Raw genomic sequence first — 101697 nt, forward strand, 5'->3', positions numbered from 1 at the left:
GAAACCGAGTCTGGGGCTCAGGGGTGGCATGTGCAGGGCTGTGTGATGGCTGGAGGACATCAGTGGGCCCCGCCCCCGCACGTCTGGGACTCCAAACTCCCGCTGTGCCCAGAGGGAGCACGGGCAGCCTTCCAGGCAGGCACCGGAGACCGTCTGCATGGCGACGTGCCCGGCTGGCCAGGTGTCCCCCACTGCCCTCAGGCTGGAGTCAGATCCCAGCACCCCCATCCCCAGGAACCAGAAGCCCCATGGTCTCCTCTGCCCCCAGGTGCAGGGACGTGGTGTCACAGCTGGCGGGAACCTCGGACCGAATCCTCACATGAGCAGTGGGGCACGGCACCCCCAAAGCTTGAAATCCCCAGCTTGTCTCAAGACCCCCTGTCAGCCCCCTTCCAAGCACCAGGCCCCCAGAATAAGACTCACATCTCCTACCAAAACGTTTAATGGTGGAAGCCGCGTGGGCAGCTGAGGCCACAGGCACCGGGGGGGATCGGGGAGCCACACCTGAAACCCTCCCCTACCTTCCAGACCTGGGCACCAAGCCACGAGGACGGAGCCCTGCCAGCAGAGGGGAACAGGCAGGCCCCCGTGCTCTGGGGCGGGGAATGGAGCGCCAAGCCCCCAGCCGTCTGGGCCGGCACGGCCAGGACCCGGCCGGCTCCTTGCTGTGACCCCATCCCCAGCCTGGCCTTGGGAGGATGCTCCGTGTGTGGTGGGGCTTTTGGCATCATGGCCCTGTGAGCCAGCAAGACCCCTCCCCTGGCTCGGGGAGGGCAGGCCCCTCAGGCCCCACCTCGGCTGCTGTGCGGCCGGACCACGGGCTGGGGTGCAGGACCCGAGAGCACAAACCCAGCGTGGACCGGCTCTGGCTGCAGCTGCGGCCACACGGATTTTCTGGATCATTAAGCCAAGCTGCTAGTCAGGGACAGCGTTCTGGAAGGTTCCAAGGATTGCTGGGGCCCATGTGTCTGGGCTGGGCTCCAGGGACTGGCTGGCTGCGGGTCACGTCCCTAGCGCAGTACGGACACCTGGCCTCCCTCCGAACTTTTGTGCCAACAAGAAACACTGTCGCTGAGCGGGGTGGGCACGCGTCCCTCTGGAGGACCCTGGCCCAGGACCGTCCACCTGCGAGCCAGCTGCCCCGACTCAGGGTGGGGGGACTCGGGGGAGGCTACTGGAGGAACGGGAGGACCACACTGTGCTCTCTGAACCGTGCGCACCCCCAGAAAGCGCCCCCCCCAGCATTCCTCCCACCGAGCGTGGCCTGGCCCTCCCAGGGGAGCCATGGCCCTGGGGCAGTCGACAAGGGTCTGGAAGTCTGAGAACCGTGGCTTCAGGGACCTGCCACAGGTCCTGGTGAGCGCGGGGGCCGCCCCCTGGCACAGAGAGGAGCCCAGAGAAAAGGCGCTTTTAGTCCTTTTGTTAAAAACAGAACAGCACCAAAAGGCCCCGCGGAGCACGGCGGCCGAGCCCCGGGAGCACGGCCCCTCGCGGGGCAAGCGCTCCCAGCGCAGCTCACTTGGCCGGGCGCGTGATGACGCGCGTGGAGAAGTCGAACAGGTCGCGGTTGACTTTGCGCAGGTTCCGCACCTCGTCCTCCAGCTCGGCCACACGGACCCGCAGCTGGTCCTGGCCGCCCAGGACGCTCTGTGGAGGGACCGGGGCTCAGAGGCCAGGAAGCCGGGGGGAGCCGTCCCCACGGCCAGCGCAGGACTCAGGCGCGCCAGCCCCCCGCCGGCCTGCCGGCCGCACCCACCTTCTCCATCGTGCTGCTCATCACGGCGTGTAGCTGCTCCGCCCGCTCCAAGTGGCTGGGCTCCGAGCCCTGCGGCACAGGACGCTCCCTGTCAGTGCCCCAGGGGCCCAGGGCAGCGCACCCCTGGGAGGGAGACGCCTGCCCGACACCCACCCACCGCAGGGGAGACAGGTGAGGAGCCCCCACCGCGCGGGGTGCGGAACCCGGGCTCTGTCGAGGCTGCGGGCTCCAATCCCCCATGCTTCCGTCTACTCCCGCCGAGGACTCTGCCCCACAAGGCCCGGGGACGGGGCGCTCGGAGACCAAGGTCAGGCAGGCTCCCAACAGCAGGCCAGTCGGTCGGCCCATGCCTCCAGCCCCGGGCACAGCCTGCCGCCCGGCCCAGCGACACGACTGATTGCTGCCGAGGCCGGGAGGTGGTCTGTGTCCCGCTGGACAGCGTCTGGGCACACGGCCCTTGGCCGGCCACCGGATGCTCTGCAGAGCCAGACGCCGGGCTCTCTCAGGACAGCTGCGGTCCCTTGCCGAGAGGCTTGTGGGGCTCCAGGCACGGAGACCATGGAGCACCGGCACAGCCCAGAGACAGGCAGGGGCCCTGGGCCTGGGGGGCAGACGGGCGTTCCGTGGGCACCCACTGGGGTGGGTGCCAGGGGTACCAGCGCCTTCCCATCAGGCTCTGCTCCCTGCTCTGCTCCCTGGGGTGCACGTCCGCTCTGCACTCCCTGGCTCCTCCCGGAGAAGGACTCAGTCGCCACCCTGACCCCCGCACAACGCCCCGAGTGGCACAAGCAGGCGTCCCTGGGGGGCGGGGCCCACCTGCTGGTGGAGGCCAAGGCGCAGCGTGAAGCCCCCGCGGTGGGGCTCGTCCCCGTGCTCGGCGCCCAGCAGGTGCCTGTTGAAGTGCGGCAGGGGCAGGCCCGGCCGGAAGTCCGAGCTCAGCATGCTGACCGGTGCCAGCATGATGGCGGCGTTGGTCACGGGGCCTGCAGGGGGTGGGGGGTGTCACGGTCACAGCACGCCAGCCAACCTCCTCCCCTGCACCCCCGGACGTGGGCCGCGGACACTGCCGCCCCCCCGCCCCCGGCAACGCCCCGTGCTTCCCAGACAGGAGGAGCTCCAGCTGTCCCCACCCGTTCCCGGGTGCCTCACCTTTGAGGGTCACGGTCCTGATGCACTGCTTGCTCTGGGTGTCCCATAGGCGCACGGTCTCGTCATGGGAGCCCGAGAGCAGCACGCTGCCGTCGGTGGACACAGACAGACAGGTCACCTGGTTCCTGGGGACAGACATGGGGACCTTGAGCCAAGAGCGAGAAAATGGGGTCCCTTCTGCCCCCACCCGGTGTCCACAGCCCCCGCACCTGTGCCCTCTGAACACCTTCCCGCTGTCCTGCTCCGGCTGGAAGCTCTTCTCTTTCTGCCCAGGCTGTGGAGGCCAAGAGGGCCCCTGAGCCACGCCAGCCCCGGGCCCCCCCGAGCCCCCCGGGACCCCCGAGCCCCCCGGGCCCCCGGCTCCCCACCCCCGGCTCCCGCGGTACTCACCCAGGTGCAGAGATCCACCTGGAAGATGGAGCCATCACTGCCGCCGCAGAACACGTGGTACTCGGCTAGGTCCATGGTCACAGCCATGATGCCCACGTCGAAAAGCACGGACAGCAATAGATCGCCCGACGAGATCTCCCACAGCTGGGGGTGCGGGTGGGCGTGGGACTCCAGACCCCCGGGGAACCGGAACCACAGCCACCGCCCACGGGGCCCTGGGGGCTGAGACCCAGCCTGCCCTGGGACGCGACTTGGCTCTCGTGCCCGTGACCCCTGCGTTAGAGCCCCCTCGTGTGCCAGGCAAAGCCCTGAGGGCTGCACTGGCCTCAAATCCCCCGAGGTCTAGCCGGCGAGCTGCCAGGAGCAGGCAGCCAAGTGGGAATTTCCAAGCCGACACAGGCCCAGGCCATCCACCCTCTGGATGTCCTTGAGGCCGGAAGCGTCAGGGGATTAGAACTGTCCGGAGCTGGCAGCCCGGGGGATGGAGACCGCTCACGGGCTCAAGCTGGCCAAGAGGCCATCAGCTCCCGGGACATGACTCAGACCCACTTGGGGTGTGTGGGGCGGCGCTACCTTCACTGTCTGGTCCAGGGAGGAAGAGGCGACCCGGGCCAGGGGTCCCCCAAAGCCACAGTGCAGGTCCGTGATGGGCAGGGTGTGGCGAGACCAGACGTGCCGGGGGGACGGGGTCCTGGAGGGATCTGCCTGCAGCACACTGTGTGAAGGGAGCAGACCTCAGCAGGGGTGGGGGGCCACCTGGCCACCAGACCCCTCCCAGCCCCGAAGCTCCAGAGGCTCCCCATGGCCCCTGGACAGGCAGTCACCGCCACCCCCAGCCCACCCTAGGGCCCTGGCCTGGCTCTGCCCATGGGCTCTGCGGCCAGACCCAGAACCCGGGGGGCCCGGCCTCTACCTGCACAGGCCCCACACTAGCACCAGGCAGTCCTTGCCCCCCGAAAGGAAGTGGCTGCTGTCCCCCGTGAACTGCAGGCACGACACGTCCTGGTAGTGGCGGCTCAGGATGACCAGAAGGTTCCCTGTGGAGACCTGTGCGGGCGCACACAGGTCAGGGTAGGACACAGGGTGCCGCCCCCGCCCCCCGCAGCCAGGTCAGGTGGAGGCCCTTGGGGACAGCCTGCCCCCCCCTCCCCCGGCAGTCTGGAAGGAACACCCAGGCATGGCGGGCCGCCCCTCCTCCCAGCTGTCCTGCCTGCGCCTGTTCCCATCGTGTCCCCAAGTGGAGGACGGTGTGGTCTGAGCTCCCACCCCCAGTCCAGCCACCCTGACCTCTGACTCCTGGGTGTCAGGTGCCCGAGGACCCCCTTCCAGTGCACGGCGAGGGAGTGATGTCACCACGGTCTCCGGGGAGGGCAGGGCCCATCTGCGTGGAGCAGAGCGGCCACAGAGGCAGCTGCTGGAAGCGTGGGCCCCTCTGTTCAGGACCCGGGAGCAGGAAGTCACAGTCTTCAGATGCCACCACGTGGGGATGGGTCAGTGGCTGGGGCTGAGGGACGGGGGACACCCCAGGCGGCAGAGACAGGGGAGCCCATCACACCACCCGGGCAGCGGGGCGGGCTGGGGGCCCAGACTCTGTTGTGAGCTGGACTGTGTTCTCCTAGTGCACGTTCCCATCCTGACCCCTGGGACCAAGCCTTGCTTGAATAATGGAGCTCTGCGGGCCTAGCCCGTGCAGACTAAGGTCATGCTGGAATGCGGTGGCCCTACACCTGAGGAGTCGTGTCCTTACAGGAGGAAACCTGGAGGCACACACCCTTCTCCCCACCCCAGAGACCCTGCTGAGGATTCCCAGCCTCCCTCCCTGGCCGCGTCTACACCGAGGGAGGGGGGAGAGCCAAACAGTGGCTGATGCCGGACTCTGGCCATCAGCCCCAGGGGCCGCCTGGGGTCGGCTGTGTGGGGTGCCCCCTTGTGGTCACGGCTCACCCCGGCCCGGAAAGCTCGGAGGGAGTCGGGGAGCCAGGACCAGACAGGAGGGTTCAGGGGCAAGGCCCAGGAGGCCCCTCCTGGGCAGAGTTGACACGCATTTCTGCCTGGGACCCCTGCACCAAGACAAGGATTTCTACCATGATGGGCCACCTGAGAACCCCCCGCCTCAGTCTCCCTCCCTGCGTCAAAGCAACTGCTCCCTAGTTTTTGAACCACGCGCCAGGGTTTCCAAGTCGCAGGAGTGAAATAACTACGCCGCCTCCCAATTCTGTGGCGCTCCGAGACCTCTGGGGAAAGGACAAATGTCATCTTACAGGCGTGGACAAGCTCGAGAAAGGCAGAGCGTGGTCACGTGTCCATGGTCTGGCCCCAAGCCCTGCATGGCCTGTGCTGGAGGTGAAGTGGGTCTCCCCAACCCACACATAACCAGCTGCTGGGGGCAATACGGCCTAAACTTTTTTCTTTTTAAATACCTTTTTTTTTTTTTAAAGATTTTATTTATTTATTTAACAGACCGAGATCACAAGCAGGCAGAGAGGCAAGTGGCGGGTGGGGGAAGCAGGCTCCCCGCTGAGCAGAGAGCCCGGAGTGGGGCTCGATCCCAGGATCCTGGGATCATGACCTGAGCCCAAGGCAGAGGTTTTAACCCACGGAGACACCCAGGTGCCCTCTTGTTAAATACCTCATTTACTTATTTGAAAGAGAAAGCATGAGAAAGGGAGAAAGAGGCCACAGAGAAGCAGACTTCCTGCTAAGCAGGGAGCCCGACCCAGGACTTGATCCCAGGAGCCTGAGACCATGGCCTACGTCCCAGGCAGATGCTTTACTGACTGTGCCACCCGGGGGCCCGGACCAAGTCCCCCACCTCTCACCTCCCACAGGTAGATGCTCTCCGCAATCCCCGCCAGGACATAGAGGCCATTGGGGGACGTGGTCAGACAGGTGACAGGCCCAGGACACATGATCTTCTGCTGGAGCTGGTCCTAGGGAGACAGAAACCTCTGAGCTTCACGTGGAACTCAGGAGCGAGGGGGCAGAGAGGAGCCAGAAGGAGAGGCACGAAAGAGGGTGGCGTGAACACAGCGAGGCCCGTGGAGAAGCCAACCGCTGGTCAGGCTTTGCAGCGGGGAGGGGAGGCCTGCAGACTGTCAGAAGGAAGCGGCCGGAAGCACAAGGGCGCTTACTCTGGGGGTGGTGGTCAAGGCACGGACGGTCCAGGAGGGGCTGAGAGCCCAACGGCCCCGGCCTGGCTTCCTAAGGTCTGGCCTGTCACCCTGACCCTCAGTTTCTTTGTCTAAGGAGACTTCATGACCGTGTGCGGCGGCACCAGGCAAAGTGAGAGAAAGAGCTTGTGCCACGGCTTCAGTCGGCAGAACCGAGCGGCCCCAAGCGCCACAGGTTGTATACTGGGTGTTTTATTTATTTATTTGGCAGACAGAGGTCACAAGCAGAGAGAGAGAGGAGGAAGCAGGCTCCCCGCTGAGCAGAGCCCGATGCGGGGCTCCATCCCAGGACCCTGAGACCATGACCCGAGCCCAAGGCAGAGGCTCCACTCCCTGAGCCCCCCAGGCCCCCGCGTTTGTACGAGGAGACCCATGGGCCCTTACCGGGAAGGGTATCTGCTTTTAGGGGAAACAAACCCATCACTCTCCGGGGCCTGGGACACCCCCTCCCGGGACCGGAGACCCACGGAAACCCAGAGTCCTCCCTTTTATTGAATTTCGCGCCCCCAGGGCTGTCCCCACCCCCCCCAGCCCATCAAGGACCACAGCCCCGAAGACCTGCACCCCACCGCCCACCGCCCACCCTCCGTCCTCCGCGCGCGCGCAGCGCCCCACGTGACCCCGCCCGCCGGGCGCGCGCCTCCCTCCCCCGAGCCCCCCGACTCGCGCATGCGCAGTGCCCCCCCCCGGGGCTCCCCATCCCCACCCGGGTTCGGGGAGCGTGCGGCCCCCACCGACCCTTCGCCCGACCCCACCCTCGAGCGCCCCGCGCCCTCTCCACGAAGCGCGGGCCAGGACGCGCGCCGCCGCACCTTCCGCTGCAGCTCCCAGGCGCTGATGTAGTTCTTGCCCAGCTGCGCCGCCAGCAGGTACTCGCCATTGAGCAGCGCCAGGCCGCGGGGTCCGGCCTGGCCGCCGCGGTACGTGAGCAGGTTGGCGCCCGAATGCAGCTCCCACACCACGCAGCTCCACAGCTGGGCCGCCGAGTCCGTACACACGGCCACTTCCATGGGAGCAGCCATGTTGCCGCCGGCCGCGCCCCGGAAGTGCGTCACGCCAGCGAGACGCGGGCTCCCGCGCCGCGGGCTAGAGCGCCGCCCACGTCACCCGGCGGCTGCGCGAGCGAGGGGCGCTGGCCACGTGCTCCGCGCGCGGCCCGCGGGTGACCCGGGCTCCGTCCCCCGCCCGGCGTCCGGTCGAGGGGCGCCCCGCGTAGCCGGAGACCGTGGCAGGAGGCCCCAGCCCCGAGTCGCTGTGGAGACCGTGGCCCGGGGCCGCCTGCAGCGGCCGGTCCGGCCCGGCCGGTTCCGCGGGGCTTTTCCCCGAGTGACCCCCGCTCTGGAGTCTTGCTGTGCGGGTCGCAGGGTCCGGCTCGCGCGCGCGACACGTGCGACGGCCCGTGGACCCCGTCCGCCTGCCCCGAGCCCTGCTCCCTTCCGGAGCTCGGTGCGGGCCGCCGGGGCCCTCCGGCCGCGTGTCCGAACGGCGGGCAGTGCCTGGAGGGCGCTCGAGGGGAGCCCTCGTGACCGTCCGCGGCCGCCGGAGCAGGACGGAGGCCCGGGGTCGCCCACCCCGCGCCGCGGGGCCCGAGAGGCCGGGCGCCCCACGGCCGGACCGGGCGCCCCACGGCCGGACCGAGCACCGGGCGCCCCACGGCCGGACCGGGCGCCCCACGGCCGTCCGAGCACCCGGCGCCCCACGGCCGGACCGAGCACCCGGCGCCCGGCCTGGCGGGGGGAGGGGAGGAGTCCGCAGCCCCGGCCCCGGCCGCTGGGCGGCAGGCGCGAGCCTCCGACCGGGAGGCCGGACCCGGAAGGGGCTTCCGCTTTGGCCTCTGCGCCCAGCCCTGGGGCCGCGGGAGCTCTGGGGAGGGAGGGGTTCGCAGGGGCCTGCCCCGTTTGGGGGCCTGGAAGAGGGGTTTCCCAGAGCGGCTGTCGCTTGAGCAGGGAACTGGCGACCAGGGAGGGAAAGGAAGGCAGAGGAATGTGCAAAGGCCCTGAGGCCGAGGCTGGAGGCTGGAGCAGGGCCACGCAGGGCCTGGGGCAGTGGGGAGCCTGGATTTTAGTTTATCCTGGGGTGGGTGAGGGAGCATAAAAGACGTCAGGACGTTTTTAAGTTGCAGAGAGCTGAGTGTGTGAGCCCCAGCGGCTATCAGATGGCGACACTCTGGCGGGGCTCCTGGTTCAGTTTGCAAGTAGAAACAATGGTTCCTGATTTCCCGCCCCAGAACCTCTGATGTCGCTGTTTCCTCCATTATTTTTTTAAGATTTTATTTAGTTGATATCAGAAGTGAGCAAAGTCGCAGGCGCAAAGTTGGGGGGGGCAGGCTCCCCATTGAGCAGAGAGCCTGATGGGAGGCTCTATCCCAGGACCCTGAGACCATGACCTGAGCCGAAGGCAGACGCTTAACCCACTGAGCCACGCAGGCGCCCCACAAATGTTGTTTTGGAAGTGGGAATGAGAAAAACAAAATACCAGGAATACTAACTACACTTTCCAAACATGGGTTTCCCCAAATCAGACCTTGCTTGAACCCTGAACCCCTGGCAGTCTGTGGAATCCCGCTTGAGAATGACCACATCGTGCGGCTCCCAGGAGTGGGCCCAGGCAGCCTTGGGAACAGCGACTCAGAACTTGCATCTGCGCTTTCGAGCTGTGGAGCAGATCACAGTGAGGTCTGGGCCTCCGTGTCCCCATGGGCACCGCAGGGACACTGTGGTTTCCCACAGCTACGGATCTTGCTCCGGGGTCTGTCTCCGCTTTCGGAGGCCTGGAGGTTTCCAAATTCCTGGATTCTGGGACATGGGGCAGGCCCAGCAGATGTGGGTTGCAGAGTTCTAAGCTTGGTGCCCAGAGGGTGCCGGTGGTGGGTGGTGGGTGGTGGGCGCTCCGGCAGGGGGAGGCCCAGGCGGCAGGAAGCATAGCTGGCTGGCAGGCCCGGCCCCTCATAAGCCTCCTTCCCCTGCACTCCTCCCAGGAGGTCAGAGGTCACCCCACCCCCAGCCCAGGGAGTGTGGAATGAGGACAGACCAGTTGTATCAGAAGGGCGGGACAGCCACCACACTTTGGGGGGGGTCTAGGACCACCCAGTCGCCAGACCTCCTTGATGCCAGCTGGGTGGGTGCCTGGTCCCAAACCCCAGGCTGCGAGGGTGTGGCTGCAGTGGTGGAAGCAGGAAGGGGGAAACTGAGGCACAGAGACATTCCCTCCTCTTCCCCCACTCCCAGTCTAAGCCCTGAATTCTTAATTTATTCTTTTTTCAATACTGAGCACAGTTCTGTGGGTAGTGGGGACACACTGTTGAGCCAGAGCAGACCCCAGCGTTCTGGGGTCCCAGCCCAGGGGGGCCTTTCTTACCCGGGACACTCCCCCACCCCCACCCCGCCTGTCCTGTACACCAGCGATGACGGGAGGGAGGGTGACTCAGGTGAAAACCCTTTCCTTGCGGTAGCCAGGCTCCGAGCCCAGCTCCTTGTAGGCTCCCAAAGCTCTGCTCTTCAGGTGCTGAAGGGTTCCTCCCGGGAGCCTCGGGTCTCCTAGCATGGGAGGCGGAGGCTGGCAGGCTCCTGGAAGCTGTGACGGCCCGAGCCCTCCCTGGTGCCCCTGGAGCCGTGTGACCTCAGGGCTTCCTGCCCCGGATCTCGGCCTCTTCACGGGAGGAGGAGATGTGGACTGAGTCAGTCCACAAGAAAGGGCGATTTTCCTTTTTCAAAGTTATTTCTCCCTCATCTCCTAGGGCAGGACCAGGGAGCCCAAGAGGCAGGTGGATCCTGGTCCTCCGGCCTCTCCTGGTCCCCACAGGCCCCGGGAGGTGGGGACCAAGACGCAGCGGACTCATTTCTGACAGGAGTGGAAAGTGCCGGGGATGCAGTGGGCCACGGGGGCGCATGGGAACCACTGGGCCGCGACACTAGGGTTAGCTGACTCTCCCTCACTCCACGACCCCTGGGGGCTGACCCAGGCTGGAGGGACTGGCCGGGGCCGGCCCAGGCCAGAGCCAGTGGCAGGGGAGCCAGAAGCGGGAGGCTGGGCCTGCCCAGACTCCAGCCGAGCTGACCTTGAGCCTGCCGCATTCTGCATGCGGGGGTCACCAGGGTAAATGGATTAGACACCCCAGAAAATCTCTTCCAGCCCAATTTTGCAGTGCCGGTGTGGTGTGGGGTCGGAAGCAGAAAACACAGGCTTTCCCTTCCAAATGTGCTGAGCCCCGGGACCGCAGACCACAGCCCACGTGCTGTTTTCCTTCTTAGAATCATTTTTATCTCCTGGGCCGGGGGGCCACTTCGGAGCTACACCTGTTGAATCACTAAGTGTGAAAACGTGACCCACATCCCAGTGGGAAGGCTTGTGGGGGACCAGGCTGGGTCCTGGTCTCAGAAGATGGCAGAGGGCCTGGTGGGACGGCGGGCTGGGGGTTTCTGCCGGTGCCTCCCCAGCCAGGCTCAGTCACCGCGCAGGCCAAGCTGAAGGGGCGATCCCGGGGGGCATGGGGGCAGATGCAGCACGAACATGGATGGCTCCGTGTCACGGTGACAAGGGGCTGGCCAGGCAGAGAGGGAAAGAGGTATGGCAAAGGCCCAGAGGAAGGCCCGTGGAGGAGGGGGCGGGGGCAGGCCACAGCCCCCAGGGGCTTGGGCTCAGAGTAACAGTGGCCTCAGAACCCAGGATGGCAGGAAACCTAGCCAAGGGGCTGGGGGACAGGCTAGGGCACCCCTAGGCCTGCCATCTGTTCTCCCCAAATCCCTAACCTACACTTTGCACCAGCTCCTCCCCTCCAGGAGCTGCTGGCCATACCCACCCACTTGGAGAGAGCCCCCCCCCAAGCCTGTCCCCTGGGATGGTGGGGTCAGACCCTGTGCCCACCGCCCGCGGGACCCACACACACCCAAGAAACCATCACAGGAGACTTTTCTGTTAAAAGTCAGAAGTGTTTTGTCTTGTTTTAATATCTCATCAACTTTACAGGGTTACAATTGTCTTAAATATTTCTGAAGTTTAAATACAATCTGCATAATAATGTTATAAAATGTAAACTTTCAGTGTTCTTTTTCAATTTCAAAATCACACACCTTTTTTTCTTCTTTGTTTTTTTGGTCTTTTGTCCTTTTTTTTTTTTTTTTTTTCCCTTTTAATACCTGAATGTTCTGCAAAAACTGAAATCGGTACAGGCCGCCCTGGCCAGGGCGACAAGGCCAGGCCCGGCCAGAGGTAGAGTCGTTTAAACCTATTTTTTAAAAAGTTTATTTCGCTTTAACCTGAGTGCTGGCGCAGGACTCACGCCGTCTGACGAACCCCAGAGAAACTGAAATCTCGCGCGTCAGGAATGAAAGGCTGCATTCATGTTTGCCAAGAAAAAAATGCAAAAGTAAAGGGGACAGAAAGACCAAAGTGGACGAAAGCAGTTAAGATGGGAAAGGGGTGTGCGAAGGCAGAACTACGGAAAGGGACATGCTGCCCCACCCCGCTGCCCGGCTCCTGGCTCGGGGTCCCATGGAAGCTTCTGGAAGCATCATCTCCAGCAGGGGAGCCCCAGAGAGCCCCTCTCCACCCTGTTTGGGGTCCCCGCCCTCCCCCTGCGAAGCGCGGGCCGAGGGCACGGACAGCTGCCCCCGGCCTCCCCTGCCTGGGGCTTCAGAGGGGGCGCGGCTCTGCACCCCCGAAAGCCCCCCTTCCCTAGGCTCCAGGGACAGGAGGGACAGGGGGTTGCACGGGCACCGAGAGCAGAGGCAGGGGAGGACCCCACTCACATTCCCAGCGAGGGTGGGTCACCGGGCACGGCCACCCCTGGGGCTGGCCAGGCCCCCGCCCCGCCCCCACCTGTCCCCTACAATCATCACAGCACAGCAGGCCGCACCCCGAGTTACCTCTGGGGGCCACATGGGTCCCAACGCAAGGACACGCGCGAAGACGCGCGCGCACCCACAACGCGGGCCCACAGCCTTCCAGGTGGAGGGGGGTGCGGGGGGGCAGGGCACGGGGTTTGGCATCGAGAGTCAGACCTGAGGTAGAAGGTGAGGCAGACACCCCCCACGTGGGCGCGTCCGGGAGACCCTGAAGGCAACAGGTCGGGGCGTCCACAGGTTGGGCTGGGACCAGAGGAGCCGGGGGGGGGGGGGGGGGGGGGCGCGGGTTCTCCGCGTGGAGCCGGGTTGTGTGGGGGAGGGGGGGAGACGGGGGACGACAAAGAGAGCCCCCTCCCACCATGATTGTGCTGCTGCAGTGAGAGGGCAGGGCAGAACTTTCCAGAAGGAAAAGCAGAGGGAGACCCGGCCCCTAGAAGGCTGAGGGGTGGGAGTGTCAAGGACCCTGAACTATTCCAGACCCAGCACAGCCCCACACAAGGGAAAACCCAGCCTTGGGGGCCCAGGACCCCCCCTCGGGTCTCCCAGGCTGGCACTGCCCCCCCCTCAGCCTCGTTAGGTCGGGCCCCTGAGCCCAATTAGAGAACACAGGCTCGCCCTGGGAACAGCAGAGTCAGTGCCCCCCCCGAAAGTCCCGCCCCAATGCCACCGGGTCCGCAGGGACATGGCGGGCGTCAAGAGGGCCCCCCCACCTGCCTGGGCCGTAGGGCAGACGGTGCTGTCTCCCCAAGACCACAGCCAGCCCCCAGCCTCCCACCAGCTGTGCCCCCCAACACGCACCTTCTAAGCAGGAGGAAGGGTCGTGCGGAGACGGGGCGCGGCCTCCTGTTACTGTACCTACTCCAGGGGGCTGTGGCCCCAAGCCCGGGGGCCAAGAGAGAAGGAACGAGCAAAGTTAAAGAGAGAATGGAAGGGGGCGTTCAGGTGCCGTCGCTCCAAAAACCTCGCCCTGAGCGGAGCCCGGCTCCCCTGCCCCCCAGATGTCTCCCAGAGCAGCCCTCCCCACCTTCTCCGGGGGCGCCCCCAGGCCACATTCATCCCTGAGACAGGAGCCTGGGGGCTGCCCTAGGTGGAGCCCCTCCCACGCCCGGGGCCCTTCTTCCAGTCTCTGGCGGGAGGGCCAGCTGGGCCAGCTCCAGCTCAGAGCACAGGGAGTGGGGGAAAGCTCGGGGTGTCCCCGCCCACAGCACCTGAGTTCATCACCTGTCCTGGCTCTGGCCAGCTGCCCCCCGCCCCCCACCCCTGCACCACAGGAACCACACGAAGGAACCCAAGTCAGTCGTGGGAAAATAGAAAGGGTATTACTTTTTTCTTTTTTTTGTGTGTGGTTGTTTTTGTGTGTTTTTTTTTTTTTTTTTTGCTTTTTCAAGTCCAGTTTCCCTGAATGAGCACAAATATATAGATATATATATATATACTTTTCCTAAGGTCTGATTCCTCCCCCAAGAATAAAATAGATTATTTACAAAACAAAACCCCAAAACCTCTTAAAAACCCTATAGATCTTGAGTATCACTGTTTCTTTAAAAAAAAAAAAAAAAGTAGTTCCCAAAAGCAACAAGAAAAAAAATTTCAGCTGATCTTGGCTCAGGGGTTTCTTTCAACACAAGGATTTGGGTATGGTGAGTGTGTGATGAATGAAAAAAAAAAAAAAAGGAAAAAAACAGATGAAAATGAAAACACACAGTGCAGGGATGTATGAGGTAAACAGGACCGGCTTCTGTGGCAACCGATCCGCACAGACCCAGACCCCCGTCAGTTGGTCCAGCCGGGCTGCAGCCCTCGGAGACGCGGCCCCTCTCTCTTCTGACTTCCTCTTACAATTCACGTCTCTGAATGTCCGAACCTGAGTAATTCAAGTGTTCCTTGGTTTTCCCCTGTTTTATTAAATTTTCTTTATATATATATATGTATATATCTTTTTCTTTCTTTTTGGCGTTAGCTGTGGCTCCTTTCTGGATACCTCCCCTCCCCACCCGTATCTACCGCCATCCCGGCCCCTGTGTGGCCCCCCTCGACTCCCGCCCCCCTGCCCAGGCAGGCTCCCGGGCTGGGAGCGGCGGGTGGGGAGTGGTACGGTTAAGGCAATGAGTTATTTGAGGTAGAAGATGTGGCAGGTGTGGACAGCCCTGCCGGCCCGGCCTGGCTGCCGGCGCTGCTGCTGGTCCCGCTGTTCCCTCCCCGGCCGACGCCGGCGGCTTTGCTGGGAGCTGGGTGTGGTGCGGGCGCCGGCGGCTGAGCAAACAGCACTCCTAGTGCGAGGACAGGAGAAACGTGTCATGTGGTTGGGAAGATGACGCAGCAGGGGCTGCGTCACGGGACGCCATGAGCACGGGCCCCCTGCAAAGTCACCCAGCGACCTGGAGGCCTGTGACAGCCACGAGTCCCTTCTCTGTCCCTTGGCAGCACCTTCGCGAGCCACCGAGCTATCTGACGTCCGCAGCACCCCCTGGGAGCCCCCATGAGCTACGGGCTGGCTACACGGTGTTTCAGAATAAACTCAGGACCACCGCTTGCCGTGGAGAAACAAGTGTCCTCAAGGTGCGGGCTGAGTATGCCCCGGGGGCTGGCTCGCTCTGGTCGTACCGGGGCAGAGCCCTGCTGGGTGGCCCTGGTGGGGGCGGGGGCAACACCAACCCCGGGCTCCTGAGTTAACAGGAGACAGTGCTCAGGGCCCCGCGGGTCCTACCTGTGTACATGATCCCGTTAATCTCCACTGACATGCTAATACTGTTACTGCCATTGGGGCCGGTCAAGCTCGGGGCAGAGTCCTGGCGGCTCTCGCAGGCTGCGGGAAGAAGAAACACCACCGTCGGTAGTCATAGGCCCATCTGGGCGAGGACCTGCTTCTGTCAGCACACACAGTAGGTGCTCACTAAATATTTACTGAGGAAGATATCTGTCTAAAATTTGCTTCTCTCATGATGATAAGTCTGAAGCTACGTCAAACCATCTCATTCTTTTTAACAGCCCCAGAGTAGCCTGGACTTGACTTGCTCCACTCCTACTAGCTTTGCCGGAGATACGGAGTGGAATCACTGGGTCACAGGGCAAGAATGTTTTCTGTTTTAAGAAGAGATCGCTAAATTGTCACCTGTTTACACTCCCAGCAGCAGGACTCAATGGGCCCATTTTCCCACATCCCAACCAACATTTAATATCGTCAAACTCTGATGGCTTAAAAAACGGTATCTCTTTGTTAGCATGTAGATCCCCAACTCAGCTTTCCATGGGCATTTTCTACTAGTCATTAATTCATTTTATCTCTTTCTCTTTCTTATTGATTTGTGGGCACTCTTTACATATGTTGGCTATGAGGCCCTGATTTTGCTGCATAGGCAGGAAGCAGTGAGGGTCTGGGCGCCGGGTGGGTACCTTGGCTGTTGATACGAATGCTCATGGGCAGCTGGGCTGTCATGGCCAAGAAATTCTGCTGCAGTGCCCGCTGCACAAGCCGGTGCTGCTCGTCTGCCACCAGGGCCATCTTTTTCTCAGGAGGCTCCCCAGACTCCAGCTTCTCCCGCAGCTGCTCCAGCGCAGCTGCCTGTGCAGCCACAGCTGCCTGAGCTGCTGCTGCTTGTACAGCTGCTGCCTGGGCTGCCACCACAGGGTGGCCTGCCAGCGACACTGGCAGGCGGCCCGGGACCGTGATGGGGATGGCCGAGTCCTCCTCTAGATGGGAGAGAAGAGGCATTGGCAGCCAGAGGGGCACCAAGGAGCCTGGTGCTGCCTTCACCCCTGGCAGGAAGGCGCGGGTGTGCACACCCTCTCTGGGGAAGCGGCGAGGCTCTGGGACACACACGAGTGCCGGGGAGCCCTTCCTGAGGTCAGCCTGGTGTCGGAAACTGGCATGTCAGAAACCACAGCCTGGTGGTGGCCGTGGTGGGCACAGCTGTGCTCGGCACCCACGCTATCCCAAAAGCCCGCGACAGGGCGCTGGTCACGCACGACACTAGCGAGAGCAGCGAGGTCTCCCCGTGTGTCCTAAGGCACTCAGCGGCTCGTCCGGAGAGGCCTCTCAATGACCCCTTGCCAGCCCCATGCTCCCACCCTTGCTTCACGGATGAGGGGACCCAAGCTCCAGGTGGCAATGGCTATGCCAAGGCCACAGAGCTGCAGGCACTGAGCTGGGACTCGATCCCAGGCGGCTCAGCTCCAGAACCAGCTCCCGCCTGTTCCCGCTTCTGTGGTGGAAACCAGGGTCCCACTGTGACCCGCTGTCTCTTCTTTACCTGACTCCTCCCCCGTGTCCTTCCCCTGTTGCCTGGCATGTTTTCCCCCTCTGCACCAGGCCCTCGGCCAGAAGCTTTGTGGCAATCCCCAACCCCCCGTCTGGTTGCACTGGAACACCACCTGGGGGCCCCTGGGACCCTTCACCACGGGCCCCCATGGCTGCCCATCGTTTCCTGGCTCCCTCCTGTCAGGAAAAGCTCCTTCCCGCCCACCGCCCTCGCCCCAGCTCTGGCGCAGGATGTCATGCGCCGCGAGTGGCTGACAACCATTGGCGGGGGGGACCGCCGGGGCTCCTGGGCAGAGGGAGGTGGCGGTGGTAGGTAAACCGAGGTGCCCGAAGACTGAAGGAGCGGTCGCTGGAGACCGCGCTCGCCTCAGACCTGAGCAGCCTGAACCGTGGGGATTCCCCTGGACCCTCAGGCTACTCAGAGGGTAGGGGGTCACAGCCCGTGGGGCAGGGGAGGAACAGTGACCCAGCCTGGGGCCTGGGGCCGCACGTGAAGTTAGTGGCTCTGTGTCACACGGGATTCGGAGGTTCAGCGGGAGAGAAGGCCGACATCGACTGGTGACGCCGGTCACGGACGGGGGGGGGGGGGGCGGCCTGGCGGACACCCGAAAACTCGGCCCACTGCCCGCTGGGCACCGACGCGCTGCAGCCCCCGCTTCTGCAAACCCACAACCCACCGGCACAGGGTAACTTTCCCACGACCCGGCTGGAAGCTGGCCTCAGGGTGCACCACGCACCAGCTCCAGGCGGGTGAAGGTCAGCCTGATAGGCTACAAGGTCAAGACGCCTGCAGGACAGACGCCGTGTTGAGAAGGTTCGAAAGCTCCCAGGGGAAAGAATACAGCAACCGGCTAGTAACGTCTTTAGGGGCGATGACCATGGCCATGTTATGACCGCTCGCCCAGCGACAGTCACCCCTCACGGTGCCTGCCGTAGGGTCAGGAAAGAACACGGCGCGCAGTCAGCAACGTGGGCGCCCTGTGGCCCGGGCGGTCGGTCGGCCAGCGGTCGGCCAGAAATGTCTGCCCCGGGCTCCGGTGGGGCAGCTGCGCCCTCTCTCTCAGGCTGCCGCCGGAGGGCCCTCTGCGGGGCACGCTGGGGCTCATCCTCCGGTGACCTGGGGGGCAGCAGCGGCCCCTAGTGCCCTCAGCGGTCAGAGGGCCCCACCAGCGTGGCACCAAGTCAGGCCCCGAGGGGCGCCCCTTACCTTTCTTGATCTTGGGCGCAGGGGGCACGGAGCTGCCGTTGGTGCTGGCGGCGAGGCCCAGCGAGGGCACGGGCAGCTTGGGCGAGGACAGCATCCCGTGCGCGCCGCCGGGCGAGTAGGCGAACAGGGAGCCCCCGAAGCTCTGGCGCCGGCCCTCCCGCCGGTTGCTGTCGATGGCGGCCTGGAGCTCGTTGGGGCTGCTGAGGCCACGCTTCTCGCACTCGTAGGGGTACAGGTATTTCATGTACCTGCGTGCAGGGGGGCGGTGAGGGTGGCACGCGGGCGCCGTGCCTCCCGCCGCCCAGTGCGCAGTGCGGACCCCCGCCCCGCCCCCCCAGCAGGCCCCCCCAGGCGCTCACTGTGTCCGCAGGGTGAAGGCCGCGCTGGTGATGGACGTGGGCAGGTTGAGGCCCTTGGTGATCTCCCGCCACAGCTTCTTGTTGATGACCTCCACCAGGCCGCCCTTCTCCGTCACCAGCACGTACAGCATGAACAGGTCAAGCACTTGCTTGGCCATGATGGGGATGCGGTTCACGGGCGTCCCTGCGGGGGGGCGGGGGCGGTGAGCGGAGGGGGCACCGACATGCCCACGGGAGAGGGGTCGCCCCCACAGGGGCACGGGGCACGCTGCTCTCTGGGGGGCGTCCGGGCTGCTGAGCCGCACCCCCAGCCCCCACCCCCCCGCGTCGGGAGCACCCATCGTGACAACCGTGACAACCGCAGGCGTCCCTGGTGCGGCCCTGTGTCTCCTGGGGGCAGGACTGTGGGGGGGCGGGGATCCCCCCCCGAGAGTGTGAGGAAGCCTGTTTCCCCACCAGGGATCTGGGCTCCTGGCCGATCTCACCTGGGGGTCCGGAGATGGGGGCCGGCACAGGGCCAGGCTGCGGAGCCGCAGCAGAAATGCGGCCTCCGTTAGTTCTGCTCCCAGCTCAGCGAGCGGAGCCCACAAAACCACTCTGCCCAGTCCCAGGGGCCTGTGCCCTCGGCTGCCCACCCACCGCCCACTGCCCACGGGCTTTGCAGTCGGGAGGAGGCCGAGCTCCGCTGGGCCACTTTGCCACTTAAGAGAGGGGGGCGATGGGCCGGACCAAGGAGGGGGGGTTGCTCCCAGCGGACGGGCCTGGTCCCCCTGTCCACCGGCCTAAGCCTCAAGCCTCTGCTCCTGGCCCCATTGCCCTCGTGTGGGGGCCTTCAGCTTGGCCTGTGTGGCGCCTTCCTGGCTGGGGGGAAGCCCCCTGTTAGAATTCTCCCTGCCCTTGCAATCCTGGGGTGCTGTCTGTGGCCCCCAGCTGCTGGCCTGTCACCCGGGGTCCCCGACTTGGACCCCCTGGCGCCCAGCCTGCGTCACGCACACCCGCAGCCCCCCAGAGATGGGCCCACGGTGGGCCCAGGTTGCGGCTCCCCGAGAAGGCCCGGCCCGGCTGGTCTGCTGGAGCTGGAGGTTCCAGAAACACTTCCTGCCACCTGTGGCCACATCTGCCCTTTCCAGGTTTCCAAACCCCCGCGCACAGAGGACCGCCTGCAGAGGGCAGAGGGAGCCAGACTTCGAATCCCGACCCTTGCCCTGTGCCATTTCTCCGCACAAGAGAGAGAGAGGAAAAGGCAACCCCCATGGCAGGGGCCCCCCCAGCCCACCCAGGATAGGGGTATATGTTGCACACTGGGCAAGAACAGAAAGAATCACACAAAAGGTCCTCTGGGGACCCCGTGCCCAAGGTCGGCAGCCGGGCCTGCTGGGATGTTTACAGAAGGAGCCGGGTGGGGAGCCGAGAGGCTCCGGTGCAGGACGAGAGGCTGGTGCAGGACGGGGCGTGGGGGCGGCGGGAGATAAGGAAGGGTGGGGGGGTGTTCGAGGAAACAGCAGGCGGGTGGGGTGCAGGCAGGACCCCTCCCGCACTCCCAGCCTCCAGAAGGCCTTTACTTTGTGATGTGGGAAAAGAAAGAACTTTCTGTCTGGAGTGAAGGCCTGTAGGATGCGGGACACGGCATCTGGCGGGGTGGGTGGGGGCATCTCCTGGACCTTCAGCCCCAGAGGCTGCCAGTTACAGAGGGCCAGGATCCCAGAAGACAGCACGAGCGAGGGGGGCTTGGGGCTGGGTTCTGAGGCATGTGTAGGAGTTTGTTGCTCCCTGTCCTCCGGGGGAGCCTGGCTTGGCACGAGAGGCAGGGCTGGACTCAGACCCTCAGAGCCCTGAGTGGCTACCGGCTCCACTGCTGTTTCTGGGGCCTCCCCACCTCAACCACACCCACGGGTCGCTCACCCTACCTTCTGAACCTGCAGGACACCAGGCCCAGTCTTGGGCAGGGTGGGTGGGCTCCAGGCCTGGGGGCTCAGTGCTCCCTGCAGGGTGGGGGTGGGTGGGGGGCTCCCACAGGTGTGGATGGCTTGATAAAGAGAGTGGGGCCAGATCTCTCTGACCACACGGGGGGCAGCTGGCCCCAGCTGGGACTGCTCCCACCGATAACGGGGGGCCCCCTGCCCCAGGACTGGGTCTGGGTGCCTCCGCCCTGGCAAGGCACCGGAGGGGTTAATGGGAAGGCCGCGGCCCTCCCCTCTCTTCCCTTCCGGCTGCTGGGCCTGGTGTTTACAGAGGCTGTTGGAGAGGGAGAGGCATGCAGACGGCCCTAGACAAAGCGGCTGGTGGCTGGCCCCTGCAGTGGGCCCGAGTGGACCCTGCAGTACCCCCCGGCCCCGCCCCTTCCTGCGCCCGGGGCTCGAGGACAAGTCCCCTCCCTGGGCCTCAGTTTCCTTCCCTGAACAGCAGTTGTAATAGCTCCCACCAGAGGGGCTGGTTCTGGTCAGAGGGACTAGCCCCACACTGCAGGGGGTACCTCTAGAACCCCTCCCCCAGGTCCGTCTATCTGTCCGTCCATCCGTCCGTCCATCCGTCCAGCTCTCTGCGCCCCACGGCAGCCGTGAGCTGAGGCTGAGGCCTCTGGTGGGGCCGTGGGGCCCTTCTTGCTCCCCTAGGTCCTCTTGGCCCTTGGCTTTCCCCGAACGCCCCGGATACCCTCCAGCGTCTGGGCCTCGGTTTCCCCGAACGCCCCGGATACCCTCCAGCGTCTGGGCCTCGGTTTCCCCACGGGGACACCCACCCCGACCAGTCCCGGCTCCCTGTGCCCAGGCCGGGCTATGTATGGCGTCCGTCTCACCCCAGAGCCAGGGGGGCCTGAGGGTGGGGTGGGCCGGGCACGCTGTTGGCACTCAGCCCGTCTGGGCTCTGCTGCACAGTGGGAACTGCTTCCGCCCCCCCACACAGGGAGAGGCACCGAGGCCCTGGCAGGCGCAGGCGAGGGGCTGGAGCTTCTCCTGTCCCAGCGCTGCTGCCCTCCTGGGGAATCCAGCCCTGCTCCCTGTAGGCTGGCTCTGCGGCATGGGACCCTAGGGGCGGTGGGGGCCTAGGGGTGGGAACCCCATCACACCAGGCGTCTGGGCTGGGGACCTGAGACCTCCTACCCAAGGACCCACCCCTTAGATGCTCCCAGCTGTGTCTCCCCCATCAGACCTAACGGCCAAGCAGGCCCCACCCTCCTGCCCGCCCCCTCCTCAGCTTCCCCCGACCCGCGGTGGGCGGCCTCACCTCGCTTCTGCATGAAGCTAAACAAATCGTCCAGGAACTCCTTCCTCTTGGGGTCCCCGTCCAGTTCGTAGAGCTGTGGGGTCAGGGAGCGGATGGAGAGGTCAGCGCCAGAGCCCGGGTGCAGGCGCCGCGTCCCCACGGAGCCTAAAGAGCCCGCCTCCACTTTCGGATGAGGACGCCGGTCCCCACATGCGTTCCCAGCAGTGGCCACCACCAAGCCACACACCGGGCAGCGCAGAGCAGAGGTTTACTCTCCCCCCACTGCGGAGGGCAGGGCCCAGGTCCATGCGCATCAGGGCCGAGCCCCCCGGAGGCTCCAGGGCACGGTCCCTCCCGCTCCCCCAACTCCAGCGTTGGCCTCGGCCTCTTGGGCGTCCTCCACGCGTCCTGTAGGCTGTGCCCACCGGACCAGGGCCGCCTTGTCTGAGGGCGCCTGCCTGACCGCAGCTGCAGGGACCCGATCTCAAGCCAGGCCTCGTTCAACCCGTCACTTGGGGGGCACAGTTAGGCTAAGACACAACACCCGGGCCGGTCACTGCCTTACAGCGGACCGATGCATCTGGTGCTCTCGCCTGTGCTCCAGGCGTGGCTCCATTTTGTAGATGTGGAAACTGAGGCTCAGAGGCAGACGTGAATCCAGAGCCTGGGAATGTCAAGGCCTCTGGGCCCACGCTCTGTCCTGGGCACTGGCTGCTGGGGTTCGCCTGTCCCTGCACTGGTGGTTAGGGGCCCCCCCAGATGCACAGACCCTCAGCTCCCAGGAGCCGGCAGAGCTAACTGGGGGCTGGAGTTTGTGCAGGCGGGGTGGGGAGGACAGCAGCAAACAGCGATCTTCAAATTAAGCCCTGGGGAATGGACCCCGAAGGTTGAGGACTGCAGGGGGCCTCGAAACCACCCATCAGCCCCGGCCAGGGCAGCCCATCATTAGGGCCCAGGAACGCGGCAACGCCCAGCGCCTGTGCCTGACCAACCCCGGGGCCCGGGCAGGCAGGGTCCCTGGGGCTAGCTACTCCTCAGCCAGCTCACTCCTCTCTGGGCTTGGGTTTCCCGGTCCTGGAGCGGAGACAGAGTGGGGCCTCCGGGCACAGGCCGGGGTGGTCCAGGCTAGGTCTTTGTCTCTGCCCTGATCCAGCTGGGCCGGCCAGCCGCATTCCGGGGCTGATTTATGGTGGTCTGGGAGGCCCTGCACTTCCCCCTGCCTGGGGCCCGCGGCCTGCAGCTACGCCTCCCCGTGGGCGCGCGCCTGTCCCCCACCATACATCCCACCACGTGGGGCAACATGCAGTGCGGTCTCCCGCCCGCCCACGGGCACTTCGTCCGGCTAGTCGCAGTGTCCAGACGGGGGTGAGCGCACAGCAGCCGAGCGAGTGGACGTCCGACGGGCCCTGAGGGCTCAGCCCCCCCGCGGGAGCAGGGATGGCCCTCCAGTTCGCCGCCACCCACGCCTCAGACCACGACCTCACCTAACGGGGTCTTCAGGGACGTCACCTGCTAAGACGAGGTCGTACTCACCGGGTGAGGGCCAGCCTCACCTGACCACAAGTGTCCTTATGGAGGACAGACGGGGCCCAGGCAGAGATGTGGCCACGCCTGATGCTGGAAGAGGCAGGAGGGACCCGCCCCAGAGCCCGGCCTGGATCTCAGACCTCAGCTACCAAAATGCAGGAGGACTCCGCGGCTTTCAGTCCCCAAGTCCGTGGTCATTGTTAGGGCCACTCCCGTGGGGCTCAGGGACCACACGCCCCTCCTGACGGGGCCAACAAGTCCTGTGAGATCCCGGCCCAGGGACCTGCCAGAACTTTCCCTGCACCCAGCCCCCAGGGAGACCTCAGTGCCCCCTGCACCCCGCCGTGCCCCAACTTTCCTTCCCATCAATGCAGAAGTTTCGCCCTGAGCTCCCAGAGCCATGGGGACACCGGGTTCCAGCTGGGGAAACTGAGGCTCAGGACAGAGACCTGCCGCAGGGGCAGCTGGCTGGCCCGGTGGGGGGCCGTTAACTCCCAGGCCCATGGTGGGTGGACAGGCCTGCGGCACAGCCCGGTCAGACCCCCGTGGGGCCGGGGTATTGTCTGGGGCCGTAAAGGGGGCTGTGCCGGCCCCCGGCTGCCGGGGAGGAGGGAGCTCTAATGGCTGCTGGGGGCGGCCGGCAACAAAGGGGCAGTAAAGACCACCCGGCTTTATGGGGCTCCGGCCCCGAGTTCCGCTCCCCTGCAGGCTGCGCCCTGCCCTGGCCAGACTGGAGGGATGGGGGCGTGGGGGCCGGCGTCCAGACCCCATTGTGGGCCGGCGGGCCAGCTGTCTGTCCTCGCTGGGCTCCAGGCCGCCCCGCGTCGAGCCTGGGCCGTCGTCCCGCAGGAGTCTCAGGCTGAAACCTTGCCCTGCTCAGGGTGGGCCAGGAGGCGCCGAGACAGGTCACCTGCCACAGCCACAAACCAGGGCTGGAGACCGGAGAACCTTCCAGAAGCCCCTCCCTGGGCTGCCTGCCTCCTGGAGCCCGCAGCCAGTGTCCCCGAGGGCCCCACGCAGGGTGCTCACGTCACGGGGTCTGACTCAGGCTCCCGGTTGACCAAGGGACGCAGGGTCTGCAGACCCTTCCTGCAGGCAGCTCGCTGCTCCCGGAACCTGCTGGGCGCAGAGGCAGGCCGGCCTGCGGGAGACCCCACGCTCCGCACCCCCGGGGACATGTGCTGGGGCGGCCCGTTTTCTTGCTCGCTGACACCCTTGCTCCCAGCCCTTCCGCCGCCCCATGTCTGGGAGCAGGCACACAGCAGCTGCTCAATAAACGCCCTGGACAGCTTGGGGCACCGTGGTGGGGCATCTGTCCCTTCCCAAACCCATTATGTGCCCCGCAAGGCTCAAGCTTTGGGTGGGTGACACCCTGCGCCGGGGTTGGGGGGTGCGGAGGGTGGCTCTACCCCGTCACTTCCTGCCCTGTGACCTGGGTCCGCCAGCGTCCACCCGCCCGGCCACACCTGTCTGTCCACCAGTGACATGGGTACAGAGCCTTGAGATGGGGATGCGGACAGCAGAGTCAGGGCTGGAGGCCCCCAGGGTCCCCGCTGAGAAGTGCGCAGCCAAGTCCCTCCAGAGCCCGGTGGGGTGGTGGGTCACACTCAGCGCCCCCGTGGGGCCCCCGGCCGGTCTCTGGGCTGCAGCCGAGGGTGAGGGAGGGGGTCAGGCCACTCAGTGCTGAGGCTGGGCTGACCCTGGTTCAGTCTTTCCCAAATCACACTACCCACTTCACAGAAAAGGACACTGAGGCACAGGGTGAGGGCCAAGCCTCTCCGGTCACCCCAATGGGCAGCCAGAGGGCCTTCCCAGCAGCCTGAGCGGGAGCCCCCCACCTCGCAGTCACGCCCACTCCCTGGCCTCCCCGGCTTTCTGAGGGACAACATCCTGCCCGCCCCCTCCCCACCCCCAGCGGCCACGGTAGCTGGAGGCAGACCAGGTCGGGAAGGCTCAGGTAGAGGCAAGCCCACCCTCCGGGCGCATGGATGGGCAAACAGGAAATTCTTGTTTGTGGCCAAGGAGCATTTCTGTCTGGGCTGCTGAGAAAGTCCTGGGGTCATGCAGCTGACCCGGCAGAGCTGTGTGTGTAGGCGCCCGTGTCGGGGGGTGGGGGGACCCTTCAGCCTCGGGGCGAGAAGACAGCAGACCCCTGGGGAGCCCGGCAGCTCAGCCCCAGCGCCCGGCCCCCGCCCGGAAGGAGGGAGAAGCTCCCTCCCAGCCGCCACCGACCCCGCAGGACAGGGGCCTGGCCTGGGGACGTGTCCCTGTGGGCCCATGTCCATGTGGGCTGGGCACCACCAGGGCTGTCTCCTGAGGCGTGACTGGCCCCGAGAAGGTCCCGTGGGCGGGAGGCCCCACCTGGCCAGCAGCGCGCCGGTTCCCAGCCTGTCCCAGGGGCCCGAGGTGGCGTCCAGCCCAAGGCCGAGGGGCCCAGGCTGTAAAGCAGCCGCCCCCGCCTGTGGGGCCCCTGGGAGACCTTTGCCCCTTTACCGGTGTCTGCTTAGGCCCCCTTCTGCTACCCAGGCGGCTCCAAAGTCCGCAGGGCCCCAGCTGAGGCCATGGTCCTTCCACGGCAGAGGCAGGGCCCAGAGGAGGAAAAGTCAAGGAAGGGCCCGGTGAGCTCTGAGCCCCCAGAAGAGGCAGCAGAGAGACGCCCAAGGACAGAGGCTTCCCGGGAAACCAGAAATGCGCCCTCCACAGCCACCAGCGGGTCCCAAATGCCCCAGACCAGACGTGCTCAGAGCCGGGGCCGGGGCCGGGTGAGGGGTCGGGGGCAGGCCCGGGACCCCAAGTGCTGTCAATCTACCTACTGTCCCTGAACCTTAAGAAAAATGTATTTATGGGATTGAGAATCACATTACACAGAATTCACCGTTTCAAAGTGTTTCAGTGGTGTTGAGTGGATTCAGAGTCCTCCAGTCGTGGCCTCTGTGGGATTCCAGCATTCCGTCTGTCCGAACAAACCCCGGCCCCCGCGAGCCCCTTCCTGTCCGTGGAGGAGCCTGGTCGGGACGTGTCACACGCGTGGACTCACACCCGTGTGGCCTCCTGTGTCTGGTCCCCTCCCTGTGCGTCATGGGCTCGGGGCCGGCCCCGGGGGGCCTCGCTGCTGCTGGTGGCCGGGGACGTTCCCTGTTTGCCCATCGGCGGACGCTAGGTCGCTTCCACCTTTGGATTCTTTTCTCGAACCCCGCTGCTAGGACGGAAGCTATCAAATCCTCCATCTTCATACCCTTGGGGTTGTGGGCGAAGAACCGATTCCTTGCAAGCTCTGAGGGCAGAGCGAAGTAGGGAGAAGGTGGCCCGGCTGTTTTCACCCCCATCCCCCCAGAAGGCAGCCGGGAGCGGCCAGGACCGTCAGCCAGATGCTGCTTCCTTCTCGCAGCCTGCCAGGGACCTCTGATTTCTACACCCAGACGCCACCGTGTGCCTGCTCTCAAGCCGACCGTGGCTCCCCACTGCTCTCAGCGGCAAGGCCACACTTCCCAGCGGCCGTCTCCACTCCAGGTGCTCCCCGTCGCTGGCACAGCGCTCGGCCGTGGGCCCGCCAGCTCTCTCCCCACGGCCGGCGCACCTGCTGGGCTCTCCAGCTGGAGCCCTAGCCCTAACCCTCACCTCTGCACGCCCTCCCACAGTCCGGCTTGACCCCCGGGCCCGGGCCGCACGTCCAGCGAGGCCCTCGGCACCCTCACAGGGGCCTGTGTGTGCTCATTCTGGGACAGTATCCCCCCACCCAGATGAGAGCCCCTCAAGGGCAGAACCAGGGACCACGGGAGCCGGGCACGGCGCCTGGGACACAAGGCACCCACTGACGAAGGAAGGAGAGAAGGCTCCCTCGGGCTCTCGCCGCCTCTGCCTGTCCCCGTCACAGCTCAGCCCTGAGGTACCTCTCCCAGCCCCAGCGGCCCCCGCCCCATCCCCCAGAAGCCCCTCCCGACCGAGATGACTCAGCGAGCACAGCCGTTGCGGGGGGGTGGGGGGCAGGTGGGGGGCCGGGAACAGAGTCCCTGGGGGCTGCCCCAGCCTCCCTACTCACAGAAACACCCACAGCCGCCATGGGCCGGGCAGGCGGGGCCTCCCCCTTCAGCCCACGGTGCCCTTGGGGAAACTGAGGCGGGCGTTTGCAGCGCCAACAACCTGCTAAGTGTGTTATCTATGCTTCCCTGTGGCCGAAGCAGCCGTGTGGGCCTCACCCAAGGTTCCGTAGCCCCAAACGGCAAAGCTCTGGCCTCGGCCCTCCCCGCAGTGACCTCAGAGCAAACCGCGTCACTGTGCCTGAAGAAAGCCAGACGGGGCTCAGTGGGGCCTCAGGAGGCAGCGGCTTGGGGTGGGACCGTCCCTGTCTGCACACCGAGCCTCAGTTTACCCGTCACAGGGGCAGGGACCACGCCATCAGGACGCGGAGGCCGGCAGCCTGGCCCCGGCACGGCTTCGCTGCTGCGAAGGACGCAGGTCGGAGGGCCCAGCTGGGCGCCTGGGGAGCCGCACTTCCGAGGGACCGGTTGGTCCCGGAGACTCCCAGGACGCGGAGGGCGGTGGAAGCCCGCATGGTGCGGCTCGGCCGGGACAACCCAGGGTGGCCATTGGGCGGCCGTGGTCCGGCACCATCTGCCCGTCCAGGCGGGCGGTGCAGGCGCGCGACAGAGCCCCGGACCGGCGGGGGATGCGGCAGGAGTCCAGCGAGGCCGCCGAGAGTCTGCGAGGACCCCGATGTGGCGTGCGGTAGGGGCCGTGGCCGCGTCTGTCTGTCCTCATGGCCGTCCCGCGAGCTGCCCTCCGGCGCACCTGAGCCCTGGGACACCCAGGCCGCCTTTCGCTTCCCGTCAGCGCGGGCTCAGCCTCCTCCTCACAGATGTGGCGGCCCCGGCGGCCTCGCGGGAAATTGGGGAAGTGATTCTGGGCAGGGCAGAGACATCTGTCCGCTCGGCCACGCCACCCCAACCGGCCACGTGTCCCCTCAGAGAGACATGGCACCCCACCCACGATAGACAGTAATAAAAATCTCCAGAAACAAGTCACAAAGGCCCCCACGGGGCTGAACCTCCAGGCGCTGCTTTCTGGGTGACGGCGGAGGCTGGGCAAGCGCGTACGGCTGACCACCGCCCCCCTCCCGACCAGCCTTGCGTGTGGCCACGGCCGCCCCAGGGCGTCGCTGTCGTCCCCCAGGAAGTGGGCGAGGGCCCCTGCGGCCTCCAGGTGGGATGCACAGGACAGAGCTGGGGGGCAGGCAGGGGAGCACCGACCTCAGGGCCAGACAATGTCACAGCTGGGGAAACTGAGGCCCGGGGGCACGCCCACGGGCTGGAAAGCGGCAGAGGGACGATGGTGGGAAGCGGTGAGGGAGGAGGAAGCAGATGGCGCGGCCAGCCGAGGACCCGTGGGTCGGGACAGCCGCCGGTCCCCGGGGAGCCCCTCAGCCACAGGCCGGCCCCAAGCACACAGACTGCTGTCCGAGCGGGAGAGAGAGCCACTGAGCACAGACTGCAGAGCAGCCTGGAACCCCGGGACGGAGCCCTCGCTGCCTCTGGAGGGAAGTGGGTGCCCCAGGCCCCGTGGGGGCCTCCTGGGGTTGGGGAGCAAGCCTGCCCTTCAGACCCGGGCTCTCTCTGGGCAAGCCAAAAATCCAGAATCCTCTCCCCGAGCCACTACTAATCAACTGCCACACACAGTCTTGGGGTATTTTGTACAAGGGTCACCGCACAAAATCATCCTGTTGCGCCCACCAGACTGCTGCCCTGCAGTGGCCCCAGGGTCCAGGGCTGTGGTCAGAGCCTGGCACCCAGGAAGTTAAGTCCCGTTGTGGGGTTTTCTTGGAAAGGGGCCACCGTCTCTGCCCGCACTCGTGCCCCCAGCAGCCCCAGGAGGCGCCAGGGACTCTCCGAGGCAGGAGGTGCTCCGAATGACCTGCCGGCTGCAGAGTGAGCTCCCTGCCCCCTTCCGCCCCTCCCCTGCATGGGCTCTCGGAACAGAGCTGCAGCCAGCGCCCTGCCTGGCCTGGCCACAGCAGCCCGGCCCACACGCGCTGTAGGAAGCCAGGGGGCTAATCCCCACCCCCAACCCCTGCCTAGCAATCGGGGAAGGGACCCTGGCCAGGGACCCCACTGGGCACACCCCCAGTCGGGGGCACAAGGACAGGATCTGTCGCATGGTGGCCAGCAGCCCAAGAGCCCCAGTGAGCAGCTCCGTGGGGAGACGTGAGCCGGACACGGCGGGGAACCCTGGGCACACACGGCGGGCAGCCCCGGGCACATGCTGCGGGCGCCGGCCCCACCCTGCCCTGCTGCTCCTGGGCCGGGACACCACGAATGGTCAGTAACTATGGCAACGGCCAGCATTCCCAGGAGCACTGCCTTGATTTACAGCTGGGGAAACTGAGGCTCAAAGGGAGGCCCTCCAGCCGTGGTGGGGAAACAGGACAGTGTGGCTTCCCGCCTCATGTCCCCTTCCAGAGTCGGGCTCCCCGCAGGCAAGCACACGACTGTCCCTGGGCACTCACAGGCAGGGGACGCCTGCCGCTCCTGGCCAACGGCAGCTGGGGGAGAGGATGGGGCAAGCGGGTGGGGAGGCTGGGCAGGAGGACGTGCACCCACGGAGCCGCCAGAGATCTGGGCAGCAGACCCCAGGGACTGGGTCCAGGCCCAGCCCGAGTCCCGAAAGACATCTGTGCCGCTGGTCACAAAGGAGCAGGCGGTCAAGGAGACCCCGGGCGGGACCCGGGCGACCCGCGTGTGCAGCAAGGGGCTTGACATCCTTACGCAGGACGGAGGTTTGGAGACACAGCCTGACGGGGCAGGGGACCCTCCGAGACCCCGCCTAGGGGGCAGAGGGTGACACAGCCTGACCAGGAACAGGGGCCTATGGCCACTCCCCGCCACTCCAGCCCAGACAGACGCGAGACCCACCCCCACGACCCATGGCCCCATCCAGACGCACCTACACAGCCCCCACCGGGACCTCTCCCCGCCGTGGCGGCACAGACGCGCCGACCCCTTTCTGGGCACTCGCGGACCCTTCCCACGCACCCGCGGCCCTCCCCACGGTTGGGCCGGCCAAGCCACCCCGACATGGTCCCCTGGCGCAGGCGCAGACACACCCGTCCAAGCAGACACACAAACACAGACACACCCTCACCGGCTGGCAGATAGTGGCCCCGACGGCCCGCCCTCGCCACGGTGCCGGCCCAGCCCATCGGGCCCCACACCCCCACCACGAGCCACGCATCGCCCGCCTCTGCCCGCGGTCCACAGCGCCCACGCGAGAGGCCGGTGCCGAGGGAGGGCCCGGCTCAGGCGCATGCCTTCCTGCCCCTGCTCCCGTGAGCCCGTCGCTGGGACTACCAGGGTCCCTGTCTCCAGGGTGCGGGGCCTCTCGGCCTGCGGGCCCTCAGACCACGGCTCCCTGAGGTCGGCCTGAGGGTCTCTCTTCTTCCCGAGACACCTGCCACTGGATTCAGGGCCCAGGACAGTTGGGGGGGGGGCCCATCTTAACCAAGGACACCTGCAAAGACCCTATTCCCAAACAGGTCGTCTGACGTCCGGGCAGCTGGGGCGCTGCCACCCACCTCCCGGAGCGCTTCTCCCTGCGACGTGGGTTGTTACGGGCTGGGAGGGTAGGGGTGTGTCCCTGAGGTGCCAGGGGTGGTGGGCGGTGGGCAGTGGGCGGTGCCTATCCCCCTCCCCCTGCCCCACAAGACCCTGCCAGCCCTGCCGCTGGGGCCTTCAATAGGCAGACTGGTTACCGTTTAACCCCATGACCCCCAATTGTCCTCTGTCCGCATGCAGCCCGGCGGGTGAAGGGGCGGGCCCCATGCCCCGCCCCCGCGCGTGCCCACCCACCAGCCTGCACCCCAGCTGCTCCCCTGACCCGGCTCAGAGCACAGGGGTCATGGGGCGGCTACAAAGCAGCTGGGAGGAAGTCCCTCTACGTCCCCATCAGTGGCACTGTCCCGGGGGGTCCAAAAACTTCAGAAGGAGAGGGTCTCTGCCTCAGGCAGGGAAACCAAGGCACAGAGCGGGCCAAGCCCTGCCTAGCATCTCCCTGACGGCACCTGCAGGCCAGAGACAGGGCACCCCGCAGCTCAGGGCGGAGAGAAGGGACCTCAGCCTCCCCGGGACATGGGCCATGGGCCCACGGACAGGTCCAGGTCAGTCAATTCCAGCCACTGACAGGACACGGTGACGTCTGCTAATGGTTGATGGGTGCCCCCGACCTCATGCCTCAAGGAACAGGGAAGCACACACACGTGGAACCCTGTCACATACACACGTGCACACACGTGCCACAGACCCACAGCCGCAGGGCGCTGCCACTTCATCCCACGTGGGCTCAGGGACCGAGCCAACAGCACTCTCCACACGCGCTGGGGTACGTGGCCCAGCCTCCCTCCGCTGTGTCCGGACCCCAGGACGTGCACCCACACATCTGTGAGAGCTGGGGCGGGCCCCACGGGGCTCACGCCCTTGTCCACAGACATACCAAGCGTGTGGACGCACGGACAGGCTTCCAGATGACAGACACGTAATAGACGCTGCAGAGACGCTCGCGGCCCCAGAACGCGCAGAAGGACACACGTGGAAAAGCCACGGCACCGGCACACAGGTGGCTTCCAGACTCCCCCGGGGCCTGGCCCAGTTGAACACAGACCCCGGTGGACACGGGACCTCTCCCCCGCAGCTCCCGGGGACCGCGCGTCTGCCCACCGCACCCCTACACCCACGTCAGCGGGCCGGACCGCACATGGCACACGCACGCTCTTCCCCGATGGGAGGCGCACGTGGTCCCTGCCCGCCGGGCACCACTCCCTCCAGCGGCCGCGTGCGTTATTAGAAAGCGTGGGGCGGGCCGGGCACTTGGCAGCAGCCACGAGGGTGGGGAGCTGATGGTGGGCGTGGGGCCAGGCCCCGGAGGCCGTGACCCCACGGCGGTGACTGGGCGGCTGGTGGCGGCGCAGGGGCCAGATAAGGCTCTTCCGGCTGAGTCAGTGCGGTTCCCAGGGCTGGCACAGGCAGAGGCACGGTGCCAGGGGCTGGCGGGCAGACACCCTCCCCGGGCCTGCCACGGCCCGCTGGCTCCACGCCAGCAGCCACAGCAGCTTTGATGAGGCGGGCGCTGTCCCAGGCGGGGTGGGCTGAGTTCCCAGGGGCTTCCCAGCACCCTCCCCGCCCCCGGGCGCATGGCCCCGGCTGCTGGCGCCCCAGGAAGAGGCCCGGCGCCAGAGCCGGCCCCCAGGACACACGGGGCCTGGCCCCCAGCCCACTCTGTCCCAAGCATATCAGATGGGCATCGCCGGGTTCAGGACCTAGTGTCTGACCTCAAAACCTTTGCCCAGGCTGTGCTCTCTGCTCCTAACACCTTACCCCACCGGGAGAATGCTCATCCTCCTACCCTGGCCCTGCAGGCCTAGCGTCCTCCCGGCCTGCCCAGAGGGCAGGTCCCGTAAGGGCCGCCAGTCACCTCTCTGCTCCCCGGCTCCAAACCCGGCCCAGGCTCCTTTCATTTATTTACCGTAATGCCCGCCACTCGATGTTCCGAGACACAGACTCTACCCTTCTCTGCCCCCTGGCAAACTCTTACACACCCTGTAAAGCCCCCGCCCTAAAGCCCGTCCCTCCCTCCTCTAGCCCAGCCCTGATCCCCAGGGGCTGTGAGTGCCTGTGTGGGGGCCTGGTGGGGGCCCCAGGAGGGATGAAGAAACCAGAGGGGCCTTCCCCTCCCCCACCCCACGATCCCAACCACGCTGCCCTCCGACTTCCGGAGCCCAGAGATGTTCACTGCGGTGTTGTTTACAGCAGTGGAACAGGCCAGCGTGTTGCTGTCAGCCCCATGAGGAAACCACCGCGGAAGAGAACCAGGGATTGGGGAACGCTCAGACCCACAGCGTGACGCGGAGCGGCGCTGGGAGCGGCGGCCAGCCCGGGGCCCGGAGAGCCCTCTCTGCTTCCCCTCCGACGAGGACGGTCCCAACGCTGCTTCTGCAGTCAGATATGGCCCTAAAAATCTGTACGTGTGTATTTCCTGTGGCTAAAAAAACCTACGTGAGCCCAAAGGCCTAAAAAACCCAAAATGGGACCCCAGCCTCTTGCAAAGAACACCCCTGAGGCCCATAGCCTCACCTCCACGTGGGCTGTGCCTGCTACACAGGAGAAGGGCCCCCACGGGCATCACATGGGCCCCAAGAGGCCTGAGGAGGGGTGGGGCCAGGCAGGGTCCACGGCGAGGACAAAGGGGCCACCAATGACCTTTCCTGCCTAAGTCCCTGTTTGGGTCCAGGCCCTGGGTCCTGACACCCTGATGTGAGGCCCTGGACCCACTGTGTTCACGGCAAAGGAGACAGAGGCCCAGGGACCCCATGTGTCCACCCTCCGGTGCACACTAGGTCCTGTCTGTAGGCAGTTGACGGACTCAACCGCCCACATCCGTCTCCATCGGTGCGAAGGGGAGAGCCCTCGGCCGCCCGTCCCTGTGGGATTGGGGTGTGTGGGGCACAGGAGACAGGCTCAGTCCCCACCTGCACAGCTAGGGGACAAGTCTCTGCTGCAGTGGTCACCTCTACATCTTGGAGCTCATCGACACGTCGTGCAGTGGAAGGACGTCACCTTGAAAAGCAGGCGGAAAACACCGCAACGTTCAACGCAAACCAACGCGCAGGGAGCCGCCCGCCACCCTGTGACTTCGACAGCACAGCCGTGATCTCAAGTGCTGTCGAAGCCATGCACAAGCCAGAGCCTCAAGAGGCCACGGGAAGGAGAACAGCACGGCCGCTGTGGGAAGCTGCCCGTGGGTCCTCGAGAGGCCAATTAGCCTCACCGCCCAACCCAGTGGTTCCACTCCTGGCTCTGCACCCATGAGAGCTGAAAACACCTGTCCACACCAAAGACATGCAAGCGTGATCACAGCAGCCCGACTCACAGCAGCTCGACTCACAGCTGCCCAAAGCGTAAACAACCCAAGTGTCCATCACAGGTGACAGAACAAACACAGCATGTCCACCGGCCACCAGCAAGAGCGAGGCCTCCACGTGCGACCCCAGGGATGGACCCCAAGCCTATGACATGCAGGGAGGGAACCAGACACAGAAAACACACAGGGTGTGAGTTCACGCATGTGGCACCCCCAGACCAGGGTCCTCCACAGACAGGAAGGGGGCCGGGGGCGGGGGGTAATAGCTAAAAGATATACTTCTAAAAGTTTGCGTCTGAGGGCGCCTGGGTGGCTCAGTGGGTTAAGCCACTGCCTTCGGCTCAGGTCATGATCTCAGGGTCCTGGGATCGAGTCCCGCATCGGGCTCTCTGCTCAGCAGGGAGCCTGCTTCCCTCTCTCTCTCTCTCTGCCTGCCTCTCTGCCTACTTGTGATCTCTCTCTGTCGAATAAATAAATAAAATCTTTAAAAGAAAAAAAAAAAAAATAAATAAAAGTTTGCGTCTGAGGTGACAGAAACGTCCTAAAAGAACCTGGCCGTGGCTGCATCACTCTGCGAAGACACTAAAAACCACTGAACTGCGGGCGCCTGGGTGGCTCAGTGGTTAAGCCGCTGCCTTCGGCTCAGGTCATGATCTCAGGGTCCTGGGATCGAGTCCCGCATCGGGCTCTCTGCTCAGCAGGGAGCCTGCTTCCTCCTCTCTCTCTCTGCCTGCCTCTCTGCCTACTTGTGATTTCTCTCTGTCAAATAAATAAATAAAATCTTTAAAAAAAAAAAAAAACCACTGAACTGCACACTTTCAACAGGTGAAGTAGGTGCTGTCTGAGTCTGATCTCAATGAGGCTGTTCAAGACAATCCCCAAGTTTGAGCCTCAAGACCAAGGATCCTGATTCTTAAGCAGCCAAAGATCTGAGGTTAAGACCTGCAGGGGCGGGGCAGCGGGGGGGCCACCATCTAGAGCCCGGGCCCAGCTACACGGGTGACAGGAAGCCACCAGGATGCCACGTCTGATGCCAGGAGGCTAAGATCCTCATCACTGTCTGCAACACGCCTGATCCCCGGCCAGTGGCTCGCAGCGTGCTGGCCTCCATCCGCGCGTCCCCAGGGCCCCACGGCAGACAGGCTGTGGGGGTTCCAGGGATGGTTTCATGGCCACGAGCCCGCTGCCCCAGGTCCCTCCCCAACCTGGCCTCCCCGAGACCATATTCACGGCTCTCAAGGGTTAGTAGGGGAAGTCAGCCCCAGGCCCTGCCAAGACTTGGGAGGAAGAGGCAAGAGATGGTGCCAAGTGGGCGGCTGGCCGGCTGGGCCGCCACGTGCCAGGAAGGCTGTGGGGAAGGCGCCAGAGTCAACACGGCCTGACGTCTGCTGGGCCGGCTGGGCCCGGGACGCTGCCGACACCGGCCACACAGGTGCCCGGCCAGCTGGGCGGGAGGGCAGAGCCGGCAGCCGGCCCTGCCATGAGTGGGCAGGAGGAAGGTCCCGGCCACTTTCTCAGAATCCAATCCTATCTCCTGCAGGGCCTGACCTGGCAGCATCTGGCTCCCCGGCCCCCACACACACACCAATGTCGGCCCTGCCCCAGGGCCTTTGCCCAGGCTGCTTTCTCTGCCAGGTGCACTGTCCTCCTTCCGTGAGGCTTGACCAATGGTGTAGCCCGAGCAGCCTCCCTCCACCCAGCCAAAGAGGCCAGACCAGCTCTCTCCGACACCTCGGCACGGCTGTCTGGTTCCTGAGGCCGGCCTCCCCCACACAGGGGAGTCACCCCCCAGCTCGGCGGGACGCTGAGCCCCGGTGGCTCTGGGGCTCCCTGATCCGCTCTTGCTTCCGTTTCCGCGGCCCTGGGCAGCCCAGACAAGTGGGACAAAGGCTCCTGTGGCCCTTTGTTCCTGACATGCCGAGGGCATTTTGGGGCCTGGCCTTTGCCCCCAGTACTCGCCTGGCCTGGCGGCCCAAACCCTGCCCCCCCCAGGGGGCTGAGGCCACTGAACAGGGTTGGGGGCTTGGGGTCCTGCGTGGCCCAGCCGGGACCCTGCAACGCTGGCATATCGTCCAGCTCCAGGGCCCGAGCCTGCGGCTCCCGGTAACTACCGTGAGAACAAACAAACAGCCCAGGCAGCCTGCGCTTTCTGAACCACGGCGAGCTCTGGAGACCCTCCCTCAGCGCTGTGGCTCTGGGCAGGGCGCCAGCCCAGAAGGGGAGGGACACGGGGGTGGGGGCGCGACTGGGGTCCACGTGCAGGGGCAGAGCCTCCAGGAGGGGGTGTGTGGGGCGCTGGCCACGCCCAGAGAGGTGCAGTCCGCTGGCCGTCACCCAGCCCTTGGCCCTGCCCCACCCCAGCCAGACGCCTGGGCAGCTCCATCCGTCCTGCCAGCTCCCCTGCCGGCTCCAGGTACTGCCCCCCAGCCACTGGGAACCCCCCTGCCGGGCCCCCTCTGCGTGTGTCCAGCCCACCGGCGGGCCCTTGAGCGCCCTCCAGGAGGGGCCCAGAGCTGGTTCTGGGAGGCCAGTATCCAGAGGGGGCCGCCCCAAGGCCACACACAGCCACCTCCCAGCTCGCGCACACTGGCCAGTCCACAGGCGGGGGAGACCTCGAAGGCCCAGGCTACTGGGCTACCGGGCTGGGGAGGCCAGGTCCCCGCTGGCCACTCCTGGAGGTCGGAGCAGGGCCCAGCTGGCCATGGACTGGAATGTGAGCCCGGCCGGACGCCATCTGGTTTCCATCTGCCCAGCCCAGCTCGGGCCCAACATCAAAGGGTCCCCCGCCCCGGCCACTTCCTCTGCCCTGGCCGCCCGCAGGGAAGGCACTAGGACAGCCCTACTTCCTCCCCGCCCCTCCACAGCCGCAGGGAGTTCTCAGTCGTCCACACCAACGTGGCCACCCCCTGCCCAACCAACCGCCGTGGCCTCTGTGACCGGACTCCACGCCAACTGACCAGACCTCGCGCGTCCCCAAGCCCCCAGCGCCCTGCCTGCACGTCTGCCCGCTGGGCCTCGCCCCTTGACCGCGGCCCGCGCCAAGCCCAGTTCGGCCGCACGGCCTCTGCCCGGGCACCTGCCCAGCTCAGGGCCCCGTGCCTGGCCTGGCTCTCTGCAGGCTCCTCTGGGCAGGCACTGGGCAGCCCCCGAGCTCGGGTCCCCCTCCTGTCCACATGGGGCGCACCGCACCGTCGGTCCGTCCCACCCACGGGGCGTCCACAGGCTCCCTGCGCGCGGCCGAGCGCCTGGCCGGCATGGGCTGGGCGCCAGGGCCCAGCAGCAGTGCGCGCGCCCCCGCCCGCGGCCCCCACCGCGCACCGCGCACCTGCTTGAACTGTTCCTCGTAGGTCCAGTCTCCGTGGTCGGGCGGCTGCAGCTGCGGCGCCAGGTGCGCAGCGCCTCCGGCGTGGGCCAGGCTGGCCCCCTGGCGTTCCTGGCCACCGAGCACCCGGGGCCCACTGTCACCGCGGTAGGCCTGGGACGGCGGGGCCCTGCGGGGCACAAGAGCAGCAGGGCCCAAGCCAGAAGAGCCCGGGGGCCCCTCCTCGTCCTCGAAGTCCTCCTCCTCGTCCTCGTCCTCGTCCTCCTCCTCCTCCTCCAGGTCGTCCTCCAGCTCCTCCTCCTCCTCTTCCTCCTCCCACTTTGGCTTCCTGGGGCAGGCAGAGGCCACAGGTCAGGGGCGATGGCGCCAGCGTGCTCCAGCCCCGGGGCAGCTTCTGCTCTACACCCGAGTCCCGCTCTCCCTCTCTCAACACGGGGACAGCGGCCCCCACCTGCTCCAGGTGCTGCAAGGGGCACGGCTGTGCTTCCCATCAGCCCACAGCCCCCCAGGGCCCCTGCACACCTGCCCTCTGTGGCACGGGCTTCCTTGGTGGGCCTTGGAAATGCCTAGCCAGTTCCTGCCTCAGGACCTTTGCTCTGGCTGTTCCCTCTGCCAGGCATGCTGTTCCCAGCCCCCGACACCTCCGCCCCCCCCGCCCCCGCACCGCTCCTTTATTTCCCTGTCATAACCCACAATCACCCCACTGCTCTGCATGTCAAACACCTTCCCAGAGTGATTCCCCTGGGGTCTTGCCCGTAGCTGGCTGGAGGCCTGCACTGGGTCTGGCGGGAACACATGCACGGTGGACAACCACAAGCCAGCCGACACGCACTGTGCATGGGTCCCTCCGGAGCCCCTGAATCTGCCGGAGCCTCACTGGGCAATGGGGCTCCCGGCCACACGGGGCTGGTCCATGTAAGTCAGACTGGAATCAAGCCTCCCCCGCTGCCCGTGAGGGGCGGCTCCTAGGTTGGTGAGATACCCACCGTCCTCCAGAAAGTTCTAAAGGACAGTGCTGACCTCGGTGGTCAGCGGGGACAGGGGCTTGCCCTACAGCTGCCTGGGATGCATGGAAGGCTCAGTCGACGCTTGTGCAGTGCCTAGCCCATGGAACCCGACTCACAGGTCACCGTCAGAGCCCACGTCCTCAAGGTGCCTGACATCTTCAGCGTGTCCCGGTGCCTCCCGGCCTCGGCCCGATGGGGCAGGCGAGCCTGGCACCCCTTCCTGGACCGCATCCTCATCCTCCAGGCCGGGGGGCCCGTCCTCTGAGCCGCTGGGGCTGGGTGCAGATCCGAGGCCAGCGGCCGCCGCCCGCATGGCAGCCAGCGCAGCCATCTGGGCCCGCTGCATCCGCACCTTCTCCGGCTCTCTGTCCTCCTCCGGGGTGGCCCTGGCCCGGGCCGGAGGGCCAGCAGGGAGCTCGGCCGGCAGGGGCGGTGGGGGCGGCGCGGGCTGCCGGGCCTCCAGCTCCTGGCGCGCCCGCTGCTGCCGCTGCAGAAGGGTCTCCATGACGGCCTGAAGCTTCATGGCCCTTCGGGCCGGGCCGCCCCGGGCACCAGAGCTGGGCGGCAGGGGCGGCCCCTGTGGGGAGGGGGCCTGGCCGCACTGCAGTGTGGGGGCCTCAGGGGAGCCGGGACAGTGCAGGGTGGCGGGGGGTGGGGGCGGGGACCGCCGGGTTCAGGCCGAGGGCATGCCGGAGCTGCGTCCTTCTCCCGCCAGGCACCCGGTCACAGCGGCTGGTGTCGGGCTCATTCACGGGTTTGCAGAAACCTGGGGGCAGCAAGACCAACCATCAGACCGTGCCAGGGCTCCTTGGGCCCATCCCCCGACTGAAGTCAGACCACAGAGGCCTCTGGGAAAATCCCTCCCATCCATTCCCATCAGGGTGCAAACCGGGAGGCCTTCCTGGAGGTGGGAGGTGGTGCTCTCCCCATGGGCCCCCCTCTGTCTGCCCTCCGGCAGGCTGGGCAGCAGGGTCAGCCTGCACTGAGCTCCCTAGGGTCTCGAGGCGACCCCCACCCTCAGGGCCACAGAGAAGCGCAGGTACTGACCCCAGCTTCAGGGGAAGACCCTGGATTATTGCTTCATAAACAGAGTGGGGGACCGGGCATGCCTGGCTTCTGATTGGCTATAGCCCGTTACCAGCCGCCAGAGGCCAGATGGGTTCTGGGTTCCGGTTCTGAGTTCCGGACGCTGCCCGCACCCCTGCTGCCCACACCCCTGCTGCAGAAGGCTCCAGGCACCGCCCCCCCAGCTAACCAAGACAATGGTGGACCCAGACTGACCACTCCTTGTACACAGGGCCTGAGCGAACCTCCCTCCTGCTCCCACCTCATCTCTAAGCCTCAACCTCTCTGGACCTCAGTTTCGCCATCTGAAGGACAGTGTCTTGACAGCGCCCACCTGTCTGTGCTCAAGCCTGCACACAGCGGGCCCATCCGTGGTAGGGAAGGGGGCGCTGGGTGGGCCTCACAGTAGGCATACAGAGCACTGAGGCCTATGGGTGAGCTGGTGGCCGAGAAGACACACACAGCAGGTTCCAGGGGAGGCTGGGTTAGGAGCAGGGTCTGGGTGACGTCACAGCCTCCCTCGCCACCCCATGTGACCTCTGCAGGGGAGTTCTCTTGCCTCTTGGGACCCCAAGTGGGGCCAACATCCCAGCATGCGGTGCCGTGCCCCAGCCTGGGGTCCCCTCAGCGTCTCAGGCAGGAACATCCGGGACCTGGCAGAGCCGGCCCCACCAGCACAGAAGGACGCAGGTCCCACCCCCGCTCCGGACCCCAGCACCCGCCACACCCCCTCCAGTAAAACCAACCGGGCAGAACCCAACAGGCCCAGCGGTGACACCCTGGACAATGCCTCCCAGGGATGGGGGCCGGGAGATGGGGGGCAGGAGGCTGTCCCTGACCTGGCAAGTGAGCCCCTCAGCGGTTCCCGGGGCAGACAGGTTCCCGCGACCCTGGCAGCTAGCGGAGGCTCACACACCCAGCCAGCCGCCCTCCCAACTCTGTGGCAACCCCCGAAGCGGAAACTAACCCCGCTCACAGGAATCCTGCAGTATAGACACCCCCGCACCTCCCCAGTCAGGGGGGTTCAGTGGCCCTCCTGCCTTCTCCCCAGACCCCCTGGAGCTTTCATCTGAACGGGTGAACGGGCAGTGTGGGGGGGGGCAGGTGATGGCCCCTGTGGGAAATAGGGATGGCACATGTCCCCAGAGGACCTCGGCATCCGGCAGGGGCAGGGGTCTCAGGGCACAAAGACCCTCTCCGAGGCCACAGGACTGGAGAGTGGCCAATGCAGTCTGTCCTTAGAGGCAGCAAAGCAGCACCCAGCCCCCCACTCCCCGTCCCCTGGAGGACTGGTGGTCACCTCCCCACCAGCCCAAAGAAGTGCTGAGGGCACATTTCACGCCCAGTGTCTAGTCTGGTCCGCTGCCCCTCCCCCACATTTGACAACTTCAAGACGAGCCCCCCCTCCCCACGGAAACGCTCCAGGCAACACCTCCCCTCCTGTTTGGGGGGCAGAAGGAAGAGGCCAGAGGAAGCCACTCCCCCCCCAGCCTCCCACCCCCAGGCCTGCTGGGTTTAATGACCCTTCCGGGTCGCCTAGTGGGGGAGGGGAGCAGGGCAGGCCTCCACGTTGGGGCTGGTGGGGGGAGGCAGGTGGGAACCCCAGAACTCCCCTGGGCCGTGCCTGGGGCCCCCATGGCCGCCATTAACCCTAAACTGGCGACGCCCACCCCCTCTAGACCCTCCCCCAAGAGCCCTTTGTCCTCAGCCCTACCCCCACTTTATGACAACCCCAAGGGAGAGGCATTCCCGGGCCGGGACCAGGCAGAGGTGGGGGGTGCTGGATGGTCGCTGAGACCTGACTAGGGGCTCAGAGGGATCCGGGGCCACACCCTCCCCCCAATGCCTCCCGGAGAGAGAGGTCACCCGCTCGGGCCGGGCCTTGCAAAACACGGTTATTTAAAGAGTTGTGCAAGGCTGGGGCCCGCGGGTGGCGAAAGGGGCCCCTCACTCCACGAAGGGAAGAGGGGGTGGGGTGGGGCAGAAAGCCGGGGAGGGGGCTAGCAGAGTTGGGAGGGGGGCGGCCCGGAGGAAGTGAGAAAAGAAAAACCGAAGAAAGAGAAGAAATAAGACGACAAAAACCCCAGTCCGGATTTCAAAGGCTTCTTGGAAAGCGACCGATTTGCATGGGGGGGGGGGCAACCCCTCCGGCCCGGGCGACTAAAAACGGAAGATTATTGACAAATCGGCCGCCTGGGGTCGGACGCCGAACGTTGGAGTTGACAAACGCGCGCTCCCCGCGCTTCCTGCGCCCGCTTTTGTGTCTGGGGGGCACTGACCGGGGCAGGGGGGCTTTTCCCGGGGATCCCCGCCAGAGCGCGGGCCGCCCCGCCGAGCGCACGCCGGGCGCGGGCATGCTGGGGTCCCCCTCCAGGGGCTCTTTTCGGCTCCGGAGCCCGCACCTCCTAAGTAAGCAGTCGGGGCTGGAGAGGGTCGCCGGGGACCTGCCCTCCCCACCCGGCGCTGCCGCTCCCCGCGGGGCTCCGGAACACAGCGCCCGATTCCGGGGAGAACGTGCGATAAGAACCCGGAGTGCAGCCCCCGGCGCGCGCTGAGGGACCATTTCCTTCCGCCGGAGGGTGGGGGGCAGCGCTCCCTCGAGACCCCCGATCGCCCTCGCGCAGAGTGGTGGTGGGGGGGGTGAGGTCTCCGAGGGGGGTCGCCGAGGAAACCCCCCCAACTCCGACCCGCTACGGCGGCCTCGTCGGTCCCGAACCCCCACCCCCGTCCCTGCCGAACTTTGGAGACCCCCTCGCCGGCTTCCCGGGCGCACTGCGCCCACCCAGGGCCGGAACCCGCGGCTTAAGAGGCCGGCCTCCCCCCCACCCCCCCGCCTCACCGCGCAGGGCCCGCTCGGGGGGCGCATGCCCTGCGCCTGGCGTCCAGCCCTGCCCCGGCCGCGCCTGGCCTCCGGCCCCGGGCCGCGAGCTGTGCGCTGCTGGCTCCCGGCCGCCGCCGGGTTTGTGCCGCGCGCCGACTCACCGAGCCGCCAGCCGAGTCCGCGTCTACACCCCCATCCGACCCGATTGGTAAGAGTCTCCCCGCGCGCGGCCTCCCCCGCCCCTCCCCTCCCCCCGCCGGCGCGCTCACCGCCCCGCAGACAAATCACCGGGTGACAAATCGCTCTCAGATGCAAATACCTCGCCGGTGATTCAGCGCTGCGGCCCGGGACGCGGGGAGGGGTCTCGGGAGGCCCCCTCCCCCTTCCCGGACGCCCCCTCGGCCCCCGCACTCGGTCCGAAGACGTACCAGCAGCCCAGGGGTGTTGGGGAGTGGGGGGAGAGTGGCCAGAAATTTTCAGGTCAGGGCCCCTTTAAATGATAATAAATAATAAAAAGGGAAGGGGAACAGCGACGCGGGAGGCTCCGCCCCCTGCCTAGGGACGGTGGGCAAAGTGCGCGCCGGGGCCCCGAGCGCACGGGGCGCGGAGGGCGCGGGCTGGACTGGAGCGTTGGGGGTGGGGGGTGGACCTCCGCCTGGGAGGGCTGGAGGGACCGGAGCCGGGCTGGGGACCCCTTCACCTTCTTACCCGGCACCGAGAATGGGCCGGCCCTGCCGAGCTCGGAGTTTCACCCCTGTCCCATAGACTGGCGACTTGACTCTAGTGACTGCCCCCCCCAGCCTCCGCGGCCTTATCTGTAGAATGGGGATTAAACACCCGGTAGTGACTAGGGCTACGGGACCGAGAGCCGGAGCAGGCCGGGGTGTCAGGAGGGCACCAGGGCCCTGCGTTGGGGGCGCTGCAGGGTGGGCAGGGGTCTGGAGAGGGAATGGCTGATGGAGGGGGGGCACTGCTCCAGCAGAGTCGTGGGGTTGGTGGAGTGACTCGAGGAACATCAAGACGACCCCCACCCCCTCCAGGACTGTCACCCTCTAGGATAGACAAGATTATCCCCGGGGTGATAGGAACAGTTTTCTCCCTCCAGCCTGCCGCGGCCTTGCGCCCTGGGCGCCGCGCGGAGATCTTGAGAGACTCTCAGTGTCCCCAGAGGCACAGAGTAGGGCTGGGGGGAGGGGGTGTGTGGCCTCAGCGGGTCTGTCGCCCAGAGGCAATCCTCGGGGGCTAGTGCAGAGACCCAGGCCCCAGCCCAAAGAGCCAAACGGGAGCATGGTGGGGGCAGGGGGAGTTGGCATGGGGGGCACTTCTGAAGGGTCGGGCCCTCGTGCTGGTTTCTTGGGCAGCCCTGTGCCTGTACCCTAAGGCACACAGCCCTGACACCTTTTCAGGACATCAAGCCTCCCTGCAAATTGCAGGTTTCCTGCTCTGGGGGGGATTCCCAAGCCAAGGCGATGGGTGCAGGAAAGCTACCCCCAGCCCAGGCTGCAGCCCTGCCCGCCAGCCCCAGGGCCTCTCCTATTTAACGGTAGCAGGTGGCAGAGGCCTCCACCTTTAGGCTGTTAAACACCCAGCCCCAGCTGCCCGCCCCCCTCCCACCTCCACTGGAGACATCTGCCCAAGGAGGGGAAAGTTTGGAGAGACCCAGGTGAGCTGGGTCCCCCCTAAGGGTCCAGGCCCCAGGCCCCACTTCTCCAAAGTGCAAGAGAGCCTCTCCCTTACCAAAGAGCCAAACAGATCTGAATGCACCCTCTGCCCCACCCCAGCTTGAATGCCGGGCCGCTCTGTGCCTCAGTTTCCCCCTGTAAAACGCATCTACGTCAATTCGTTCCTTGCAGAATTGTTTTGAGGGTTCTGTTTACTTCTGTTCAAAAGAAGGGGGGCCTGGTGGGGACACTCAGAAGGGCAGGTGGGGTGCTGCCCCTCCCCCACCTCCCAGGGGAAAGCTGCTGTCCCGGTTCCCCCAGAGGTGCCCAGCCCCAGAGGGTGAGGGGCTGCAGGATTCCCAGCTGCCTCCAGTGAGGGGGACCCTATTTTTAGCGCCGGGAGGGAGCTGGGAATTGATACACAGACTTGCTGGCTCCACTGGGAGGGGCAGCAGGCCCAGGTCCCAGCCCACCTGCTCCCCACTTGGGGGTGGGGGTGGGGGGCCACACTCTTAAAAATTCACCCAAATCCCGTACTGTCCACCTGCCCATGTTATTCCTGCTCAAACATATTCCCACACTGGGGCCTTTGCCCTGGTGGCTCCCCTGCGGGAGTGCACTGCCCGGTCACCGGACAGTGCCCTGTCCCGATGCAAACTGCCGCCTCCGCTCCCCGGGGGGGGGGGGTCCCTCCTTGACCTCTCAGGATCAGGTGTGCCCCCATCGCGTCACCCCATTTTATCTTCATCCGGGTGCTCTGTTCTGAAATGTCTTGATTCCGTTAACCTTGCTCGAAGCTGGATCTCCAACCCTCCAGGCTGTGCGTGGCACACAGTAGGTGCTCAATAAATGTGGGTTGGTTGGTTGGTTGAATGAATTCTTGCGTTCCCTGTCTCACCCCATGGGATCTGTGGTGTCTGTCTACACAGAGGTGGCGGGCAAGTGGAACGATTCACCATCTTGATTTCCAAAATCAAGGCCAAACAGGCCTGGGACGGGGTGCTGGGCGGTGTCACTGAGCCCTGGCCCTGGCCTCTTGACTTGTCCCTGTGAGCCAGGCTCCATGGAAAGGCAGTTCTTACAACTTTGAAAACAGAAAAGAAGCAAATGTGCCAGTAAGGGATATGTGATAATACATTCAGCCTAATTTAAAGTAATTTAAAGTAGATTTTTTCAAGTTTTTTTTTTTTTTAAGATTTTTTTATTTATTGGGGCGCCTGGGTGGCTCAGTGGGTTAAAGCCTCTGCCTTCGGCTCAGGTCATGAATCCGGGGTCATGGGATCAAGCCCCTCGTCCTGTTCTCTGCTCAGCCGGGAGCCTGCTTCCTTCTCTCTCTGCCTACTTGTGATCTCTGCCTGGCAAATAAATAAATAAAATCTTTTTAAAAAAAAAAAGATTATTTATTTATTTATTTGACAGACAGAGATCACAAGCAGGCAGAGCAGAGAGAGAGAGGAGGAAGCAGGCTCCCCGCGGAGCAGAGAGCCCGATCCCAGGACCCCAGACCTGAGCCGAAGGCAGAGGCTTAACCCACTGAGCCACCCAGGCGCCCCTTTTTTCAAGTTTCTAAAAGATTTTTACTTGTTTATTAGAGATGGGGGGGCAGAGGGAGAAGCAGGCTCCCCGTTGAGCAGGAAGCCTCCATCATGACCTGAGCCCCCCAGTCGCCCCTCTGTTAGTTTTTGTATCAACATAGTTATACAGTATCACATTTGGTACTTTTTTAAGGACGGGACTCATGAGACAAAAGTGTGTAAGACCCGGGAAGTCCATACTGCGGCTCTGCTTGACCCATCTTGCGGCGGGGAAACCTTCGGCCAGGGTCCGGGTTGGGGCACCCATGAGCGCCCCCCGCCCAGGCGCTGCGGACTGACTCCTCGGCGGAGTTGAGGCCGGAACCTCCGTGGGGCGCGCGCACCACCTGCCGGGCACCTGCGGGGCTGCAGTCAGGGGCGGGGCCGGCACCCGCGCGCCTGGGCTCCCGCGGGCGGCCGCCAGGTGGCGCCCTATCCCTTGACCACGAGATCCTCGGGTCAGACGGGGAAACCGAGGGCGCGGACGTCTTTTCTGCCCTGTAGCTCTTCGGGGCGCTCTGCGGTAGACCCGCTGGATAAGGGCGGGATCCCCGGTGTATTGCTATCGCACGGGACTTCCGTGTACTAAAAGGTTTTCGGGGCGCCTGGGGGGCTCAGCGGGTTAAGCCTCTGCCTTCGGCTCAGGCCATGGTCTCAGGTCTGGGGTCCGGCCCCGCGTCCCCCGCGTCCGGCTCCCTGCTCAGCGGGGAGCCTGCCGGTCCCCCACTCCCAAGTGGGTAAACATGGCCTCAGCAGAACTGAAAGTGGCCCTTCTGGTGCCCCCCGACCTCCCCAGGCTCACCCCTGTCGGGTGGCCCTGGGCGGACCCGCCTCCCCTCCCTCGTCCCCGGCAGCGGACCGTGCTGCCCGGCGCGCCGTCTGTGGCTAAGGACCCTCGTGGTCCTGAAATAGCTGCGGCGACCCCCGCCTGCTGGGACCGCGTCCCTCCGCGCTTAGAAGCCCCATGGGTCCCAGCTCTCTCGGCCAAGACCCAGCTCATCCTGCAGCGAGCGACCTTCCCACTTCACCCTCCTCTGGCCCCACGGGCCTTAACCCACTAGACATGGCCTGCCTCCGGGCCTTTGCACTGCCTGTGCCCTCCGTCCCTTTTGCTCTTCCACCACCTCCAAGCTGCATTCACATTTCCCAGACTCACCTCCTCCAGGAAGCCTTCCTGGAACTGCCCCCACCGAGGCAGGCTCCCAGTTACTCACAGAGGGGACCCAGGTCTCTTTTCCCAACGTTCTTCCCCAGGTCGTTCGCCCCCTCTGTGGACAAGCACACAGGGACTCTGTAGAGGTTGCTCCTTGTCTCTGCTGTGGCCCAGTCCCCAGGGCAGAGCCTGGCACCCGGGGAGGGGCTCTGCAGACAAGATCCGGCCGAGCAGGCTCCGGAGGACTCTCCTGGATCTCCCTCTCAACCCCTGGACTGCGGGTGTTTTTCTGACCTCGCTGTAAGTCCTGATAGGATCCCCAGGTTCTCCCCCACAGCCGCGCTCGTCAGAATTGTGCTACCGCGTTCCAGCGACAGCCAGAATCCACCCGCCTTATTGGGATCTCCCCGCTGCCCGCCCTCCCCCCTTTCCCAGGGCAGCGGCTCATCTGTCCTCCCCTCCCACAACAGCCTCATCACAAGGGAGCTGTTAGGTGGGCTCGCACATCAGGTAACATTATGGGGGTGTCTTTTTGTCCTGCGTGATTCTGGGAGATCATCCCGGGGCCACCTGTCTACACAGGGCATCCGCGACGACTCCCCTCTGAGTGGTGTTCCCTGGAACGGGCCAAACCCTTTGCCCACCTGCTCACCGGCTGGAGGACCCATGAGCTGTTCCCGCGGCGGTGACCTCAGGTAAAGCTGCTGTGGGAACATGTGAAGGGGTTTTGTGTGAAGGGACTTTTCATTTCTCCGACACGAAGGCCCCAGAACCCCTTCTTTGCCTTATTTAAAAAAAAATTCATTTTCCAAAAAAATACAATAGAACAAAGAATAAAAAGTCATCTTCTCCGGCAGCAATGGTGCCACTCCCTCTGCGCATACCTGTGTTAGCCCCCACAGCATGCTTGGTGGTTTCTCCCACAAACGTGTACTCAGCCCCACTGTGCGTGGGGTCCTGGGACACAGTGGGGACCGCGGCAGATAGGCGCCCAGCAGGTAACCGGAGGACGTCAGGGTTGTGGTGGGGTAGCAGGGGGCGCGTGGGTGAGAGGGTCCCAGGAGTGCTTTCCAGAGGAGCAGCAGCTGAGCGCAGACCTGACGGGCGAGTGAGAACAGCTGGCCTGACCAAGGGACCAGCGTGTGCAAAGGCCCAGAGGCAGAGGGAAGGCGGCCGTTCCAGCAGCTGCAGAGAGACCGTGAGTTGGGGGAGCAGGGGTGGAGGCGGGGAGGGGGCGGCAGGGCCTGCGGGCGAAGGAGAATTTCACCCTCTTGCTCTGCCCAGTCTGGAGGCTAGTGTCGGAAGCAACAAGCAAGCTTCAGGGACACCTGGCTGGCTCAGTGTGTGATTCTTGATCTTGATCTCAGAGCCATGAATTCAAACCCTGCGTTGGCTGTGGAGCCTCCTTTAAAAAGTTATAATAATAAGCTGTAAGCTTCAGGAGAATGTCAAAATGGCCCTATGTTTTGGCTTCTCGGTCTCACAGTAACATCTGGGACAAGCTGGATTGTTTGGAAGTCCACGACGTCCCCAGATAATCCGGGAGACCACCGGGGGCCCTGCGGGGTGAGTAAGCCTCTGCCCACAGGGCTGCTGCGGGGAGGCTGAGCTCATCCGCTCTCCCGCGCACACACACAGCCCCACCTAAAATGACGTGGTGGGACCTGGCAGCCCAGGCCTCCGGGCCCCTGAAGGGCCGCCTCTTAGAAGCTCTGCCAAGGGATGAGTCTGACTGACCCCAGCGACCCGTGCGCAGCCTCCAGGCATGAGAGCAAAGCCTCCTCCGGCCTCCTGGTCCCGCTGAGCCCAGTCACCCCCCAGAATCCTGAGTGACCGTCTGCTCGGCCGCCCTCTGTTTTGGGGCGGTTTATTACAGTCCCGCTTCTCTTGCGGGCAGCTCCGGGCGCAGAGCTCCGGCGAGGACCCGCTTCCTCAGGGATGCCCAATTCCCCCAGCAGGACTCCGGACACGCGCCAGGTGGCTGCACCAGGGCCTTATTTCTGTCATTTTATTTTATTTTTTTTTAAGATTTTATTTATTTATTTAACAGAGAGAGAGAGAGATCACAAGCAGGCAGAGGCAGGCAGAGAGAGAGGAGGAAGCAGGCTCCCCACTGAGCAGAGCCCGATGCGGGGCTCCATCCCAGGGTCCCGGGATCATGACCTGAGTCGAAGGCAGAGGCTTAACCCACGGGGCCACCCAGGCGCCCCTATTTCTGTCATTTTAAAATGCACGTGGTGTTCACATTTTAATATTTCTGGACACTTGGATGAAGCTTACAATGTTACCCCTGCAAGGCCCTGTGTGGAAAATGTCTGAAGATGCTTTGGGGGAAATTTCCAGGGAGGGCCAGTACCCAGGTGTCTTCAGCGTCAGGAAACAGCAGTAACTCTGACAACGTCTATAGCCCACGGGACAGCACCGTCGTGGGGAACCAGCAGGAGGACAAGGCATTTTCACTATGATTATGTTGCATGAAATAAAGACATTAATTATAACCGCGGAATAGCAGCTGCTGTTCAGGCAGCGCTTGTCCCTGAGGGCCTGCTCTAAACCCGAGTCGGCCCAGAGAGGGGCAGCGTGTTCCCTCAGGACACACAGCCTGCGGGCTCCCCAGGGACACACGCAGGGCTCCCTGGCGTCCGGGTCCTGGCCGAGTCCGGGTGGGCGGCCAGGCGGTACGACTCCGTGCGGGGGGCGGTGGGGTGCGAGGGTCCAGACCCCGGGTGCTGCGGGGGCCGTGGGCGAGCGCAGGGGCAGACCCTGCGGAAGGCCTGCCGGAAGTGGGAGCCCAGGAAGGCGTAGAGCAGGGGGTTCAGCGCAGAGTTGCTGTAGGACATGCAGTGTGCCCAGGTCTTGAGCGCGTAGGCCGTGTAGCTGCGCGGGTGCCAGGCGCCCGTGGGGCCCACCGCCTGCAGCACCAGGAACAGCTGGATAGGGCCCCAGCAGGCGGCAAAGAGCAGGACCACGGCAGCCACCAGCCGAGAGACCTTGGCCCGCACAGCGCCCGCTCGCTCTGCCAGCAGCTGCCCCTGGCGGTGGAGGGAGGTGGTGGGAGGCGAGGCTGCAGGCGGCTGGGGCACCTCGTCAAAGCTCCCCTCCGTTTTCATTTGTATTTTATTTTACTTTTTACCTTATCCTTAACGCGGGGCTTGAACTCACCTCGGGATATTGAGAGCTCCCCGGGCACCTCCAGAGCTCCCCCTCTCGACCCCGGCACATTCTCCCGCTCGAGTCCCTGAGTCCCCGGCCGCACCCCTGTCCCCAACCCCCCCCCCAACCCCTGCCCAGCAGCACACCTGCAGGGAGCTGTCGGTGGCGGCGGGGCGGCCCAGGTGGCGCAGCATGGCCCCGTAGCAGGCGCAGGTGGCGGCCAGGGGCAGCAGGTAGAGCGCCAGCAGGTTGTAGAGCGCGAACGCACGCTCCAGGGCGCGGCTGGGGAACACCTCGTTGCAGTAGGTGCGGGGCCCTGGCGAGAGGCGGTGCAGAGCCAGGACCGGCGTCGACACGGCCGCAGAGCCTGGACCACAGGGCAGCTTGAAGACCTTGCCCGAGGGACGAGGGACGCCGGCCGCCTCCTCGGGCAGCGTCACCCAGGCGCGGGGCCCCCAGGGCGCGCTATTTAGCTCACTTCCCAGATGTGCGCATGACAGAGGCCCACGACCCAGGCCCCTCCCCGGGCCTTGGTGGGGGTGGGGATGCCCAAGGCACAAAGGCTTGTCCTGGAATCCCCATCCCCGGCGGCCCTCGCGCTGCACTCACCCACCCAGATGCCGAGGCTGACCGTCAGAGCCAGGCGGGGCGTGCGGCGGTGCAGGGCGCGCAGGGGGAACACGGTCACGTACCAGCGGTCCACGCTCATGGCGGTCAGGGTGGCGCACGTGGCCTGCACGGAGACCTGGGAGGGCCCAGAGCTGGGCGTTTCGCCCTGGGTCCGGCCTGGGCCCTGCCCTGTCTGCGCCCACACCGTGGCTCCCCCCAGATCTCCAGACACTCGGGCACAAATGGGACGTGTCTTGGGAAGGTCTCCAGGGGCCACGGGTTGCAGGGGCAGGAGAGGGGGACACCAGAGAGCGGAGGTTTGAGGGAGCCATTTGAGGTCCGCCGAGACCCGGACTGAGACAGGGGAGGCAGAGCCATCGTAGGATGGCGGGACGGACGCGCAAGAAGCCGCAGGACCCAGATCGCCCTCCCTATGCCCACCTGCGTAACCCACACCCGGTCCGGAACTCACGCACCTGCCGAGTCCTTCTCCCCGCGGCGCGTGCGTCCGGCCCCGCTTCTTCCTCGACCCCGCCCCACCCGGGGTCCAGCCCCCCCGCACCCGGACTCCGCCCCCGGGGGCCCCCTCCCTCCCCCCCCCCGTGCACCTGCTGCATGTAATTGACGAACTTGCACATGAAGTCGCCGAGCACCCAGGCGGGCAGCGGGTAGAGCAAGGCCGTGAAGGGCACGCAGCACAGCAGGAAGGTCACGTCGGTGGCCGCCAAGTTGGCTGCAGGGGCGAACGCGTGGGGAGCCTCACCACCCAACGCCCGGGCCCAGCCCCTGGTCTCTGCCTTCCTAACCAGCGGGATCGCTCACCCCCGACGTCCTCAGGCAGAGAATTTGGGGCATCCCCTCAGGCCCCCACTTTTCCGTTGCAAACATCCCCTCTGCACGGGCTTCATTAGGCATTCAAGGGTCAGGCCGCATCGCGGCTCACCCCGTCCCCCTGGAAGAGCCAGAGCACGGGGCTTCCGCATCCCCCTGCTGGCTGGAGGCAGCGGTGCCAGCGGCCGCCACCATCGGATGCAGAAAGCTGTGCACTCACCGGTGCCCGCTGGGCCAGCCCAGGGCACAAACTTGTGAACCGGGCCATGGGCCAAAGGTCGTACTTTAATTCACTGGGCACGGGGTTACAAAAGCCCCATTTGGATCAGAGCCTTTCCTCAAGGCCCAGGGCCTGGCTCTCGGGGAGCCTCCCTCTGAACCACCGTGGGCCGAGCCCTCTGGAGCTCTAGCCCGAGAGGGCAGGGACGGACGGCAGGGACAGGACCCGTCTGGGCGAGCCCCTCGCCTCACGGGACCCCAGCGTGGCGGGCAGGCTCCCTGCAGTGCCCGGCGCTCACCTATGTAAAAGTTGGTCACCGTCTTCATTTGCTTGTGGCGGCAGATGACGAAAATGACCAGAGAGTTCCCAGCCAGGCCCAGCAGCATCAGCGCCGCGAAGAACAGCGGCACGAGCCAGGCGTCCACCGGCGGCCGCCGGGAGGCCCCGCCGCCCCAGGCACTGGCCGGCACCCTCCCGGAGGCGTTGGGCGCCGACATGGCCACGGTGCGCACGGCCCCACAGGCCTCTTCCTTGGCTGCTTCTGGGATCCCAGCGGGGACCCTCCTCCTGGCCTCCCACCGGGCACACACCCTGGAGCACAGGGAAGGGTCTCAGCGGGAGGCCGCCCAGTCCGGAGGGCTGCTCTGCTGGGCTGGGCAGCTTCTCTGCTCCCGAGTCAGCCCCTGGCAGTTTATAGCCTGCTGCCCGCCCTGTCCCCGCCTTCCCCCCTCCTTCCCACGGCCCGCCATTCCCGTGCTCAGCCAACTTCTCCTCCTCTCTTTCCTCTCCTTCCACAGTTCTCAGTCCTGGCGAGCGCACTGGAGGGGACAGGCTGGAGGAGGGGTTTGGGGGCCAGGGGAGAGGGTCAGCTGCGTGGAGGCTGCTCTGGGTCCTAGAAGGACGATCCCAGCAGGAGGTAGAGACCCACAGGACCGGCGAGCAGGCTGGACCAAAACACAGATGCAAGAGAAGACCCCTTGGTAGTGGCCATGACTTTGACCTTCCGAGTGCTTGGGGCTCAGTGGGTGGGCCCTGGCTGGTGCTGAGGCCAGCCCTGACCCGGGGCTGCGAGGAGGGGCACTGGAGAGCCGTGGGCCGCTCAGAGCAGGGCAGGGCTGCCCAGGATCTAGCCGTCAGCAGACTCGTGGTCTTGAAGAAGCTCCCTAGGACTCCACTGCTGTAACTGGGGTGTCTGCCTCCCACCCAAGCGACCGCCGGTAGTAGATACTCGCACTGGGGACGTGGGCACCTGTGACCCTGGTGGCAGGAACCAGGTGGAGGGCGTTCTACAAGGACACTGTTGACCCCCAAAACCCACACCCAGAAATGTACCCCAGATACTACCCACGAGGCATGCCTCAGTGTGCCAGCCTGCTCCGGCCATGGCGGGTACCACGCAGAGACAAAAAGATGCCGCCATTGAGGAGACCGTAACTAGGAGGTGGGGGAGGGGAGAAATGGGGAAACAGGCCCTGGGTCCCTGCGGCACATCAGTCATCCCCGTCGGTAAAGACTGGGAGAGGGGTACTGCCCCTTCACCCTCTTTCCGCCTTCAAAATTATTCTCGGCCTAGAAAGTCAGCAGGCCAGGATGAGGAGACCCAGGCTTGCTAGGAAGAGGGACTCTTTTGGGGCCACAGCTGAGTCCAAGGGCCTGGGAGAGCTCTGAGGGCATGGCTGGACCTTTGAGGTTGGGGCGGCGGGCAGCAGAGGCGGCTCCTGGGGCACCGAGTGTCCACGAGGGGGTTGGGAGGGTCCAGCGCAGGTTTCCAGGGAAGGAAAGAATCAGGCCAGAGTCAGGCCGAGGCCCACACTGTGCCCTCTCCCACCAGCACGTTCATGGAGCTAGTTGTCATGGGCCCGACCAGGGGACCAAAGGCTCCTGGCCCTCAGGACGCCCTGCCTGTCCCTCTGTCCAGAGGCGCCTTCTCCCAGGGTTGGAAGCACCATCGATTCCTGTGGGTCTTCTCACATTTATCTATGTGACGTCGCACAGCGCGTGCTGTGGGGGCGCTTAGCAGCCCCTCCTCCTCCTCACACGCCTCCCAAACCTGTTGCTCTCTATTTGCTAAGGCGATCTGGTCCTGTGTCCTGCACCATTTCCAGCAGGCTGCGTGTGGCAGGTTATATCCCTGTGCTGTCCCGTGACATGGTCCGAGACCCCCCGCTCTTCTTGTAGATGGAAGGGGCTCTAGATTCCACAGCAGCTTTAATTCTCTACCCCATCCCCTCACTCCCCGTTGCCTCTGAACAAAACCCAGACCTCCCCTCCCAGGACCTCCAGGCTCAGGGATCCACCCTCTGCCGTCTACCCCCATCCGTTGTGTGCTCACTCATCACCCTGCTCTGGTTACTCAGGATGCCCCAGGACCTTTGCACTGGCTGTTCTTTTTGCCTGACATGCCCTTCCCACTTTGCAGCTGACCAGTCCCTCTCTCAGAGAACTCTTCTTTCCTACCCCGCTCGATGGGGAAGGGGTCTGCCTTGGTCACTGCTGCATCCCCAGAGCCCATTACTGGGCTGTGCCCACAGGGGGCATTCCTTAAATGAAGAAATCCTTAAAGGTGAAGGGGGGTGGAAGCTGATATCCTATTTTTAGGCACGAGTAAACTGAAGCACCCAGCCCAGGCTCCGGGGCTGCCCTGGAACACAGGCGGGAAGGGGCTGGTGGGAGGAAAAGCCGAGTTGGTGCTGGGGGGTAGGGGAGCTGGGGCTTGGGTCCCTTCATCGGTCCCCTGCCTCTGAAATGGATGTCCCCCCTCTCTCCTGGCTGCCCAGGCCTCAGATTCCCCGCCGACCGGCTTCAGGGGCGGGGATCACGCTCCCTCCCCCCTCAGTTTCCCCGTCTGTTCCTCGCGGCTGGCTGTGCCCCTTTCCCACACCCGCAACCTGGAGGCTTGGCTGCGGTCCCCGTTCTCCGCCCCGGCTGTCCCGCTTGACCCCCGGGGCTGGGTGCCCGCCGCCCGCAGCCCGGGATCCGCCGGCTTCGTGGCCTCGGCCCCCGCCCGGCGCGTCCAGCCTCCAGGCTCCGCCCCGGCCCGCCTCTGGGCGCCCGTCACTTCCTGCTCGGGCGGAGAAGGCCCTGCCGGGCGGCGGCGACCACAGCGGCCGAGCCATGGTCGCCCTGGAGAACCCGGAGGGCGGCTCGGAGGAGGCGGCGGCGGCGGTGGGAAGCGCCCCGGGCGGGCGGCGGACGCTGTGAGCGCGGCAGGGCGGGCGGCCAGGCCTCCGGGGACTCCTGCACCCGCTCTGCTCCCCTCTCCCCTGCTGTCCGGCTGCAGCCCCAGGCCGCCCCGCCCCTTCTCCTGGCGGAGACCCCCGAGCGCCGTGGGGTGGGGGTGGGGGGCTTTGTTGCCACCCGGGAGAGCCCAGTCGCGGCGCGTCCGGGTGTCTGGGCAGGGGGGGCACCCCCGGTCTGTGCGTTTATGTGCCTCCGGGGCCCAAAGATGCGCCCCCGGCCCGGTGCCCGGGCGCTGACTCGCGTTGGGGGGGGTCTCCTGCGCCTCGCCCCCGGCTCAGGTGAGGGGTGCCCCTGCGCGAGGCACCCCGGAAGCCGCTTTGCTGTCAGGGGTGTTTACGCACGGGCCGCTGTTCCTGCCCCCGGGCTGGCTAGGGAGCCCCCCCAACCCCGCCAGCCCGTGCTTGCCTGAGGGGTCTCTCGGCCCCCCACCTCCCGAGCAGACAAGGCCCTTTGTTCGCGTCCGCGTACTTGACAGATGCGACGCGTGGGGTGCCCCGAACCCGGGGGGCGGAGCCGCCCACTCTGGGTGCAGACCCGAGGATGGCTGTGCTGGAGTCCTGCTTAACCGGGATGTTCCCGCAGAAAACAGCCACCCACCCTGTGGTCCCGGTTTGTGGGGGGCAAGGAGGCTGCTGCCTCCCCCGCGGGCTGGCCCGGCCGCCTGGGCAGTACATGCCTCAGTTTCTCCATCTGTAAACCGAGGTGGAGTGGCGGCCTGTTCTCAGAATGGCTGGGAGGGGGAGGGGGGAGGTCTAGGACCCTGTGCCCAGGAGGAGGGAGCGGCCATTCTTTAATTATTATCTGAAACATCTCACTGTGTAATTTGTCTCATTATACATTTATTATTACTCCTTTGGTATCTCCCCCTGGGCCTTCACCCAGAAGCCATGTGGGCTCTACAGATGTGGGTATTTTCCTTCTTTTAAGGGGCCTTACCCATCCAAGTGGGTATTAACCTGCCAGTGGGTCCCCACGGATGTCCCCAATGCTCCTTCACCTCTGTGTGTCCCCTGGGGGGGGTGCGGTCACTGCTGGAGGCCCCAGGTGGCCCCACCCCAGCCTGAGTCACCTCTGCGCTCTGAGCCCGCCCCCTCAGTTTCCTGCTTCGGGAAATAGGTTCCTCTCTTGCCTCTTCCTGGGGGAGGGGACTAGTGCCAGAGAAAAGTATATTTTAGCCCAAGAGAAAAGGTGCTCAACCTGATTTGGCCGCTGTTTCTACCTGGACCTGTCCACCTTCGTGGGGCACAAGCAGCTTTCACGATGCAGCCATTTCCTGAGTCCTGTTGGGGCCAGGAAGGCTAGGGTGCTCTGTCTGCGTCCCCAGTTTCCCCATCTGTAGTCTGGGAAATAGCTGACCTGGCCCTTGGCAGGTGCTGGGGACACTCCTGTTCATAAGGGTCTGGCATGGCAGGTGAGGTGTTAGTAAACAGGTGCCTGGGCCAGCTGATTGGGCGAGCGGGGAGCAGCACGGCTTCTCCCAGGTGATGTCTGAACAGAATGTGCTGAGAAAGTTCACTGGAGGCAGCAGGCTCAGCAGGTGCAAAGGCCCTGAGGTCGACCGTTCCTGGGGGTTTGAGGCCCTGTGAGGGGGTCGCTGTGCCTGGAGCGGAGGACCCACAACCTTCATTACAAATCTGATTTACTGATTTACTGGGTATTTGTGGCTGCTGCTTCTGCTGTCCTCTCTCTCTCTCTCTTTTTTAAGATTTTATTTATTATTTGACAGAGGGACACAGTGAGAGAGGGAACACAAGCAGAGGGAGTGGGAGAGGGGAAAGCAACCTTCACGCTGAGGAAGGAGCCCAATGCGGGGCTCGATCCCAGGACCCTGGGACCATGACCTGAGCCGGAGGCAGACACTTAACGACTGAGCCACCAAGGCGCCCCTGTCCTCTCCTTCTTGAGCGAGGGTCCAAGCCCAGCCGTTGGCCCTGGAGGCCACATGTTTCTTGCCCTCTGCTGGAATGTGGTTGACGTCAGCCACCTTGAGTTGGTGGTGGGATTCAATTTCCAGATGAGATCGGCACGTTCAGGGTGGTATATGGCTGTAGACAGGGGCTCCACTTCCAGCGCTCAGCTCAGAGCATGAGGCCCACAAGAGGGTGACAAGCTCCCCGAAAGCCTGTGGGGCCAGGCACAGACCCCTGTGTTCCCGGTACTGGAGAGGGCAGGGCTGGGCTTGGCCCTGAGGGTTCTGCGGAGCCATGCAAGGTGGCGGAGCAGGGCAGGGCCAGCTGGGTCTTCACTAGGTCGGGCGTGGAACTCTGTGGAGTCAGAGAAGCAGGAGGCTGAATGGCTCACAGGGCGTGTTCCCACTCTGACCAGGTCCCAATCCTGGTTCTGCCACTCCCATGGGGAGATGGGGGGAGGCCCTATTCCTCAGAGACTCATGTCCCCAGGGCTCAGCCCTGCTCTGACATCCCTGATAAGCCCCCACCCCCCCGGATGCGGACTCTTATCGGCCGCAGCAGGCTGCCGCTCTGGGCTCTTTCCAGCTGCCAAGGTACAGACACAGCACGGGAGCCCTGAGGAGATGGGGGGTGAGCTGAGGCTGGCGGTGGGGGTGCTCAGGCCTCAGGGCATAGCCCTCCGGGGGGGCCAGCCTCACAGTCATTGGCTCGGTGCTGACTTGGTTTACCTTGGCCTGTCTTTGTTGGCGTCTCTGCCACAGTGGGATCTGTGACATGATCTGTGCCTCAGCTGCAGTTCTGTATACTGGGGGTCAGCGCGGCATCACCGCCCTCGTGGCATGGTAGTGCTGGTAAGAAGGAATGTTCCATCCAGGGATGATGCTGTGATCAACTGGGTGATGGGGGTGAGCTCCCCATAACAGGAGGAAACCAAGGAGGCGCTGCGGAGTCAGGCGGGAAGGGTGTCTATCCTGGCCCTCTTGGCTCTGAGTATCCCCTTTCAGACCCAAGGGCACCCACAGAAGCCATTTTTCTCTTCACGTGGCCCGGGGGTGAGCTGGGGTTCCAGGTTCCACAGTGGAGCATCCTAGCTGGGATTCGAACTCGGGACTGACATGCCAGGGCCCAGCTGTGCCTCTGCCTGTGTGCCCCTGCTGACGGGGTGCTGGTTCAGGTGTGAGTTTGTTTGTGAGGCAATGGCGTGGATTTGGGGGGAGCTCTTACCCACTGAGCCTTGGCAGCTCACCTGCTCTGCTGGGGCGTCCGTGGCATGGGTCTCAGCCTGTTTGCTTTTTGGAGAGGTCATGGCCATTCTGCACCGAACAGATAGATCCTTAATGCTGGGGACACTTTGGGTCTGTGTAGGCCCTGAGGAGCACTGGCTTCCTCCCTAATCCTATGAGGATTCTCCTCAGAGAGGTTCTCGCGTGGCTCAGAGGGGAGAGGCCGAACTTCTGCGTTTAGTTTGTGTCCGGGGAACCTTGGCTACTAGGAAAATGTGGGGGTACTTTGGACTCTGGGTTCCACTTGGTCTTGGAGTCATGGTTTTTTTTTCCTTTGAGACCTCACCCCGCGTGCGGGGCATGGCCGTGAATGTCTACACGGGGATTGCCGCGTCGTGGGCGAGGGGGGCGGTTAGCTTTGAAGCAGAGCTGGTGATCAGAAACGCGAAGGGACGCGTCATATAGCGGCCGGGGGGCTCTGGAGAAATTTTGACAGAGCCAAAGGGGGCGAGCGAGTGAGCCAGTCCGAGTCTGGGGGAGTGTGCACGGGGTGGGGGGGGATGGCGAGGAGGCCACATGCCCTTGGCCCCTGGTCTGGGGGCTGCGGGGGGACAGGAAGGCCAGGAACTCCTTGCCAGGACATCTCCTTCCACTGCTCTGCACGGGCCCCACCCCCCAGTGCCCCAGTGTCTGCAGGTGGCCCTCCTGTCCCAGTGGGAGGCCCAGCCAAGCCGCTAATCCATCCCCACATTAATGCATTTGCTTGGAGGAGGGCAGATTAATTGGGGGGGGGGCCTCCGGCCTGCCTCTGGGCACATGGGGGGGTGGACAGCAGGGGCTTGCACAATGGGCTCAGGCCTCACCTTGAGCTGCTGGAGGCTGTTGCCTGGTTTACCGGCTGCTGCCCGGGAGATGCTCCGTGCTGTCATGTCTCCTGAGATCCTCGCGGGGGCGGGTGGTGGTCCAGTCCCGCAGGCGCTGGGGCCCACCGGCTTGCAGTTAAGGGTGGAGGCCTGGGGGAGGCGGGAGGAGCTTTTCTTGGTCATCCACCCACCCTGTGGATACGGGCGCGGGTCTTCTCTTCTCTGGCCCCCTGCTTACTGATCGGACCTCCTGGGTGATGGGACCGTGAAGCACAATGGAATTTGGGGGGTCTGGGGTTGTCCATTGCTGAGGGAAACCAAGCAGGGGATGTCCTGGTCCAGGGGCCGATGGGCTTCTGCCTGGCGGTCCTGGCCGGGGTTGGCCCTGAGGCCTGCCTCCCCACCCCCACCCCGGCCCACAGGCCCCTTCCGCGCTGTCTGCCCACGCTAGCTGGCCCCCAGGCGAAGAGGCTGTCGGCCTCCAAGCGGAAACAGCATTTCATCAACCAGGCTGTGCGGAACTCCGACCTCGTGCCCAAGGCCAAGGGGCGGAAGAGCCTCCAGCGGCTGGAGAACAGTGAGCAGGGCTGGGCGCACCTCCTGGGGCTTCCTGGGGCTCCCACGAGAATGGTCCGTATGATGCTCTCATCTGCTGCTTTTGCCCCAGGCCGGCCCTGAGCCGGGCAGTGCTGGGGCAGGGCTGTGAGGCGCTCTGGGCATGGGGGCTTGGGTTCAGCAAGCCAGGGAGAAGCAGGCGTTCTGGAGGTGGAGGCTGGGGGGTTTCTGTGCCTTCTGCGAAAGACAGCTGGAGTGTGGAGGCGGGGAGACGGTGTGCGCGGAGGGTAAAGGCCCTGAATGCAGAGGCCAGGGGTTTCCGTGGAGACATTTGGGGGGCCCAAATGCCACCCCCCAGCCCAAAGGTCATCTGCTTCCGTCTAGCCCAGTACCTCCTAACCCTGCTGGAGACAGACGGGGGCCCAGCCGGTCTGGACGACGGGGACCTGGCACCCCCGGCAGCACCTGGGATCTTCGCCGAGGCCTGCAGCAATGAGACCTACGTGGAGGTGCGGCGCCCGCGCCTTCCTCCTGCCTCCCCTGCTCCTGATCCCGCTTCCACACCGCACCGGGCCTGGGCCGGTCCCTCCCTCAGGAGCACCCATGGCGCCCAGCCCCCTCGGTCCCCTGATGAACACCGGCTCTGCTTCCCTCGGGGCCCCCACACCAAGCCAGAACTCCTACCCACCCCAGAACTTTCCAGCACTCCTGAGTCCTCTGCCCATCACTGGGAATGAATGAGTCCATGGGAGGCTTAGCGGGTCCACGGCAATCCCCCGCCCCAGACAGGCAGGTCTGCGGGTACCCCATAAACTCTTGGCCAGCCCGGTGGGCAGATGGGTCTAGAGGAGTATGTCCATACACTTGGGGGCCCCCTGTGGTCATTGGCTAAACGGAGAACCTGGGGCTCATGAGCCTGGTTCCTGCCTGCCTCTCTTCTAGGTCTGGAATGACTTCATGAACCGCTCTGGAGAGGAGCAGGAAAGGGTTCTCCGCTACCTGGAGGATGAGGGCAAGAGCAAGACGCGGAGGAGGGGGCCAGGCCGTGGGGAGGACCGAAGGAGAGGTGTGGGCCTAGACGGGAGGTTGGGTCAACCAGGGGAGCGAAGTGGGGAACTGGCTGATCCTGTTGTGGGCGGGCCAGGGATGGGTGGAGAGGAGCCCTGGGGACGGGCTGGGGGGGAGCCTGGCGAGGGGGCGGTACCTGGGGTGGGTGGGAGGAGCCTGGCGAGGGGGCGGTACCTGGGGTGGGTGGGAGGAGCCTGGCGAGTGGGCGGTACCTGGGGGATGGGTGGGAGGAGCCTGGCGAGTGGGCGGTACCTGGGGGATGGGTGGGAGGAGCCTGGCGAGGGGGCGGTACCTGGGGTGGATGGGAGGAGCCTGGCGAGGGGGCGGTACCTGGGGGATGGGTGGGAGGAGCCTGGCGAGGGGGCGGTACCTAGGAGACGAACGGGGAGGGGCCTGGAGTGGGGGCGGTGCTCCGGGGAACGCATGGGGAGGAGCCTGGCTTGTGGGCAGGCCCGAGGCTTGCTCTCCACGCAAGGACATCTTGCAGAGGACCCGGCCTACACACCCCGCGACTGCTTCCAGCGCATCAGCCGGCGTCTGAGAGCCGTCCTCAAGCGGAGCCGCATCCCCATGGTGAATACCAGGCCAGGCTGCGTCTTTCTCCACCTGCTTGGTCTTTTTTGATAGATTTTCCTCCTCCCCTTCCTAATCGGCGGCGGTGTGATGGGAGGCCTCCCCAGTGCGGGTGGTGTTGGTGGAGACGAGGCAGGGGACAGACCAGACCAGTGTGGTCAGCGTGCAGGAACCAGGGCTGGGGAAGGGTTTTCCCCGAGGGTGGGGGGCAGGGACAGTGAAGGTGTGCACTGCGGGATGCCTAGGAGTCCACCAGGCAGAAGGCCCAGGAGGCCAACAGTATGGCCATATCTCAGTCCTGCTATCTTTGGGAAGGGTTCCGTAGCCTCCTGGAACAGCTCAAAGGCCACATTTGAACCGAGGCCTCCGGGCTCCAGAGGCTACCCTGGGCATGGGGCCTGGACAGCTTGTCCACAGTCCCGCGGTTGGCCTAACCCCAGGCCCGTTTCTCCCGCAGGGAACGCTGGAGACCTGGGAGGAGCGGCTGCTGAGGTTTTTCTCGGTGTCTCCCCAGGCCGTGTACACGGCCATGCTGGACAGCAGGTGACTGGGTGGGAGTGAGCACCGTGTCGTCCGCAGGGGTCTGGCCCTGGCCCACGGCCACTTACCGTCTGTTTCCCTCCAGTTTCGAGAGGCTCCTGCTTCACGCCATCTGCCAGTACATGGACCTCATCTCAGCCAGTAAGTGCTGCTGGCCTGCCGGGCCCCATCAGCTTGTGCGGCCCAGGGAAACCGAGGCCGGAGTCATACAGGGGTTCGTCCCTCAGGGGGAGGCTTCTCGGGGAGGAGGGCGCCATGAGGCAAGGGTGGGCGGTGGCACAGCGTGTTCACGCATCAGAGGCCCCCCGTGTGCCTGGCCCTGTGCTGGGCGATGCTGGGGGCACCGATGCTCCCTGGGAGCCTGGGCCTGTGCAGGGGCCCCCAAGACAGAGGCGGAGCTCTGTTTAGCTCTAGTCCCTCCGCTGTGACATGCATGTGACATTGGCAAGTGCCCCCTCCTGGGGCCCGTGTCCTCTCTTTTATAATGCGGGTGTCCTAGGGACGCAGTCCCCCAGGGAGGGTCCTCACAGGCCCTTGCTGTGTCTGGGTGCCCCATGGGGTCCGGGCTCTTCATCGTGGCGACCTGCCCGAGTTGCTGAGGAGCCGGTTTCCAGGGCAACTCCAGGCCGCCGCTTCCTCCTACCGGCTCCCTCCAGTGGACTCCGAACTTTGTTCCCGCAGAGCCAGGACCCAGGGGCGGGGCCCGGTGCTTCTCTGCGGGAGCGGAGCGGGGCCGAACACAGAGGAGGAGGGGCCCTGAGCCGACCCGCAAAGGCCTGAAAGCGGGGCCGAGCTAGGGGGGCGCGGGGCTAGATCAGGTGTGGGAGTGAGGGGAGGGGAGGGAGGAGGGAGGGAGGTTGGTGGCGCGGGGCCACGCAGCGCTGGACGCCGGAGGAGCCCGGAGGGGTGGAGATGGCGACCTGGGGACCCGGGACTTGCATAGTCCGGTCACTGCTGCCGCCCTGGCCCCCTCACAGGTGCGGACCTGGAAGGCAAGAGGCAGATGAAAGTCAGCAATCGGCACCTGGACTTCCTGCCCCCGGGGCTGCTCCTGTCCGCGTACCTGGAGCAGCGGAGCTGATGGCAGCCCCGCCCCGCCCCGCCTCCCCCCTCCCCGCCCCGCCTCCCCCCTCCCCACCTCCCCCCTCCCCGCCTCCCCGCGCCGAGCACTGGCGGACGCGCTCTTGCTCTGGCGGCCCCTCTCTCACTCTGGCCCCTTCCCTGTCCACCTGTCCCCTTAAGCGCTGGGGGCTGGGGCCCCGCCGGACTGGCCTGGCCTTGCCCCTCCGGCTCTGTTTTGCAGCCAGGAGACCCGGCCTGGTCACCTCCGTGTTCCTTCCTTCTGCTTTTCCAGCCCCGTTTGAAGCCCACGCGGGCTGTGAGAGGCTGGGTTTTTATCACTTTTAATGAATTCGGCATGATTTGTTGTACATTTTTAAATTTCCCTTTTGGGAAGAAAAACCAAACACTTGCCCCAACTGATAAATGGGGGGCTTTGTTCTAGTCCCTGCTTTAACCCCCCACCCAGTTTTTTGCTTGGTTGGTGGGGGGGGGGTCCCTAGGGCTCTGCCCCCTTTTCCAGTGTGTGCGTGTGTGTGCGTGTGTGCGTGTGCCCTGCAGCCCTGGACAGAAGCTACATCTTAGAGGCTGGTCCTACCACCGTTTGAATGTGTGTTCTCCCCTGGTGGCTTTTGGTGGCTCTTGGGGCCCTCTCTGGTCTGCACACCTCCTCCCTTCATACTGGGGAATTGGGACTTCCAGCCAGAAGCCTCTGCCCTCGGACTGCCCCATTGCCGTGTCCCCTTGCTCCCTCCCCGACCCGGCTCTGGCCTGTTGCCTTGGGGTGTCCTTACACTGGTCACCCCGGCATGTCCCACAGGAGCAGAGCTGGGGCCCACCCCTCCCGTGTGTGTGGCTTGTTGTGCTTTGGGAAAAGTGGAGAAATTCAATAAATTTCTGGTGCTCTGGTCACCAGCTGTGGGTTTTCCTTTCCTCCAGCAGGTGCTCAGGACGTGCTTAGGTCCTGGTCACGGAGGGCTGCAGGCCTCGGGATGAAGGTTCACACGGAGTGACCCCCCCCCCTCCGTGGGAGGCGGGTGTGTGGGGAGATGCTCCTGGGAGCTCTGGGTCCATTGGCTCTGCTGCCCTGGCTTGGCCCGTTCCCAGGTGCCCAGGTTCGAACCCCAGCTCTGCCACTTCCCAGCCGGTCGAGGGTCCAAGAGGGTCCAAAGGTCACTGGGAGGAGCCTCCTGGGGTGGCCCGAACGAAGGACCCCAGCTGTGGCTTAAAACCGCAGGAATTTATGGTCGTGGAAGCCCCAAGTCCAAACTCCACCTGCGGCCGGCCGGACGCTCCAGAGGAGGGTCCTTTTGCCCCTCGGGGTCCCTGGTTTCCTTGGCTCGTGACGGCCACATGGCAGCCCCTGGCCTTCCCGGTCGGTGACCGGACATTGCGCGGGGACGATCGTCTCCAGCCACTGAGGCCGGCGGGGGCGCGAGGGCCGGCTCCCCCGCCGGGCGTACAGTGGGGGCTCGGCCCGGGGCTTTTCCCCCTCCGGCGCCGCGGTCCGGTCCGGATTGCTGTAGAAGGTCCCGCACAGACGCCGAAAGCGCGCGTCCCCGCACAGAACAAAATATGGAACGCTTCACGAATTTGCGTGTCATCCTTGCGCAGGGGCCATGCTAATCTTCTCTGTATCGTTCCAATTTTAGTATATGTGCTGCCGAAGCGAGCACGGTAGCAGGCTCCGCCCGGGAGCTATTTATAGTGCATAGGATGGATGACTTTACAGAGAGGGTGGATTTTCTAAAGAAAGGGTCGGCCACCTATTTTCTTTCGTTTATCGCAGAACATAGAGAATAATGAAAAGGAGCCTTCACTAGAGTTGAAAAGGCGCCCACTGTTCCACCAAATACAGCCCTGGTGGCTGCTGGGACGCTACCAAAAGGCCTATGCAAATGTCCCGGGAGCGGGGCGGAGTCACTGCCTTCCCAGAAGTCCCTGGGAAGCGGCCGCGCTGCGCGGGCAACTCGCTGGTCCCGGGGAAGATGGCGGCGCCGGAGCCGGGTAGCTAGGGCGAGTGCGCTCGGCAGCGGCTGCCCGCCGGCTTGGAGTCTGGGCCGGCCCGGTGAGCGCGGGGCTGCGGGGCCGGCGGGGTCGGCTCGCCTCCGGCCGGCGCCCGCGGCCGAGGGAAACGCAGCCCGGAGAAGGCGGGCCCGGTGGGCCCGGGGCGGAGCCCGCGGCGGCAGGGGGCGGGCCTCGGGGGGCGGCGAGGGCTCTGGGCACGGGGCCGGGGCGCGGGCGGGGTCCGGGGTGGGTGCGGAGACTGGCGCGGAGCGCGGAGCCCGGGGCGGACTGAGGGCGGGGCACGGAGAGCCGGGGCGGGCGCGGGGGCCGAGGGTCACGGGGGTTGGGCGGGGCTCCGGGAGGGCGCGGGTCGGGCGGCGGCGAGGCGCTGGGGCTCTGGGACGGGGCCGGAGGGCTTAGGCCGGGTGCGGGCTGTAGGGGCAACCTGGGAAGCGGAGATCGTAGGGGACGGAGGCTTTGGGGGCGAGACTTGAGACTCGCGGGGGCTTGTGGGCGGGGCTTGGGTGTCCCCGCCGGGACCCAGGGGTGGCGACTGAGAAAACCGGGTGGGTGGCCTCGGGGCCTCCCGCGAAGGAGAGGACAGGAGCCCGTGCTCGCCGCTGGCGCGCGGAGGGCCGTGGGGAGGCTTCGCCCCCGGGACCGCCGTCCGCCTTCCAATCCCGCCTCCGCTTCCCCGGAGGCGGTGTCCTCGCGGCTCGCGCGTCTGCCCACGGGCCCCGACGCGCATAGCCCCCGACCTCTTCGTGGCTCCACCCGGTCCCTGGCTGTGCGCGCCGGACCGCCAGAGAGGCCCTGTGCGAGTGTGGGTAGCTCCAGGCCCGCTGGGGGCCCCGTCCACTGGGGTGAGACCCGCCAGTGCCGCGTGGGACTGGCCGCATCACCTCCTGCCCCCACCTTGCCCCCCTTATCAGACGAGATCGGGCGCGTTCAGGGTGGTATGGCCGTAGATTGCCCCCCTTATCCCTTCGCGTATCTGCTCCAGCCCGAGGGGCCTCTTGGCCGCTCCTCCGACACCCGAGGGGCCGCGCACCCTGCGGGTCCTGGTGCAGGTGTTCCTCCGCCTGCCTGCCGTGACCTTCCCCCAGGCATGTGCGAGTCTGGCTCCCTCACCGCTACGCTGGGATGCTGTTTTCTTGATTAGGGCTGCCTGTGCCTCCATGTTTATTTTATTTTTTTAAAGATTTTATTGGGGGCGCCTGGGTGGCTCAGTCGTTCATCGTCTGCCTTCTGCTCCGGTGGTGATCCCGGTGGTGATCCCGGGGTCCTGGGCCTGCGCCCTGCGTGGGGCTCAGCGGGAAGCCTGCTCCTCCCCGCCCCCCGCCCGTTCCCCCTGCATGTGTTCCCTTTCTCGCTGTGTGTCTCTCTGTCAAACAATAAAATCTTTAAAGAAAAAAGAAATAAAAAAATAAAAGATTTTATTTTTTAAATAAGATTTATTTACTTATCTGACGGCAAGATCACAAGTAGGCCCAGAGGCAGGCAGAGAAAGAGGGGGAAGCAGGCTGCCCACCGAGTGGGAGCCGGACATGGGGCTCATCCCAGGACCCTGGGACAGGGACTGAGCTGAACGCAGAAGCTCAATCCACTGAACCACCCAGGCGCTCCAAAGATGTTATTTATTCGAGAGAGAAATCACGAGTCAGGGGGCAGAGACAGGGTGAGGGAGAAGCAGGCTCCCCACTGAGCAGGGAGCCAACTCGGGCTCATCCCAGGACCCTGAGATAGGATGCCAGCTGGAGGCACGTGTAACTGACTGAAACCGCAGGTGCCCTCTCTCCGTGTTTAAAATGCAGCTGCCCTTAACATGGCACACGAGACTCTAGGGCAGGGGTTGGGCTCCTTTCCTTACTGGGGGTAAGCCAGCATGCAGCGTGGAGCTTGGCGTCCTGCGGGCCCTCAGTGAGTGTCCCTGTCAATCTCCCTCAGGAGCTGCTGACCGTCCTCAGTGTGTGAGCTGTGGCCTGTGAGCACAATGGATCTGGCTTACGTCTGCGAGTGGGAGAGATGGCCCAAGAGTACCCACTGCCCGTCAGTGCCCCTGGCCTGTGCCTGGTCCTGCCGTAACCTCATTGCCTTCACCACTGACCTTCGAAATGACGACCAAGGTGTGTCTCCTTGCCCTCCAGCCCAGCCCCCCCCCCATCCCCGGTGTCCTACTGGGGGGCCTCTGGGTCTCCAGGCCTGCCTCGGAGCTGCTCCTCCCCCATGGGGGCCCTCTCAGGCTTTTCTCCGCTGTCACCGGGGTTGGTGAGGACCGGAGCCTCTCAGGTGTGCGCAGGACAGATGCATTGCGCTTCTGCATCTGGTGCTGAGCCGGAGTGGGGGAAAGACCCTGGAATCACCCCTTTGGGATGGAGCGGAGCAGGGGCGTGTGGTCTCCTAGGGCATGGAGACTTGATGCCCAGTTTTCCAGAGATTACATGTCATTATCTTGCTTTTGGAAGCCTCAAAGTCACTTTGTTGGGACTTGTTTTTTGTCTCTTGTTAAAGACTGTGTGCCTGTTAGAGAAAATTAGAAAAGCAGAGAAATTTAACTTAAGGAAGAAAAGCCACGGAGCGATGCCCACCATTAGGGTTTGGAGGTCGTCTTCTTCCAGTCCTGTTTTCTGTGTCTTTTTGAAAAAATGTGACCACGCCTGTGGTCACCAGCCTGCTTGGTCTCCAGAGGGAACCCAGGAACACAAAAGCCTGTTCCGCGCTAGCACTGGGGCCGTCTACATGGTTAGCAGCAGAGCAGCCCCCTGTTGTCCCCGTGGGGGGGATGTTCCCTGGTTTCCTCCCTGAGGCCTCCTGGGGTCAGCAGAAGCTTCAGCGTGTTAGGGCTGCTGTGCTGAGCGTGCGCTGTCCTCTGCAGACCTCACCCGCATGATCCATATCCTGGATACAGAGCACCCCTGGGACGTGCACTCCGTCAGCTCGGAGCACAGCGAGGCCATCACCTGTCTTGAGTGGGACCAGTCAGGTGAGGACGGGCCAGGGGCGGGTGGTCCGGAATGGCTGAGGGAGACAGTGGTGCTCATCCTTGATCGTAAATCTCAGAGTATCAGAGTATCGGGCTCTGTTTCCTGGTGACGTCCCCAGAGTCCACGGCAGAGACTGGAAGCCTCACCCTGCGGCTTTGTGGCCACTGCTGTTCACACTCCCCGGGGGCACCCTTGTCAGGAGCACGCCTTGTGCCCCTCCCTGCTCCACTGCCACCTGGCCTGCTCCTCCCAGGCCCTGGCGTTCTAGCGGCCGTTGTCCCAGCCCACCGCGAAGGTTGGTGACCATGAAGGTTGGTAACGCAGGTTTGCTGCCCCCACCCCCAACAGGCTCCCGGCTCCTGTCAGCCGATGCCGATGGGCAGATCAAGTGCTGGAGCATGGCGGACCACCTGGCCAACAGCTGGGAGAGCCATGTGGGCAGCCTGGTGGAAGGAGACCCCATTGTGGCCCTGTCCTGGCTGCACAATGGTGTGAAGCTTGCCCTGCACGTGGAAAAGGTGGGTGTCCTACCTGAGCAAGCAGGTGCAGTAGGTGAGATCATTCACCCTGCTTATCTACCTGCTCCTCTTGATGTGGCTCCTCCTCTCCCACGACCAGCATCCTTTGGTTTCTCTAGTCCCGGGCCCAACTCGTGCTTAAGTGAGTTACCCATTTAACTGATGGTCACTGTCCTCAGTCAACCTTCCATTTAACTGATGGCCACTATCCTCAGTGAACCTTTCATTTAACTGAAAGCTGCTGTTCTTAGTAAACCACTCATTTAGCTGATGACTGCTGTTCTCAGTGAACCTCCCGTGGTTGGTACGCTTAGGGAATCTTCGATCATTGATGTTGGTTCTCAAAATCCAACCCACTGGGTTTTTTCTTTTCTTTTTTTTTTTTTTTTTTAATGGTTTTATTTGTTTATTTGATAGAGACACAACGAGAGAGGGAACACAAGTAGGGGGAGTGAGAGAGGGAGAAGCAGGCTCTCTGCTGAGTGGTGAGCCCGATGTGGGGCTCGATCCCCGGACCCTGGGATCCTGACCCGAGCTGAAGGCAGGTGTTTAACAACTGAGCCACCCAGATGCCCTCCCCCACCACCACCACACTGTTTAGTTCAGTAATATCCTAGAATTCCTCTTTCTGGGCCCCCAGAGCAGGGTTGTCAGGTCACAGAGGGCAGAGCCCTGAAAGCTGGTCAGGGCCCTTAGCTGGGGTAGGGATTGGCAGTAAACAGACCCCATGCTCCCTTCTCCCCTCCGTAGTCAGGTGCCTCCAGCTTCGGGGAGAAGTTCTCCCGCGTCAAATTCTCACCGTCACTCACGCTGTTCGGCGGCAAGCCTATGGAGGGCTGGATCGCAGTGACGGTCAGTGGCCTGGTCACCGTGTCTCTGCTCAAGCCCAGCGGGCAGGTGCTGACTTCCACGGAGAGTCTGTGCCGGCTGCGTGGCCGTGTGGCCCTGGCTGACATTGCCTTCACTGGTGGTGGCAACATCGTGGTGGCCACCGCGGATGGCAGCAGCGCCTCCCCCGTGCAGTTCTACAAGGTGTGCGTGAGCGTGGTCAGCGAGAAGTGCCGCATCGACACCGAGATCTTGCCCTCGCTCTTCATGCGCTGCACCACCGACCTCAACCGCAAGGACAAGTTCCCCGCCATCACCCACCTCAAGTTCCTGGCCCGCGACATGTCCGAGCAGGTGAGGCCCTGCCTGGGGGGTGACCCCCTCTGGCTGCGGCAGCAGAGCTCCACACGCTTCCCGTCTCCAGCGCTGGGGTCCGGGGTCCAACGTCCGACGTGGACCTCACAAGGCTGAAACCCCGGCGTGGGTAGGGCTGGTCCCCCCGGGGCCCCAGGGAGACCCGGCTCCTGCCCTTCCCTGGCCTGCGGCCCCCACTTCATCCTCCCCGCCAGTAGCACGGGGTGCTCCTGTCTCTGGGACCCCCATCTGCCCTCTCCTTCTCTCTCTCGAGGACCTGGTGAGGACGCCAGGCCCCAAAGCCTACGGGTCCCGGAACTTGGGATGGGGTCCTCTTCGGGGACATCTTTGTGGCCGTTGGTCAGTGGTCACCCAGGGCTCCAGTATAAGCACATGTCAGTAAGGCTCCCAACTTCATGAAGCTCTGATAGTTTCCGTGGCTGCACCCTACTTGCCGCCAAGGTCATGTCTGCCTTTGCGGCTGCACCTCTTTACCGGCTGCTGCTGTCCTCAGGTGCTCCTGTGTGCGTCCAGCCAGACGAGCAGCATCGTGGAGTGCTGGTCCCTGCGGAAGGAGGGGCTCCCGGTGAACAATGTTTTCCAGCAGATCTCACCTGTGGGTGAGTCTTCCCACGCCCAGGGGCACTGGGCTCCCAGCACAACATGTGAGAGCTGTTCTGAACGGCTGCATGTCGGCCCGTGCTGCTCGCTTCCTGCCTGCTCTGCGGCCGCTTTATTCCTGTCCTGGAGAGCCTCCTGTGCTGGGGCTCAGCCCAGAGGTCTGCCCGTCAGCCCACAGGCGGGTGGCCTGACTGCCTCACGTCTGATGCTTCCTGCAGCAAGCATGTGCCTGCTTGAGGGAACAGCAGTGCAAAGGTCCTGGGGCAGAGGCCAGGAGCTAGAGTGGCTGAGTAAGGGGAGGCACAAATGGGCACTGCAGCAGGAGTAGGGGTACCTGCAGCTCCCTGGGCCACAGAAGGCACTTAATCCTAAAAACCACAGACTCCTCCAAAACGTCTGGTATGTGGTGAGGAGACTGGGGCCCAGAGGGCGTGACCAAGTCCGCTCAGAACATACCTACTGGCTCCCCCCCCACCGTCCCTGCAGCCACATGGAACTCCAGTGGCTCCAGATGGCAGCGCCCCCCCTCACCCCCCACCAGGGACCCTGGGACATGCTGGCGCCGCTTGAAGCCACAGAGAAGTCAGGAAAGCCCCTGGATGCCCCCCGCCCCCCGGGGCCCACACACAGAGATATTTCCAGTAGATGCCAGCTGGGCTCTCTGCTGATGAGTGCTAATGGAGCCCAGAGTGGCTGGCTGTGCAGGGGGTACTGCACGGAACCGCTGATGAAGCTGTGTCGGGGGCCCCACGGCTCCTGCCCTCACCGGGCGGTTACATAAGCTGCACACCATGGGGCAGAGCGCTTACCGCGAAGACTGTCCCAGCTGCCCTGTCCCCAGACCCCGTGAACTTGGGGAGCTTGTTGGTGGTGGGCAGAGCCGCAGGTGTGTGTGGCCCCCTGCCCTGTGCAGATGGTGACCAGCCCCAGGGCCAGCCTGGCCATAGCCATGACCTAGCATTTGTGCCCGATCCAGGTGCAGGTGGTTCGGCGAGCTGCCTGGACGCCGCTACGGTTGCTCTTCCCCCTCTGCTGTCCCTGTTAGGTGCTGTATTGCCCTCCGTGGCCTTAGGCAGTCTCAGTGCTCTCTGGGCCTCAGTTTCCCTGGGGGACAGTGCTTGCTAGGACTCCCTCCCTGGGCCCATGGCAGGTTTTTAAGTGGCGACAAACCATTCAGGGTGGAGTTCTCAAGGTAGAGAGGTGGCAGGAAGAAGCTGTGTGACAGCTGTCGCCATGTGACATACCAGCCCCGAACTCAGTAGCTCAACGCACAGCTCTGCGCTCTACTGGGAGGGCCACCTCTGCTGCTCCGCCCCAGTGGTGTGTCTGCTCTCACCTGCCAGATGGCTCGGGCTGCTGTCGGCTGGGCCCCCGGTCTACCCCCGTGGCACGTGTGTCCCTGTCGGCTGGGCCCCCGGTCTGCCCCTGTGGCACGCATGTCCCTGCAGGCTGGCCCTGGCGTGTCCCAGTGCGCACTCATGAGTCTCTGCTTACGTCCTGTTTCCCGAATACCGGCAGCCAGGCCAGATGCACGGAAGCCGCCTGCCCGCCGTCGGGGCTTTCACCACCAGGGGTGTGGGTGCGAGGGGCGCCGATCTGTGGCACTGTGACCGTCCAGCTCAAGCCTCATGAGGCGGGTAGAGCTGGGGTCCCCCCGGGACCCTTAACGTCACAAGAAAACCCCACGCAGGCTGGCCAGGTCTTGAGGGGGCGTGCAGTGGCGGGGTCTGGGTTGTGGTCTGTCTTCTGCTGCGTTGGGTCCTGCCGGGGACGGCGGCCTCACTCCCGCCAGCCCCGTCCTTGCCGTCCCGTGGAGTCCAGGGCAGGAGCAGGTTGGTTCAGCTGCTGTCCCCGGTCCGTCGTGAACCGTGCAGCTGGCTGGGCCGTGGAGCGCTCTGAGTGGTCACTCTGGACCGGGACCCCATGTGTGGGGCCAGGGGCGGGGGGTGGGGGGCCCCTGCAGGGGTCTGGCCTGCTGCGCGTCTCATCCTGGTTTGCTTTCCTGCCCACCCCCTGCCCCCGTTTGCAGTTGGCGACAAACAGCCCATGATCCTGAAATGGCGGATCCTGTCGGCCACCAACGACCTGGACCGCGTGTCTGCCGTGGCGCTGCCGAAGCTGCCGATCTCGCTCACCAACACCGACCTGAAGGTGGCCAGCGACACCCAGTTCTACCCCGGCCTCGGTACCGCCCCCTCCCCCAGGCAGGCCCTGCCGGCCCCGACTGCCTGCGAGTGTCCCCGGCCCTCCGCCCGGCTCAGCCGCCCGCGCTCCCACACACAGGGTTGGCCCTGGCCTTTCACGACGGCAGCGTCCACATCGTGCACCGGCTGTCACTGCAGAGCATGGCCGTCTTCTACAGCTCGGCCACCCCGCGCTCTGCCGATGAGCCGGCCATCAAGCGTCCGCGGGCCAGCGGCCCTGCTGTCCACTTCAAGGCCATGCAGCTCTCCTGGACTTCGCTGGCCTTGGTCGGCATCGACAACCATGGGAAGGTGAGCTGTGAAGCTGTCGCCTGGCGTGGGGTGTGAGGGGCGGGCCCCGGGACTGCGGTCCCTGCTGCTCCAGCGGCAGGAGGTTCCTCACCAGTGGGGTGGGGCTCCTCCGGCCCAGAGGTCTCAGAGAAAGCTGCACTGTGGCCTGGGGCACCGAGTAGGTCCCCTGCCAGCAGGGGCCGTGAGGACGGTGGTTCTCCACTGCCAGGACGCAGGAGCTCACTAATCCTCACTAATCCTTGCTCCTGGGGGCCTCGGTCTGGACGACGGGTGCGCTGTGCACGCTTGCCCTCCACCCCAGGCCGTGCAGACCCTGGACAGATCAGCTTCTGAGAGCCGCTTTTCCTCATGCCTCCTGCCTGAAGCCAGTTCCCTGTGGCCCCAGCCTCGGCGTGTCCGTGGGCAGGCCAACCAGCGGGCCTCTCCTCGCTGCAGGGGTTCTGCTTCCGGAGAACACCCCCACCCCGCCCCCCGCGGCTGGAGAGTGGATTTGCGAGGCCTGTGGAGGGGCGTGGGGGGCCTGGGGTCACTAGGTGCGGGGCGGGGCCCAGGTCCCCTGCCTTGCGCCCTCCCTGCCCGAGGGCGCCGCGGGCCTCGGCCCTCACCGGCGGCTCCCCCCAGCTGAGCATGCTGCGCATCTCGCCGTCCATGGGCCACACGCTGGACGTGAGCCTGGCCCTGCGGCACCTGCTGTTCCTGCTGGAGTACTGCATGGTGACGGGCTACGACTGGTGGGACACGCTGCTGCACGTGCAGCCCGCCATGGTGCAGAGCCTGGTGGAGAAGCTGCACGAGGAGTACACCCGCCAGAACGCCGCCCTGCAGCAGGTAGCGCTGCCGCGGCCCCGCCCCCTGGGAGCCGAAGCCCCGCCCCCTGGGAGCCCGAAGCCCCGCCCCCCAGCCCCGCTCCTCCTGAAGTCGGCGCTGGGGGCCCGAGGCGGTGGGCCTGCCCCGCGGCTGCCCCTCTACCCTGCTCTGGCAGAAGCCGCTTCCCGGGGCCCTGGGGGAGGGGGTGGGAGTGTCCCTTCCTGCCAGCTGCTCCCACCCCCCTGCCCCCACCCAGGTCCTATCCACCCGGATCCTGGCCATGAAGGCCTCACTGTGCAAGCTGTCCCCCTGCACGGTGGCCCGTGTGTGTGACTACCACGCCAAGCTCTTCCTGGTGGCCGTGAGCTCCACGCTCAAGTCCCTCCTGCGCCCGCACTTCCTTAACACCCCCGACAAGAGTCCTGGTGACCGGCTGACCGAGGTCTGCAGCAAGATCACCGACGCCGGTGGGTCCCGCCCCGAGCCCCTTCACGGGGTCGTCCTAAGCCCCACCTGAGGGGAGGGGGTGTGGACCACCCAGGCACAGGGTGGGGGCGGTCACCCAAAGGCGTGGATGCAGGCCGACCCTCTGGGCTCGCGGCAGAGCTGGAGACCGATGCTAGCCACAGGGGAGCCTCAGCCGGGCCCTCCCGACAGCCACGCTGATCCAGGGTCCTCTTCTTCGAGGTGGAGGCCTGGGGCGCGGCTCTCCACGGTGCCACAGGGTGCAGAGCTAGGCGGGCCGTGTCTGCGTGTGCTGCGGGCACCGCCAGGCCACGGTGGGCCTGACTGCCCGGGTGTGCCTGACTCCCCGCCCCAGACATCGACAAGGTCATGATCAACCTCAAGACAGAGGAGTTCGTCCTGGACATGAACACGCTCCAGGCACTGCAGCAGCTCCTGCAGTGGGTGGGGGACTTCGTGCTCTACCTGCTGGCCAGCCTGCCCAACCAGGTGCGCCGTCCGGGGCGGCCCCGTCCCCTCTGCTCTGCCCCATCCCCCCTCACCCTCTGCAGCGGCCCCCTTGCGCCCCCACTGTCCCTCTCTGCAGAGGTGCCCTGACCCGTCCTCTCCCCGGCCCAGCCCCCAGACGCACCCTGCACAGGACCTCGGGCATTAAGCTGTGTGCACCCACTCTCCCTGGGGGCTTGTGCCGACGGGTCTGCGCCACACCCACTCTGACCTCAGTTCACGAGGGTGGCCAAGTGCGTGTCTTGGCCCAGGTTTAAGGCCGTCGTCCCCCCGCCCCGGGAGCGGTGTGAAGTCCCTTTTTCCCCTTCCCCACACGGGCTGCCGGGGTGACCACTTTGCCTCCTCCCGGCACCGTGCGGTGGCTGAGTATGCGCTCCCAATGCCGGGGGCCCAGTGGCCTGTTGGCCCGGGTCTGCCCTGGCCCATCTCCCCGCGCACCAAGGTGTCCAGCCGAGGGCCTCTCCCTGCAGGGCTCCCCACTGCGGCCAGGCCACAGCTTCCTGCGGGACGGCCCCTCTCTGGGCCTGCTGCGCGAGCTCATGGTGGTCATCCGCATCTGGGGACTGCTGAAGCCCAGCTGCCTGCCCGTGTACACGGCCACCTCGGACACCCAGGACAGCATGTCCCTGCTCTTCCGTCTGCTCACCAAGCTCTGGATCTGCTGTGAGTCCCCGGCTCTCGGCTCTCAGGCCCCCAGGCATGGTTCAGGTCCGGGCCCGGTCGCCCCCCACCCCCGGGTCACACCGGCTCGGGCCCCAGCGCCCAGCACAGGTGCTCTCAGAGCGGCAGCCGTGTGCTTGTCCCGGCCGGCTCGTCTCCAGGTGGTGTCCCCTCGTTCCCAGCCCCCTGCCACTGGGAAGGCAGCCCGGTGCCGGTCGGTCCTGGGGCCCGTGCCTCCCCGGTGGGCAGTACGTCCCCTCGGTCCCCTCCCCACAGGCCGCGACGAGGGCCCCACGAGTGAGCCGGACGAGGCGCTGGTGGACGAGTGTTGTCTGCTGCCCAGCCAGCTGCTCATCCCCAGCCTGGACTGGCTACCCGTCAGCGACGGCCTGGTCAGCCGCCTGCAGCCCAAGCAGCCTCTGCGCCTGCACTTCGGCAAGGCCCCCCCACTGCCCACCAGCGCCGGCGCCCTGCCGCTGGACGGCCTGATCCGGTGCGTGCCCACCCTGCCCTGTGGCCCCTGCCTGCGCCGGGCTGGCCACTGCCCTCTGGCCTCAACCTGGACGCTGGCCCCCGGGATACCCCTGCCCCCTTCTCCACCCTGCACTCTGTCATCTGGGGGACACCACTGTGCCTCCGCTCTGCTGCACCCCCCCCCACCGCGTGGAGCGTCACGTCACTGCCCTTGACTTGGGCTCCAGGCCCTGCAGAGTCGGACCTTGTGCTGCGTGGCCTGGGGCTTGTGGCCCGCGGTGGAGGAGCCTAGTGCAGGCGCTGCAGCGTAGCCCGGGGGGGACAGACTGCAGCCTCCGGCAGGGTGTCCTCAGGGCCAAGGGGCCCCTTCCAGACCCCGCCACACGCCACTGCTGTTGGAACGTGTGGGGGTCAGCCTTCAGGGCCCAGCAGCACTGCAGGGCGGCCTCTGTCCCCGCCCTTCAGGTAGGAAAGTTGCGTCGACCCAGGGTCGTGCAAGGGCTCCCGGTAGACGCTCAGGTGACCGAGAGACTCGCGTGAGTTCCCCACGCGGTCTGTTACCTTGGGTGGAAATTTCCGAAAACAGATAAGCCAAAGGAAGACAGGCCTGCGCGGCCCCTCCGGGTGACGTGCCCTGTGAGCTCCGGTGTCTTCCTGCCTGTCTCACGGGGTGGGACTGCCCCATGTGTTTGGGTTTCAAGATAAACTTGAAGAAAAGAGAGGATTGATCACAAAGAGGTTTTAAGTTCTGTGTTTTAGAAACATTCAGACTTACTTAATACCCGGGTAGCCCCAACCAGCCCCCAGGACCCTCCCACGGGCAGTCCCACACCTTCCGCCACCCCTTGTCCGCAGCGAAGGGCCCGCATGTCACGGGGGTCTGCCGAGCCGCTCACGTGCTCTCTCGTCCCCCAGGGCTCCGGGCCAGCCCAAGGTCGACCACCTGCGCCGGCTGCACCTTGGAGCCTTCCCCACGGAGGAGCGCAAGGCTTGCGCCAGGTGAGCGCCGCCTGCCGGCTGCTGGGTGCATGATCTAGGTCTCGGCCCCAGGGGCAAGCAGGGGTCTGTGTCCTGGTGAGCGCTCACAGCCTGTGCCCGCCCCCCAGGGAGCTCTCCAGGTCCGAGAGCACAGAAGCAAGCGTGGGCCCTGGACTGATACAACCTCAGTGGTTGGCTCACGATCCTGGACACAGGCTGTGGCTCCCAGGGTCGCCCTGCTAGGGAGCTGCCAAGCCGGGACTCAGAAGCCCCACGACCCTCGCTCGTTCACTCCAAGAGGGGAGGGGGGCAGTGCCTGAGCTGGGCTGTAAGGGTGTGCGGGAGGCAGCTCAGCGCCGGGGGGAGCTGCCTGTGCCAGGGCCCCACGGCAGGTGGGACAGCCCCAGCCAGGGCCTCAGCCTCCCGGCTCTGCCCCCAGGTGTGGCTGCGTCACCATGCTCAGGTCACCCAATAAGACGACAGCCGTCAAGCAGTGGGAGCAGCGTTGGATCAAGAACTGTCTGTGCGGGGGGCTGTGGCGGCGGGTGCCCCTCAGCTGCCCCTGACGGGCCCTCGCCGGGGATGTTCCATGCTCTTCGGACCTTCATCAGGCGCCCCGAGAAACAGCTGTCCTGGGAGTGTGGTTCTCTGCCCAGTCCAGCGAAGTCTGTGCCCCGTCAGCGGACCTGCAGGGGAGGACGTGGCCTGGGGGCGTACGATGGTCACCCACTGCCCAGTGGGTGCTGCTTTTTTCTCTTCCTCGAAGCCTAACGGTGGCTCCCAGGCGGAGGGACCCCGGCCACCTGTCCGCCCGTGCCAGGTGTGGATGGAGATGGGCCTGTGGATCCCATGGCCACGGGCAGGACCACAGCACAGGACCTCCCTGGGTGCCCAGACCTCCAGCGGCTCCTGTGGAAGCCCCAAGTCCTGGCTCTGGGGCTCCAGGGCAGCCTGGGCCTCTGTCTAGAATGTGCCATGCGAACCTGAGGGCTGTCGGGCGTTTGTGTGGGTGCCGCCGGCGACACCAGCAGGGGCACCAGCTTCCATCTCTTCCAGCCGCACCCAGTGGTTCTGACCTTAGCAGGCCCAATAAACGTCCCGCCGGCTCACAGGGACGGCTCACAGGTGTCCTGTCCGTGCAGAGCTGCTGTGCCTCCCTGTCCCCGTCCCTGTTCTGGGCTCTTGTGCCCTCGGGTCTCACTGTCTTGCTGTCAGTGTTCCCTGAGCACCTAGTGCTAATCACGAGGTCCTTGCGGGGAGTCCCAGGCCGGGCGCAGTGGGGGGGCGGGGCGTCTGCGGATGCCCGTGTCTACCTCCCCTGGTCCCCCGCGTGCCCCCGCAATCGTCCCGTCCCCCCACTGCACACCGAGGCCTCTGGGTTTCTGGAAGCTCAGGCCTGGTTACCTTGGGGTTCTGCCTTCTGTTGACAAGCACTTTCCCCAATTATGTCTTGCTCCGCGGACCCCAGACAGCGCCCTGCCTGTGGAGCGCTAATTGGTTCTCTTGTTCTCCTGCAGGAGCGCTGGGGGTGGGGGGTGCAGGCCAGGTGGAGGCCCCCGGGAGGTAAATGCTGCCTATATCTGTGTGCTCAGGGCTCTTTGAGCCCTGTTACCTGGCTGGGCCCTGTGCCCACCAGGGGCCAGCTGTCGGAGCTGATGCTTTCTGTGGGGATTTGGCACTCGTGGGCCCACGCTGGGGGCAGGTGTGAAGGTGGTGCTGCCTGCCTCTCCGCCTGCTCTGCTCATCAGCACTGCGGTCCCCCTTTAATGACATGGGGACCCCAAGGGCATCCCCCGCTGGTCTAGGCGTGCCTGGATGTGTGGTCCCTGGGGACACACGGAGCCATCCATGAGCCCGGGGTGGGCAGTGTGCCAATCATTGGTCTGCCTCAGACAGAGGGCAGAGGCGGGGACGGTTTTGGGGAGCGGGAAGCGGCCTCTCCTCCCCAGAGAAGGGCTCCACGGGGGCCCCCTCCTGGACGGTGCCCAGCCCCCTCTGCTGTGCAGTGTGTGCCTCAGGTTCGGGGCTCCTGCCCCACCTCCCACTGGGCCCTGTTCTTTGCCATGTGTCCTCAAGTCGTTTTTTAAGCTGGTTACTTGCTTTAGGACAGCGGGCCCGTTTCGCATTCCCTTTTCATGGGTTTAAGGTTAAGTTGTGGTTTTACGACATGAACACGACTCCCGCCGAGAGGTGGGTCCGGGTCCCCTCCTCTCGGGTCTGGCAGGGCTCTCCCGCGCCTGCGTCCGAGTCTGTGCGGAAGCGATGCCCGTGGCCCCTGCGTGGGTGGACGTGGCCTTGCTTGTGGCCCCTCTCCCTGGAGCCCAAGCCGCTGTGAGGAAGCCCCAGCACTAGGGGAGGCCGCTGAGGACGCCTGCGGGCCCCCAGGGCGGGGTGGGGTGGGGCAGGCCTCCCCAGTGTCTGTCCCCTTCCTGACCTGCAGGTGCCAGGGCTGGGCCCCCAGCGTCGGTCGTCAGCCTGCCCCCTGCCCCCTGCCCCTGTGCTGGCTAGATGTGAATTTCAGACAAACAAATGTTTTAGTACAAGCTCGTCCCAAATATTGTGTGATTACTCACGATGCAAGTTGTTTTTCTGAAATCGCCATTTACCTGGACATACTGTGTTTCTATTTGCCAAGTCTGGTAAGCCCCACCCCCAACCTGGACTGTCTCATTCAGGAAATACCCGCTGAATGGATGAGTCTCCTGTGTTGGAATGACCCGCACTTTTTCCCTACAGTTTGTTAAATTTGGCAGGAAGCCATGAGCCTCCCCTTGGCTCTCAGAAGGGCTGTGGGACTCAATTTCTGTGAGCAGGTGTCTGCCCCCAGTGCCCAGCCCAGGACTGAGTACACATTAGGTGCTCACTAAGTGCCTATTTCATACAGAGCGTATGACTCCCAAGGTGGACGCTCTATGGCAGGAAAGTGAAACTTGGCCACAGGTTCCAGCCCCCGTTCCCCAACCCCCAGTGGGGCCCCTGACTTCACCTCTCAGACCCTCCATCTCCTTTTCAACAAAAGGGAAGTCGTGAACCCCTTTGGTGGACCAAGCTTGACACCTGGGCCAGCAGGGGCTGGGTCTCCACGGCTCCTCATCCGGGTGGGAGAAAGTGAAGTGCCTCCGGGTGTGGGTTCTGCCCTCTGACCTCCCTGTCGTGGCCCAGAAGGGTAAACTGAGGCCCAGGGTGCCAGTCAGTGTGGCTGCTCTAGGACGCCCATTCACCTAACTCATTCTGTCACCCTGGGAGCCGCTGGAGATGACCCTGAACGCATGTGCAGGGGTTCGGCTGAATCTGGGCTTTGCCTGGAAGCCTCCCGGGACCCCAGGAGAGTCGCGAGAGTCGCGAAGCCTTCGAGCCTCAGTGTCTGCATGTAGGACATGGGTCGTAAGAACACGACTGACTTCAGAGGGTCTGCGAGCCTAAGGCTCAGCCCCGAGCAGGGCGTCGCGCACGGTGGCCCTCCCGCCCGCTTGGGAAGGCCGGACATCCGTGGGAGGGGAAGGGGCACCTGGGACGTGAGCCCCTCCCGATCGCGCGTGGAAGAGTCGGGGCGCCCGGCTGCGGTCGAAGTGTCAAGCGCCGCCCTCGCCGCCCTCGGGCCCCGGGCCCCCTCCCCCCCGCAGCCGGCGGCACGTGCTCAGCGCAGGCGGGTGCTTGCAGGACAGGACTTTATTGCTGGCCCCCGGGACCGCCGCCCCCCGGGACCCCTCAGGCGGCCGCACCCTCGGCCAGCACGCGGTCGATCCAGTCCGTGTAGCTCGCCAAGCGCGTGTAGATGCCGGGCTTCTTGCGGTTGCCGCACACGCGCGAGCCCGAAGTGACCACGGCTTCGGCCACGCCGCCGCACACCAGCGGGCCCCCGGAGTCGCCCTGTGGGGGCGGGCCGTGAGCGCTGCGTCCGCGCACCCCCAGGCCCCCGGTCCCCGCCCTTCCTGTCCTCCGCACCTGTCCGGACCTCGGTCCAGCCCCGTCCCCGGGGGCAGAGACCACAAGCCCCGCCCCCGGGCCCACCTCGCCGCACGCCGCGCCCCCTCGTGGCCCCGCCCCGCCCCCTCGTGGCCCCGCCCCCGGCGCACCGCGCAGGTGTCGCGGCGGTTGCTCTCCCCACACATCATGCGCTCGGTGATGGTGCCGTCGTGGTACGTGCGCCGGTTGCAGGTGGCGCGGGCCATCACCCGCAGGGGCAGGTACTGCAGGCGGTCCGGCCGGCGGCCCGCGTAGCTGACCACACCCCAGCCGGCCACGTCGCAAAGCGTGCCGGCCTCCACGTCGCGGTCCTCGCGCTGCCAAGGCAGGGGCTGCACGGCGGGGCCCAGCTGGGCCTTCTGTGTCAGCTGCGGGACGGGGCGGAAGCGAGCGTCGGGGCGGGCGCGGGCGCGCGGGCGGGGGCCGTCCCGCAGGAGGGGCTGCGGCTGGCCTGGGGGCACGGGGGACGGGGGTCGGGGGAGGCGGGCCGGGACGGGGGTCGGGGGAGGCGGGCGGTCCCGCAGGAGGGGGTGCGGCTGGCCTGGGGGGACGGGGGTCGGGGGAGGCGGGCCGGGGTGCGTGCGGCTGGACCCGGCTGACCTTCAGCAGCAGGAGGTCGTGGTCGATGGTGTCGGGCCGGCTGCCTGGGTGGGGCACTGCGCGGAGCACGTCGTACCGGCGCTTGGAGGGCTCCGGCTGCGACAGGGAGTGCGCGCCCAGGACCACCTGCACCTTCCCGTCGGCCCTGGGAGTGGGGTCCGCCTCAGAGCCACGTCCCCACCCCGCCCAGACCCCCTCCCGCGCTCTTTGCGCCGCCTCCGGCCACTCACGCCTCCTCCAGGCAGTGTGCCGCGCTCAGGACCCACTGCTCAGACACCAGGAAGCCGCCGCATAAGTGCCTGCCGTTCACCTGCACCGATGCCATGTAGGGCCGCGCGTGGGACGCGGCCTCGCTGCCGCCCAGGATCCGCCCGCGAGGCTGCGCCGCTGGGGGTGGGCAGGTGGGCCTGAGCCCTCCAGGGCTGACCCGCACGGAGCCCGCACACCTCCCTCCAACCCCCCACGCCCCCACCCCCGGCCCCGCTGCAGCCCACGCCTGGGATTCTGCCCACCAGAGCTGCGAACTGCGCTGGGGACCAGGGCCACGGCGGGCGGACATAATGATAGGGAATGGTGGGCTGGGGGCAAATCCCGGGCCTGCGCACTGCGCCTAACAGCCTCAAGGCAGATGTGAGCTGAGGGGGGCTGCGGTCCTGCCGGCCTCAGCTTTGCTGGCCCCCAGTCCTGTCCCCTGCAGCCCCGTGAAGCCATGGATCCTCTCGATGGGGGCGTCTTACAGTCCAAGTTCTGAAAGTTCCTGGACTTGAGAGCCTTCCGTTCACGGGCACTCTGTCCCCTTTCCTGTCCACCTAGTGGAGCCAGTGGGGGGTGGTGCTGTCTGCCTGACTGCCCTCCAGACTGGTGGCTCCTGCTGTCCCCTCATCCAGGTCCACTCACCACAGACAGCGGCTCCCAGAAGGACCAGAGTCACCAGGCACATCCCGTGGCCTGCCATGCTGCTGCTGTGTGGCTGGAGCCTGCGGAGGGGGCACTTGTAGGACTGTGGCTGGGGGCGGTGCTTCCGCCTAGCCGCCTGTTGGGTGGGCAGCCGCCCAGCTGGGGACAGCGGCACCTGCCTGGCCTGCTTCCCACCTGGCCTGCTTCCTGCCTGCCCCGCGGTGGGGATAAGCTCCCTCAGTGCTCCAGCCCAAGAGTACGCAGGCAGGCGGCAGGAGACCCTCTGGACGGGGGAGAGCAGAGCAGGATGGACCCACCCTCCAGCCTCTCCTGCCCCCAGTCCCCCGCCCACTAGCCCCGGCTCTTCAGGGTGCCCTCACAGCCCCAAAGTTTCCCAACAGCAGCTGGACGCCGCAGCTGTGAACAACCAACTTCCTCCTTCTGTCCCTCCCTTCTTTCTCTTCCTCTCCAGCTGGGAGAGGAGGTTGGGTGGGGGCGGAGAGGTCATTTGATGGCTTTGTCCCTGGTGGTTCTGGGCCTGATACCCCAGCAACTCGAGTATTAGAAAGGCGGCGCGTAGGGGCAGCTGGGAAGCCTACTGGATACGAGTGATGGAAAAACCAAGTTAAGGGGCAATGAAGTGGCTGCCTTTGGCTCAGGTCAGGATCCCGGGGTCCTGGGATCGAGCCCCACATTGGGCTCTTGCTCAGCAGGGAGTCTGCTTCTCCCTCTGCCTCTCCCCCTGCTCGTGATCTCTCTCTCTTTCAAATAAATAAATAACAATCTTTTTGAAGAACTAAAAGAACATGGGGCGCCAGGGTGACTCAGTGGGTGAAGCGTCTGCCTTCGGCTCAGCTCATGATCCCGAGGTCCTGGGACCCAGCCCCACACAGAGAGCCTGCTTCTCCGTCTCCCTCCACCCCTTCCCCCAGCTTGTACATTCTCTCTTTCTGACGAATAAATTTTTTTAAAAAATTTAAGAAAAAGAAACAGAACAATCAAATTGAACTCGATGGAGTCTTCAAGGAAATTTAAATGGAAATTTCAGGGTCTACCTTCAGGTTAGGCTTGATCCAGGTACCTGAATAATATCAGGTTTCTATGTTTCTGGTTTCTTCTCACCTCTTTGGTGGCTTTTCTCCTCACCAGGCTCTCCTGTTGTGGGCCCATGGGCCGCAGACTCAGCCCAGTGGCTCAGTGGGCCCTTTCCCAGAATTCCCCTTCATTCCAACCAGCTTCTCAAGGCTGTGTCTGTCTGGTTCACTGAGCTTTGATTGCATGTCCCCTCCCAAACCAATCACTGTGAGCAAGGCACAGCAGGCTCTGATGAGCACAAGGTGGGTTACGTGGCCCTTTATAAGGTGGGGATGACGGATCAATGTCTTGTGAACCTATGGCGGGGCCAGTGCTGGGACCACGAGGGTGGGGTGGACTGCAGTGGACACGGCTGCTGCTTTCCTCTTCCCAGTGGACTGTTTCATACACAGAAGAATAGAAAAAAATACAACCAGTGTGATTTGTTAGTTCTTAACATGTTTACTTATTAAAATCAGAAACTCTGAACAAAAGTCCGTTAGGGTATGGAGTCCAGATTATGTAAGAGTTGCGAATTGCGACAAAATTTGGGAATGACTCAGCAGGACAAGACAGTTCAATAAATAACCTTGAATGCCCCCAGATGCTGTGCTGGCGAGCAGAGAGCACTAGTGTGGCGTTGGAAGCTACCCCTGGGTGGTCCAGTCGGTTAAGCATCCGTCTTTGGCTCAGGTCATGAGCCCTGGGTTGGTCCAGGGATCCAGCCTCACATTGGGCTCCCCGCTTCTCCCTCTGCCTGCTGCTCCCCCTCCCCTGCCTGTGCTCGGTCTCTTAAATAAGTAGGTAGGTATGAAAAGGCTCGCTCTGGCTAGGTAGGCCCTTACAGGTAGAGGATAGACACCCCATGCTGTGCTGGCACGGACAGACCGCTAGGCTGTACCCCAGTGTTCCGGTGGAGGAGCAAATTGGAGGACAGACACCGTAGCAGACAGGACTGGGAGGAGGTGTTGTGAGGGGAGCTGCTGGCAACAGCCCCGGGCGGGCGGAGGGAGCACCAAAGCCCAGAAGAAGGAGAGCCCAGGCTGGTGACCCCCAGCAGGAGTGGAGGTCCGAGGGATGGGAAGGGCTGAGGCCAGTCTGGGGCCTGGACCACTTACCTCCCTCCTTCCTGCAGGGAAACTGAGCCTCAGGGAAAGAGAGCCAGTTGCCCAAAGTCACAGAGCTGGGACTCAAACCTAGGCTCCTGGGCGGCGCAGCCTCGCACCTGTGTGGACCCCCAGCCCTTCATCTGTGAAACGGGGGGCGTGAGTAGGACCTGCTTTAAGGGCCAGAGAGAGGGCATGGGCAGGTCCTGCACCCCGCGACCCTCAGGGAGCTCCCGCCGGGCACCGTCACCCCCCGCAGCACCAATTCCACTGGCTGAGCCTGGGAACCGAAATGGCAACTGGGCTCCTTCTGTGGAGGGTGGGGAAGGGGCTTCCTACCCTGAGGCCCTGGGTTTGCCGCTCGTTGGTGACAGCACACTTGTGAGATTTCCCAGATGCTAGAGACCCAGCTAGACCCAGCGACGCAGCCACCAACACCGGACGTGTTCGTACAAAACAGGGTTTTTATTGTGTGTGGTGCAAAGGGGGCATGCGGGCCAGGCCCGGCCTGGGGCAGCCCTTCTAGATGGTCCTGCCGGCCGGGTCCCGTGGGTGGACGGGTGGCCGGTCGTCCCGGCGGCGGATGATGGAGTTTATCCAGTCTGCAAACTGGGCGACGGGAGCAAAGGCGTCTGGGTAGATCCCGGAGCCGCAGCCCCCGCGGATGAAGGAGTCGATGCCCTGGACGAGCCCGTTGCAAACCAGGGGCCCGCCGGAGTCCCCCTGCGGAGACAGACAGGGCTGGGGGCCGGCGTCTGGGGCTCGGGTCAGCCCGGCCGGAGCCCTCCCACAGAGACGGACAGGAGTGGGGGGTGTTGGGGGGCTGGGTTTCTGGGGGCAGGAGCGGGGTGGGGATGCAGGGGAGGGGCTGGTGGTACGCACAAAGCAGATGCCAGCCTGCCGGCGGGGCACCAGCGTGCACACGTTGGTACGGCGACAGAGTGCGGTCACCACGGTCACATTGAGCTCCTGCAGGACCCTGGCCAGTGGCCGGGCCGTGCCCAGCTGGCCCCAGCCTATGGCCAGGCACGGGACCCCACTGCCCACGCCTTGATTCTGGGCAGGCAGCCTGGCCAACCGCACGTTCCTGTTGATGGTGGCCGACCCGTTGAGCTGCAGGGCCGGATGGCATGTCAGAGCTTCCCCGGAGGGGGGAGGCGTGGCCCTCCCCTCCCCGGGCCTCAGTTTCCCCATCTCTACAGTGGGAGCGACCACAGTGGCTCAGAGCATCTCTGGACGTCTTGAATGCAGTAAACGGTAGGTACTCAATAAAACACAGCATTCCAGAACATTCTCAGACAAGAATCCTAACTTGTAAGGACTAGGGAAAAGAGGGTTTCCTCCTTAAATCTCCCGCCAGCTGAATGTGGGGAATTTTGCCCCATTTCACAGACAGGAGCGGTCCGTGTGCTTGGTCCCATAAAATGAGTTTGTGGATCGGCAACGGCTCAGAGCTCCCCCTAGGATCTCATCTGATTTCTCAACGGCCCTGCCGGGTGGCGTTTGTTTCACCCTGTTACAGAGGTGGGGACTGAGGCACAACGAGGTGACGTACCCACTTAGAGCCGGGGCCCCAGCCGCAGTCTCCAGCCCCCTCCCCAGGAGTCCTGCCCTGGGCGTCCCCCCCCAACCGGCTTCCCACCTGGAGGATCACGATGTCATTCAGCAGCCTCTGCGGGTCGAAGCCGCTTTCGAAGACCCGCCGGATGGCGAAGGATTGCGTCGTGGGCTCTCGCTGCCCCAGGTCATGAGCCCCCAGGACCACCACCACCGACCGGAAGTTCCTCAAGCAAGGGAGAGACAGGAGGTGACTGGAGGTGGCCCCGGTGGTGGGGAGCCCCGAGAGCACAGATGTGCCCCCTCTGAGCCCGGTGGGGGGGAAGGGGCGCTCATGGGGCGCGGGCGGGCGCGGGGCAGGCTCAGGGCAGACCCCTGGGGGGACCGCAGGCGCCCAGTCTCGCTCTCTCCCCGCACACAGATGCGGGAACGGGGCTCCAAGGAGGGAAGGCGGGACGGGGGCACTCACAGACCGTCCACGCAGTGGGCAGCCGACATGACGAAGTTGGGGGCGATGAGGGTAGCCCCGCAGAAGTGGCCTCCACGCCGCTGTAGGGACACCATGAAGGGCCATGCGTGGGGCCGGGCCGCGCGGCCCCCCACGATCTCCGAGGCCAGGGCTGGGCCTGAGGACACCGGGAGGGGGTGGAGCGGTGAGGCCCATGGAGGGGCCCTGCGGAGCGGGTGTCCTCCGACGGGACAGCAGGGCGGGGGCTCCTCATGGGCCTGCGGCCCCCGTGAGGGAACTGAGGCCCAAAGGGCAGAGGGGACCTGCCACCTCCCACACCTCAACCCGGCACAGCTGGACTGAGACCCCACGGCTTCGGAGTCCTCAGGGTGCGACCTCTGGTTCAGCCTGGCTCCGGGCTCCCTGGGCGGCCTCAGCACTCAGAGCCGGCGTCCTCCTGTGCCGACGGGCCCCCTTGTCCCGCTGCTACCTCCCGACAAGGGTGAGGGCCCTGAGGGTCTGGGCAGGTGGGGAGGGATGGACAGACAGACCCGTGGCCCCACTCACCGCCCAGCAGCGCGGCCAGCAGCAGGGGGACAAGGGTAGGGCTGGAGGAGCTGTGGCTTGGGGTCATGGCGGGGCCGGGGCTCTGGCGCATCTGCCCCCCTCCCGTGCCCACCCATGCCTCTTATAGCCCCACGCCTGGAGGCCGTTACAGGGGCCCCACCGTGGGGCCAGGTGTCCCCACTTCCTCTCCCCGACCCTGGGAGGTGAGTGACGACGGGAAGAGGCGGGTGGGAGAGTGTCGAGGGGCCCAGCGGGGTCTCAGCGAGGGTCGGATAAACATTGTTTTTAGTATAATTAGCTCCCAAATATTGCACAGGACACACTTGTCTGTAGTTAGTCCCTGTTCGCCTGACATTCACGTAGAACTAGGTGTCCTGTGTGTTTCCTAAATCTGGCACCCTGGGCCCAAAAGTCCTTGGCTGGGGCCCCGCATGTGCCTCAGTTTACCCAGGGCACCATGCAAGGTCCTGACATTCCACAGGGGCGGCAAGGCTGCTGGGCCCCCATCGGAGACGAGGCAGAGCGAGGGCCTCCCCCATGAGTTCCCATCCAGTGACCCCCAAGAGATCTGGGGCCGGCCCCAGGCCCCACAGTTCACAGCAGGGTAGGGTCTGCAGCCCCTCCTGATCAGGGCCGGGCCCTCCAGCCTCTACGGCTATAGCTCAGGCAGAGCTCACTCTCAGTGGGGCCAGAAATTCTGGGAAGCAGCCCCTGGTCCCCAACTCCCTGAGCGCCGCAGAACCCCCTCCCCACCCCAGCACGGCCGGCCAGCGGCCCTGGATCCCAGCCCCAGCCTGCAGGCTGGGGTGCTCCTGCCTGGAGCAGCAGAGGAACTCAGAGGAACAACAGAGCCGGGGTCCCCAGGGCCCAGCCCCCACCCCCATGACCCCTGGTCCACTTCCCGCCTCCCCCAGGATGCTCCAGCTCCAACAGCCTGCGGGCCACTGTCGCAAGAAGCAACGTTCTCCCGGCTCAGGCAAGGTTTGGGGGAAGGAGCAACGGATCCTCCCGCAGGCTGGGGGGGGCAGGGCTGCCCAGAGCTGGGGCCATGGTCAGGGTCCCCTTTGTCCCACATGGCCGCAGACAGCGAATCCCATACTCTGCAGGGGTGAGGACACCCGCCCTGCTGTCCCCGAGTCCGGCATACAGCAGGTGCTCCATGCCTACTCTTTGTCCCCCCCCTTGGTCTGATGCACAGTGACAAGGCCTGCCCCCTCCCCTCCTGGCAGGGTCCCCCCAACCTGCTTTGTTCAAGTGACCATAGAGCACTTAGTAAGCACCCCTTTCCAGTCTGGGGATGGGGGGAGGGGAGGCAGCCCTGTCTTTGGAGGAAGTGGCTCTGCAGGGACGGCAGATTTCACCAACGCTGCATCTGTTGAGCACCATCTGTATACCATGTTTATCTGTGTCATGGTGGTCAGGTGTGCTGACTTTGGGTTCATACCCTCATGTGGCCGCTTGCCTACTGCACGGGTCCAGGCCACCGGCTCTAGCGCTCTGTGCCTCAGTGTCCCCGTCAGGAGGACGACAGCTTGCACCAGGCTCTGTCTCCTGGCGTGCGCAAGGATGAAAGGAACGGAGGTTTCTGAAGTCCTGAGATAAGAAAGTGCTGTCCTCGAGGGTTGTTAACCATTAACCTCCCTTAGGAGGGCAGGTGGGGCCGCCTTGGGGAGGCTCTAATTCCGGACCAGAGTGACCAGTCAGCAGAGTGACTCTGCGGCACATGCCGGGGAACAGGCCTGGCGCCCGCGGGCTACGTGCACATTAGGCGGTCTGAGTTAGGCCACAATAAGAAAGTGATTTGAGTGTGGGGGTGGCCCCCCCGGGCGCACACCCTGGCCGCTGGGGGACCCTCACTCCCAGAGGCCCCCGCTCTGGGGTTTTGTGAGTCGCTGAGTCTCCACAAGCCCAGTCCACCTCTAGCAAATTGCCCTGATGCCCCGGTCCTCCGCTCCTGGGGTCTGAGCTGTGAGCCCACGTCCCGGAGCCAGCGTCACAGGCATGAGCCCACGGGAAAGCGGGGTGGCGGGGGCCGCCGGCGCTCTGGGCTCTCCGATCCCATCAGTGGGCTCCATTCCCTCCAGCAAGCCTCCCTGACCCCCTTCTCTGGGCACTAAAGGTCCCTCTGGGCTTTTTAGGGAAACCACTTCCCTGCCTCGCTCCTGGGGGATTCGGGGAATTCCTGACATCCTCGCGCGCTCATCCGCAAACATTTCCCAGGATCGGGCCACGACGTCGGTGCGGGCAGGCTGCTGTGAGCGTGGGGCTCCTGCCCCGCCGCGGTCAGCCGCGAGGCAAGAGCTGTGAAGAGGGCGGGCGTGGGGGCTGGGGGGCGGGGGGAGGGGGCGCCGAGGTGCACGCTGCCGCCAGGTGGCAGCAGAGTCGATCCAGAGGGGAAGCCCCGCCTCCCCAGTCCGTGAGGCCCCGCCTTCCCAGTCCGTGAGGCCCCGCCTTCCCAGTCCGTGTGGCCCCGCCTCCCCCGTCCGTGAGGCCCCGCCTTCCCAGTCCGTGAGGCCCCGCCTTCCCAGTCCGTGAGGCCCCGCCTTCCCAGTCCGTGAGGCCCCCCCTTCCCAGTCCGTGAGGCCCCGCCTCCCCAGTCCGTGTGCCCCCGCCTTCCCAGTCCGTGAGGCCCCGCCTCCCCAGTCCGTGTGGCCCCGCCTTCCCAGTCCGTGAGGCTCCGCCTTCCCAGTCCCTGAGGCCCCTCTCTGAGACTTGACGGCCTCCTCGCCGCGACCACCCGCCCCCTCCTGGCCAATGCCCCTGGCCTCTTCCCAGCCTCCGACCTCTCCTGTAGGCCCAGCCCAGTCCATTTCCGGGACCCCGCCGCCCCCTGACCTCTCCTCTCGGCCTCGCCCATCCCATCCACACGCAGGCCTCGCTGGTCCTGAGGCGGAGCCTTCACACCTGCTGTGCCCCTGCCCGCGGCCCCTCCGTTCCTCTCCATGCAGCGGCAGTCAGCTCAGGCATGGCCACCTCCTCCAGGAAGCCTCCCTAATGATCCCTGTGCTGGGAGCTGGGGGAACAGAGCTGGTCCCTGACGGCCTCCCTGGACAGTTCTGGAAATGGCTGGGTGACTCCATTTTCTAGACAAGGAACCTGAGAGACGGGTAGCGACTTAACCAGGGTCACCCTGCAGGGCTGGGTTAAAACCCGAGTCCGTGTGGGTCCGGGAAGTGAGACCCACCCTGACCTGAGCCCTCCAGGCCTTTGCCCCAACCCCCCATCCTGAGTTTGGGGCTCGGGGACAGGTCGTCCTCAGCCACTCTCAGCACTAAGAAAGGACAGGCAGAAGCCTGGGAAGGAGTTTCCACTTTTGCTTTGCTGACGTGGCCGAGGGGTGCGGGCCTCCCGAGAACCCTGCCGCGCGGTAAGGGCCATCCGGGGGCGGGGGAGGGAGGAAGCAGCCTCCTGCTCAAACTCTGCACACAGTTCCCCAACTCAGGGCTGTGGTCGCCCCCTGGCTTGGGGCCCCTGCGGGAAGGGTCGGCGGCCTCACAGGCCGCCCTCCAACCCCGCATGGGCCCCATCCACGGGGCGGGGGGGGGGGCGGCCGGAGCGCTGGGGGGTGGTACCGTCCCAGACCACAGAGGGGGCCACAGTCTGAAGGATGTGGCTGCAGACCAAGAGGCTGCTGAGTCCTCCAGGAAGGGTGGGGACAGGTGGGTGGGCCACCTGGGCTGGGCCGAGATGGCCACGGTGTGAGAGGCTGGGGTGCCATCTAGGGGTAAATGTTTAGAGTCCGGATTTCTCTTTGGAGGTGCGGACGAGGAGGGAGATAAGGCCAGCAGAGAGCAGCGCCTACTGCATACGCGGCCCCTGGATTCGGGCTGTGGCTCCCTGAACAACACCGAAATGACCCTAACCCACACTACCCAAGGGGAGAAAGCCCCCAGGCCCACGAAGGCTGCTGCATTCACTCAGCCCACCCTGCCTTGTGGGGGCGAGGCCGGCCCGCACATCACCCCACGGAAGCCCCCCACTGCGTCCAGGTCCAGGTGGGGACACCCACTGCGGCCCGCAGCTGCTCTGAGTGCCCGGCCACCGTCCGTCCCCCGGGCCGTCCCTAGGGTCCCTTCTGTTCCGGGGCACCCAGGCCCCCCCGGGAGCCCCTCTGGCCACGTGGCCAGGCCGCCAGGTGCTGGGGACACGCACGTTCAGGGCCGATGCCGGAGCTGCAGCGAGCGACAGTGAGGGGCGTCTGGGAAACCTGGGGGCACCAGCCGGGCCTGCTGGGGGCGGGGAAGTCCGGCTGGGGCAGAGCGCGGTCGGCCGGCCCCACAACCTCCCCCCGCATCCATGCACGTCCTGCCTACGCCGAACGGCCTCTTCCAGCACTTGGCCCACACCGTCCCCTCCACCTGGCGCCTCTCACTCACCCTCCGGCTCCACCTGGAAGTTACCTCCTCCGGGGAGCCTGCCCTGCCGATCCTCTAAACCCTGCCAGGGCTGTTTTCTCCGACTCCAGGGGCCTCTGCCTTGTAACATTGGTCACGTTGGTTGATGAGTTCACTCACAAAACACTGGGTGCCAGCTGAATTCTTGGTCCTATACCAGGCCCTGGGGATCCTGCCTCTGCCCCCAGGAGCCCATTTTCAGGGTGGGAGGCCCAGGCCCAGGAGAGGAGGACTGAAGGTAGAGTGGAGGTGAGCGGGAAAGCGGGGAGGGGTTAAGTTACACCAAGAAGGGTAAGGCTGGCTGCAAGGCTGGGGGTGGCCAGGGCCAGGCTGGGAGGCAGGAGCCCCCAAAGGGTGACTGTGGGGCTGCCGGATGACTCTGTTGCTGCCAAGCCAGTTGCACATCCGGCCGTGTCCCAGCATCTGCACGGGGCTTTGTAAACAGTAGGCACTCCATAAATGCATACTGTGGGATGAGTGATGGGGTCCTGCAGGCCTGCTGGCCCCGCCCACCCACCCAACGCTGTGCATCGCCGCTGACTTCAAACAGGTGAGCAAAGCGGACTTCGGCAGGTGGACTCGGGGTCAGCGGGGGTGGGCCCAGGCGCCACACCCACCAGGACGGAGCTGCTAAGGAACCCAGGTGCCTGTCTTCTGGCCCCTCGTTCACTGGTTCCCGTGCCCCGAGACACCCAGAGCACAGCCCCCTCGGTGACTGACTCTCCAGAGCTGCCTGGGAGGGCCTGACCACCTGGTCTGCGCTCTTGCCCCTGAGCTATGACGGGTGCTGGGCCTGGGGTCAGGACACGTGGCTTGAGCTCACCCCTCCTGGGCCTTGTCCTGACACCAGGGGCCCAGCTCAGGCTGCAGAGCAGCGGAAAGGCTTCATCTAGTTTGGCACAAGAGGGTTGGGCAGAGGGAAGGAGGGGGTGGCCTGGGGCAGGGCCAGCTCCCCTCCTGGACCTCAGGGCAGGACTGGCCCCCCCCAAAACCCCAGGGAAGGGCTGCCTCCCCCGCAGACCCCAGGGCAGGGCCAGGCTCACAGGACTGCGGGAGTGGACAGTGGGCAGCACAGAGCTTGAACGGATGCCCGCCACGTAGGGCTGCGAGTGGGGCTCAGCTTCTGGCCCATGCGTGGTCTCTGCCACCACTGGGGCCCAGGGAGCCCCCAGACTGGGAGAGGGCAAAGCCACTGTGTGACCTCATCCAGGCCCAGGACCTCTTGGAGCCTCCATCTCCCCATCTGGAAAATGGGTGTCCCATGGCCTGCCCGCATGCCGCTCCCCCCACCCCGGCCTCTGCGCTGTGCGCCCCCCACGCGCCACCTCCCCCGCACCCACGCCCGCACCCACGGCTGTGCCCGCCCCCGCCCCCCGCACCGGCACCTGCGGAAGCGGGAAGCTCACCGCTCACCTTTCCTTCCCAGGAACTCCGCGAGGTTCTGCCCGTTTTACAGACGCCCAATCGGCCAAACGGCCCAGAGATGCCCCATTCCCTCCTCTTCCCTCCCCTCGGGCGTTCATCACAGCAGTAGCTGGAGCCTGCCCTGGTCCTGCGTCGCGTCCCCACTTCTGCCATGAGGGCCCTAGATGGACTGGCTGGAGGGCACATTCCCCCAGAATCAGCAGGGCCCAGGCAGACAGAGGGTCACGCGGCCCGACCCATGGCCAGCAGGACGGGTGTGAGGGTCATGGCCGTGGTGGGGCTGGGGCGCCGGGGTCCCCCCGCCTGCCCCCCTCACTTCCACCCTGCACCACTGGGACCACGGGGAGCGCGGGAGTTTAGAACTGCGCCCCAGGGAGGACGCAGGGGCGTGACTGTGTCCCAGGGGACACGGGGCAGTGTCCGGGGACGTCTGTGACTGCTGCCCTGGAGCTTCTGGTACCGAGGGGCTGGGGTCAGCGATGTGGCTCGGCCCCAGCCCAGCCCCGGAGCCCCCACAGAGAACGACCCTCTGTCCACGTCTGCAAGGAGACGTCCAGGTGGAAAGGAGATATATATTTTTAAGATTTTCTTTCTCTCTCTCTCTCTCTTTCTTTCTTTGACAGCGAGAGCACAGGCAGGGAGCACAGGCAGAGGGAGAGGGAGACGCAGGATCCCCGCAGAGCAGGGAGCCTGACGCCGGGCTCGATCCCAGGACCCTGAGATCACGACCTGAGCCGCCCAGGTGCCCCTAAGAGGAAATGTTTGTGCATTTATTGCTAAGTGGGAGATTTAAACCCGCAGAAATGTAGAGAGAGGAGCTCACCAAACCTGGGGACAAAGAAAGAAACACTTTTAACTCTTCATCTTGGGAGGACGTCATGCTTGCGGAAGTCAGAAGCTGCCCGAGGTGTGTGCCGCCGACTTCCCCCGGCACAGCCGGGACTGCAGGATGGTGGCCTCCTGCATCGGCCGGTGTCCCTGTCTCCTCCGCTCCGGGACGGCGCTGTGGCCTCTCCCGTCCCTTGGCGATGTTTGCAGGGAACTCACGGGTCGGCAGGGGCCCGAGTGTGCGGTTGGCGGTGGGCAGCGCTCCTGCGTTCTTGGCGGGAGTCCCACGGGTGACGCTGGGGCTCCTCGGGCACCGCCTCCGAGGCCGCTGCGGACGGTGCTGACCTGGAGCCCTGCCCGGTGGCTCCGAGAGGTCCACTCCCGCATTGGCACACCCTCAGCCAGGGCTGCGTCCCTTCTGTCTGTCCCCCCACAGACATCGACTGGCTTCTGCCCTCTGGACGGGCCATGCCTTCCATCGGGCCAGCCCCTGTGTCCACACACCCCGGGGCGTCCACCTTTGCCTGCGTGGGGGCCCACGTTCACCTGCGGAAACCGGAGGGCTGTGGGGCGCCCAGCGACCCCCCCCCCCGGCGCCAGCTGGGCAGAGCTGCCCGGGCCTCCACCTCCCCACTGGTGACGTGGGGACAGCGGTAGCACCGTCCTCAGGGCGGTGACGTTTGGAAGGTGCTCGGCCCACAGCGAGGGTGAGGTAAGCGCGGGAAGGCACCCTGTCCCTGTCACCACCCTACCCAGCTCAGCCCCTCCTCATTCCCAGGCTCTTCTGGGAGCAGACACACACCTGCCGCCTGGACTCGGGTTCTGCTGGGCTCTGGGGTCCTGGGGCGGACACATGGCCTCCTGAGCGTCAGTCTCCCCAGCTGCTGAGTGGGGCCATGAGAACGTTCGGCCGGCGTTCTCAGCCCTGCCCCGTGGGGCTTCAGTTTCCAAACACACAGAGGAGCTTGTCAGCCGTTAGCTGACAGACGAACAGACACACGTGTGGTCCCCACGCACGGGAGCGTCCCCCAGCTGTGGACAGGAGCAAGGCCCCCACCTGCCACCCCGAGGACAGACCCCGAGCCCACAGCATGCAGGGAGGGAACCAGACACAGGCGGCCATGTAGGGTGTGAGTCCACGCGTGCGACACCCCAGACCAGGCTCCTCCCCGGACCGGAAGGGGGCTCGTGGGGGCCGGGGGCTGTGGGAGGGGTGTGGGGTGACAGCTCATGGGGACGGGGTTGCCGTTGGGGAGATGGAACGATCTGGAAGTAGACAGAGGTGAAGGCTGACCACTGGGTTGTAACTTTAAAATGGTGAATTTGGGGGCGCCTGGGTGGCTCCGTGGGTTAAGCCTCTGCCTTCGGCTCAGGTCATGATCCTGGGGTCCTGGGATCGAGCCCCGCATCGGGCTCTCTGCTCAGCGGGGAGCCTGCTTCCTCCTCTCTCTCTCTGCCTCTCTGCCTGCTTGTGATCTCTCTCTCTGTCAAAAAAATAAAATTGAAAATAAATAAATAAATAAAATGGCGAATTTTATGTTCTGCCAATTTTACCTCAATTAAAACACTGTGGTTTTTTTTTTAAAGATTTTATTTATTTATTTGTGAGAGAGAGAGAGTGAGAGCGAGCACAGGCAGACAGAGTGGCAGGCAGAGTCAGAGGGAGAAGCAGGCTCCCTGCGGAGCAAGGAGCCCGATGTGGGACTCGATCCCAGGACGCTGGGATCATGACCCGGGCCGAAGGCAGCTGCTTAACCAACTGAGCCACCCAGGCGTCCCAAAACACTGTTTTTTAACATTGTGGGGCCCCTCCCGGGTCTGCAGACACCGAGCCCCAGGGCCGGGACCCCGCCCCACCAGACAGGCCTGGTCTTCTCCAGCAGAGGAGCTCTCTCTCCCACTCCACCCCTGCCTGTGCCTGTCCCCCCAGCCAGGTACGCCGACACGCAGGCCGGGGTCCGTATGGGGAGCAGCCCCTCGGCGGGCTTCTGTGGGCGTGTGTCTCCAGGGAAACTGCGACCACCACCCCCCGACTGCGGTGTTGGGCCTTTAAAACGAGTCTCAGACGAAAATTCCCCACACAGGTGGCTCGACCGAGCGTCCCGAAAAGCAGCAGGTGCCAAGTGTCCCCGCCACCCGGGGTCCTGCGTCCTGAGCCAGCGCCTGGCGGCCCTACGGCACCTTCTGGAGCACGTGGAGAGCAACTCTGGGCCCCTTCACGCCGGACCTGGCTGCGGCCTGCTCCGTCCGGCCTCTCCGGCCTCGGGCCCCCACCCGCTCTCGGGGGCCGGCGATGTCCCGACCCGGGCTGGCAGGTGGGGGGACCGAGGCTCAGGGTCTCACAGCCCAGGACACCTTGTTGGGGGTGAAGCCGTGTCCCCCGCTGCCTGGTTTCCTCGGACGGAAGGCGTGCACACACGGAGGGCACCAAATTGAGGGCAGGGCAGACAGAAAGTCTGCGTGGAGCGTGCGCTCTCCGAGGGGCCGCGCTGGCTCCTGGCCGGGAGGGAACCCTCAGCACAGCGGGGGCAGCAGCTGCGAGAGGACGCTGGGCACCTGCCCGCCGTGCGGGGTCAGTGCCAGCCTGCCCCGGGTCCCGTGGCCCCGGCGACCCTAGAGGAGCCCCCTGCAGGGTGTGCCACATCCTTCTGAGCTGGGGGCCCCGATCTGCCTGGCCCCCCCACCCCTTGGACGAGGCCTCTCGTCCCGCCGGCACCAAGGGGAACCTGAAACCCGAAGGGACGGGGCATTCTCTTGGGGCCTCAGTTTGTCTGCCTGCGAAGCGGGCCTGAGCAGGGGTCCCTGACTCAGGGGAGTGAGGCGGGGGTGGTGTGGGGCTGGGGAAACCGAGTCCTACCTGCTCCCACCAACAAAGGCCTGAGTGTTTGGCCAAGAGAACCGACACTGGTTGTCGTCGCTACTTTGTTTGGGGAAATCTTGCTGCAGGCACGGGTTTCACGGACCTTTGCAGGAAGCAGATGGCGCACGTGTCCCAGCTGGAGAGACGGCCGTGGGGCCGGGGGCTTCGGTCAGTCATGCCTTCCCGGGCACGAAGACGCCCCAGCTCGGAGGCCCGACGGTGCAGGGAACCCGTCGGAAGAAAAGGGCGGTGGAGGGCGGGAGCGCGGGGGCAGCGGCCACGGAAGGCCCATGTTTGTCCCGAGGGCAGCGTGGCCCTGACCACAGCGGGGCCTGGAAGGTGCCACAGGTGGCCGCGGCGTGGGGCCGCCTTGCCCCAAGTGCAGACCCTCTTGCCTGCTTCACAGCCCGTCTCTCCCCCTGGCCTATGTGTAACGGGAACCACGGAAACTTCCCCAGGCTCCACGGAGCGGCTCTCACCCACCAGCCACGGGCGGGACGATGGATCCTCCCCGGGCAGCAGCCGGCAGCCCCTGCGCACCGCATGGGCTTCCTCTGGATGCTGGAACCGCCAGGCAGGCCATCTCCCCAAAAGATCAAAGGGGGTTCCCGTGTGACCCCGGAAGTCCTCCCCAGCAGAGGTGAAGAAGCGAACCGTGACCCACCCACACGCGTGTTCGCGGCAGCGTGACTGGCCACAGGCGGACAGCCCCGGTACCCACCGCCCGTGAGCGGACACACCACGCAGTCCCCACGTGCTGCAGCGTCCCCGGGCCACCAGCAGGAGCGAGGCCCCCACGTGTGGCCCCGGGGACGGACCCCGAGCCCACGACGCGCAGGGAGGGAACCAGACACAGAAGGGCACGGGTGTGAGTCCACGCGTGTGACACGCCCAGACCGGGCTCCTCCACCGACGGGAAGGGGGCTGTGGGGTCTGGGGGCTGGGGGAGGGGTGGAGGAGGGGTGGGGGTGACAGCTGATGGGGGCGGGGCTTCTTTTGGGGCTGATGGAATGTTCTGGAATCAGAAGTGATGGTCACACAACTTTGTGAAGGTACCAAATGGCCATTGAACCATTAAATAGATGGATTGTACTGAATGTGGATTTAAATAAAAGTTTAACCAAAAAAAAAAAAAATGGAGGGGGAGCCTGACCCCCGCTCCGGGGGCTCTGCTGCAGCTGGGGGTCACATGAGGCCTGCGGGGCAGGCAGCTGAGGGCAGGCAGAGGGGCTGCCTGGAGGCGGAAGCTTGGGAAGGGGCTGGGAAGCCTGCCTGGGGGGCGTCCTCCAGGGGCTCGGGCTGGTGAGGAGGGAAGTGGGGGGCTGGAGGCCGGGGCCTCGGCCGGCTCCCGCTGCAACGGCCGGGGGCCGCCCGACCTCGTGCGGGTCCGCCACGGCCAGGGAGAGTGTGGAGGCTCCACCTACAGTGTGTCCGTCTCTCTCTCCTCTTCTCCTTCAAAGAGAAAAATACTCCTTTCTTAGGTCTGAGTTAGGGCTCCCGGCCCCCTCAGGCCTCAGTTTCCCCCTCTGAACGATGAGTAGGCAGTGATCTCTTTAGGTCCTGAGCCACAGGCGCTTCCCTCTAGGCCTCAGCCTCCCAATCTGTAAGATGGGGTAACACCAACTCAAGTACCTTGGTGGCCAGTCAGTCTGGCTGAGCACCGGGGGGCTTCTGGGGTGCAGGGCAGCACTGGGGCACCCGGGTTCAGGGCAGGAGGCTGAGGGACCACTCCAGGCAGGGAGCTGGCCCCCAAGAGCCCCTGTCCCCACCTTCATGGTGGAGAAGGTAGTCCCCGAAGCCCCACCAGTGGCCGGGAGAGGTCTGAGCTGTGCTGTCTCCCTGTGGGCCCTGGGGCTGGAGGTCTTTGCTTGCTGCAGACCCCAAGTGACCTCCAGCGTCGCGGGGTCAGCGGTGCTGGCGCTCGGTGAGGCTCAGAGCGCCGCCCACGGCGTGTCCCTCCTGGTGCCCCCCACCCCACCGTGCATTGCTGCTCTCTAACTCAGTACCGCATTTTTAACTCCACCTGGACCCTCCGAGGGGTCAGTCGTCCATAGCACGCGGAGGAAGTGCCCGCGGGAGGGGCGGCTGGGGGCTCGGGCAGCTGAGCCACAGACCCTCGGTTTTGGCTCAGGTCATGCTCTCAGTCAGGGCCGAAAGCTCAGGGTCCCGGGTTCCAGTAGGTGGGGCATCTGTGGGAGATTCTCCCTCCCCCTGCTCACACACACACTCTCAAAGACAAATAAATAAATCTTAAGAAAAAGAAAGAATGAAAGTCTCTGCCGGAAAGACTGGAAATCCTCGCGTCCTGCCCGGCTAAGCCTCGCGTTCCCCGCCTCTGGGTGCACCAGCCGGCCCCGACAGGTGTCTCTCCAACCGCCCACCCCCACCGCCACTGTCCCACGGAGACCCCACGGGCCGGTGGCCCCAGGAGCCCAGGCCTTCTCCACGCCTGTGCCATGTTCCCTTGGTGGCTGCGCTCCGTGGTCTCCTGCTGGGGACACGGGACTGTGTGCGGGATGAGACCCAGGCTCCCGGTCCCCACCCGCCCAGGCACCCACACTGCTGCCGTCAGGGGGCAGCTCTCTGCGCAGCCTCTCGCCGAAAGACAGGGTCTCGGGGAGGTTTGCTCATGTCTCTCCGACCCCAGTGAGGCGAAGGGGTCCCCACCGGCTCCAGAGCCTCTCGGGGCCTCAGCTGAGCCGGCTGCACCTGCCCTGCGCCTTCCCCTGCTCCTGGTCTGACGTCCGCGCCCTGACCGTGGGACTCCTCGTGCCCGTCTGCTGCGTGTTATTAAGTACGCGTGTGTATGTTTGTACATGTCTAGTCACGTACACTGAATGTGTATTGTTTAACTTGCCTTTTTTCCCGTTTTTGAGAGAGAGCACGGGAGCGGGGAGAGGGACTTGCAGGCTCCCCGCTGAGCAGAGAGCCCCACGCAGGGCTTGAACCCTGGACCTGAGATCATGACCTGAGCCGAAACCAAGAGCCTGATGCTTCCCGAACGGAGCCCCCCAGCCTCTCAGAGCCTTGGTGGCCCCTCCCTCTGCTAGGGTGAGGGCAGGGGCGCCAGCCCAGCAGAGCGGCAGTCCGGAGGGAATGGGATTCCTTAGTAAGGCTGCAGCCTGGGGGCAAGGGCAGGGAGTGGCTGGCGCCAGGTGCACCACGAAGCCGAAGCCGGAAGGCGGCACCACGGTGAGGGGCTGGGCTGGGCTCCGGAGAGCTCACGGCCCCTCCCCCAGGCTTGTCTGCTCCCACCTGGGAGTGGAGAACAGAGTCCCAGTCTGGGAAGACTGCTGCTCCTGTGAAGACCTGCAGGCTCCTGCCACAAGGCCCCCGGGAAAGGGGGGTCATGAGGCCTCCAGGCCCTTCCAGGCGAGGAGAGCGCCCCCATCTCCCAGGCCCGGGCCCAGCTCCTTACTCTACTCTTACCCCAGAATCCCGGCCCGGCAGCTGCTCTGACAACTTGAGCCTTCTTCCTGCAAATCTTGTTCCGACCCCAGGATCTTTGCACATGCGGGCCTTTGTCTCTACATGCTTACCCTCGCCTTTTCCTGATTAACTCCTACTTATAGTTTGGGTCCCAGACGCCTCCAGGAATTCCCTGATGCCCCAAGGCTGGGTCGGGCGCCCTGCCCCCCAAGACAAGCATGATGTCCCGTGTGCGCCTCTGTCTTGTGTGTCTCTTTAGTTTGGTATGCCGGCTGGGACACAAACCCACAGTCCCCGGCTGCAGGTGCACAGCCCTACCCTGGTCCACGTCTAACTCCTCCAACCCAGGGGGCCTTGGTGCTCCAAAGGGGACCGGCTGTGGCCTGTGCTGTTCCCCATGGCCCCCAGCGATCCCAGAGCACTCGACACGAGTTTAATAAACACCATTTATCACGCTATTAAAACGCTCGAATGTTTGAGACATCTGATTCCCATTCAACGCTCGACCCGGGGGCCTCATCCCGGAGTAGCTCTCTTCCTGGGCAAGGAGTCCCCCGATCTGGGCACGGCCTGGCAGACGGTGTGCGAGGATGTCAGCCCACCAGTATTGGGCTGATACTGGTCTGAAGGGGTCGTGGTGGCCTGGAGGACCCTGGGCGGCCTGCAGGACAGGGTTACCAGCACCAGGCTCCCGCGGAGGCTGGCATCACAGTCCCGCAGACGGGGAAACCAAGTCAGGAGACAGCCTCCTGGGGGGCCAGAGCAGCAGCAATGTGAGCTTCAGTCTGTAGACAGACCCGGGTTCCAATCCCAGCTTGGGTCGTCCTGTGCCATGGGATCCTGTGCCACGGGATCCTGGCCATGGGGCTCCTCCCCTCAGAAGGAGAATCACGGGTCTATTCCGGGACAGAGATCTGGTTCCAACTCACGTCTGGACAATCAGTATTCCGGAGCCAAGTCATGGTGGTAAAGGGGAGGGCTCTTTATCTGGGAAATGGGCGACCTGGGACGAGGGGGACAGAGGCCCCGAAGGTCACCTTTCTCGAGGGACGGGGGCGGCGCGCGGGGGTGCAGAGGCCGGGCGGGCTGTCATGTGCCAGTTGGCATGACCGTCCGGACTCGCCGGCACCCTGGGCAGGGGTTCCAGAAGCAGGTTGCCCTTATCGTCTGGCAAGTCAGGCCTCCACCCCTCAAGGCCAGCGGTCTGCACAGATCACGTGGGTTAGCTCTGCTGTGGACCACGGCCTTGGACCCACGAGCCGGGAGCAGGGGGCTGGGCGTAGCCCGCCCCCAGCCCACCAGCACCCAAGGGCAGGGCCTGCCCAGGAGATGCCGACCCTGCAGCCAGGTACAAAATGTCACAGTCGTAGCAGCCGGTGTCAGTAACAATGTGGGGACGTGGGACGTCTCCGGTTCCGTTGGGGGGACGCAGGTTGGCTCCACTGGTGTGCCTGCCCCGAGACGCTTTGTGAAGCAGGGCCCACAGAAGAATTCACTGTGACTGCGCCTGGCACCCTGCAGACATCAGGAACAGGGCTCCAGCAGCGGAAAGCTGGCCCGCTGGGTCCCCCAACGGGCTCCTCTCTCCCTTAGCACCCCCACGTCAGCCCTGTCCCCACCTGCACGAACAGGTCCTCCGGATTCTGCGGGCGGCACGGCCTCTGCTGCTGCTCCTGGTGGACACCGGCCTTCCACAGCGCCCCCGGGACCGGTGGCTGGATCCCCTTCTGTGTCCAGATGAGGAGACAGAGACCCTTCTGGTCTCCGGAGCCCCCCATCTCCCTCCTCCCATCACCGCTGACCGCAGCCCCAGAGCCAGGAAATGAGCCGGGATCCAGCCTCCCCCGCCGCCTGCAGAAGTGAGGCCCTCGCCGCTGGGGGTCCTGGTGGGGGTGGGGGGTGCACCTCAGTCTCAGCCCTGTCCCTGGGGAGACCCTGGCCTCCCCTCCCCACCAGGTCCAGGACCCTTTGGGCAGGTCTGGCTGTGTGGCTGGGGCTGTGTTGCTTTCCCTCTCTGAGTCCAGGGGCGCGGGGGCTGGGACCTTTTGGTCCCCCCACTTGGGCCTCCCATCCTGAAGCTGGACCCCCAGCACAGACGAGATGTCTGGCTGGGGGTGGGCACTGGCCGGCCCCAGAGGTTGCCAAAGGCCAGCCAGCAGAGCCAGGAGTCTGCATGCCGGCCTGATGGGTGGGCTGGGGCGGCGGGGCGGGGGCAGTTGGTGGCCCCCATACCCAGGCACACGCCCTTCCCCAGACGTGCGGTCAGCCTCTGCCAGCGGGAAAACAGGGTCTCGTCCTAGGCCTCCACCACCAGCTGCTCCCAGGGCGGGCGTGGACTGCTCCAACAGGCCTGCCCCGTGCCTCAGTTTCCCCCGATGCAGTCACTGTTGCGGAGACCTGGCGCACGACGCGTGGGAAACGGACGCCCACCGTGGTAGCGGCATTGGGAGCGCCCGTGGAAATGCCCTCGTAGGCTTCTGTCTCCCCAGCCTGAGTGCGGGCGGACCCAACCCCAGCCACCGGGCCGTGGGGGCAGCTGGCCCGGGACGGGCTCCCGCTGGCCCTGGGCTGTACGCTTCACCTTCTTCTGCCTTTGTCACCGTTTCTGCAGGCAGGACGTGAGGCACCCGGTCAAGTGT

At 65.1% G+C, this 101697-nt stretch overlaps 7 protein-coding genes and 1 non-coding gene across 19 annotated transcripts; 2 read left to right on the top strand and 6 right to left on the bottom strand.

Moving 5' to 3' along the window:
• Nucleotides 1-426: 426 nt before the first annotated feature.
• On the bottom strand, nt 427-7635 carry WDR18 (WD repeat domain 18). Of its 2 annotated transcripts, none has more exons than XM_004778104.3 (10): nt 7278-7635; nt 6115-6225; nt 4209-4342; nt 3869-4010; nt 3296-3439; nt 3115-3179; nt 2906-3030; nt 2573-2739; nt 1757-1825; nt 427-1647 (listed from the first exon to the last, which is right to left on the bottom strand). In XM_004778104.3, exons 1-10 carry the CDS (start codon nt 7485-7487, stop codon nt 1516-1518), a joined length of 1299 nt encoding a protein of 432 aa, XP_004778161.1. In that variant the 5' UTR covers nt 7488-7635; the 3' UTR covers nt 427-1515. The 2 variants fall into 2 exon arrangements, with proteins under 2 accessions (XP_004778161.1, XP_044944064.1); XM_045088129.1 differs by lacking the exon at nt 7278-7635 and adding an exon at nt 6427-6651.
• Nucleotides 7636-11569: 3934 nt separating this feature from the next.
• Nucleotides 11570-42468, bottom strand: ARID3A (AT-rich interaction domain 3A). Of its 8 annotated transcripts, XR_006609020.1 has the most exons (10): nt 42139-42238; nt 38208-38857; nt 37088-37412; nt 21355-21427; nt 18133-18316; nt 17774-18021; nt 15702-15998; nt 15016-15114; nt 13107-14578; nt 11570-12516 (listed from the first exon to the last, which is right to left on the bottom strand). XR_006609020.1 is itself a non-coding variant. In XM_045088121.1 (9 exons), the coding sequence occupies exons 2-9, from the start codon at nt 38612-38614 to the stop codon at nt 14406-14408; spliced, it is 1806 nt and encodes a 601-aa protein (XP_044944056.1). In that variant the 5' UTR covers nt 38615-38857; nt 42406-42468; the 3' UTR covers nt 11570-14405. The 8 variants fall into 8 exon arrangements, 7 of the variants coding, with proteins under 7 accessions (XP_044944056.1, XP_044944050.1, XP_044944054.1 ...); XM_045088121.1 differs by lacking the exon at nt 42139-42238 and adding an exon at nt 42406-42468 and having other exon boundaries at nt 11570-14578; XM_045088115.1 differs by lacking the exon at nt 42139-42238 and adding an exon at nt 42297-42468 and having other exon boundaries at nt 11570-14578.
• A 6050-nt stretch (nt 42469-48518) lies between these two features.
• On the bottom strand, nt 48519-54207 carry KISS1R (KISS1 receptor). The gene is given in 7 exon segments (XM_004778105.3): nt 48519-48972; nt 48975-49397; nt 49665-49885; nt 50128-50263; nt 50736-50860; nt 51477-51769; nt 54067-54207. Coding segments are annotated over 6 exon segments (1470 nt in total). The 5' UTR covers nt 51676-51769; nt 54067-54207; the 3' UTR covers nt 48519-48606.
• Nucleotides 54208-54232: 25 nt separating this feature from the next.
• On the top strand, nt 54233-63121 carry R3HDM4 (R3H domain containing 4). 3 transcript variants are annotated; one of them, XM_045088145.1, is made up of 9 exons: nt 54233-54375; nt 58837-58991; nt 59354-59478; nt 59912-60035; nt 60525-60610; nt 61068-61153; nt 61236-61291; nt 61832-61968; nt 62128-63121. In XM_045088145.1, the coding sequence occupies exons 1-8, from the start codon at nt 54293-54295 to the stop codon at nt 61945-61947; spliced, it is 831 nt and encodes a 276-aa protein (XP_044944080.1). In that variant the 5' UTR covers nt 54233-54292; the 3' UTR covers nt 61948-61968; nt 62128-63121. The 3 variants fall into 3 exon arrangements, with proteins under 3 accessions (XP_044944080.1, XP_044944087.1, XP_004778165.1); XM_004778108.3 differs by lacking the exon at nt 54233-54375 and adding an exon at nt 56207-56958 and having other exon boundaries at nt 57090-58991; XM_045088152.1 differs by lacking the exon at nt 61832-61968.
• A 657-nt stretch (nt 63122-63778) lies between these two features.
• Nucleotides 63779-63885, bottom strand: LOC123394481. The gene has a single exon (XR_006609256.1). It is a non-coding gene; the product is annotated as a U6 spliceosomal RNA (small nuclear RNA).
• A 237-nt stretch (nt 63886-64122) lies between these two features.
• MED16 (mediator complex subunit 16) lies at nt 64123-77031 on the top strand. The gene is made up of 15 exons (XM_045088139.1): nt 64123-64277; nt 66164-66342; nt 67092-67199; nt 67549-67718; nt 68469-68900; nt 69415-69520; nt 71551-71706; nt 71805-72016; nt 72638-72844; nt 73080-73290; nt 73644-73777; nt 74266-74458; nt 74732-74948; nt 75845-75928; nt 76347-77031. The coding sequence occupies exons 2-15, from the start codon at nt 66210-66212 to the stop codon at nt 76471-76473; spliced, it is 2490 nt and encodes an 829-aa protein (XP_044944074.1). The 5' UTR covers nt 64123-64277; nt 66164-66209; the 3' UTR covers nt 76474-77031.
• A 2530-nt stretch (nt 77032-79561) lies between these two features.
• CFD (complement factor D) lies at nt 79562-82664 on the bottom strand. Of its 2 annotated transcripts, none has more exons than XM_045088157.1 (6): nt 82493-82664; nt 81371-81450; nt 80704-80860; nt 80474-80618; nt 79984-80241; nt 79562-79777 (listed from the first exon to the last, which is right to left on the bottom strand). In XM_045088157.1, exons 2-6 carry the CDS (start codon nt 81426-81428, stop codon nt 79616-79618), a joined length of 780 nt encoding a protein of 259 aa, XP_044944092.1. In that variant the 5' UTR covers nt 81429-81450; nt 82493-82664; the 3' UTR covers nt 79562-79615. The 2 variants fall into 2 exon arrangements, with proteins under 2 accessions (XP_044944092.1, XP_044944093.1); XM_045088158.1 differs by lacking the exon at nt 82493-82664 and adding an exon at nt 81566-81730.
• Nucleotides 82665-83994: 1330 nt separating this feature from the next.
• LOC101684702 (neutrophil elastase) lies at nt 83995-86234 on the bottom strand. The gene is made up of 5 exons (XM_004778114.3): nt 86123-86234; nt 85577-85733; nt 85193-85334; nt 84433-84663; nt 83995-84273 (listed from the first exon to the last, which is right to left on the bottom strand). Exons 1-5 carry the CDS (start codon nt 86211-86213, stop codon nt 84073-84075), a joined length of 822 nt encoding a protein of 273 aa, XP_004778171.1. The 5' UTR covers nt 86214-86234; the 3' UTR covers nt 83995-84072.
• Between the last annotated feature and the right edge of the window lie 15463 nt (nt 86235-101697).

This window comes from Mustela putorius, unplaced genomic scaffold (genome assembly GCF_011764305.1).
Source record: "Mustela putorius furo isolate JIRA1106 unplaced genomic scaffold, ASM1176430v1.1 tig00000095_pilon_pilon_pilon, whole genome shotgun sequence".
Taxonomy (NCBI): Eukaryota; Metazoa; Chordata; class Mammalia; order Carnivora; family Mustelidae; genus Mustela; species Mustela putorius.

Bases quoted from the DNA above. Each gene is read 5' to 3' on its own strand.
- R3HDM4 (XM_045088145.1), top strand. From the start codon at position 54,293: ATGGTCGCCCTGGAGAACCCGGAGGGCGGCTCGGAGGAGGCGGCGGCG. The intron at 59,479-59,911 runs GTGCGGCGCCCG...CCTCTCTTCTAG, and splicing joins GCAATGAGACCTACGTGGAG to GTCTGGAATGACTTCATGAA. The intron at 61,154-61,235 runs GTGACTGGGTGG...GTTTCCCTCCAG, and splicing joins ACGGCCATGCTGGACAGCAG to TTTCGAGAGGCTCCTGCTTC.
- LOC101684702 (XM_004778114.3), bottom strand. From the start codon at position 86,213: ATGCGCCAGAGCCCCGGCCCCGCCATGACCCCAAGCCACAGCTCCTCC. The intron at 85,734-86,122 runs GTGAGTGGGGCC...CGGTGTCCTCAG, and splicing joins GCTGGCCGCGCTGCTGGGCG to GCCCAGCCCTGGCCTCGGAG. The intron at 84,274-84,432 runs GTGCGTACCACC...CTGTCTCCGCAG, and splicing joins GGCAGGCTGGCATCTGCTTT to GGGGACTCCGGCGGGCCCCT.
- WDR18 (XM_004778104.3), bottom strand. From the start codon at position 7,487: ATGGCTGCTCCCATGGAAGTGGCCGTGTGTACGGACTCGGCGGCCCAG. The intron at 4,343-6,114 runs GTGAGAGGTGGG...GCGCCCGCACAG, and splicing joins AGAGCATCTACCTGTGGGAG to GTCTCCACAGGGAACCTTCT. The intron at 3,180-3,295 runs GTGAGTACCGCG...TGGCCTCCACAG, and splicing joins AGGTGGATCTCTGCACCTGG to CCTGGGCAGAAAGAGAAGAG.
- CFD (XM_045088157.1), bottom strand. From the start codon at position 81,428: ATGGCAGGCCACGGGATGTGCCTGGTGACTCTGGTCCTTCTGGGAGCC. The intron at 80,861-81,370 runs GTGAGTGGACCT...GCCCACCCCCAG, and splicing joins TCTGGGAGCCGCTGTCTGTG to CGGCGCAGCCTCGCGGGCGG. The intron at 79,778-79,983 runs GTGCGCCGGGGG...CCGCCCCCACAG, and splicing joins ACCGCCGCGACACCTGCGCG to GGCGACTCCGGGGGCCCGCT.
- ARID3A (XM_045088121.1), bottom strand. From the start codon at position 38,614: ATGAAGCTTCAGGCCGTCATGGAGACCCTTCTGCAGCGGCAGCAGCGG. The intron at 18,022-18,132 runs GTGAGCGCCTGG...CCCTGCACGCAG, and splicing joins GCCTTCACCCTGCGGACACA to GTACATGAAATACCTGTACC. The intron at 14,579-15,015 runs GTAGGACCCGCG...TCCTCGCACTAG, and splicing joins TAACGGGATCATGTACACAG to GAGTGCTGTTTGCTCAGCCG.
- MED16 (XM_045088139.1), top strand. From the start codon at position 66,210: ATGGATCTGGCTTACGTCTGCGAGTGGGAGAGATGGCCCAAGAGTACC. The intron at 66,343-67,091 runs GTGTGTCTCCTT...TGTCCTCTGCAG, and splicing joins CCTTCGAAATGACGACCAAG to ACCTCACCCGCATGATCCAT. The intron at 72,845-73,079 runs GTAGCGCTGCCG...GCCCCCACCCAG, and splicing joins AGAACGCCGCCCTGCAGCAG to GTCCTATCCACCCGGATCCT.